This window comes from Somniosus microcephalus, chromosome 6 (assembly GCF_052327205.1).
Source record: "Somniosus microcephalus isolate GS21.2 chromosome 6, FLI_Smic_1.0, whole genome shotgun sequence".
Taxonomy (NCBI): domain Eukaryota; kingdom Metazoa; phylum Chordata; class Chondrichthyes; order Squaliformes; family Somniosidae; genus Somniosus; species Somniosus microcephalus.
The window spans coordinates 131,306,853-131,450,144 of NC_140992.1; the positions used below are offsets into that span (position 1 = coordinate 131,306,853).

At 47.4% G+C, this 143,292-nt stretch overlaps 3 protein-coding genes across 5 annotated transcripts in view; 1 reads left to right on the forward strand and 2 right to left on the reverse strand.

The window, feature by feature from the left end:
* Positions 1-43,432: 43,432 nt before the first annotated feature.
* Positions 43,433-44,098, reverse strand: aqp12 (aquaporin 12). The gene has a single exon (XM_085992001.1). It carries the CDS (start codon positions 44,066-44,068, stop codon positions 43,433-43,435), a length of 636 nt encoding a protein of 211 aa, XP_085848127.1. The 5' UTR covers positions 44,069-44,098.
* An 11,599-nt stretch (positions 44,099-55,697) lies between these two features.
* On the reverse strand, positions 55,698-121,162 carry LOC147116078 (serine/threonine-protein kinase PAK 2-like). 3 transcript variants are annotated; one of them, XM_085990790.1, is made up of 15 exons: positions 120,917-121,162; positions 79,247-79,455; positions 76,087-76,187; positions 74,819-74,963; positions 74,669-74,703; positions 74,121-74,231; positions 71,548-71,683; positions 69,368-69,431; positions 69,053-69,101; positions 67,979-68,091; positions 67,544-67,661; positions 65,764-65,863; positions 65,030-65,226; positions 58,239-58,376; positions 55,698-57,675 (listed from the first exon to the last, which is right to left on the reverse strand). In XM_085990790.1, the coding sequence occupies exons 2-15, from the start codon at positions 79,434-79,436 to the stop codon at positions 57,589-57,591; spliced, it is 1,584 nt and encodes a 527-aa protein (XP_085846916.1). In that variant the 5' UTR covers positions 79,437-79,455; positions 120,917-121,162; the 3' UTR covers positions 55,698-57,588. The 3 variants fall into 3 exon arrangements, with proteins under 3 accessions (XP_085846916.1, XP_085846918.1, XP_085846917.1); XM_085990792.1 differs by lacking the exon at positions 120,917-121,162 and adding an exon at positions 120,757-120,847; XM_085990791.1 differs by lacking the exon at positions 120,917-121,162 and adding an exon at positions 103,290-103,612.
* Positions 121,163-142,435: 21,273 nt separating this feature from the next.
* Positions 142,436-143,292, forward strand: part of polr2d (RNA polymerase II subunit D) — an 11,324-nt gene continuing 10,467 nt past the window's right edge. Inside the window, exon 1 of the mRNA XM_085990793.1 lies at positions 142,436-142,842. Coding sequence (XP_085846919.1) covers positions 142,587-142,842 — 256 coding nt within the window. The 5' untranslated portion in view covers positions 142,436-142,586. The remainder of the gene's footprint in view (positions 142,843-143,292) is intronic.

Genomic DNA, 143,292 nt, shown 5'->3' on the forward strand with positions numbered 1-143,292 from the left:
TCCCAGTCTCTCTCTCTCACACTTCCAATCTCTCTCCCTCTCACACTCCCAGTCTCTCTCTCTCACACTCCCAATCTCTCTCTCTCTCACACTCCCAATCTCTCTCTCTCTCTCTCACTGCCAGTCTCTCTCTCTCACACTCATAATCTCTCTCTCTCACACTCCCAGTCTCTCTCTCTCTCACACTCCCAATCTCTCTCTCTCTCACACTCCCAATCTCTATCTCTCTCACATTCCCAGTCTCTCTCTCTCACACTCCCACTCTCTCTCTCTCTCACTCACTCCCAATCTCTCTCTCTCTCACACTCATAATCACTCTCTCTCACACTCCCAATCTCTCTCTCTCTCACACACCCAATCTCACTCTCTCTCACACTCCCAAACTCTCTCTCTCTCACACTTCCAATCTCTCTCTCTCTCACTCCCAATCTCTTTCTCTCTCACACTCCCAATCTCTCTCTCTCTCACACTCCCAATCTCTCTCTCTCTCACTCCCAGTCTCTCTCTCTCTCACACTCCCAATCTCTCTCTCTCTCGCATTACCAACCTCTCTCACTCACACTCCCATTCTCTCTCTCTCACACTCCCAATCTCTCTCTCTCACTCACTCCCAATCTCTCTCTCTCTCACACTCCCAATCTCTCTCTCTCTCACACTCCCAATCTCTCTCTCTCTCTCACACTCCCAATCTCTCTCTCTCAAACTCGCAATCTCTCTCTCTCTCACTCCCAATCTCTTTCTCTCTCTCACACTCCCAATCTCTCTCTCTCTCACACTCCCAATCTCTCTCTCTCTCACACTCCCAGTCTCTCTCTCTCACACTCCCAATCTCTCTCTCTCTCACTCCCAGTCTCTCTCTCTCACACTCCCAATCTCTCTCTCTCTCGCATTACCAACCTCTCTCACTCACACTCCCATTCTCTCTCTCTCACACTCCCAATCTCTCTCTCTCACTCACTCCCAATCTCTCTCTCTCTCACACTCCCAATCTCTCTCTCTCTCACACTCCCAATCTCTCTCTCTCTCTCACACTCCCAATCTCTCTCTCTCAAACTCGCAATCTCTCTCTCTCTCACTCCCAATCTCTTTCTCTCTCTCACACTCCCAATCTCTCTCTCTCTCACACTCCCAATCTCTCTCTCTCTCACACTCCCAGTCTCTCTCTCTCACACTCCCAATCTCTCTCTCTCTCACTCCCAGTCTCTCTCTCTCACACTCCCAATCTCTCTCTCTCTCACACTCCCAATCTCTCTCTCACACTCCCAATCTCTCTCTCTCACACTCCCAAACTCTCCCTCTCACACTCCCAATCTTTCTCTCTCTCACTCCCAGTCTCTCTCTCTCTCACACTCCTAGTCTCTCTCTCTTTCACACTCCCAATCTCTCTCTCTCTCACTCCCAATCTCTTTCTCTCTCTCACACTCCCAATCTCTCTCTCTCTCACACTCCCAATCTCTCTCTCTCTCACACTCCCAGTCTCTCTCTCTCACACTCCCAATCTCTCTCTCTCTCACACTCCCAGTCTCTCTCTCTTTCACACTCCCAATCTCTCTCTCTCTCACACTCCCAGTCTCTCTCTCTCTCACACTCCCAGTCTCTCTCTCTCACACTTCCAATCTCTCTCCCTCTCACACTCCCAGTCTCTCTCTCTCACACTCCCAATCTCTCTCTCTCTCACACTCCCAATCTCTCTCTCTCTCTCTCACTGCCAGTCTCTCTCTCTCACACTCATAATCTCTCTCTCTCACACTCCCAGTCTCTCTCTCTCTCACACTCCCAATCTCTCTCTCTCTCACACTCCCAATCTCTATCTCTCTCACATTCCCAGTCTCTCTCTCTCACACTCCCACTCTCTCTCTCTCTCACTCACTCCCAATCTCTCTCTCTCTCACACTCATAATCACTCTCTCTCACACTCCCAATCTCTCTCTCTCTCACACACCCAATCTCACTCTCTCTCACACTCCCAAACTCTCTCTCTCTCACACTTCCAATCTCTCTCTCTCTCACTCCCAATCTCTTTCTCTCTCACACTCCCAATCTCTCTCTCTCTCACACTCCCAATCTCTCTCTCTCTCACTCCCAGTCTCTCTCTCTCTCACACTCCCAATCTCTCTCTCTCTCGCATTACCAACCTCTCTCACTCACACTCCCATTCTCTCTCTCTCACACTCCCAATCTCTCTCTCTCACTCACTCCCAATCTCTCTCTCTCTCACACTCCCAATCTCTCTCTCTCTCACACTCCCAATCTCTCTCTCTCTCTCACACTCCCAATCTCTCTCTCTCAAACTCGCAATCTCTCTCTCTCTCACTCCCAATCTCTTTCTCTCTCTCACACTCCCAATCTCTCTCTCTCTCACACTCCCAATCTCTCTCTCTCTCACACTCCCAGTCTCTCTCTCTCACACTCCCAATCTCTCTCTCTCTCACTCCCAGTCTCTCTCTCTCACACTCCCAATCTCTCTCTCTCTCGCATTACCAACCTCTCTCACTCACACTCCCATTCTCTCTCTCTCACACTCCCAATCTCTCTCTCTCACTCACTCCCAATCTCTCTCTCTCTCACACTCCCAATCTCTCTCTCTCTCACACTCCCAATCTCTCTCTCTCTCTCACACTCCCAATCTCTCTCTCTCAAACTCGCAATCTCTCTCTCTCTCACTCCCAATCTCTTTCTCTCTCTCACACTCCCAATCTCTCTCTCTCTCACACTCCCAATCTCTCTCTCTCTCACACTCCCAGTCTCTCTCTCTCACACTCCCAATCTCTCTCTCTCTCACTCCCAGTCTCTCTCTCTCACACTCCCAATCTCTCTCTCTCTCACACTCCCAATCTCTCTCTCACACTCCCAATCTCTCTCTCTCACACTCCCAATCTCTCCCTCTCACACTCCCAATCTTTCTCTCTCTCACTCCCAGTCTCTCTCTCTCTCACACTCCCAGTCTCTCTCTCTCTCACACTCCCAGTCTCTCTCTCTCTCACACTCCCAATCTCCCTCTCCCTCAGATTCCCAATCTCTCTCTCTCTCACTCCCAGCCTCTCCCTCTCACACTCCCAATCTCACTCTCTCTCACACTCCCGATCTCTCTCTCACACTCCCAATCTCTCTCTCTCACACTCCCAATCTCTCTCTCTCACACTCCCAATCCCTCTCTCTCTCAAACTCCAAATCTCTCTCTCTCTCACACTCCCAATCTCTCTCTCTCTCACACTCCCAATCCCTCTCTCTCACACTCCCAATCTCTCTCTCTCACACTCCCAATCTCTCTCTCTCACACTCCCAATCTCTCTCTCTCTCTCACACTCCCAGTCTCTCTCTCTCACACTCCCAATCTCTCTCTCTCTCACACTCCCAATCTCTCTCTCACACTCCCAATCTCTCTCTCTCACACTCCCAATCTCTCTCTCAAACTCCAAATCTCTCTCTCTCTCACACTCCCAATCTCTCTCTCTCTCTCACTCCCAATCCCTCTCTCACACTCCAAATCTCTCTCTCACACTCCCTATCTCTCTCTCTCTCACACTCCCAATCTCTCTCTCTCTCTCACACTCCCAGTCTCTCTCTCTCACACTCCCAATCTCTCTCTCTCTCACACTCCCAGTCTCTCTCTCTCACACGACCAATTTCTCTCTCTCTCACACTCCCAATCTCTCTCTCTCTCACACTCCCAGTCTCTCTCTCTCACACTCCCAATCTCTCTCTCTCTCACACTCCCAGTCTCTCTCTCTCACACTCCCAGTCTCTCTCTCTCACACTCCCAATCTCTCTCTCTCTCTCACACTCCCAGTCTCTCTCTCTCTCATACTCCCAATCTCTCTCCCTCTCACACTCCCAGTCTCTCTCTCTTTCACACTCCCAATCTCTCTCTCTCTCACACTCCCAGTCTCTCTCTCTCTCACACTCCCAGTCTCTCTCTCTCACACTTCCAAACTCTCTCCCTCTCACACTCCCAGTCTCTCTCTCTCACACTCCCAATCTCTCTCTCTCTCACACTCCCAATCTCTCTCTCTCTCTCTCACTGCCAGTCTCTCTCTCTCACACTCATAATCTCTCTCTCTCACACTCCCAGTCTCTCTCTCTCTCACACTCCCAATCTCTCTCTCTCTCACACTCCCAATCTCTATCTCTCTCACATTCCCAGTCTCTCTCTCTCACACTCCCACTCTCTCTCTCTCACTCACTCCCAATCTCTCTCTCTCTCACACTCATAATCACTCTCTCTCACACTCCCAATCTCTCTCTCTCTCACACACCCAATCTCACTCTCTCTCACACTCCCAAACTCTCTCTCTCTCACACTTCCAATCTCTCTCTCTCTCACTCCCAATCTCTTTCTCTCTCACACTCCCAATCTCTCTCTCTCACACTCCCAATCTCTCTCTCTCTCACACTCCCAATCTCTCTCTCTCTCACACTCCCAATCTCTCTCTCTCTCACACTCCCAATCCCTCTCTCTCTCAAACTCCAAATCTCTCTCTCTCTCACACTCCCAATCTCTCTCTCTCTCACACTCCCAATCCCTCTCTCTCACACTCCCAATCTCTCTCTCTCACACTCCCAATCTCTCTCTCTCTCACACTCCCAATCTCTCTCTCTCTCACACACTCCTAGTCTCTCTCTCTCACACTCCCAATCTCTCTCTCTCTCACACTCCCAGTCTCTCTCTCTCACACTACCAATTTCTCTCTCTCTCACACTCCCAATCTCTCTCTCTCTCACACTCCCAGTCTCTCTCTCTCACACTCCCAATCTCTCTCTCTCTCACACTCACAGTCTCTCTCTCTCACACTCCCAGTCTCTCTCTCTCACACTCCCAATCTCTCTCTCTCTCACACTCCCAATCTCTCTCTCTCTCACACTCCCAATCTCTCTCTCTCAAACTCCCAATCTCTCTCTCTCTCACTCCCAATCTCTTTCTCTCTCACACTCCCAATCTCTCTCTCTCTCACACTCCCAATCTCTCTCTCTCTCACTCCCAGTCTCTCTCTCTCTCTCACACTCCCAATCTCTCTCTCTCTCTCTCACACTCCCAGTCTCTCTCTCTCACACTCCCAATCTCTCTCTCTCTCACTCCCAGTTTCTCTCTCTCACACTCCCAATCTCTCTCTCTCTCACACTCCCAATCTCTCTCTCACACTCCCAATCTCTCTCTCTCACACTCCCAATCTCTCTCTCTCACACTCCCAATCTTTCTCTCTCTCACTCCCAGTCTCTCTCTCTCTCACACTCCCAGTCTCTCTCTCTCTCACACTCCCAGTCTCTCTCTCTCTCACACTCCCAATCTCTCTCTCTCTCACACTCCCAATCTCTCTCTCTCACACTCCCAATCTCTCTCTCTCTCACACTCCCAATCTCTCTCTCTCACACTCCCAATCTCTCTCTCTCACACTCCCAATCTCTCTCTCTCTCACACTCCCAATCTCTCTCTCTCTCACACTCCCAATCTCTCTCTCTCTCACACTCCCAATCCCTCTCTCTCTCAAACTCCAAATCTCTCTCTCTCTCACACTCCCAATCTCTCTCTCTCTCACACTCCCAATCCCTCTCTCTCACACTCCCAATCTCTCTCTCTCTCACACTCCCAATCTCTCTCTCTCTCACACACTCCTAGTCTCTCTCTCTCACACTCCCAATCTCTCTCTCTCTCACACTCCCAGTCTCTCTCTCTCACACTACCAATTTCTCTCTCTCTCACACTCCCAATCTCTCTCTCTCTCACACTCCCAGTCTCTCTCTCTCACACTCCCAATCTCTCTCTCTCTCACACTCACAGTCTCTCTCTCTCACACTCCCAGTCTCTCTCTCTCACACTCCCAATCTCTCTCTCTCTCACACTCCCAATCTCTCTCTCTCTCACACTCCCAATCTCTCTCTCTCAAACTCCCAATCTCTCTCTCTCTCACTCCCAATCTCTTTCTCTCTCACGCTCCCAATCTCTCTCTCTCTCACACTCCCAATCTCTCTCTCTCACTCCCAGTCTCTCTCTCTCTCTCACACTCCCAATCTCTCTCTCTCTCTCTCACACTACCAACCTCTCTCACTCACACTCCCAATCTCTCTCTCACACTCCCAGTCTCTCTCTCTCTCACACTCCCAATCTCTCTCTCTCTCACACTCCCAGTCTCTCTCTCTCACACTCCCAATCTCTCTCTCTCTCACTCCCAGTTTCTCTCTCTCACACTCCCAATCTCTCTCTCTCTCACACTCCCAATCTCTCTCTCACACTCCCAATCTCTCTCTCTCACACTCCCAATCTCTCTCTCTCACACTCCCAATCTTTCTCTCTCTCACTCCCAGTCTCTCTCTCTCTCACACTCCCAGTCTCTCTCTCTCTCACACTCCCAGTCTCTCTCGCTCTCACACTCCCAATCTCTCTCTCTCTCACACTCCCAATCTCTCTCTCTCACACTCCCAATCTCTCTCTCTCTCACACTCCCAATCTCTCTCTCTCACACTCCCAATCTCTCTCTCTCACACTCCCAATCTCTCTCTCTCACACTCCCAATCTCTCTCTCTCTCACACTCCCAATCTCTCTCTCTCTCACACTCCCAATCCCTCTCTCTCTCAAACTCCAAATCTCTCTCTCTCTCACACTCCCAATCTCTCTCTCTCTCACACTCCCAATCCCTCTCTCTCACACTCCCAATCTCTCTCTCTCACACTCCCAATCTCTCTCTCTCTCACACTCCCAATCTCTCTCTCTCTCACACACTCCTAGTCTCTCTCTCTCACACTCCCAATCTCTCTCTCTCTCACACTCCCAGTCTCTCTCTCTCACACTACCAATTTCTCTCTCTCTCACACTCCCAATCTCTCTCTCTCTCACACTCCCAGTCTCTCTCTCTCACACTCCCAATCTCTCTCTCTCTCACACTCACAGTCTCTCTCTCTCACACTCCCAGTCTCTCTCTCTCACACTCCCAATCTCTCTCTCTCTCACACTCCCAATCTCTCTCTCTCTCACACTCCCAATCTCTCTCTCTCAAACTCCCAATCTCTCTCTCTCTCACTCCCAATCTCTTTCTCTCTCACACTCCCAATCTCTCTCTCTCTCACACTCCCAATCTCTCTCTCTCTCACTCCCAGTCTCTTTCTCTCTCTCACACTCCCAATCTCTCTCTCTCTCTCTCACACTACCAACCTCTCTCACTCACACTCCCAATCTCTCTCTCACACTCCCAGTCTCTCTCTCTCTCACACTCCCAATCTCTCTCTCTCTCACACTCCCAGTCTCTCTCTCTCACACTCGCAATCTCTCTCTCTCTCACTCCCAGTCTCTCTCTCTCACACTCCCAATCTCTCTCTCTCTCACACTCCCAATCTCTCTCTCACACTCCCAATCTCTCTCTCTCACACTCCCAATCTCTCTCTCTCACACTCCCAATCTTTCTCTCTCTCACTCCCAGTCTCTCTCTCTCTCACACTCCCAGTCTCTCTCTCTCTCACACTCCCAGTCTCTCTCTCTCTCACACTCCCAATCTCTCTCTCTCTCACACTCCCAATCTCTCTCTCTCACACTCCCAATCTCTCTCTCTCTCACACTCCCAGTCTCTCGCTTTCTCACACTCCCAATTTCTCTCTCTCTCACACTCCCAGTCTCTCTCTCTCACACTCCCAATCTCTCTCTCTCACTCACTCCCAATCTCTCTCTCGCTCACACTCCCAATCAATTCCAATTCCAATTCAAATGCTTTATTGTCATGAAAGTTTACAGAGAACCATATTGCCAAAGCTTACATAGCAAAAAGGTACAGTTTTCCAACATTCTGTAGGTCTCAATCGATTTGACATTTGTTGGGTACATACAATATTACTTTTAAACAATATTAATTTTAAACAGTCTTTGTACTTCATTTGGTACATTCAATATTAATTTTAAACAGTCTTAATTTTAAACAATCCTCAGGTTGTGACATGTTGTTACATATTTGGCCCCAACGTATGGTCTGTCTCCTTCTCCTAGGGCTAAACTCAATTTTGACAGGTCATCCAATTCCTTGAAATCTTGGGTTGTTTGGCTTAGCTTGTTGAATAATATGTTTCTTGATGTGTTGAATTTTTCGCATTTTAGGAGGAAATGCATTTCTGTTTCAACCTCGCCGGCCAGACATTGATCGCATATTCTATTCTCTCTAGGCTGCCAGGGTTTCTTGTATCTGCCTTTTTCAATTTCCAGTTGGTGGTCGCTTAGTCTGTACCTGGTGAGGATCTGTCTCTGTTTTGTGTCTCTGATGGTCGTGAGGTAGTCTGCCAGTTTATATTCTCTTTTTAGTGCCCGGTAACATTCTAATCTGCTTTGGCTTTCGGTTATTTTGTTCCAATGTTCCAGGTAGGTTTCTTTGCATTTTTTAATGATTTGGTTCACTCGGATTGGTGTTTGGACGGCTGTGTTGGTCTGAGGCTGGTCAGGGTCCGGCTGAGTACTTAGTTTCAGTAGCAGCTGACTCAGGGGACTCTTTTCTGGGTTTAGCTCTTGGGTCTGAAAGGCTTTGAAATGAAGGGTGTCTGGGGAGCTAGATTTGAGGTGATTAAGGAAGTTTAGTGCTCGTTTTTGGATGTTTATTATCAGTGGGTATCTGCCTAGTTCGGCTCTGCATGCATTTGTTGGCGTTTTTCTTTGGGTGCGAAGGATGCTTCGGCAGAATTCTGCATGTAGGGCTTCTATTGTTTGTTTTTCCCATTCTCACACTCCCAATCTCTCTCTCTCTCTCTCACACCCCCAATCTCTCTCTCTCAAACTCGCAATCTCTCTCTCTCTCACTCCCAATCTCTTTCTCTCTCACACTCCCAATCTCTCTCTCTCTCACACTCCCAATCTCTCTCTCTCTCACTCCCAGTCTCTCTCTCTCTCACACTCCCAATCTCTCTCTCTCTCGCATTACCAACCTCTCTCACTCACACTCCCATTCTCTCTCTCTCACACTCCCAATCTCTCTCTCTCACTCACTCCCAATCTCTCTCTCTCTCACACTCCCAATCTCTCTCTCTCTCACACTCCCAATCTCTCTCTCTCTCTCACACTCCCAATCTCTCTCTCTCAAACTCGCAATCTCTCTCTCTCTCACTCCCAATCTCTTTCTCTCTCTCACACTCCCAATCTCTCTCTCTCTCACACTCCCAATCTCTCTCTCTCTCACACTCCCAGTCTCTCTCTCTCACACTCCCAATCTCTCTCTCTCTCACTCCCAGTCTCTCTCTCTCACACTCCCAATCTCTCTCTCTCTCTCTCACACTCCCAATCTCTCTCTCACACTCCCAATCTCTCTCTTTCACACTCCCAATCTCTCCCTCTCACACTCCCAATCTTTCTCTCTCTCACTCCCAGTCTCTCTCTCTCTCACACTCCCAGTCTCTCTCTCTCTCACACTCCCAGTCTCTCTCTCTCTCACACTCCCAATCTCTCTCTCCCTCAGATTCCCAATCTCTCTCTCTCTCACTCCCAGCCTCTCTCTCTCACACTCCCAATCTCACTCTCTCTCACACTCCCAATCTCTCTCTCACACTCCCAATCTCTCTCTCTCACACTCCCAATCTCTCTCTCTCACACTCCCAATCCCTCTCTCTCTCAAACTCCAAATCTCTCTCTCTCTCACACTCCCAATCTCTCTCTCTCTCACACTCCCAATCTCTCTCTCACACTCCCAATCTCTCTCTCTCACACTCCCAATCTCTCTCTCTCACACTCCCAATCTTTCTCTCTCTCACTCCCAGTCTCTCTCTCTCTCACACTCCCAGTCTCTCTCTCTCTCACACTCCCAGTCTCTCTCTCTCTCACACTCCCAATCTCTCTCTCTCTCACACTCCCAATCTCTCTCTCTCACACTCCCAATCTCTCTCTCTCTCACACTCCCAGTCTCTCGCTTTCTCACACTCCCAATTTCTCTCTCTCTCACACTCCCAGTCTCTCTCTCTCACACTCCCAATCTCTCTCTCTCACTCACTCCCAATCTCTCTCTCGCTCACACTCCCAATCAATTCCAATTCCAATTCAAATGCTTTATTGTCATGAAAGTTTACAGAGAACCATATTGCCAAAGCTTACATAGCACAAAGGTACAGTTTTCCAACATTCTGTAGGTCTCAATCGATTTGACATTTGTTGGGTACATACAATATTACTTTTAAACAATATTAATTTTAAACAGTCTTTGTACTTCATTTGGTACATTCAATATTAATTTTAAACAGTCTTAATTTTAAACAGTCCTCAGGTTGTGACATGTTGTTACATATTTGGCCCCAAGGTATGGTCTGTCTCCTTCTCCTAGGGCTAATCTCAATTTTGACAGGTCATCCAATTCCTTGAAATCTTGGGTTGTTTGGCTTAGCTTGTTGAATAATATGTTTCTTGATGTGTTGAATTTTTCGCATTTTAGGAGGAAATGCATTTCTGTTTCAACCTCGCCGGCCAGACATTGATCGCATATTCTATTCTCTCTAGGCTGCCAGGGTTTCTTGTATCTGCCTTTTTCAATTTCCAGCTGGTGGTCGCTTAGTCTGTACCTGGTGAGGATCTGTCTCTGTTTTGTGTCTCTGATGGTCGTGAGGTAGTCTGCCAGTTTATATTCTCTTTTTAGGGCCCGGTAACATTCTAATCTGCTTTGGCTTTCGGTTATTTTGTTCCAATGTTCCAGCTAGGTTTCTTTGCATTTTTTAATGATTTGGTTCACTCGGATTGGTGTTTGGACGGCTGTGTTGGTCTGAGGCTGGTCAGGGTCCGGCTGAGTACTTAGTTTCAGTAGCAGCTGACTCAGGGGACTCTTTTCTGGGTTTAGCTCTTGGGTCTGAAAGGCTTTGAAATGAAGGGTGTCTGGGGAGCTAGATTTGAGGTGATTAAGGAAGTTTAGTGCTCGTTTTTGGATGTTTATTATCAGTGGGTATCTGCCTAGTTCGGCTCTGCATGCATTTGTTGCCGTTTTTCTTTGGGTGCGAAGGATGCTTCGGCAGAATTCTGCATGTAGGGCTTCTATTGTTTGTTTTTCCCATTCTCACACTCCCAATCTCTCTCTCTCTCTCTCACACCCCCAATCTCTCTCTCTCAAACTCGCAATCTCTCTCTCTCTCACTCCCAATCTCTTTCTCTCTCACACTCCCAATCTCTCTCTCTCTCACACTCCCAATCTCTCTCTCTCTCACTCCCAGTCTCTCTCTCTCTCACACTCCCAATCTCTCTCTCTCTCGCATTACCAACCTCTCTCACTCACACTCCCATTCTCTCTCTCTCACACTCCCAATCTCTCTCTCTCACTCACTCCCAATCTCTCTCTCTCTCACACTCCCAATCTCTCTCTCTCTCACACTCCCAATCACTCTCTCTCTCTCACACTCCCAATCTCTCTCTCTCAAACTCGCAATCTCTCTCTCTCTCACTCCCAATCTCTTTCTCTCTCTCACACTCCCAATCTCTCTCTCTCTCACACTCCCAATCTCTCTCTCTCTCACACTCCCAGTCTCTCTCTCTCACACTCCCAATCTCTCTCTCTCTCACTCCCAGTCTCTCTCTCTCACACTCCCAATCTCTCTCTCTCTCACACTCCCAATCTCTCTCTCACACTCCCAATCTCTCTCTTTCACACTCCCAATCTCTCCCTCTCACACTCCCAATCTTTCTCTCTCTCACTCCCAGTCTCTCTCTCTCTCACACTCCCAGTCTCTCTCTCTCTCACACTCCCAGTCTCTCTCTCTCTCACACTCCCAATCTCTCTCTCCCTCAGATTCCCAATCTCTCTCTCTCTCACTCCCAGCCTCTCTCTCTCACACTCCCAATCTCACTCTCTCTCACACTCCCAATCTCTCTCTCACACTCCCAATCTCTCTCTCTCACACTCCCAATCTCTCTCTCTCACACTCCCAATCCCTCTCTCTCTCAAACTCCAAATCTCTCTCTCTCTCACACTTCCAATCTCTCTCTCTCTCACACTCCCAATCCCTCTCTCTCACACTCCCAATCTCTCTCTCTCACACTCCCAATCTCTCTCTCTCACACTCCCAATCTCTCTCTCTCTCTCACACTCCCAGTCTCTCTCTCTCACACTCCCAATCTCTCTCTCTCTCACACTCCCAGTCTCTCTCTCTCACACTACCAATTTCTCTCTCTCTCACACTCCCAATCTCTCTCTCTCTCACACTCCCATTCTCTCACTCTCACACTCCCAATCTCTCTCTCTCTCACACTCCCAGTCTCTCTCTCTCTCATACTCCCAATCTCTCTCTCTCTCACACTCCCAGTCTCTCTCTCTTTCACACTCCCAGTCTCTCTCTCTCTCACACTCCCAGTCTCTCTCTCTCTCACACTCCCAGTCTCTCTCTCTCACACTTCCAATCTCTCTCTCTCTCACACTCCCAGTCTCTCTCTCTCACACTCCCAATCTCTCTCTCTCTCACACTCCCAATCTCTCTCTCTCTCTCTCACTCCCAGTCTCTCTCTCTCACACTCACAATCTCTCTCTCTCTCACACTCCCAATCTCTCTCTCTCTCACACTCCCAATCTCTCTCTCTCTCACTCCCATTCTCTCTCTCTCTCACACTCCCAATCTCTCTCTCTCTCACACTCCCAATCTCTATCTCTCTCACATTCCCAGTCTCTCTCTCTCACACTCCCACTCTCTCTCTCTCTCACTCACTCCCAATCTCTCTCTCTCTCACACTCATAATCTCTCTCTCTCACACTCCCAATCTCTCTCTCTCTCACACTCCCAATCTCACTCTCTCTCACACTCCCAAACTCTCTCTCTCTCACACTTCCAATCTCTCTCTCTCACACTCCCAATCTCTCTCTCTCTCACTCCCAGTCTCTCTCTCTCTCACACTCCCAATCTCTCTCTCTCTCACACTCCCAGTCTCTCTCTCTCACACTCCCAATATCTCTCTCTCTCACTCCCAGCCTCTCTCTCTCACACTCCCAAGCTCTCTCTCTCAGAGTCCCAATCTCTCTCTCTCACACTCCCAATCTCTCCCTCTCTCTCTCTCACATTCCCAATCTCTCTCTCTCTCTCACACTCCCAATCTCTCTCTCTCTCACTCCCAGTCTCTCTCGCTCTCACACTTCCAATCTCTCTCTCTCACACTCCCAATCTCGTTCTCTCTCACTCCCAGTCTCTCTCTCTCACACTGCCAATCTCTCTCTGTCTCACACTCCCAATCTCTCTCTATCACACTCCCAATCTCTGTCTGTCTCTCACTCCCAATCTCTCTTACTCTCACACTCCCAATCTCTCTCTCTCTCACACTCCCAATCTCTTTCTCTCACACTCCCAATCTCTCTCTCTCACACTCCCAATCTCTCTCTCTCACACACTCCCAATCCCTCCCTCTCTCACACTCCCAGTCTCTCTCTCACACTCCCATTCTCCCTCTCTCACACACTCCCTGTCTCTCTCTCACACTCCCAATCTCTCTCTCTCACACTCCCAATCTCTCTCTCTCACACTCCCAATCTCTCTCTCTCACACTCCCAATCTCTCTCTCTCTCACACTCCCAATCTCTCTCTCTCTCACACTCCCAATCTCTCTCTCTCTCACACTCCCAATCCCTCTCTCTCTCAAACTCCAAATCTCTCTCTCTCTCACACTCCCAATCTCTCTCTCTCTCACACTCCCAATCCCTCTCTCTCACACTCCCAATCTCTCTCTCTCACACTCCCAATCTCTCTCTCTCTCACACTCCCAATCTCTCTCTCACACTCCCAGTCTCTCTCTCTCACACTCCCAATCTCTCCCTCTCTCTCTCTCACATTCCCAATCTCTCTCTCTCTCTCACACTCCCAATCTCTCTCAGTTCAGTTCAGTTCAGTTCAGTTCAAATGCTTTATTGGCATGAAAGTTTACAGAGAACCATATTGCCAAAGCTTACATAGCAAAAAGGTACAGTTTTCCAACATTCTGTAGGTGTCAATCGATTTGACATTTGTTGGGTACATACAATATTACTTTTAAACAATATTAATTTTAAACAGTCTTTCTACTTCATTTGGTACGTTCAATATTAATTTTAAACAGTCTTACTTTTAAACAGTCCTCAGGTTGTGACATGTTGTTACATATTTGGCCCCAAGGTATGGTCTGTCTCCTTCTCCTAGGACTAATCTCAATTTGGACAGATCATCCAATTCCTTGAAATCTGGGGTTGTTTGGCTTAGCTTGTTGAATAATATGTTTCTTGATGTGTTGAATTTTTCGCATTTTAGGAGGAAATGCATTTCTGTTTCAACCTCTCTCTCTCACTCCCAGTCTCTCTCGCTCTCACACTCCCAATCTCTCTCTCTCACACTCCCAATCTCGCTCTCTCTCACTCCCAGTCTCTCTCTCTCACACTGCCAATCTCTCTCTGTCTCACACTCCCAATCTCCCTCTATCACACTCCCAATCTCTGTCTGTCTCTGACTCCCAATCTCTCTCACTCTCACACTCCCAATCTCTTTCTCTCACACTCCCAATCTCTCTCTCTCACACTCCCAATCTCTCTCTCATTCACACTCCCAATCTCTCTCTCTCTCACACTCCCAATCTCTCTCTCTCTCACACTCCCAATCCCTCTCTCTCTCAAACTCCAAATCTCTCTCTCTCTCACACTCCCAATCTCTCTCTCTCTCACACTCCCAATCCCTCTCTCTCACACTCCCAATCTCTCTCTCTCACACTCCCAATCTCTCTCTCTCTCACACTCCCAATCTCTCTCTCTCTCTCACACTCCCAGTCTCTCTCTCACACTCCCAATCTCTCTCTCTCTCACACTCCCAGTCTCTCTCTCTCACACTCCCAGTCTCTCTCTCTCACACTCCCAATCTCTCTCTCTCTCACACTCCCAATCTCTCTCTCTCTCACACTCCTAATCTCTCTCTCTCAAACTCCCAATCTCTCTCTCTCTCACACTCCCAATCTCTCTCTCTCTCACACTCCCAATCTCTCTCTCTCTCACTCCCAGTCTCTCTCTCTCTCTCACACTCCCAATCTCTCTCTCTCTCTCACACTACCAACCTCTCTCACTCACACTCCCAATCTCTCTCTCACACTCCCAGTCTCTCTCTCTCTCACACTCCCAATCTCTCTCTCTCACACTCCCTGTCTCTCTCTCTCACACTCCCAATCTCTCTCTCTCTCACTCCCAGTCTCTCTCTCTCACACTCCCAATCTCTCTCTCTCTCACACTCCCAATCTCTCTCTCACACTCCCAATCTCTCTCTCTCACACTCCCAATCTCTCTCTCTCACACTCCCAATCTTTTTCTCTCTCACTCCCAGTCTCTCTCTCTCTCACACTCCCAGTCTCTCTCTCTCTCACACTCCCAGTCTCTCTCTCTCTCACACTCCCAATCTCTCTCTCTCTCACACTCCCAATCTCTCTCTCTCACACTCCCAATCTCTCTCTCTCTCACACTCCCAGTCTCTCGCTTTCTCACACTCCCAATTTCTCTCTCTCTCACACTCCCAGTCTCTCTCTCTCACACTCCCAATCTCTCTCTCTCACTCACTCCCAATCTCTCTCTCGCTCACACTCCCAATCAATTCCAATTCCAATTCAAATGCTTTATTGGCATGAAAGTTTACAGAGAACCATATTGCCAAAGCTTACATGGCAAAAAGGTACAGTTTTCCAACATTCTGTAGGTCTCAATCGATTTGACATTTGTTGGGTACATACAATATTACTTTTAAACAATATTAATTTTAAACAGTCTTTGTACTTCATTTGGTACGTTCAATATTAATTTTAAACAGTCTTAATTTTAAACAGTCCTCAGGTTGTGACATGTTGTTACATATTTGGCCCCAAGGTATGGTCTGTCTCCTTCTCCTGGGACTAATCTCAATTTTGACAGGTCATCCAATTCCTTGAAATCTGGGGTTGTTTGGCTTAGCTTGTTGAATAATATGTTTTTTGATGTGTTGAATTTTTCGCATTTTAGGAGGAAATGCATTTCTGTTTCAACCTCGCCGGCCAGACATTGATCGCATATTCTATTCTCTCTAGGCTGCCAGGATATCTTGTATCTGCCTTTTTCAATTTCCAGTTCGTGGTCGCTTAGTCTGTACCTGGTGAGGGTCTGTCTCTGTTTTGTGTCTCTGATGGTCGTGAGGTAGTCTGCCAGTTTATATTCTCTTTTTAGGGCCCGGTAACATTCTAATCTGCTTTGGCTTTCGGTTATTTTGTTCCAATGTTCCAGGTAGGTTTCTTTGCATTGTTTAATGATTTGGTTCACTCGGATTGGTGTTTGGACGGCTGTGTTGGTCTGGGGCTGGTCAGGGTCCGGCTGAGTACTTAGTTTCAGTAGCAGCTGACTCAGGGGACTCTTTTCTGGGTTTAGCTCTTGGGTCTGAAAGGCTTTGAGATGAAGGGTGTCTGGGGAGCTAGATTTGAGGTGATTTAGGAAGTTTAGTGCTCGTTTTTGGATGTTTATTATCAGTGGGTATCTGCCTAGTTCGGCTCTGCATGCATTTGTTGGCGTTTTTCTTTGGGTGCGAAGGATGCTTCGGCAGAATTCTGCATGTAGGGCTTCTATTGTGTGTTTTTCCCATTTAATGTAGCTTTGGTGATTTAGCGGGCCCCATACTTCACTACCGTACAGTGCAATGGGCAGGATTATGCTGTCAAATATTTTGAGCCAGATTTTGATTGGGATTTGGATGTTGTAGAATTTTCTTTTTATTGCATATAGGGCTCTTCGGGCTTTTTCTTTTAGTGCATTCACTGCTATGCTGAAGCTCCCTGATGCTGTAATAGTTAGACCAAGGTAGGTGTAGCTCATAGTGTGTCCTATAGTGGTATCACTGAGGGTAAACTGGTATTTGTTTTCCTGGCATCTGGACCTTTTTTGAAAAATCATGATGTTGGTTTTCTTTAGATTTACTGTTAGAGCCCAATTTTGGCAGTATTTGTCGAGTAGGTCTAGTTGTTGCTGTAATCCCTGTTCTGTGGGAGACAGCAGAACCAGGTCGTCCGCATAGAACAGGGATTTCACTTCTCCATCAAGGAGACGGAGACCTGGTGACTCGCTTTGCTCCAGCATGTCTGCTAATTCATTTATGTGTATGTTGAACAGGGTCGGGCTCAAATTGCAGCCCTGCCGGACGCCTCTTCTCTGGGTGAAGAAATCGGTGCGTTTGTCTCCAATTTTGACCCCGCATTTGTTTTTCAGATACATTGATTTAATAAGGTCATAGACTTTGCCCCCTATTCCACACTGAAGAAGTTTATAATAGAGCCCTTCGTGCCATATAGAGTCAAAGGCTTTCTTGAAGTCGATGAAACAGGCGAATATTTTCCCATTTTTTGTTTGGTGTATATGTTTTTCAATGAGGGTGTGAAGGGTATAGATATGGTCGGCGGTGCGGTGTTTTGGAAGAAAGCCTATTTGGTTTTTTCTGAGGATATTATGTTTGTTAAGAAAATCAAGTAATCTACTATTTAGAATACTGCAGAATAACTTCCCTAGACAACTGTTGACACAGATGCCGCGGTAGTTATTTGGGTCTGATTTGTTTCCGCTTTTATATATGGGGGAGATTAGTCCTTGGCACCAGATATCGGGAAAACAGCCTGAACGTAATATGATGTTGAATAATTTGAGTACCGCACCCTGCATCTCCATATTGCTGAACTTGAGCATTTCATTTTTGATGTTGTCTGGGCCACAGGCTTTCTTTAGGTGGAGAGATTTTGTTTTTGTGGCCAGTTCTTTCCATGTGATTGGGGAGTCTAGAGGGTTTTGGTTGTCTTTAATTGTTGCTTCTAATGTGTGGAGTTTTTCTGTGACCTGATGTTGACTTGGGTTTGTTTCGTTTATTGGGATGTCTTTGTAGAGGTTTTTAAAATGTGTTCTCCAGATGTCGCCATCTTGGATTGGTAATGCTTGCAATTGTGTTGTACTCAGGTTATTCCACATTTCCCAGAATTGTTTTGGATTGGTGGAGTTTTCAATTTCTTCGAGTATTTTGTGGGTATAGTTTTGTGTTTTGTTCCTAATGGTGTGTTTATATCTTTTGAGGGTTTCATTGTATCTAGTACGTAGGTCCGGATTGTTTGGTTGCCGATGCTTTTGGTTTGATATTTTTCTCAGGTCTTTTCTGGCATTTTTGCATTCATGGTCAAACCATTTCTTATTTTTATTTTGTCTTTTGTGACGCTTCCTCTTCTGTTTCACGAGGTCGGCTTTTACAGCTGCCTCATGGAAGATCATATTTATATCCTCTATGGCCATGTTTACACCATCTCTGGTGATCTCATATAGATTTTCTTTAAATTTTGAAATTTTACTTGTGAGATCAGGTGAATTTAGTGCTGTGATGAATTTATCTCCACTGTCTGGGGCCCATCTGTATGTCTGGTTTATTTTATGTAGCTTACTGGGTTCCTTTTTTGTGTCTGTAGTTTGGGCAGAAAGTTTAAGGTACACATTTATTTGGTTATGGTCTGAGAGGGGGGATTGCTGCCTGACAGTGAATGCGTTGATATCGCAGGTTCCAGGTCAGTGATTGTATAATCCACCACACTAGACCCAAGAGTTGAGGAATATGTGAGTCTCCCTAAGGAGTCCCCTCTGAACCTACCGTTAACTATGTACAGGCCTAAGGCTCGGCAGAGTTGCACTACCTCCCTACCGCTTTTATTTATTTCACAATCGAGGTTGTTCCGGTTTGCGATGGCTGGTGTGACATATAGAGGGGTCTGGCCAAAGACATGGTTGTTGCCCTGTGGGTCTATGAAGTCAGGTTCACATCCGGTCCTTGCATTTAGGTCCCCACATAGTAGCACCTTTCCTTGGGCCTGGAAATGGCTGATTTCCATGTGGAGAGTGTCAAATATCTCCTCTTCAAAATATGGCGATTCTATTGGAGGTATGTAGATCGCACATAAGTAAACATCGTTTTTTGCTATTCCTATATTTTTATCTAATTTTAGCCATACGTGTGATTTTCCCTGTTTTATCGGTGAGATGTGTTTGTTCAGTTCTCCTTTATACCACACCAGGATTCCCCCGGAGGTTCTGCCCTTGCGTGTCTTAGTGTTCTTTACTGAGGGCACAATGATTTCATGGTACATTGGAGGACAGTGGGTCGGCATGTCCTTTTGGCACCATGTTTCTGTTAACACAATTATATCAATGTCTTTTATAGCTTTTAGGAATTCAGGGTCTGTACTCTTCATCCCAAAAGTTGAGGAGCGGAGACCCTGGATATTCCAGCAGCTTATGTGGAAAGAACGCATTTATATAGTTCAAAAAAAACGAAATAAAATGGACCTATTTTGTGGGATGAGTGTGGAAACACTATTTTCTATAATGCTAAATGATGATTTAGTATAAATTTCATGAGGCATGCACATATAGCTATCTAATAATAGTAATAATAATGATAAGATAACAATAATGATAATGATAAATAACAATATTAATAATTTAGTGCATTCCTCTCCGGCTTTCTATCAGGCTGTTCATCATCGTCATGATCTTTCTCAGTTCTTGGTCTACAGTCTGTGGTCTAGAGGGGGGTCTTGGGTCAGGTATAAAAGCACGGTTCTGTTGTTGGTTTTGTCTAGGGGGGTGGGGGACATTGGTGGTCCTGTTTGGGTTACGGCTCCCAATGGTAGAGGGGGTGGGAGGGCTGCGTCTTTTGGCAGTGTTTATGAGGTTTCTTGCGAAGACCCACATCCGCTGTTTGAGTAGATGTATTTCGTCATCGAGGTCCCTTGTGTTGATGTTTGGATGATGGGCCAGGTAGACGTTGGGGAAGACAGAACATCTCGTGTCGATCTCCCTGTTGGTGTTGTGGATTATATAGGCTGGGGTATCCTTTCTGGGCAGTAGTGTGGAGATCACGATCCGCGCCTCGGGGAATTCCTTGCTGGCCTTTTCCGCCATCCTGCTCACCGCCCTAGCAGTGCCTTCCTGTAGGGTGCGTAGGTCGTTTGTGCCTGTGTGGATCACAAGCCATTTGGGGCTTCCAAGGGATTCTTTGTTCAGGATCTTCATTGCATGGTCTGTGTTGCTGCACCATTTTTTCAGGACTTGATGACCTGGGAACAGCCTCTGGGGGTCCAGAAACTTTCCGTTGGAGTCGGTCAGCAGGACCGCCTGAGGGGCTGGTTTTTCAGACTGGGTAGCAGTAGTCTGGGCAGGACTCGACTGATGGCTGGTTGTTGGCTGGGTTTCTGGAATATGTTGTGTGGCAGGAGCAGGGTTTGAGGCTTTCGGTGTGTCCTCGTGTGGGGGGGCATCTGACGGGTTCTGTGTCCCTGTGTGTGAGGACTGGGTAGCGGTAGTCTGGGCAGGACTCGACTGAGGGCTGGTTGTTGGCTGGGTTTCTGGGATAAGCTGTGTGGCAGGAGCGGGGTTTGTGGCTTTCGGTGTGTCCTCGTGTGGGGTGGCATCCGATGGGTTCTGTGTCCTTGTGTGTGTTGTTTTTTGGACCTTAAGAGGTTTGTGTTGCCTGCTGAGCCTTTCTACGGCCTCCATCGTTTTGTTTAGCTGGGTATGGAGTTCTTTGATCTTATTTCTTTGTTCCTCTACGGTCTTTCTCAGCTTGTGGATGGTGGACTCATTTTCCGTTTTCAGCTGTTTGAGTTCCTCCGTCCAGTTCTTGGCCTGTGTTTCTCTGTATTCGTTGAATTCGAGTTCTAGTTTGGACAGACTCTCTTTCTGCAGTTTGTTTGCGTTGAGAGGTGTGGGAGGGGTGGAGATGGTCAGGGAGGTGTGTGTCTCTGCTGGACTCTCTTCTTCTTCCTCCGCTTGGCTCTCATCGTCCTCTGTTCGACTCTCTTTTGCCTCCTGTCCATTGGTCCTATTTGTGTCTGCCTTAGTTTTCAACTGGGGGAATTCCTTTTCGAAGGAGTCCAGATTTTCTACATTCCCCTGTATCATGATCTTTCCTTTTTTGTTGTAGTAGCTTATGGTTAGCAGGGGGTCATCTTTATCTAGATTTCCATCTTTACATATTTTCAGTCTGCCTCCACTCCCAATACCTTTGCTGGAGACGTATGCGTAGTATTTTTGTAAAGTCTCCTTCCATGAGGGAACGGAGTCGGTGTAGAATATGAGGTTGTTCTTCGTCTTAATCCCTTTGTGTGTGGTATAGTCAACGTAGAGGACCTCTGGGTTACTTTTTAGTGTTATGTCCTTGTGCTTTTCCTTTGCTTTATTTTTTGTGCATTGCTCAGGATATTTCATTTCCCTGCTCATTGTAGTCGTTTGTTTTGTCTCAGGTAGATCACTTTTTTTCTCTTTTTTGTGTCGTGTTCCACCTTATCCCACTTTTAGGTCCAAAATTGAGAGTTTTTCAGGGGTTCATCTTTGATATAGCTGCTCTTAAAAGTTTCTCTCTCTCTCTCTCACAGGTTCCTGGTTCGGGTTGTTTATCGTTTCTCTCGGGTTTCTATTCCTTTTTTCTCGCGGGTTTGTTGTTCTTTTTCTAGGTTAATTAAATTTAGGTAGATCTAGGTAAAGCTTTTTTCCTCCGGACCCGGAGTTTTCCTCTCTCTCCTCGCGTCGGTCTCAGGCTGTTTCTGCTCTGGTCCCAGCCCCTCGGCTCGGCTGTGCAGTCCCGGCCCGGTGTTTGTCCGAGTTTCTCCGACCCCGGAGTTTCTCGGGTTTCAGGCCCCGGGCTTGCTCGCTCTCCGGGCTTCTGCCCTGGTCCCAGCCTCTCGGATCGACTGTGCTGTCCCGGCCCGGTGTTCGTCCGGGTTTCTCCGACCCCAGAGTTTCTCGGGTTTCAGGCCCCGGGCGTGCTCGCTCTCCGGGCTTCTGCCCTGGTCCCAGCCCCCCGGCTCGGCTGTGCAGTCCCGGCCCGGTGTTTGTCCGAGTTTCTCCGACCCCGGAGTTTCTCGGGTTTCAGGCCCCGGGCTTGCTCTCTCTCCGGGCTTCTGCCCTGGTCCCAGCCCCTCGGCTCGGCTGTGCAGTCCCGGCCCGGCCCGGTGTTTGTCCGAGTTTCTCCGACCCCGGAGTTTCTCGGGTTTCAGGCCCCGGGCTTGCTCGCTCTCCAGGCCCGACAGTCCCGACCCGATCCGGCACCCCTACCTCTCCACTCGCCTCTTTGACTGGCTCGGGCTGCTCCTCCCGGTCTGGGTCTACTCCTGTTGCTGCTCGCTCTCCTTCTCTCCGGTGCCTCGCTCGGCCCGGTTCCTCGGGCCTTTCTCCGGCTTCAGGCTCCGGGCTCCGGTTGCTGCTCGGGCTCTGCTGTGGTGCTTCAGGCTCCGTGTTCCTGCTGCTGCTCGGGCTCAGCTTTGCTGCATCGTTGTCCAGGTTTTTTCACTCCCAATCTCTCTCTCTCTCACACTCGCAATCTCTCTCTCTCACACTCCCAGTCTCTCTCTCACACTCCCAATCTCTCTCTCTCTCACACTCCCAGTCTCTCTCTCTCTCACACTCCCAGTCTCTGTCTCTCACACTCCCAATCTCTCTCTCTCTCACACTCCCAGTCTCTCTCTCTCTCACACTCCCAATCTCTCTCCCTCTCACACTCCCAGTCTCTCTCTCTCTCACACTCACAATCTCTCTCTCTCTCACACTCCCAGTCTCTCTCTCTCTCACACTCCCAGTCTCTCTCTCTCACACTCCCAATCTCTCTCTCTCACACTCCCAGTCTCTCTCTGTCACACTCCCAATCTCTCTCTCTCTCACACTCCCAATCTCTCTCTCTCTCACACTCCCAGTCTCTCTCTCTCACACTCCCAATCTCTCTCTCTCTCACACTCCCAGTCTCTCTCTCTCACACTCCCAATATCTCTCTCTCTCACACTCCCAGTCTCTCTCTCTCTCACACTCCCAATCTCTCTCTCTCACACTCCCAATCTCTCTCTCACACACCCAATCTCTCTCACACACTCCCAGTCTCTCTCTCACACTCCCAATCTCTCTCTCTCTCACACTCTCTCTCACACTCTCTCCCTCTCACACTCCCAATCTCTGTTTCTCACTCCCAGTCTCTCTCTCTCAGACTCGCAATCTCTCTCTCTCACTCCCAATCTCTCTCTCTCTCACACTCCCAATCTCTCTCTCTCACTCCGAGTCTCTCTCTCGCTCTCACTCCCAATCTCTCTCTCTCACTCCCAGTCTCTCTCTCTCACACTCCCAATCTCTCTCTCTCTCACACTCCCAATCTCTCTCTCTCACACTCCCAATCTCTCTCACTCTCTCTCTCTTACACTCCCAATCTCTCGCTCTCTCTCACACTCCCAATCTCTCTCTCTCTCACTCCCAGTCTCTCTCTCACTCCCAGTCTCTCTCTCTCTCACACTCCCAATCTCTCTCTCTCACACTCCCAATCTCGCTCTCTCTCACTCCCAGCCTCTCTCTCTCACACTACCAATCTCTCTCTCTCACACTCCCAATCTCTCTCTCTCACACTCCCAATCTCTCTCTCTCACTCCCAGTCTCTCTCTCTCTCTCACACTCCCAGTCTCTCTCTCTCTCACACTCCCAGTCTCTCTCTCTCTCACACTCCCAATCTCTCTCTCCCTCACACTCCCAATCTCTCTCTCTCTCACTCCCAGTCTCTCTCTCTCACACTCCCAATCTCTCTCTCTCTCACACTCCCAATCTCTCTCTCACACTCCCAATCTCTCTCTCTCACACTCCCAATCTCTGTCTGTCTCTCACTCCCAATCTCTCTCTCTCTCACGCTCCCAATCTCTCTCTCTCTCACACTCCCAATCTCTTTCTCTCACACTCCCAATCTCACTCTCTCACACTCCCAATCTCTCCCTCTCTCACACTCCCAATCTCTCTCGCTCTCACAGTCCCAGTCTCTCTCGCACACTCCCAGTCTCTCTCTCTCACACTCCCAAACTCTCTCTCACACACTCCCAATCTCTCTCTCTCTCACACTCCCAATCTCTTTCTCTCACAACCCCAATCTCACTCTCTCACTCCAAATCTCTCTCTCTCTCACACTCCCAATCTCTCTCTCTCACACTCCCAGTCTCTCTCACACACTCCCAGTCTCTCTCTCTCACTCACTCCCAATCTCTCTCTCTCTCACACTCCCAAACGCTTTCTCTCACACTCCCAATCTCTCTCTCTCTCACACTCCCAATCTCTCTCTCTCACACTCCCAATCTCTCTCTCTCTCACACTCCCAATCTCTCTCTCTCTCACACTCCCAATCTCTCTCTCTCTCACACTCCCAATCTCTCTCTCTCTCACACTCCCAATCTCTCTCTCTCACACTCCCAATCTCTCTCTCTCTCACACTCCCAGTCTCTCGCTCTCTCACACTCCCAATCTCTCTCTCTCACACACTCCCAATCTCTCTCTCTCTCACACTCCCAGTCTCTCTCTCTCTCACACTCCCAATCTCTCTCTCTCACACTCCCAATCTCTCTCTCTCTCTCTCACACTCCCAATCTCTCTCTCTCTCACACTCCCAATCTCTCTCTCTCTCACTCCCAGTCTCTCTCTCACTCCCAGTCTCTCTGAAACTCCCAGTCTCTCTCACACTCCCAATCTCTCTCACACTCCCAATCTCTCTCACAGTCCCAGTCTTTCTCACACTCCCAGTCTCTCTCACACTCCCAGTCTCTCTCACACTCCCAGTCTCACTCTCACACTCCCAATCTCTCTCTCTCTCAGTCCCAGTCTATCTCTCTCACACTCCCAATCTCTCTCTTTCTCACACTCCCAATCTCAGTTCAGTTCAGTTTTCAGTTCAAATGTTTTATTGGCATGAAAGTTTACAGAGAACCATATTGCCAAAGCTTACATAGCAAAAAGGTACAGTTTTCCAACATTCTGTAGGTGTCAATCAATTTGACATTTGTTGGGTACATACAATATTACTTTTAAACAATATTAATTTTAAACAGTCTTTGTACTTCATTTGGTACGTTCAATATTAATTTTAAACAGTCTTAATTTTAAACAGTCCTCAGGTTGTGACATGTTGTTACATATTTGGCCCCTAGGTATGGTCTGTCTCCTTCTCCTAGGACTAATCTCAATTTTGACAGGTCATCCAATTCCTTGAAATCTGGGGTTGTTTGGCTTAGCTTGTTGAATAATATGTTTCTTGATGTGTTGAATTTTTCGCATTTTAGGAGGAAATGCATCTCTGTTTCAACCTCGCCGGCCAGACATTGATCGCATATTCTATTCTCTCTAGGCTGCCAGGATTTCTTGTATCTGCCTTTTTCAATTTCCAGTTGGTGGTCGCTTAGTCTGTACCTGGTGAGGGTCTGTCTCTGTTTTGTGTCTCTGATGGTCGTGAGGTAGTCTGCCAGTTTATATTCTCTTTTTAGGGCCCGGTAACATTCTAATCTGCTTTGGCTTTCGGTTATTTTGTTCCAATGTTCCAGGTAGGTTTCTTTGCATTTTTTAATGATTTGGTTCACTCGGATTGGTGTTTGGACGGCTGTGTTGGTCTGGGGCTGGTCAGGGTCCGGCTGAGTACTTAGTTTCAGTAGCAGCTGACTCAGGGGACTTTTTTCTGGGTTTAGCTCTTGGGTCTGAAAGGCTTTGAAATGAAGGGTGTCTGGGGAGCTAGATTTGAGGTGATTTAGGAAGTTTAGTGCTCGTTTTTGGATGTTTATTATCAGTGGGTATCTGCCTAGTTCGGCTCTGCATGCATTTGTTGGCGTTTTTCTTTGGGTGCGAAGGATGCTTCGGCAGAATTCTGCATGTAGGGCTTCTATTGTGTGTTTTTCCCATTTAGTGTAGCTTTGGTGATTTAGCGGGCCCCATACTTCACTACCGTACAGTGCAATGGGCAGGATTATGCTGTCAAATATTTTGAGCCAGATTTTGATTGTGATTTGGATGTTGTAGAATTTTCTTTTTATTGAATATAGGGCTCTTCGTGCTTTTTCTTTTAGTGCATTCACTGCTATGCTGAAGCTCCCTGATGCTGTAATAGTTAGACCAAGGTAGGTGTAGCTCATAGTGTGTCCTATAGTGGTATCACTGAGGGTAAACTGGTATTTGTTTTCCTGACATCTGGGCCTTTTTTGAAAAATCATGATGTTGGTTTTCTTTAGATTTACTGTTAGAGCCCAATTTTGGCAGTATTTGTCGAGTAGGTCTAGTTGTTGCTGTAATCCCTGTTCTGTGGGAGACAGCAGAACCAGGTCGTCCGCATAGAACAGGGATTTCACTTCTCCATCCAGGAGACGGAGACCTGGTGACTCGCTTTGCTCCAGCATGTCTGCTAATTCATTTATGTATATGTTGAACAGGGTCGGGCTCAAATTGCAGCCCTGCCGGACGCCTCTTCTCTGGGTGAAGAAATCGGTGCGTTTGTCTCCAATTTTGACCCCGCATTTGTTTTTCAGATACATTGATTTAATAAGGTCATAGACTTTGCCCCCTATTCCACACTGAAGAAGTTTATAATAGAGCCCTTCGTGCCATATAGAGTCAAAGGCTTTCTTGAAGTCGATGAAACAGGTGAATATTTTCCCATTTTTTGTTTGGTGTATATGTTTTTCAATGAGGGTGTGAAGGGTATAGATATGGTCGGCGGTGCGGTGTTTTGGAAGAAAGCCTATTTGGTTTTTTCTGAGGATATTATGTTTGTTAAGAAAATCAAGTAATCTACTATTTAGAATACTGCAGAATAACTTCCCTAGACAACTGTTGACACAGATGCCGCGGTAGTTATTTGGGTCTGATTTGTTTCCACTTTTATATATGGGGGAGATTAGTCCTTGGCACCAGATATCGGGAAAACAGCCTGAACGTAATATGATGTTGAATAATTTGAGTACCGCACCCTGCATCTCCATATTGCTGAACTTGAGCATTTCATTTTTGATGTTGTCTGGGCCACAGGCTTTCTTTAGGTGGAGAGATTTTGTTTTTGTGGCCAGTTCTTTCCATGTGATTGGGGAGTCTAGAGGGTTTTGGTTGTCTTTAATTGTTGCTTCTAATGTGTGGAGTTTTTCTGTGACCTGATGTTGACTTGGGTTTGTTTCGTTTATTGGGATGTCTTTGTAGAGGTTTTCAAAATGTGTTCTCCAGATGTCGCCATCTTGGATTGGTAATGCTTGCAATTGTGTTGTACTCAGGTTATTCCACATTTCCCAGAATTGTTTTGGATTGGTGGAGTTTTCAATTTCTTCGAGTATTTTGTGGGTATAGTTTTGTGTTTTGTTCCTAATGGTGTGTTTGTATCTTTTGAGGGTTTCATTGTATCTAGTACGTAGGTCCGGATTGTTTGGTTGGCGATGCTTTTGGTTTGATATTTTTCTCAGGTCTTTTCTGGCATTTTTGCATTCGTGGTCAAACCATTTCTTATTTTTATTTTGTCTTTTGTGACGCTTCCTCTTCTGTTTCACAAGGTCGGCTTTTACAGCTGCCTCATGGAAGATCATATTTATATCCTCTATGGCCATGTTTACACCATCTCTGGTGATCTCGTATGGGTTTTCTTTAAATTTTGATATTTTACTTGTGAGATCAGGTGACTTTAGTGCTGTGATGAATTTTTCTCCACTGTCTGGGGCCCATCTGTATGTCTGGTTTATTTTATGGAGCTTACTGGGTTCTTTTTTTGTGTCTGTAGTTTGGGCAGAAAGTTTAAGGTACATATTTATTTGGTTATGGTCTGAGAGGGGGGATTGCTGCCTGACAGTGAATGAGTTGATATCTCAGGGGTCCAGGTCAGTGATTGTATAGTCCACCACACTAGACCCAAGAGTTGAGGAGTATGTGAGTCTCCCTAGGGAGTCCCCTCTGAACCTACCATTAACTATGTACAGGCCTAAGGCTCGGCAGAGTTGCACTACCTCCCTAACGCTTTTATTTATTTCACGATCAAGGTTGTTCCGATTTGCGATGACTGGTGTGACATCTAAAGGGGTCTGGCCAAACACATGGTTGTTTCCCTGTGGGTCTATGAAGTCAGGTTCACAACCGGTCCTTGCATTTAGGTCCCCACATATTATCACCTTTCCTTGGGCCTGGAAATGGCTGATTTCCATGTGGAGAGTATCAAATAACTCCTCTTCGAAATATGGCGATTCTATTGGAGGTATTGTAGATCGCACATAAGTAAACATCGTTTTTTGCTATTCCTATATTTTTATCTAGTTTTAGCCATACGTGTGATTTTCCCTGTTTTACCGGTGAGATGTGTTTGTCCAGTTCTCCCTTATACCACACCAATATTCCCCCGGAGGTTCTGCCCTTGCGTGTTTTAGTGTTCTTTACTGAGGGCACAATGATTTCATGGTACATTGGAGGACAGTGGGTTGGCACGTCCTTTTGGCAGCATGTTTCTGTTAACACAATTATATCAATGTCTTTTATAGCTTTTAGGAATTCAGGGTCTGTACTCTTCGTCCCAAAAGTTGAGGAGCGGAGGCCCTGGATATTCCAGCCGCTTATGTGGAAAGAACGCATTTATATAGTTCAATAAAACGAAATAAAATGGACCTATTTTGTGGGATGAGTGTGGAAACACTATTTTCTATAATGCTAAATGATGATTTAGTATACATTTCATGAGGCATGCACATATATCTATCTAATAATAGTAATAATACTGATCAATAATGATAATGATAAATAACAATATTAATAATTTCTCCGGCTTTCTATCAGGCTGTTCAGCATCGTCATGATCTTTCTCAGTTCTTGGTCTACAGTCTGTGGTCTAGAGGGGGGTCTTGGGTCAGGTATAAAAGTACGGTTCTGTTGTTGGTTTTGTAATGGGGGTGGGGGACATTGGTGGTCCTGTTTGGGCTCCCAATGGTAGAGGGGGTGGGAGGGCTGCGTCTTTTGGCAGTGTTTATGAGGTTTCTTGCGAAGACCCACATCCGCTGTTTGAGTAGATGTATTTCGTCATAGAGGTCCCTTGTGTTGATGTTTGGATGATGGGCCAGGGAGACGTTGGGGAGGACAGAACATCTCGTGTCGATCTCCCTGTTGGTGTTGTGGATTATATAGGCTGGGGTGTCCTTTCTGGGCAGTAGTGTGGAGATCACGATCTGCGCCTCGGGGAATTCCCTGCTGGCCTTTTCCGCCATCCTGCTCACCGCCCTAGCAGTGCCTTCCTGTAGGGTGCGTAGGTCGTTCGTGCCTGTGTGGATCACAATCCATTTGGGGCTTCCAAGGGATTCTTTGTTCAGGATCTTCATTGCTTGGTCTGTGTTGCTGCACCATTTTTTCAGGACTTGATGGTTTGGGAACAGCCTCTGGGGGTCCAGAAACTTTCCGTTGGAGTCGGTCAGCAGGACCGCCTGAGGGGCTGGTTTTTCAGGCTGGGTAACAGTAGTCTGGGTAGGACTCGCCTGGTGGCTGGTTGTTGGCTGGGTTTCTGGGATATGTTGTGTGGCAGGAGCGGGGTTTGGGGCTTTCGGTGTGTCCTCGTTTGGGGGGGCATCTGTCGGTTTTTGTGTTCCTGTGTGTGAGGACTGGGTAGCAGTAGTCTGGGCATGATTCGACTGGGGGCTGGTTGGAGCGGGGTTTGTGGCTTTCGGTGTGTCGTCGTGTGGGGTGGCATCCGGCGGGTTCTGTGTCCTTGTGTGTGTTGTTTTTGTGTCCTCAGGTTTTTGGACCTTAAGAGGTTTGTGTTGCCTGCTGAGCCTTTCTACGGTCTCCTTCGTTTTGTTTAGTTGAGTACGGAGTTCTTTGATCTCGTTTCTTTGCTCCTCTATGGTCTTTGTCATCTTGTGGGTGGAGGACTCGTGTTCCATTTTTAGCTGTTTGAATTCCTCCTTCAGATTCTTGGCCAGTGTTTCTCTGTATTCGTTGAAATCAAGTTCTAGTTTGGCCAGATTCTCTTTCATCATTTTGTTTTCGTTGAGAGGTGTGGGGGGGGTGGAGATGGACAGGGAGGTGTTTTCCTCTGCTGGTCTCTCTTCTTCTTCCTCCACTTGGTTCTCATCATCCTCTGTTCGACTCTCTTTTGCTTCCTGTCCATTGGTCCGCTTTGTGTCTGCCTTAGTTTTCAACTGGGGGAATTCCTTTTCGAAGGAGTCCAGATTTTCCACATTCCCCTGTATCATGATCTTTCTATTTTTGTTGTAGTAGCTTATGGTTAGCAGGGGGTCATCTTTATCTAGGTTTCCATCTTTACATATTTTCAGTCTGCCTCCACTGCCAATACCTTCACTGGAGACGTATGTGTAGTGTTTTTGTAAAGTCTCCTTCCAGGAGGTGACGTATTCGGTGTAGAATATGAGGTTGTTCTTCAGTTTAGTCCCTTTGTGTGTGGTATAGTCAACATAGAGGATCTCTGGGTTATTTTTTAGTGTTGTGTACTTGTATTTTTCCTTTGCTTTATTTTTTGTGCATTGCTCAGGATATATCATTTCCCTGCTCATTGTAGTCGTTTGTTTTTTGTCTCAGATAGATATCTTTTTTTTTTCTTCTCTTTTTTGTGTCGTGTTCCACCTTAGCCCACTTTTAGGTCCAAAATTGGGAGTTTTTCAGGGGTTCATCTTTGATATAGCTGTTCTTAAAGGTTTATCTTTCTCTTTCTCTCACAGGATCTTGGTTCGGGTAGTTTATCGTTTCTCTCGGGTTTCTATTCCTTTTCCTCGCGGGTTTGTTGTTCTTTTTTCAGGTATTTAAATAAAATTAAACTTTTTCCGAACTAACTTTAACTAAAATGAAACTTAGGTAGAATTAGGTAAAACTTATTTCTCCGGTTATTTATTTATTTATTTTTTTCTCTTCCGACTCTCTCACTCGCTCTCCGGGCCTCGGACTCGCTCTCTCTCTCCGTGTTCCAAACTCGTACACTCTCCGTGCCCCGGACTCATTCGCTTTCCGCGCTCTGGGCGGATCTCCTCGTGTCGTCGTGTCGGTCTCAGGCCCCCGGGTTTTTTGACTGACCAGGCTGTTTTCTGCCCTGGTCTCCCGGTCTCCGTTCCCGCGGTCTCTGGGCCTCGCGGTCTCGGGTTCACCCTCCCCAGGCCTCTTACTCGTTTTCCCGGTTCGGGCCGCTCCTCCCGTTCTTCGACCTCGCGGTCTCGTGTTCGCCCTTCCCAGGCCTCTTACTTGTTTTCCCGGTTCGGGCCGCTCCTCCCGGTCTCCGATCCCGCGGTCTCTGGGCCTCGCGTTCTCGGGTTCACCCTCCCCAGGCCTCTTATTTATTGTCCTGGTTCGGGCTGCTGCTCCCGGTCTCGCGGTTCAGGCCTCTGTTTCTCTCTCTCTCCAGCTTTTTGTCTCCAGCTGGTGTTTCCTCTCCTCTCTCTCTCTCTCTCTCACGCTCTCTCGCTCCCTCCCGCTCCGATGTCCTCTCTCTCTGTTGCCGGGATCTCTCTCTCTGTTCCCGGGTTCTCTCTCTCTCTGTTCCCGCGACCTCGCTCTCTCTCTCTCTCTCTCTGTCCCCGGGCCTTACTGTGTCTCTGGGCCGGTCTCTCGGTCTCGGTGAGCCGGGCTGTGTCCCGGGTGTCTCCGGGCTCTCGGTGTCCTGGTGCCGGGTCGCTCGGTCTCTCTCTCCCCCGCTCTCTCTCTCCCCCTCTCCCCCGCTCTCTCTTTTCCCTGTTCTCTCTCCCCCGCTCTCTCTCTCTCTCCCCCAGTCTCTCTCTCTCTCCCCCCCAGTCTCTCTCTCTCTCTCTCTCTCTCCCCCAGTCTCTCTCTCTCTCTCTCTCCCCCAGTCTCTCTCTCTCTCTCTCCCCCCCAGTCTCTCTCTCTCTCCCCCCCAGTCTCTCTCCCCCCAGTCTCTCTCTCTCCCCCCAGTCTCTCTCTCTCCCCCCAGTCTCTCTCTCTCTCTCTCTCTCTCTCTCCCCCAAGTCTCTCTCTCTCTCTCCCCCAAGTCTCTCTCTCTCTCCCCCAAGTCTCTCTCTCTCTCCCCCAAGTCTCTCGCTCTCTCTCCCCCAAGTCTCTCGCTCTCTCTCCCCCAGTCTCTCTCTCTCTCTCTCTCCCCCTCAGTCTCTCTCTCTCTCCCCCCAGTCTCTCTCTCTCTCTCTCTCTCCCCCCCAGTCTCTCTCTCTCTCCCCCCCAGTCTCTCTCTCTCCCCCCCAGTCTCTCTCTCTCTCTCTCTCCCCAAGTCTCTCTCTCTCTCCCCCCCCAAGTCTCTCTCTCTCTCTCCCCCAAGTCTCTCGCTCTCTCTCTCCCCCAGTCTCTCTCTCTCTCTCTCTCTCTCTCTCTCCCCCCCTCAGTCTCTCTCTCTCTCCCCCCAGTCTCTCTCTCTCTCTCCCCCCCAGTCTCTCTCTCTCTCCTCCCCAGTCGCTCTCTTCCCCAGTCTCTCTCTTCCCCCCCCCCCGTCTTTCTCTCTCTCTCTCTCTCTCTCTCTCCCACCCCAGTCGCTCTCGCCCCCCCCGTCTCTCTCTTCTCCCCCCAGTCTCTCTCTCAATCCCCGGGCCTCTCTCCCCCCACCCCCCAGACTCTCTCTCTCTCTCTCTCTCTCCCCCTCAGTCTCTCTCTCTCTCCCCCCCAGTCTCTCTCTCTCTCTCTCCCCCCGTCTCTCTCCCTCTCTCCCCCCAGTCCCCCCCCAGTCTCTCTCTCTCTCTCCCCCCGTCTCTCTCCCTCCCGTCTCTCTCCCCCCAGTCTCTCTCTCTCTCCCCGTCTCTCTCCCTCTCTCCCCCCCAGTCTCTCTCTCTCTCTCTCCCCCCCGTCTCTCTCTCTCTCTCTCTCTCCCCCCCAGTCTCTCTCTCTCCCCCCCCAGTCTCTCTCTCTCTCCCCCCCAGTCTCTCTCTCTCTCTCTCCCCCCAGTCTCTCTCTCTCTCTCTCTCTCTCCCCCCAGTCTCTCTCTCTCTCTCCCCCCCGTCTCTCTCTCTCCCCCCAGTCTCTCTCTCTCTCTCCCCCCAGTCTCTCTCTCTCTCTCTCCCCGTCTCTCTCTCTCCCCCCCAGTCTCTCTCTCTCTCCCCCCCAGTCTCTCTCTCTCTCCCCCCCAGTCTCTCTCTCTCTCTCTCCCCCCCAGTCTCTCTCTCTCTCTCCCCCCCAGTCTCTCTCTCTCTCTCCCCCCCAGTCTCTCTCTCTCTCTCCCCCTCTCCCCCCCAGTCTCTCTCTCTCCCCCCCAGTCTCTCTCTCTCTCTCTCTCTCTCTCTCTCCCCCCATCTCTCTCTCTCCCCCCCAGTCTCTCTCTCTCTCTCTCTCTCCCCCCCCCCAGTCTCTCTCTCTCCACCCCCAGTCTCTCTCTCTCTCTCTCTCCCCCCCCCAGTCTCTCTCTCTCTCCCCCCGTCGCTCTCTTCCCCCCAGTCTCTCTCCGAGTCTCTCTCCCTCCCCAGTCTCTCTCTCTCTCTCCCCCCCCCAGTGTCTCTCTCTCCCTCTCCCCCCCAGTTTCTCTCTCTCTCTCTCTCTCTCTCCTCCCCAGTCGCTCTCTTCCCCAGTCTCTCTCTTCCCCCCCCGTCTCCCTCTCTCTCTCCCCCCCCCAGTCGCCCTCGCCCCCCCCGTCTCTCTCTTCTCCCCCCAGTCTCTCTCTCAATCCCCGGGCCTCTCTCCCCCCACCCCCCAGACTCTCTCTCCCCACCCCCCAGACTCTCTCTCTCTTTCCCACACAGACAGACAAACTCATTTATATATATGTAGCCAAGTGGGGAAAATGCAGTGAATATTTAAGTCCACTAGATGGCGCGGTTCATTTTCCCCTTTAGTAATTTGAACAAGGAGAAAAGGATTATGGGTAGGACCATGTGATGCCAAAGGAACCTCCCCTTTCTTCACAGCCTCCATTTTCTACATCCAGCGTGAGAGATTTCTTGAGGGAGCTGAGCAAGCCACTGCCGTATTTTATCGACTGTGTTTTCTTGTATTTGCCGTATTTCCGTCTTTTCTGTATTTTATACAATTAAATGTGGTTTTATGTATTTACAACTACATCCTAAGCCTAGAACCCAAGTTATTAATTCAGAATAAAAAACCCCAGAGAAAAGAAAGCTCTGTGTCCTGTGCTGCTCCATTTCGCCAGGCTACACATTTTGGTACCAGGAGTGGGGTCTGTTAGCTTGGAGTTTCTCAGGCTCGGTAAAGAAAAAATACATAAAATACGGCAGTGGGGGAAGAGCGGTGTGGTGCCAAGTGGACCTGGAGATGGACGGAGAGTGCTGCCTGGGGTTGCTAAGGAGGACCAGACCAGACAGACGGGATCCAGAGGGCTCCAGGACCAATCTGGGAGAGGACCCATCAAGGCACCGAGGAGGGACACCATTGGAGAAGAATCGTCGCAGCTGCCATCCCATTCAGTGGCTTTCAGGGACTTGTGAACTGAGTCAAAATGTTAGAGTCTCCTGAGGAGGCGGGTGGAGCTCACACTTCGGATGGTGAGGACAATACCTCTAGTGTGGGTGAGGGCAACCGGATAGATGAACTCAAGTCACAGATTTCAGAGTTGAAAAAAAACCATGACCAAGCAATGGCAATTATTGCCACTCTAGGTAATGGGGCAACCAAGTCATATGTGTATGTACCTAGAGAGCGTCAGATCCAACCATTCAGTGGTGAGGTATCTAAAGATAGTCGTTCAGTTGATGAGTTCATTGAAGAGGTTGAAAGTGTACTACGAGCTAGAGATCAGACTCCTGCAGAGCAGGTAGATTTCATTCGATCTTTGTTGAGGGGGGCAGCCCTACAGGAAATTAGGTTACGGTTGGGTGGAGAGTCTAAGCAGCCCAGTGACCTGTTCAGTTACCTAAGGGGGGCTTTCACCGAAAAACGCAGTGAGTCTCAGCTGTTAGAAACTTTCTATGGACGCAAGCAAGAAGAGGGTGAAGATTTCCAAGAATACTCACATGCACTCTCTCAGATTATTAGAGCTGTGGTAAAGCAATCACCAGATGCTGTGCCGAACACAAAACGGGTTGTCAGAAACAGATTTGTTGATGGTGTTAGAGATCCCTCACTCCGGAGAGAGTTGCGCAAGTTTGTACGAGGCAACCCCCAGTCTACCCTGTTTGATGTACGTGAGGAAGCTGTCTTATGGTCCTTAGAAGACCAGCCCTGTAGCACTAAAGTTGCAAAGAGCAAGAATGTAGTGTGTGACAGTACGGGGAGGGATCTTCAGTGTTCTGCCATTGGGGTACCAGGCAGCCAGGCTGTCACTTTACAGGATGTTCTTAAAGTGGTGGCGGAGCAGGGTAAAGCTATCGGGGAACTAAGAGACAGTACGGGGTCTTGCTCTACAGAAGGAAAACACTGGTAATGACAAGGTTGGGAAACCTAGAGCCAAGCCAAAGTTCACTGATGAAGGTCAGCCTATTTGCTTTAAGTGTAACGGGGCGGGACACATTGCCAAACAGTGTCCTCAGAAGCACAAGGTAGCAAACACATCCACCGATACCGGCTGGGGTGCAGGAAAACTAGCTCCCTCGATTGCCATGAGCCGGGCAATGCGAGGAAAACCTGCAGGCTCTCAGAACAGTACTTGTATTCGTGACAGATTTCTTGACCGTGCAATAGGTAAATGTCCAGTAGTAGATCTCAAGATTGGGGGGGTTACTGCTAACTGTTTACTGGATACCGGGAGCCAAGTCAGCACTATTACTGGAGGTTTTTTCAGAGAGCACCTACTTGGGAGGGATGAGGATATGCTGTCTACAACCGGGTGGTTTAAGATCACTGCCGCCAACGGGTTGGACATTCCCTACTTGGGCTACCTTGAGTTAGACGTTGAAACTATGGGCATAACCTTACCCGAGTGTGGTTTCCTGGTAGTCAAAGAGCATCAGCAGTCACAGCCTGCAGCACCAGGTCTTATTGGTATGAACATCATCAGCCGATGCAGACAACTAGTTCATGCTGAGTTTGACACTACTCTAGGGGGAAAGTTAGATTCAGATTGGAGGGAAGCATTTCAGCAAGTACAACAGTGTAACATCACTCCAAAGTCATCTTCTGTCCGTGTAGCTGGTAGGGGTGCTGTACATGTGCCTGCGTCTTCCATAGCTACAGTCTATGTAAAGGGACTTAAAACTCAGTCAGGTGACAGCACTAAAATGCTGTTGGAGCCAGGTAACACACCATTGCCAGGTGGCCTGGTAGTTGTCCCCACTCTAGTTGAATCAAAGGGACATTTATTTCCAGTGCAGGTGGTAAATTTCTCTGAGGAGGATGTGTGGTTAAGCCCCAGGACCAGGCTTGGTATTCCGACTCAGGCAGAGTGTGTAGACAAGGACTCCTGTGAGGTGCGATTTCAACGCATCTCCGCTGACACAGAGGAAGTAACTGTTGGCAGAAAAGAAGGACAGATGACAGACCAAGACATTCAGTTGCTTTTGGACAAACTACAAATAGGTGGCACACAGGGCCAACAAGCAGAGTTAGGTGCACTTTTAGCTAGGTATTCGGAAGTATTTGCTTTTAAGGATGAGGACCTAGGCTACACTGATAAAGTTGAGCATAAGATTAACTTGGTAGATGACGTACCAGTTACAGAGCCATACCGTCGTGTCCCACCTACACTGTACAAAGAGGTGAGGGACCACATCACTAAGCTTCTAAGAAAGCGTGTCATCCAGGAGAGCAATAGTTCATACGCTTCACCCATAGTGGTAGTTCGTAAGACTGATGGAGACATACGACTATGTGTTGACTTTAGGAAACTAAACTCAAAAACCAGACGTGACGCATTTCCTTTGCCCCGCATTGATGAGAGTTTTGATGCCCTTCATGGTGCAAAGTTCTTCTCGACCATTGATCTTGCAAGTGGGTACCACCAGGTTGCTGTTCGTGAAAGTGACAGGCCTAAGACTGCTTTTACAGCTCCTTTTGGCCTTTTTGAGTACCTCAGAATGCCTTTTGGTGTCTGTAATGGACCTGCGACTTTTCAACGACTTATGCAAGCGACTATGAGCGACTTAGTGTTCCACATCCTATTGGTGTATTTAGATGACATCCTTGTGTTCTCTCAGACCTTCCCGGACCATTTAGAGAGGCTTGAGACAGCTCTAAGACGACTGAAAGAGACAGGCTTGAAAGTAAAGCTTGAAAAGTGTCACTTCCTGCAGCAGGAAGTCAGGTTCCTTGGGCATCAAATTTCAGGGGAGGGTATAGGGACAGATCCAGAGAAAATTGCCGCCGTAAAGAAGTGGCAGGTCCCTAGTACAGTCAAAGATCTGAGGTCATTTCTTGGCTTCTGTAGTTATTACAGGAGGTTCATTGAGGATTTTTCTAAACAAGCTGGCCCTCTCCATGACGTAGTCAATGCATGCCTTAGGGAAGACAGCCCAGCAAAAGCAAAACGGTTGTTTGAAGGTTCATGGACAGCTGAGTGCCAAGCTGCTTTCGAACAGTTGAAAGAAAAGCTGATCAGTGCTCCAGTGTTAGGTTACGCAGATTTCACTCAGCCTTTCATTGTAGAGACGGATGCCAGTAACCTAGGATTAGGTGCCATCCTCCACCAGCAGCAGGGAGATAGGAAGAGAGTGATAGCATATGCCAGTAGGAGGCTCCGTAATGCTGAAAGAAATGACAGAAACTACAACAGTATGAAACTAGAGCTCCTCGCCCTCAAATGGGCTGTTTCAGAGAAATTTCGAGGTTACCTTCTAGGTTCCAAGTTCACTGTCATAACAGATAACAACCCCCTGTGTCACCTTTCTACAGCTAAGTTAGGTGCTGTTGAGCAAAGATGGGTGGCTCAGTTAGCTGTTTTTGACTTTGACGTCAAGTACCGCCCAGGCCGCTGTAATGCAGCAGCCGATGCCCTCTCTAGGCAGCCGTTAGCAGGGGAGCCCGAGTCAGACAGTGGGGATGCAGACTATGATGATTGTGTGGCCATATGTAATGTCATTCACAAGGGAACAGCGCTAGGACCAGACTTAGTGACAGCAGGAGTCAAGTGCTGTAAAGTCAGACAGATCCGTGTTTCGGACACAGAAGAAAGTACTGAGCGTAGTGAGTCGCAGGGTAACACACCAACACTTCCCGGTTACTCTAAAGAGGAACTACGTAAGTTTCAGGACACAGACCCCACCCTCAGCGTGTTTAGGAAGTTTTGGGGTGAGCAGCGAAAGCCAACTTACAAGGAGAGGTCGCAGTTATCCAAGCTAGTATTATCCACGTTGAAGCAGTGGCACCGTATTTGTGAGCAAGATGGCTTGTTGTACCGTGTAATCGAGGATGTCCATGTTGGTGAATGTCACCAGCTCCTACTGCCCTCTTGTTTGAAAGAAGTCGTGCTTGAAGGTGCATGATCGTATGGGCCATCAGAGAATAGAGCGCACACAGAACCTTCTGAGACAGAGATGTTTTTGGGTTGGGATGTATGAGGATGCGGAACAGTGGGTCAAGAAATGCGAGAGGTGTGTTTTGACAAAAATGCCCCACCCCAAGATACATGCCCCTATGAAATCATTTCTAGCCTCCCGGCCCCTTGAAGTAGTTGCTGTAGATTTCACCATGCTGGGACCGGCCTCTGATGGTCGTGAGCATGTGTTAGTGGTGACAGATGTTTTCACTAAATTCACACAAGCCTTCCCTACTCGGGACCAAAAGGCTGATACCACGGCAAAAGTCCTTCTCAAAGAGTGGTTCATGAAGTATGGGGTCCCAGAAAGATTGCATTCAGACAGAGGTCGAAATTTTGAGAGTGAAATCATTGCCGAGCTGTGTAAGCTTTATGGTGTAAAGAAAACCCACACTACCCCACACCACCCGGAAGGAAATGCTCAATGTGAGAGATTCAACAGATCTTTACATGATCTTTTGCGTACACTGCCTCCAGAAAAGAAACGCCGCTGGCCTGAGCACTTATCTGAGTTGGTGTATGCCTACAATGTAACACCCCATGCTACGACTGGCTACTCACCGTACTATCTGCTTTTCGGGGTTCATCCACACCTTCCTGTAGATGCTTTATTAGGTCAGGAGCAAGTGTTAGACAAGAAACATGAGTGGTTGGTTGTCCACCAAGAGCGTTTGAATGAGGCACATGCAAGGGCAAGAGAGTACACTGAAAAGAAATCAGCTCAAAGAATTGAACTTAACAAAGACAAAGTGTACTGTCCAACCATTGAGGTAGGTCAGCTGGTATACTTATGACACAGGCCTTTGGGTAGGAACAAAATTCAGGATGCTTGGGGTCCTACTGTGTACAGAGTGGTGGAGGTACAGGGCACTACACATGCAGTTGAGCCTTTAGAGGGCGGTCCTTTAAAAAGGGTCCATAGAGTTAATCTTAGGCCATGTGTTACCCCTATCCCTGAGCCTAGGCGGATGAGAACCAAGTCCCCTGTCACCGTACCCCCTGTCACTCTTGACAGAATCGTTGCCAGAGCCCTCTGATACTGAGTTTGTTGTGGTAGAGGAAGTCACCTATCCAGAGTTAACTCAGGAGGAAAAAGTAAACAATGATCCTGTTGGTAACGCCCAAGAGGTACAGGAATCAGAGGCTGTTTCTGAGCCAGAGCATTCAGATCCTTCTTAGTGTGGGACTGAGGTTGAGGTACCCATTCCGGCTCCTCGCAGAACTAAAAGAGCCAATGCTGGGGTAAACCCTAACCCGTATCATTTGCCTCAGTCAGCCTGTAATGCAGTCTCACTCAGTCCTGAGGTATTCTCTCATGTTTTATCTAGTCTGGGTGCTGCATTTTTTCGAGAAGCTGTAAAAGAAGTTAAAAACTGGTGCTAAGCCACCGAGGACGTTGACTTTAAAGCAGGGGCGAATGTAGCCAAGTGGGGAAAATGCAGTGAATATTTAAGTCCACTAGATGGCGCGGTTCATTTTCCCCTTTAGTAATTTGAACAAGGAGAAAAGGATTATGGGTAGGACCATGTGATGCCAAAGGAGCCTCCCCTTTCTTACATACATAGATACATAGATAGATAGAAGATAGGAGCAGGAGTAGGCCATTCGGCCCTTCGTGCCTGCTCCGCCATTTAATGAGATCATGGCTGATCCTTTAATTCAGTATCCCGTCCCCGCCTTCTCTCCGTAACCCTTAACCCCTTTTGCCCGTAGAAATATATCTAATTCCCTCTTAAATATATTTAATGAGCTGGCGTACACTGCCCTCTGTGGCAATGAGTTCCACAGGTTCACCACTCTCTGAGCCTCCATTTTCTACATCCAGCGTGAGAGATTTCTTGAGGGAGCTGAGCAAGCCACTGCCGTATTTTATCGACTGTGTTTTCTTGTATTTGCCGTATTTCCGTCTTTTCCGTATTTTATACAATTAAATGTGGTTTTATGTATTTACAACTACATCCTAAGCCTAGAACCCAAGTTATTAATTCAGAATAAAAAACCCCAGAGAAAAGAAAGCTCTGTGTCCTGTGCTGCTCCATTTCGCCAGGCTACATATATATAAATTATTTCTACTTTTTTCATAACAACATGACCTCAAAAAACCCTCGGCACCGCCGGGCACTCCAGCTAGTTGACAATAAATAGATAAGTAAATAGCAGCAAAGACAAACAGATTGATAGTAATATACAGAACTTCACTATTCCTCCTCACGCAATAGAAAATAGCAAATGGTCTCACACGCTAAAACTAAAAGTAACATTGACCCTGAGACAAAGATCCCTGATCATTACTTTACCTGAGGACTTGTTCCTAATTTACATGGTTTCTCTTGCCTTTCTCTGCATCTCCTAGATCACTGCCTCCACCACCGGCGCACCGTGGCTGCAGTGTGTACCATCTACAGGAAGCACCACAGCAACTCGCCAAGGTTGCTTCGGCAGCACTTCCCAAACCCGCGACCTCTACCACTTAAAAGGACATGGGCAGCAGGCACATGGGAACACCATCACCTGCAAGTTTCCCTCCAAGTCACACACCATCCTGACTTGGAAATATATCATCATTCCTTCATCATCGCTGGGTCAAAATCCTGTAACTCACTACCCAACAGCACTGTGGGAGTACCTTCACTACATGGACTGCAGCGGTTCAAGAAGGTGGCTCACCACCGCCTTTTCAAGGGCAACTAGGGATGGGCAATAAATGCTGGCCTTGCCAGCGACACCCACATTCCATGAATGAATTAAAGAAAACACTGATTTACAGAAAACTGGCCAGATGTACATTACAACTCCGTTGGAATTCACCCAGGACAGAAGGGAATCAAATATGCATCTCTTCCCACTTCCTCAGGCTGTCAGACATCCACAGGACATGAAACACATAGGCTGGTCAGGATAGCCACTTGCACCCTTTGAATTGCTGTGTGCTGAACTGTAGATACAGTACAAGTTTGTTCACTAGGAATGCAGCTCCTTATTTGAACTGTGGGTAAGATAAATGTGTTTGCTCATTAGTTTCCTCTTAAATGAAATTCTTTCTAACTCCTTTGGTACAGTCACGTAATGGGTAGATGTGCCTGTGGTCACATACACCTGAAAAATTTAAAAGGTGAGGCTTTGAGCATCTCGGGTCAGTACAGCCCAGGAATAGGCATTCAAGGTAGAATTGGTCGAGGTGAGCAGACTGTTGGTATCTCTTAGATTGGTAATGTATGATTTGTTCTTTTTGGTCTATTGAAGATAGCTTGTTTACAGAACTTTATGACCTGTTCCACTGTTGAATATGTGACTTATCAATAAAGCCCATCAAAAAAGAACAATTTTGTGGAGTGATTTCAATGAGCACGCCAAACCAAAATATAAACAAACATTTTAAAGATCGATCTGATGAATTAGTCTAACAGCTGTGAATGTCCAGTCTTTCTGTCAATCGTAAAAAATTCTGGGAGTTGTAGGTACAAATGCATAGTGGGAATGCAGCATCCTATGATGCTAAGTCTGTTCAGGGTATGGTGGCCTAGTGGATGAGCAACCCAGAGTTCATGACTTCAAATCACATCATGCCAAATTGCAACATCAATCTCAAAACATCTGGTCATTTGTGGGCCAGCACCTGATAATGACCATGAAAACTGCTGGATTGTTGTAAAAACCTAACTGATTCACTCAGTGGATGACACCTAATGCCCTCAGAGCAACTGGACCATAAATACCATTGGACTCCATTGCTTGTGTCGCCCACATCCCAAGAGCCCGGAAATCACGCCTTGGGTTTCTCAGAGATGCACAGGCTTCTGATGGAGAATCTTGTTAAAGACACTTCAAACACAGCGAACGCTCCTGTATTGGGGGGTTTAATCACTTTCTTGTAAATATTGTCATTTTTATGTTCTTATTATGTTACAAACCATATTTCTGGTAGTAAATCCTCAGCTTGGTGGAGAAAGCAAGATGGCAATCAAACAAAAAATATGGACTGATTTAATTGGTTCCCCTTCTCCTTTTATTATGGGTAGTTCGTGCTGACTGCCAATTTCGGATTTGTAGTTTTCAAGAGGTTTATGTACCTCCTTTTGATTGGTGCATTCCCTACCTGTGCAGTTGTGATTTTTTTACAATTTGATCAATATGAAATTTGAGTCAATCAGGTTAATTTCCACTATGACCATACGGTGCGCTGGGCACAGTTGTGTGCCAGATCTCCCATGCAGTTACTGAGTGTGACACAGAGCATACAACACCCAGGGTACTGTGCCACGTAACACCAATGTTTTATTATTAGCACCACTGACTTATGGTGACTGAATGAGTCAAGCTTTGTTTTTATTATGTTATTGCAGCAATTAGTCTAACAGCTGTGAATGTCCAGTCAGTCTGTGAAAACTAAATTAGTGGCCTTGAATATTATTACCTTTGTACTCAGCCTTCATCTCTTGTTGAAAGCAGGATATGCTAAGATGGTAAGCTACTTATACCAAGTTGGAGGTAGGTACTCGTGGTTTGGCAACAACTGGGAGGGAAGGGTGATGAGATCCTGTGCCTCAGTAGCAGTGGGAGTGATCATGGGGTTGGGCAGCATGGCAGGGAGTAGGCAGAGGATCACTGTCCAGCTCACCCCATCAGGCAAGTACATGGCCCACAATTCCCTCACGCCCACCAACACCTGTTGCTCCCAGCCACTCGGCACTATAACTGCTCTCCCGGTATTGTATGCCCCACTGCCCACAGATGCCCATTGTTCCATCTGCCTCTGCCCATTCTATAAGAACATAAGACGCAGGAGCAGGAGTAGGTCATTTGGCCCCTCGAGCCTGCTCCACCATTTAATAAGATCATGGCTGTTCTGATCTTGGCCTCAATTCCACTTCCCTGCCCGCTCCCCATAACCCTCGACTCCCTTACCTTTCAAAAATCTGTCTATCTCCACCTTAAATATATTCAATGACCCAGCCTCCAAAGAATTCCAAAAATTCACGACCCTCTAAGAGAAGAAATTCCTCCTCATTTTCGTTTTAAATGGGTGCCCCCTTATTCTGAAATTATGCCACCTAGTTCTAGATTCCCTGACATTTTATTGAATAAAAAGTTCACCTGGACCAGCCCTCGCCCACTCCCACCATCTTGGGTTTCGCTCATCTTCCTCCCACTCATGGGGTTACAGGCCTCCTAAAAAATACTATGATAGTATATACATTTCTGGACAATATGACAGTGATGGGATGTAATCATCTAGAGCTTCAGAATGCATTACAGAAACACACCCCACCCCATGTCTTCCCGGATTCTTCCCCACCCCACCCTCCAACTCTCCATAAGCCATTTGATAGGAGATCATACATCGTACATGTAGATTGCTTTCAGAATCTCTCACGATGAACTGTGGAATGGAGACTCACCTATGTGCACCAGGGCAGTGATGGTTAGGGCTTTGGACAGGATCCTGTATCCAAAAGCTGCTCCCTCAAACTTCATCACAACTAGGTGGAAAAGGAAGGCGCAAGCTGCTTCAACAAAGGCTCCTTGGCTGACTGATGTCTGGATGGCTGAGCTGCAGTCCATGGCCATCATGTTCTGGATAAGGTGTAAATCCGTCAGCTCCCAGGACCAGTACAGTTTTGCGACTACCTTGGCCAACTGTGTCCCCCCAAACTGGGCCAAGATCTTCAGAGTGCTGGCAGCAACAGGAGAGTTGGAGCGGAGCAATTCCTGAACGGTGACTAGCGGGTTGGCCTCAGCTCCGTCAAACGTGGCTTCGTGGATCAAGTAAAGGAGAAATAGCAGAGTCATAACCACGTCCATTCCAAACCCACCTCCCCACGGCCCAATAATAACCAACATCCTGAGCTCAAACCAGCAGGCACCCAGCTGGAAGCAGGAGGCCAGCTCCACCAGTAAGGTGGAGTAGATCTTAAGTGGCAAAAGCTTTTTGGAGATCCTCCTGACCACCTCACAGAAAGCCACAACAGCAAAGAAGTACCCGAAGGAGACATTGAGCCCAGCCATAATTTGCTCAAGACCTAATTCCGTGTGGCTCCAAACACCTTGTTGCTTTTTTAAAACAGATTATATGGTAACGTGTACATTCAACATGAACTCAAGGACAGTACGAATAAATACACGTGTACAAAGCAGAACCAAGCAGCGGCTGATCAATTATCAACTGGGTGTTTACACCTGGCCCCGATTGCATATTCAGAATAACAGCATCTAACTGCAAGTGTAAGAGGGTTTTTTTTCCCCCAAAGTAGATTTCCTACTCAAAAAACATCAAGAACCAAAACTTTAAAAATGTCCTACACGTACAAACTTTTAAAATTGAATTGAAATACCCATCCAGGACCCCAACAGCTCCGGAATATTAAGGGTAGCAGTAGGCGTGGCACAAGGGGACTGAGGAAGGGAGTAGAGGTTGAGAATCAGGGTGTGCTGTAGAAGAGGAGGAAAGCATGCAACGATACAATAACTTGCATTTATATAGCACTTTTAACGTTGGAAACCGTCCCAAAGCACTTCACAAGAGCATTATCAGACAAAATTTGACACCGAGCCACATAAGGCTACATTAATACAAAAGCAAAATACTGCGGTTGCTGGAAATCTTCAGCAGGTCAGGCAGCATCTGCAGAGAGAGAAACAGAGTTAACATTTCAGGTTAGAACAGTGTAGGAGACCAACGACAGAGAGGACAGAGTGGGAGTGGGCTGATTGCTTTGCGGAACACCTCCGTTCAGTCTGCAAGCGTAACCATGAGCTTCCGGTTGCCTGTCATATTAATTCTCCATCCCACTCCCACTCTGACCTCAGCCTCCTACACTGCTCTAAGGAAGCTCAACTGAAGCTCGAGGAACAGCACCTCATCTTTCGATGAGGCACTTTACAGCCTTCCGGACTCAACATTGAGTTCAACAATTTCAGATCATAACCACTGCTCCCATTTTTTTTCAGACTGCAGCTGATGGTAATGATTCTGCTATTGCCATTTACACCTCTTCCAGACCCATCTTTTGCTTCTTTACTTGTCCCATTACCATCTCCCTTTTGCCTCGCACCATCATCCCTTTTGTCATTTAATCTCTCCTGCCTTCCACCCTATCACAGACCTTCCCTTTTGTTTTTTCCTCCCCTCCCCCCTTTCCCTGTCTCTGTACTTGCTTAAAATCTGTTGCATTTCTAACTTTTCCCAGTTCTGATGAAAGGTCATCGACCTGAAACGTTAACTGTTTCTCTCTCCACAGATGCTGCCTGACCTGCTGAGCATTTCCAGCATTTTGTGTTTTTATTTAAGGAGATATTAAGACATTAAGGCCTAGAAATTGGGTTGGTAGCGCCGGCGCTGAGCGCCTAAAGAGACCTAGAATTGGGGCGATGCCCTATGTTGGGGCGGACGCTATGAAGATAGCGCCAACTCAGATATTGACTATACATTTAGCGCCTGCGCTAAGTGTTTGCGCGCGCCCGCGAGCGCAAGCAGTTCATGATGTCATTTCAGTGTGCAATGCCTTTTAGGAGCGCCTGAGCGCATATTGGGTGGCGCCCGGAGCCTTAGCGCCCAGCGCTATTAGTGACAGTTCGAGGGAGGGCTAACAGGCCCTTCTTGGAGTAGGGCGGCGCTATTTAAAGGGAACAGCTCCAGTGCAGAATCTTCTGCCACTTGGCCTGCTCATTGCGATCGCTGCTAGAGAGAGTTGGCGAGCTAATGTGGAGCGGAGTTCTGGGAATTTAGCTTTACAGTACTTGGGACCTTCAACCCTGTCCGAAGCACTTGCCTTTTGACCAACTGGCATCGGAATGGGAGCTTGTTTGGAGGGCGACGGCCTCATCGCCCAACACTGTGAAGAGGCAGAGGGACGGCGGGAGAGGGGGCCGGGATTGGCCAGAATGAGGAGGGGCAATGGAGGTCGGCCAATCCGATGGGATGCTGCGAGGGTCTTTAGGCAGCAGGTGACAAGCCTTGACATGTCGGAGGAGCAGTGTTTGCGAAGGCTCCGAATCTGGAGGGACATTGTTACTGATCTGTGCCACCTGCTTGGTCAGCATCTGCAGCCGCGTGAACGCTGCAGAACCTCTCTGTCCGTTATGGCTAAACTGACTGATGGCCTCCATTTTTATGGCAACCGATCCTTTCAGTCAGCCATTGGGGACAATGCGACTGTCGCTCAGGCTGCAGTCCGCTGTTGCATCCGGCAAGTGACAGATGCCCTTTATAGGCGAACGCATCAATTCATTACCTTCCCTCGGACCCTGCACAAGCAGGCGGAGGAGGAGGAGGAAGAGCAGGCGGAGGAGGAGGAGGAAGATGGAAGGGCTGCTGAAAGTGGAAGGTCCATACGTCAGAGGCTCCACTGGACTCGTGTCGACACCCGTGTGGCGGAATGATGAGAGTCTTAACTCATGCGCACTTTGGATGTTTGAGGGCCTCTGAATGCCAGCATCACTGAAAGTAGTCACATGCACCATGCAACATTGAAACTTCTGTTTATTGACACAAAAGTCTTTCATTACAGCTAAACAACGTAATGTGAGCACAAACCATAACTTTCAAAATAACTGTTAACTGTTCGGCCAAGCCGCAAAACTCAACAAACCTCAGCAAATATAACAGGTGAGGGTGTCCTTGAATTTGGACAAACGTCTCAGCACCTCCCTCTACAACTGGCCCCTTGAGGGAGAACGACTTCTCTTCTGCGCCCGGCCCCTTCCCTCCCTGCTGCTCCTACGTAATTGGACCCCAATGGCGGGCTCAAGGCTGGGGGACGCCTCCTGACTGTCTGGAAGTGCAGAAGCCCCTGAGGGACGGCCTGGCTGACCTCTGGGCTTGGAGGGTGCGGACGCAGGATGCTTGCTGTGACCATGGCTGGAAGCAGTGTGGCCTGCAGGTGGTGGCAGCTGCAATGCAGGCGTCCCAGTGCTGGCATGTGCAATGCTCTCCTGCCGAGAGAGGACACCTGCACCATGGTCAGACGACACACTGGCTATCTGAGGGGAGCAGCTCGGCTCATCCGCCACAATCGCATGCTCCACTGATTCCTGGCCTTGTACGGGAGTGGAAGGGCCAGGGGTGATCCTATCTGATGCAGAGAGGGTGGCTGCAGTGAGAGATCGCGTTGCGTCAATCTGGCTGTGGAGGAGCCCAGCAAGTGACTGTGTGGCAACAGTGAGGACCTGTGTGCCAGGTGCCAGTGCTTCGGAGAAGGCCTGGACAGTTCTTCCCATGGCTTCGGACAAGGCAGGTGCCGACCGCTCCACTGCCTCGGACAAGCCCTGCACAGACCTTTTCAGGGATTGCCCGAAGCCCTGAACAGTCCTTTCCATTGCCGACTCAAAGCCGTGGACAGTCCTCTCCATTGTTGGGCCGAAGCCCTGGATAGTCCTGTCCATTGTGGCCCCGAAGCCCTGAATAGACCTGTCCATAGTTTCCCCAAACACCTGGAGAGTCGTCTCCATTGTTGCCCCAAAGCCCTGCAGAGTCCTCTTCATTGTTGCCCCGAAGTCCAACATACTCCTAGCCAATGAATCTATTGACTCAGGCATCTTCTCCACTGCAGCCATCAGCTCCGTGTGTGTGACCCGGGCCTGTTTGCTCATCTCAGCCAGGCGACGGACCTCATCTGCACTCTGTGCAGCAGTCATGACGACCTGCCTTGCCCTGCGGGGAGACGGTGGCCAAACTTGCCTATCCCCCGTGCGTTGCTGCATGCCGCTTGGTCCGGCAACTGGTTCATCCTCAGAGCCATCCCCCCTCCCCTCCAGGGGACTACTATCCCCAGTCTGCAGATGTCTCAGCTCCCCGGATTCTGCAGCGGCTGGTCTGGATTCCTCCTGGTCCTCGCCTCCGGTGGCACTGGCACTGGCAGCTTCAGCGTGTTGAGCCCGAGTTGGTGCTGCTTCATCTGAAAGTGGGAGGTGGAAGAGTGGCTTTAGCAAAAGGACAGCTTTGCTGAAAGGCATGCCAGATTGCGGCAAGGCTCTGACATGGCTGCACACTGAGGATGCATGCTGGCGGGGGGACCAAGTGGAAGGCAACAGGTGAAAAAGCTGAGAGTCTTACCCTCGCTGTCGGTAATGGGGTCGGCAGATGCAGTGGTCACAGGACCAGACAGACGTCCTCCAAGTATCTGGTGCACTCTCTCCTCCAGATCCGTGAGAGTGACCACTTGTGCAGGTCTGCCACCGGTTCGACGCGGCTCCTTTCAAATCATCACCAGCTTGGACTGCAGGGGAAAGAAGGGGAGGTTCTGTTACACGATGCCTTGAGACCTCATCGCATGCCCCCCATGGTGCAAGAGCCCTTACATGAGGCCTTGAGACATCATCGCATGCCCCCCATGGTGCAAGAGCCCTTACATGAGGCCTTGAGACATCTGTCCATGTGTGTGCCCAGAAAGGGCCATGGGTGCATACTGACAGATGGCCATTGGCGCATCATTGCAGCAGGGTGCCCGAAGTCAGCTGCAGATGGAGGGAAGCACAAGTTTGGTAAACCATCACTTACCCTAACAATCCATGTGAGGTCGTTGAATTTCTTCCTGCACTGAACAGGGGTCCTGGTCACCATGCTGCTGGAGTTCACCCTCACAGCAACCTCCCTCCAAGATCGTCGATAAGCCTTCTGATTCGGCCTCTTGCCATTATCCGGATACAGGACCTCTCGACGGTGTTCAACTGCAGCCATCAAGTGGTCCAGAGCCTCAGTGCTGAAGCGCTCTGCTCTCTGCCTAACCTTCTCCATGATGAACAAGTTTGTACCGCCAGACAAGGGCGAGCTCCGAATCTGAGGCCTACAGGGCGTTGAAGCTCAGGCTGACTGACCCACCCCTTTAAGAGCCGGCCGGCACCTGGAGGTCTCGTGCTTTCCAGTAATTGAGTTCACCTGCGCTGCGCCCGTCCGTGTTGAAATTGAGTAGCGCCTGACCTTTTGCGCCTTAAGAGCACCGTGCAACGGCTGATTTAGCGCCTCAATCCCCTTTGGGGGCGATGCAACCCAATATCGCGCCAGGCGGCGATAAGTTTCGTCTGGCTATAAACTTTGCGCATTGCCAGTTCTAATGCCTCAAGCGGGGCTATACCCAATTTCTAGGCCAAAGTGTCTTAAAGGAGGAGAGATGGAGAGGTTTAGGGACGGAATTCCAGAGCTTAGGGCCTTAGCAGCTGAAGAGTGAAGACTGTGAATGATGCAGTGTGGAAAGTGGAAGACAGTGAATACTGAGAAGCCACGAGAGCCAGTGGAAAATGTGCATCAGTGTGACATGAAAGGTGTATGAGGGTCTGATGCAGATACTTACTTGGGTTCAATGGCATTAGTTGCTCCTTTAAGAGGTCTTGTACGTTTACCGGAGCAGACTGACATTGCCCTAGACCTACTTGCATGGTGTCATAACCCAGAGCTGTTACAGTAGCATCCCCCTGTATTCCAGACCGAATACTCGCATCTTTGGAACGTGTATTTCTTCAACCTCTCCAAAGCGGGGCCAAGCAAACACCTGGCGAGACGAGACTTGATACTAAACTTTCAGCTGTTTTATTTCCCATCAGACACTCAGGACAACAGTTCTGATTGGATTCACTTCTTTTCATCAATATAACTTGTCTTTACGCAGTAATTAAAAAAAAGAGTAAGATACGTTATCCCACTTTGGTGGGCTGCCTTGCTCAACTTAAACAGACTAACTCCTCCACAATCTGACTGTGGGTCTGCTTTTTATGAGGCCAAACTGTTGCAAAAGCAAGACTTCCTTTAGATGTCTGTAACTCTGCATTATTCCTGGCTTTTCGGAGTCAGAAAGCGATCAGAAACTTCCCAACACAATGGGTGTGACGTATTTATTAATTACAGACAAGCTACTGAATTGCTTATTGTTCACAGTCCATGAGGAAACGATATCACAGGCAGCTCATTAGCATCTTAACTAACCACTGACTCAGACATTCTATTTGACTTGGCAGAATACATAGTTTTTAAAACACTTTTTCAATCCTTCCTGTGGAGTAAAAGGTCAAAAGGCCCTGAGCCGTGACAGAGGAAACAGGCAGTAAGTGGCACAGGAATGGAGACTGCAATCCATGATGTTTATTGCGATCCCACAATTGACATCTGGATCACCTTTTGCCTCTGTAGGATAAGGAACTTTGCTCGGTACCAACTTTAACTTGGGAGGGAGGGGGGAATCACAATAAGTATCAGTCTTTATCTGGTATCAAATTATTTGATGGAATTACATCAAAGCTACTGAACAGAAACAGGCCATCCAGCCCAACAGGGCTGTGCTGGTGTTTATGCTCCACACAAGCCTCCTCCCACCCTTCTTTATCTCACCCTATCAGCATATCCTATTCCTTTCTCCCTCGTGTTTATCTAGCTTCCCCTTAAATGCATCAATACTATTTACCTCAACCATTCCATGCGAGTTCCACATTCTTACCACTCTCTGGGTGAAGAAGTTTCTCCTGAATTCCCTGTTGGATTTATTAGTGACTGTTTTATATTTATGGCCCCTAAATGTGCAGCTGCAGGCAGGACTGTAGAACAGTTAATAGAACATAAGAACATAAGAATTGGGAGCAGCTGTAGGCCATAGGGCCCCTCGAGCCTGCTCCGCCATCAATAAGATCATGGCTGATCTTCGACTTCAACTCCACTTTTCTGCCCGATCTCCATATCCCTTGATTCCTCTAGAGTACAAAAATCTATCTATCTCAGCCTTGTATATACTCAATGGCCCAAAAATTCGGGTCGGGGGCTTCCCGCGGGTGCAACCCCCAGACCTGCACTTACCTTGCACGCCGGCCGTTGTGCTGTGGGCCCCCGTGGAATTCCGATCCGGGGCCTGGTCCAGCTGCCGGCGCGCAGTGCTTGTGTATCCCAGGGGTGCAGTTCGTTCGATGCAGCCCCTGGGATCATGTGGGCCATGGGGAGCCAATCGGAGCAGGGAATGCTCCATTCATAAGTTTGACAGGAAGAGCTGTCAAAACTTAGAAATACTACGGGCCCCAAAACATCACTAAGTCTTCAAATAAATTTTTAAAAAATCACATTTTTAAAATAAACTATAAATTACATGAAATAACTATTTTAAACAATAATTTAAATTTTTGAAAAAAATAATTTTATTTTCTAACGGGGCTAAAAATAAACTTACTTTGCTTTAAAGTATTTAAAAATAATAAACCTGTGGAAAAAATGTTTTAATTTTAATTAATTCACCACTTACCTTGTAAAAAGCAAGCCTTACGCCTGCTTTTTAAATGTGTAACTTCTGCAGACTTACCCTCCCGGGAAAACCTGCAAAAAAAAAACTAAGTTCGATGCGCCGACGCAGCCTCTACTGCGCACGCATTCGAACTCCGAACCCCTGCTTTCAGGGGAACGGAAGTGCCGGTTTCCCGCGCATGCGCAGTGCACGCAGGAAACCGGCACTTCAATTGGGCCTACGGGTGAGTACCCCGTGCGTACTCACCTGTGGAGACCCGAATTTCTTGGCCAATGACTCCGCATCCACAGCTCTTTGGGGCAGAGAATAAAGGTAGCTTTATAATGGGAAAATCCTGTCAAGGTGCCACCTAGAGGCTCAACAGAATGGTGATTCCCAAATAAGGAAATGTAATATATTATTTATCGAAAGATAGATTCATAAAGTGATTTCTCTCTGCTGAGCTCTGCATAAAGTCAACATCAGTAGTTATGTGGCTGGTCCAGTTAAATTTCTGGTCAATAGTGACCCCCAGGATGTTGATGGTGGGGGATTCAGCGATGGTCAAGGGGGGTTGGTTAGACGCTGGCTTGTGGAGATAGGCATTGACTGGCACTTCTGTGGTGCGAATGTTACTTGCCACATCAGCCCAAGCCTGAATGTCATCCAGGTCTTGCTGCATGCGGGCATGGGCTGCTTCATTATCTGAGGAGTTGCAAATGGCACTAAACATTGTGCAGTCATCAGCAAACATCCCCACTGCTGACCTATGATGGAGGGAAGGTCATTGATGAAGCAGCTGAAGATGGTTGGGCTTAAAACTCTGCCCTGAGGAACTCCTACAGCGATGTCCTGCGGCTGTGATGAATCACCTCCAACCACCACAACCATCTTCCATTGTGCTAGATATGAATCCAGCCAGTGGAGAGTTTTCCCCTCCGATTCCCATTGACTTCAGTTTTACTAGGGCTCCTTGATGCCACACTCGCTCAAATGTTATCTTGATGTCAAAGGCAGTCACTCTCACCTCACCTCTGGAATTCAGCTCTTTTGTCCATGTTTGTACCAAGGCTGTAATAAGGTCTGGAGCCGAGTGGTCCTGGCAGAACCCAAACTGGACATCAATGAGCAGGTTATTGGTGAGTAAGTGCTGCTCGATAGCACTGTTGATGACACCTTCCATCACGTTGCTGATAATTGAGTAGACTGATGGGGCAGTAATTGGCCGAATTGGATTTGTCCTGCTTTTTTGTGGACAGGAGATACCTGGGCTATTTTCCACAGTCGGATAGATGTCAGTGTTGTAGTTGTACTGGAACAGCTTGGCTAGAGGCACAGCTAGTTCTGGAGCACAAGTCTTCAGCACGACAGCCGGGATGTTGTTGGGGCCCACAGCCTTTGCTGTATCCAGTATGCTCAGCTGTTTCTTGATATCAGGTGGAGTGAATCGAATTGCCTGAAGACTAGCTTCTATGCTGGTGGGGACCTTATAGATCATCCACTCGGCCCTTCTGGCTGAAGATGGTTGCAAACACTTCAGCTTTGGCTTTTGCACTCACGTGCTGGACTCCACCATCATTGAGGATGGAGATATTCATGGAGCCTCCCCCTGCCATTAGTTGTTTAATGGTCCACCACCATTCACGACTGGATGTGGCAGGACTGCAGAGCTTTGAGCTGATCCATGGATAAGACGTGACAGCCTAAAGAACCATCTTAATAATCGCTGATATCAGTTAAGGTCCCGCATAAGAGATTAGCGTGTAAAATTAAGGCACATGGGATTGGGGGCAAGGTATTGACTTGGATAGAGAACTGGTTGGCAGACAGGAAGCAAAGAGTTGGAATAAACGGCTCTTTTTCTGAGTGGCAGGCAGTGGGGTACCGCAGGGATCGGTCCTTGGACCCCAGCTATTCACAATATATATTAATGATCTGGACGAGGGAACTAGATGTAATATCTCCAAGTTTGCAGATGACACAAAGCGTGTGTGCTGCGAGGAGAATGCTGAGAAACTCCAGTATGATTTGGACAGGTTGGGTGATTGGTCAAAAGCATGGCAGATGCAATATAACGTGGATAAATGCGAGGTTATCCACTTTGGTGTCAAAAACAGGAAGGCAGATTGTCTGAATGGCAATAGATTGGGAGAAGGGGAAGTGCAATGAGACCTGGGCATCCTTGTGCACCAGTCACTGAAAGTAAGCATGCAGGTGCAGCAAGCAGTTAAGGCAAATGGTATGTTGGCCTTCGTAGCAAGAAGGTTTGAGTACAGGAACAAGGATGTCTTGCTGCAGTTGTACAGGGCCTTGGTGAGACCACACCTTGAGTATTGTGTGCAGTTTTAGTCACCTTATCTGAGGAAGGATGTTCTTGCCATGGAAGGAGTGCAGCGAAGATTCACCAGGCTGATACCTGGGATGGCAGGAATGACGTATGAGGAGAGATTGGGTCGATTGGGCTTGTACTCGCTGGAGTTTAGAAGAATGAGAGGGGATCTCATCAAAACTTATAAAATTCTAACAGGACTAGACAGACTAGATGCTGGAAGGATGTTCCCGATGGTCGGGGAGTCCAGAACCAGGGGCCACAGTCTAAGGATAAAGGATAAGCCATTCAGGACAGAGATGAGGAGGAATTTCTTCACCCAGAGAGTGGTGAACCTGTGGAATTCTCTACCACAGAAGGCAGTAGAGGCCAATTCATTAAATATATTCAAGAAGGAGTTGGATATATTTCTTAAGGCTAAAGGGATCAAGGGATATGGAGAGAAGGCAGGAACAGGGTACTGAATTTGGATGATCAGCCATGACCGCATTGAATGGCGGAGCAGGCTCGAGGGGCCGAATGGCCTACTCCTGCTCCTATCTTCTATGTTTGATTCCTTGGTCTCACTAGGATCACCCTTGGAAAACTGTAATTATGAGTACAGTAGCAGTGATTACGTACTGGACTCATAATCCAGAGGCCTGGACTAGTGAACTGGAGACAGAATTCAAATCCCACCATGGCAGCTGGGGAATTTACATTCAATGAATATTTTTTATTCATTCCTGGGATATTGGCGTCACTGGCAAGGCCAGCATTTATTGTCCATTCCTAAATAAATCTGGAATAAAAAGCTAGTATTAGTAATGGTGACCACGAAACAACTGGATTCGCGTAAAAACCCATCTGGTTTACCAGTGCCCTATAGGGAAGGAAATCTGCGGTCCTTACCCGGTTTTACCTCAATGTGACTCCAGATCCACGGCAATATGGTTGACTCTTTACTGCCCTCTGAAATGGCCTCGCACTTGTATTCAAGAAAGCCGCTCACCATCACCTTCTCGAGGGCAGTTGGGGAAGGGTAGTAAGTGCTGGCCTTGCCGGCGATGTCCACATCCCGTGAATGAACAATTAAAAAAAGCCCCTTAGGCAGAATCCTATGCACCAGTCTCAGAAGAGTGGCCCTAAGGCAAGTTAGCACTTCCTGGTATTGCATGGTCATTGGCCATAACCATTTCTATCCTTCCCATCCCCAGCAGTTATTTTGAGTTTGGCATAAATGCTATCCCTGACTGCTGTCCCATCATTAGCTAGTGTGGAGTCCAGTTCCTCCCATCAATCTGGTTGGTTGAGGCCTTATATCTGCACAGCTCACTCCACAATGAAATCCCTAATCATCTATCATGTCCCTCAGCTCCTCGGGGTTGGCAAATAGAGGAACATATGCCACAGTTCCATTGTGCTGTGCTAGAGAAACGTGAATCAATATCACTCCGCTTTTATTTGAAAGGTTTTCCTCTATAGACTTCACATAAAAATTACAAGTCTCTAAATTAATGTAAATGTCTTTTGAACAGGTACAAAGCCTTGATTTAATTGAAATTCCCAGTTTAGGCAACAACTCAATTTTTAAATTCTCATCCTTGTTCCTTCTATGGCCACGCCACTCCTCAGCTCTGTAACCTCCTGCAGCCCTACATCTCTCCTCCAATTCTAGCCTCTTGCACATCCCTGATTTTCTTAACCCACCATTGGCAGCCGTGTCTTCAGCCATCTGGGACCTAAGCTCTGGAATTCCCTTCCTAAACCCCTCTGCATCTCTACCGCTCTCTCCTCCTTTAAGACTCTTCTTAAAACCTACCTCTTTGACCAATATCTCATGTGGCTCGGTGTCAAATTTTGTTTGATAACATTCGCATGAAGTGCCTTGGGACATTTTACTATGTTAAAGGTGCTATATAAATGCAAGTTATTGTTGTAGTCCATGTTCTCCTTCCTTGTGGATCAATCTCCTGTTCAAATCTGTGTACACCAGACTCTCAAAAGCTTAGCTAAACTCTAAATATATAATGGCCACCGACTTCCCCAATCTCTTCCTTCAGACTTCCTTCCATAAAGCCACGCTCTCACTGTCAATGTAATTAAATACATTGAACACAAAAGAAAATGCCACACGTGTTTTTCTAAAAATTTTATTTTTAGTATTAATTAGAAAAGAGTCCAAAACCCCAAATCCCCAGTTATATCAGACTCTACTGTTAGGCACTTTAATGGATGTGTTCAGCCTTTTTTTTAGATTTGCTCCTTTTAATACTGCAGTAACAAGCCACAGAATTCACCAACACTCCTGCTGCTTTGGGAACCATGAGTGAGTTGAGTTGAGCATTTTCCATCTGACAGTACTGCTGCAGTCACAATGCGTTGAACGGTCGAGCTTGTACATCACTTCCTTGTGGTGGTGTACAGAGTTCTGAAAGGCAGCAGCTCCACAAACTCAAGGGTAGGAGGGCAATCTCAGTCACCTAAAGTCAGCCACCACCCCCCACTGGAGACAATACCATACTGTGGCTAATTTCAGAAGGCCCACCCAGAGTGCTCGGACACAAGAACTTCATGCCCCACCACCTTCTACCCACGTGCCCCAACTGCTACACCTGACTTGATCATTTTGTTCCATTACACACGGGCACCATATGATCTGCTACATAATGTGGTGACTGCAGCGTGCTGCATGCAGTGCAGCTTGATGTAATGGGTGCAGCGCAGTGATGTACATGGCACAGTGTATGTGGGGTGTACGCACGTCAGGTGCTGCACATGCATGACTATGGCCATGCAGGTCAGGTGCTGCACATAGAAGGTGTGGTGACTATGGCAATGCATGCACGGAGGATGCATTCTACAAAGACCTGAAGCATTAACCGCAGTGATTCTAAGCAGACGGCATTTTTTAACATCTGAAAATAAACCACACTAACAATGTACTTTGTGATGAAAATAAATAAGACTTTGGGGTGCTAAAGGGCACATGGGGTTGTGCCATCCTGATGTACCACCTGCATACACCAGACAGGAATACTGTTCCTTTACTATACTGCCTGAAAACTCTGCTCCACCTGTACGAGCCAGTTCTTACACTAAACGTTCAACCCATTTTAATCAGCAGCAGCCTTCCTGGGACTTGGAGGTCAGTGAGGCAACGATGAATGCATCCAACATTAAGAGGGTAATGCACTGCTGTGGCTACAATGCAAACACTGGGGGTATTTGGCAGCTGACACAGAAAAGACCAGTTCCCACTGCCATAACAAATCACAAGGTTCTCAAAAATTTTGCCGAGTGTCTTAATACAAGTCTGAATCCACCAATACTCCTGGACGATTATGGCTACAGAAAAATTAACAGGCTCCCACGCCTCCTTTGAAGGCGTATATCAGTCATTGAGGCATTACTAACGAAGACTTACAACAACAAAAAATAATAATCACGCTGATCACGAGTATGGAGGAGGCTGGAGTCTCGTTGTCCCAGAGATTGCCACTGCAGGTACCAGTCACAACTCCAGATTGTTAGTACAAACAATAAAAAGTACTTTTAAAAAAACAAACCAAGACAGCTACTCAACTTCTCTCCTGAATTCTAACAATGCAATCCGCCACTGAGATACATAATATACAAAAAAAAAGAGGCATCAAGCAGAACATCCCAAAGCCCCGCTCACCCGATACAGTACATAACGTCCATAAGTAGAGACAAGCAACTGGCAGAGCAACCTGCATGCTGGGGAAAGTCCAGATTCCACAGAGGAGGCATCCAATCTGTCTTTCAATCTGCAATTCAAGTATTGAAATGTAGAGGGAGGGAAGAGGGACAACTTTTTTTGCAAAAATATAAAAGCAGCATCGACCGTGCTTGCACAGGCAGCCAGTGACAGGCATGTGCAATGCCCGTGTGGGACCCTGCAGCTGCTCTGCCATGTCAATGCAGACCATGATACTTGATTCCGATTCTTTGGGAGCAGGGGGGGGGGGGGGAGGAGGAGAAGGGGTCGAGAGGAGGATGAGATCCTAGCGATTGCTCTTCATCGCATCCTTTGCTGCCAGAATCAGCGGCGTCAAACTAGACAAGGGCTTGGCCAGCTTCAGGAATGGATGCTGCAAGAGAGAAAGAGAGAGAAGTGTAAGATCTCACATATCCAGAGACTGTGGTTAACTCAAAACAGTACTGGATATAACGGCATTATAGTCCCTCAACACCAGCGACAAATGCCTACAGAGGCTTCCAGTTAGCACATTACTCCTCCCCAGTTACAGCAATCGATCTCCACTCCAACAGGAAGGACAGCAATGCATTCCCAACTTGAGGGAGAGGGAGAAAAAAGCTCTGAATTCCATTTTCCCAGTTTCCTCTGGACTAGTTTTCCCATTTTTGAAGTGATGGGAGACAACCATAAAGACAAAAGACCTGGCTTCAGTTTTCCCACATGGGTGGGGGTCAGAGAGATCCTCCCGATATATCTATGAGATGCTGTACAATGACAGGTATGAATAAAGAGTATCTATGCACTGCACACACAAATGCACATACGCGTAAACTAAATAGAGCAGGCCTGTTTGGGCATCGGCAGATACTGATCTGAATTCTCATGTAACCCTAGATCAAAAATATGGTGGGATTGATACTCGCCTGAAATTTCAAATCAAGGAATAATCCGTACCTGCAGTAACTCCTTTCCAGAGCCTCGTTTTTCCACATCCATCTCCAAACAGCGGTTCAGAAAATCGCGGAAGATTGTGGAGAGCTTCTCTGGATTCTGCAGCTCTGGAGTGCCATTAGTGGCAATCAGATACAGGGCCTGCAACATACACAGATAAATGAAGGAGCGAATGTCAACAAGAGATGCTATGTCAGAAAGGCATGGTCCAACCTCATTATGGTTTAATAAAGTCCTGCCCTGCCTCTTCCTTGTATCTGCCAAAGCTCCCATGTAGTTAAGAGGTAAAGCATAAAGATTCAGTGATTAATACCCTGGATTAAGGACCTCCAAGTGATTTGGAGCTATATAGAAAACAATGATGTGGTAATACTATCCTCCAGAAATGCCTTACTCAACACAAGATTAACCAGCTCCAAGATTAGAATGGATGGGAGATTGGAAAACTCTATCTTAACTCCATTTACCTGCCTTGGTTCCGAAGCCCTCAATACCCTACAATACAAATCTATCAATCTGTTTTGAAATTTTCAATTGGCCCCCAGCAGCAACAGCTTTTTTTTTTGTGGAGGGGGCTAGGGTTGGGGGGTGGGGGGGGCGGTGGAAGAGAGAGAGGGGTCCAGATTTCCACTACGCTTCGCGCCAAGAAGCCTCCTTATTCTGGACTCCTCCCCACCAAAGGAAATAGTTTCACTCCATCTACACTACAGAAATCCTTTAATCATCTTAAACACCTTAATTAGATCACCCCTTACTCTTCCATACTCAAGGGAATAAATACAAGCCGAGTTTATGCAACCTGTCCTCAACTTAACCCTTTTAGTCCCGGTATCATTCTGGTGAATCTGCACTCACCCCCTCCAAGGCCAATATATCCTTCCTGAGGGGCAGTGCCCAGAACTGAACAGTGCACCAGATGGGGTCTAACCAGAGCTTTATACAACTGTAGTATAACTTCCACCCCTTTGTATTCCAGACCTCAAGATAAAGGCCAACATTCCATTAGCCTTTTAATTATTTTTTGTACCTGTCCACTAGTTTTTAGTGATTTCTGTACATGGGCCCCTAAATCTCTCCGCTCCTCCACAGTTCCCAGCTTCTCACCATTCAGAAAACACTATCTTTCTTGAGACCAAAGTGGATGACCTTAATTTTTCCCCCCCTCGCTCAATCTTATCAATGTTTGTTTGAAACTTCCTGCTCCCATCCATACTACACTCAGACTGGGCAGTTCTGATGCAGAGAACACAAAAATTTCACAAAGGGTTTCCTACAGACTGCCAGGATAAGGAATTTTGCATATGAAGCGATAAGGAGGATAAGTGAAAAGAGTACGGTTATGTTAATGGAGGCACCAGTCGGCCGCGCGCCGAGGCACCAGTCGGCCGCGCGCCGAGGCACCAGTCGGCCGCGCGCCGAGGCACCAGTCGGCCGCGCGCCGAGGCACCAGTCGGCCGCGCGCCGAGGCACCAGTCGGCCGCGCGCCGAGGCACCAGTCGGCCGCGCGCCGAGGCACCAGTCGGCCGCGCGCCGAGGCACCAGTCGGCCGCGCGCCGAGGCACCAGTCGGCCGCGCGCCGAGGCACCAGTCGGCCGCGCGCCGAGGCACTGATCACACACACTTCTGACAGAGTTTGAACGGAGGTGAAATGGAGCCTGCCTATTGGCTGCTCAGGTTCTTTCTAAAGGGCAGTCTCAGTGCCTTCCAGCCACCCGTGAACTTGAAGAAAACCCCAAGCAGATTTGCATGATCTTGCCTCATACTGCAAGAGAAAGTTGAGGAGACTGCAGGAAGAGAGAAAAGTACAAGATCGGAAAAGATTCGGCAATCTTAGCTTAAAACAGTAGCATAGTGGTTATGTTACTGGACAAGTAATCCAGAGGCCTCGACTAATGAGCCGGAGACACGCATTCAAATACCACCACGGCAGCTGGGGAATTTAAATTCAGTTAATTAAATAAATAGGGGATAAAGCGCTAGTATCCGTAATGGTAACCATGAAACTATCGGATTGTCGTAAAAACCCATCTGGTTCACTAATGTCCTTTAGGGAAGGAAATCTGCCGTCCTTACCTGGTCTGGTCTATATGTGACTCCAGACCCACAGTAATGTGGTTGACTCTTAGCTGCCCTCTGAAATGGCCAAGTCACTCAGTTGTAACAAACCGCTACACAAATAAGAAGAATGAAACCGGATGGACCATCCAGCAACGACCTAGGCACCGGCTTCGAACATGACAAAGGCACACCCAGCCCAGTCAACCCTGCAAAGCCCTCCTCACCAACATCTGGGGACTTCTGCCAAAATTGGGAGAGCTGTCTCACAGACTAGTCAAGCAACAGCCTGACATAGTCATACTGACAGAATCATACCTTTCAGCAAATGTCCCAAACTCCTCCATCACCATCCCTGGGTATGTCCTGCCCACGAGCAGGACAGGCCCACCAGTGGCACAGAGTCAGGAGGGAGTCCTCAACATTGACTCCGGACCCCATGAAGTCTCATGCCTTCAGGTCAAGCATGGGCAAGGAAACCTCCAGCTGATTACCACTTACCGCTCTCCCTCAGCTGATGAATCAGTACTCCTCCATGTTGAATACCACTTGGAAGAAGCACAGAGTGTAGTAAGGGCACAGAGTGTACTCTGGGTGGGGGACTTTACCAAGAGTGGTTCGTTAGCACCGCTACTAACCGAGCTGGTCGAGTGCTGAAGGACATAGCTGCCAGACTGGGCCTGTGGTAGGTGGTGAGAGAACCAACACGAAGGAAAAACCTCATCCTCACCAATCTACCTGTCACAGATGCATCTGTCCATGATGCAGCAGCAGCAGCATTGAATTCCACCACAATCTGTAACCTCATGGCCCGGCATATCCCTCACTCTACCATTACCATCAAGCCAGGGGACCAACCCTGGTTCAATGAGGAGCGTAGAAGAGCATGCCAGGAGGGCACAAGGCGTACCTAAAAATGAGGTGCCAAACTGGGGAAGCTGCAATACAGGGCTACATGCATGTTAAAACAGCAGAAGCAGCATGCTATAAACAGAGCTAAGCGATCCCACAATCAATGGATCAGATCAAAGCTCTGCAGTCCTGCCACTTCCAGTCGTGAATGGTGGTGGGCAATTAAACAATAACGGGTGAAGGAGGCTCCATCCTCCACGATAGCGGCGCCCAGCATGCGAGTACAAAAGACAAGGCTGAAGCGTTTGCAACCATTTTCAGCCCCAAGTGCCGAGTGGATAATCCATATCGGCCTCCTCTCGAGGTCCCCACCATCACAGAAGCCTGGCTACAGCCAATTCAATTCCCCATGTGATATCAAGATATGGCTGAGTGCACTGCATACAGCAAAGGCTATGGGCCCCGACAACATCCCGGCTGATGTCCTGAAGACATGTGCTCTAGAACTAGCCACGCCTCTAGGAACATAGGAACAGGAGTAGGCCATTCAGTCCCTCGAGCCTGTTCTGCCATTCAATGAGATCATGGCTGATCTGCGGCCTAACTCCATATACCCACCTTTGGCCCATATCCCTCAATACCTTTTCAATCACAAAAACCCCACAGTGCAGATAGAGGCCATTTCGGCCCATCGAGCCTGCACCGACACATATCCCACCCGATCCCTGTAACCCCTACACCAACACCAACACATATCCCACCCTATCCCCGTAACCCCACGTATTTAATCCCCCTAACACTAAGGGTCAATTTATCATAGCCAATCAACCTAACCCGCACATCTTTGGACTGTGGGAGGAAACCGGAGCACCCGGAGGAAACCCACGCAAACACGGGGAGAATGTGCAAACTCCACACAGACAGTCACCTGAGGCCGGATTTGAACCCGGGTCCCTGGCGCTGTTGGTTAACAAAAAGCTATCAATCTCAGATTTAAAATTAACAATTGATCTAGCATCAACTGCCATTTGCAAAAGTGAGTTCCAAACTTCTACCAGCCTGTGTGTGTAGAAGTGTTACCTAATTTCACTTCTGAAAAGTCTGGCTCTTAATATCTTGAAAACTTCGATCAGATCACCCCTTAACATTATAATTTCTATGAAAGACAACCCTAATTTGTGTAATCTCTCCTCGCAACTTAACCCTTGAAGTCGGGGTATCATTCTGGTAAACCTACGCTGCACTCCCTCCAAGGCCAATATATCTTTCCTACGGTGTAGTGCCCAGAACTGCTCACAGTACGCCAAGTGTGGTCTAACCAGGGCTTTGCACAGCTACAGTATAACTTCTACCCCCTTGTATTCTCGTCCTCTAGATATAAAGGCCAGCATTCCATTAGCCTTTTAAATTATTTTCTGAACCTATTCATGACATTTTAGTGATCTATGTAACTGGACCCCCGTATCTCTTTGGACATCCACTGTTTTTAGCTTTTAACCATTTAAAAAGTACCATGTTCTATCCTTTTTAGGTCCACCTCACATTTGCTTACATTGAAATCCATTTGCCACAGTTTTGCCCATTCACTTAATCTGTTGGTGTCCCTTTGTAATTCTATGCTTTCATCTACACTGCCTACAATGCCACCTATCTTTGTCATCGGCAAATTTGGATGTATGACTTTTTATGCCATCATCTAAGTCGTTAATAAATATTGTGAATAGTTGAGGCCCCAACACAAATCCCTGTGGGACACCACCAGTCACATCCTGCCAATTTGAGTACCTACCCATTATCCTTACGCTGTCTCCTGCCACTCAGCCAATTTCCTAACCAGGTCAATAATTTGCCCTCAATTCCGTGGGCTTCTACCTTAGTTAACAGTCGCTTATGTGGAACTTTATCACGTGCCTTCTGGAAGTCTATATAAATAACATCCATGGACATTTCCCCTGTCCACTACTTTAGTCACCTCTTCAAAAAATTCGATCAGGTTTGTCAGGCATGACGTACCTTTCACAACTCCATGCTGGCTCTCGCTGATCAACTGAAAATTTGAGGTGTTCTCGCCAAGCTGTTCCAGTACAAATACAACACTAGCATCTACCCAACAATGTGGAAAACTGTCTAGATATGTCCTGTCCACAAAAAGCAGGACAAATCCAATCCGGTCAATTACCGCCCCATCAGTCTACTCGCAATCAGCAAAGTGATGGAAGGTGCTGTCGACAGTGCTTTCAAGCGGCATTTGCTCACCAATAACCTGCTCACTGACACTCAGTTTGGGTTCCACCAGGACCACTCGGCTCCAGACCTCATTACAGCCTTCGTGCAAGCATGGACAAAAGAGCTGAATTTCAGAGGTGAGGCAAGAGTGACTGCCCTTGACCAAGTGTGGTATCAAGGAGCCCAAGTAAAACTGAAGTCAATGGGAATCAGGGGGGAAAACTCTCCACTGGCTGGAGTCACACCTAGCACAAAGGAGTTTGGCTGCTGAGGTCAATCATCTCAGCCCAGGACATCGCTGCAGGAGTTCCTCAAGGCCGTTTCATCATTGACCTTTTCTCCAGCATAAGGTCAGAAGTGGGGATGTTCGCTGAGGATTGCAGTGTTCAGTTCCATTCGCAACTCCTCAGATAATGAAGCAGTCTATGCCTACATGCAGCAAGACCTGGATGACATTCAGGCTTGGGTCGATAAGTGGCAAGTAACATTCGCGCCACACAAGTGCCAGGCAATGACTATCCCCAACAAGTGAGAGTCTAACCACCTCCCCTTGACATTCAACAGCGTTACCATTGCCAAATCCCCCATCAACACCATCCTGGGGGTCACCACTGACCACAAACGTAACTGAGCCAGCCACATAAATACTGTGGCAACAAGAGCAGGTCAGAGGCTGGGTATTCTGTGCCGAGTGTCTCACCTCCTGACTCCCCAAAGCTTTCCACCATCTACAAGGCACAAGTCAGGAGTGTGATGGAATACTCTCCACTAGCCTGGACGAGTGCAGCTCCAACAAAACTCAGGAAGCTCGATACCATTCAGGACAAAGCAGCCCGCTTGATTGGCACCCCATCCACCACCTTAAACATTCACTCCCTCCACCACCGGCGTACCGTGGCTGCAGTGTGTACCATCTACAAGATGCACTGCAGCAACTCGCCAAGGCTTCTTCGGCAGCACCTCCCATACCCGCGACCTCTACCACCTAGAAGGACAAGGGCAGCAGACGCATGGGAGCACCACCACCTCCAAGTTCCCCTCCAAGTCACACACCATCCTGACTTGGAAGTATATCGCCGATCCTTCATTGTCACTGGGTAAAAATCCTGGAACTCCCTACCTAACAGCACTGTGGGAGTACCTTCACCACACGGACTGCAGCGGTTCAAGAAGGCAGCTCACCACCATCTTCTCAAGGGCAATTAGGGATGGGCAATAAATGCTGGCCTTGTCAGCGATGCCCACATCCCAGGAACGAATTTTAAAAAAATCCTTTGGCTGGGCCAAACAACAAGTACCTCTCGCTCCCTTCAAATATCTTTCCAATTCTCCCAAACCTTTTCCACATTATTTGTCTCCACTACTGACCTATGCAGGCCATTCCACAGATTTATCACCCTCTGCCGAATATAGTTAAAACTAAACTGTCTGTGCACTGACCCGGTTTTCATATTGAGCCATGTCTCCTGATTCTGGAGTATGAGGCAAGCTCACACGTCAAAGAAACTTGAATGCTTTAACATCTCGGAGCCTTCCGTTCTCCAGAGTAAACAATCCCAGGCTCTTCAACCTCCCTTTATAGTTCAGATGCCTTAAGCCTGGTACCACGCACTTCTGTCTCCACATCTGGACTTAACAAAATTCAGAGGTTATAGACTCACCCTCAACGGATTTTCGTTTAGGTAAGGGGGCTCTCCTTCCACCATTTCAATGGCCATAATTCCCAGTGACCAGATGTCAACCTTGGGGCCGTAAGCTTTCCTCGTCACCACCTCTGGTGCCATCCAGTAAGGTGTGCCCACCATAGTGCTGCGCTTGCTCTGCTCTGGTGTGATCTGGGCACAGAATCCAAAGTCAGCTGTACAGACACAAGAGAAACAATGGCATCAACGTCAAAGCATTTGGGTGGGGTAACAAGTGACCATACTTGTGCGCTTAAACTAAATGGAGAGCTTCAGCATTAAACCAGCATTAACAGGTCAGATTTTAGAAAATTATTCTTTGAGGTTCAGCTGCAGTGGGTACATGAGTTTCTTGGAGTAGGTTACTTTCATATTAAGTGGAGAGTATGCCTATCGTCACCTCTGTGGGTGCAATTCCTTTTAAAGTAGCCGATTTATGGAATGGTGAGCAGCAAAATGCAGGGACTGTGCAGCTTTACAACTGAAGCCTACAATATGTAGCTGGCTGAAGTCTTGGTCTTTATTCAGGACTGCCAAATTTGGCATCACTGGTCGTACATTCAAAAAACTGCTACAGTACATTGGAGGAACAAAGTAAGGCTATGCTATATTTTCTGTACAGTTCTCAAGACTTCAGATCACGAATCCTGTCTCAATCTGATCACGGGATGTGTGAATTTTAGCACAAGGGTGGGGCTGAAACGGTTACTCACTGAGTTTCACTGATCCGTCCATTCCCAGCAGCACATTATCACTCTTGATGTCTCGGTGAATGACCTGGTTCGCATGCAGGAACTCCAATGCTTGTAGGCACTGCCCAGGGGAAAAACAAAGATTGGTCACTGCTTTGCACTCAATAAGTTAACTTGCTCAAATCTCGCAAAAAAGCGATGAATGAGATACTCTGACGTGCAGATACATTCCTATTAGATTATCCCTTTGTAGGAAGTTTGTAGGGGCAGTATTGTACTCCAGGATGAGATGGTCACATCCCACAAATGTCAGCAATTTTTTGTTGCCAACTTAATCTTCTTCCCCCCGCAGACCAGCTCCTGCTGGAGTACAGTTCCACAGGCATCAGCTGCTCATGGAAGTGCTGGTAGGTGATCTGACTGACCCTGGAGCTTGGTGGGAGACATTACAACCAAGCTTGAAATTGTCCTCATCTGCTACATACTTTCCAATAAGGGTCAGTTGATAGCAGTCAGGATTAGAAACCTGGCTGATCTTTACCGTAATAATGTAAGGAGGCGGAACACAAATGTAGGGCTTCTATTGGCAGATCCACTGAAATCAGTTATCAATCTTTACTAACTGGACCATTGGGGAATGTTTTTTGGTCACTTGCTTCAAAAGACTTCCGAACTCAACTGGAGCAACATTGGTTAGAATGGAGGCCATATGGAGGGAGAGATTCCTGGCTCTCACAAAATGCTATCAAATTTAAAACCCTTGTTTACAAATCCCTCCATTGCTTTGCACCACCTTAGCTCCACAATGCCTTTCGCTGTGCCTGTGCTCTTCAGTTCTTTAATTCTTCATCTCCCTCCATTCCACCATCAGTGCCAGAGCCCTGAACAGCCCTGGCCCTTCTCTTTCCACCTTTAAAAGCCTCCATTGTTCTTTCCCTTTCAGCCTCTGAAGAGTCTTGGGGCATTTTCTAAGGTGTTATATAAATGCAAGTAGTTCTTGTCTTGTTTTGCAAATCACACACAAGCTCACTTTTCGAAAAGGAATTTGTGAGTAATCAAATCCAAAATTCATGTAGCCTTCAGAACAGGACAATTCAACTAAATGTGAAGAGGACCACAAGACAGAATTTCCCCGGCTATCTTCAATTCATTAAACATGTTCCCCTCTTTCCTTTAAATACAGAACGGGATACAGAAGGGAGAATAGCGGAAACTTTCAGCATCGCACTGGTGCAAATTTAGGAGGGGATAAAGCTCTTTAACTCTAGATGCTGGTGATAGCCAACGAGGGGCCTACCAAAGAGAGATAAGGAACCGGAGAGTGGCTGGTGGGACGAAGGTGCTTTACAAAACACAGGATGGGAAGACACCTCATAGGATGTACTATAAAGAACTTTATGGTGCTCCATGGGTTTTGGCAAATGTCAATTGTAGGGATTGAAAGAACTACAAGTGTGGAAAATCAGAAAAAGGAACTGAAAATGCTGGCAATTCACAGGTGAGTCAGCATCTTGTTTCTGAAATGAGGAACCAAGGAGAGGGGCTGAAACGCACGATGCAGGACTGAAGTTCTGATGAAGCAGTTCACCCGAACCTGCTTCAAAAACTGACTGCCTTGCCAACATTTTCGGTTTTCTTACCCAACATTGAGAAGTGAAAACAAATGATGATGAAACAACTTATACCATCACAGTCACCGTTCCTTTTAGCAGGATCGCAAATGATGGATTAGTAGGAGTTTGCAGCCTTGGAGAAAGAATCTGTGGGAGAATTGGAAGGGGGTTTTCAAATGTGCACTTACCTCCCTGCACACTGCAGCAATCTGTGCCTCATCCATACAGGTTTCTGTAACAACATCAGTCAGTGAACCTCCAGCCAGATATTCCATCACAACACACAGCTCATCACCCACCAAGTAGCTAGGACAAAAAGAGAAAGCCTTGTAAGTAACCCACTTGTCTACAACACCAAGAGTACATACAGGTACAAGCAGGGAGAGCTCATCACTGTACTGTCAGCACTGGTTAGGTCCCTCTCCTTCTGTGGTGCACCACACTGGCACATGGAGAGGCAACAGCACAGATTTACCATATGCACAGCCATGGTTTCAGATGAGGCCATTGGGGAGAAGTATCTAAGGAGGAGTTATTCACCATGCTTCAGAGTGGCATGGATGCAAAGCCCAAAGCAGGTTCTGACCAGAGGTGGGCAGAAAGCCCCGTTCTCTCCCAGTTACCTGTCCAGGAAGTTGACGATGTTGCTGTTCTTCAGTTCCTTCATCACCAGAATCTCATTGATAATCAGCTCTTTCTTGGGCTGTTTTTGCAGGTTGATCTGTTTGATCGCCACCTGGGAAAGCAAATACATAACATGCTGATGCTGCATCTGTCCGACTCCTCCACTGTCCCACCACACAGGTGAACACGCCTGTTACAAATACAGACACACAAAGTGCGCTCCATACTGACAGCAGCTGACCCTTCTGTCCTGTTACTATACATTCATTAAATGGACTGATATACAAAGAATATAGATGGGTTTTCTCATCTTATCATGGGTACAATTTTCGAACAGGGATGGATGTAGACTTTGTTGACTGGCTACAGGAGGAGCAAGAGAACTATTATGACAATTTTCTGAAAGAACTTGATGGAAAATCCTCAAAGATCTAGTTTCTCACAATGAGATCAGGCAGTCACTCTGCCACTAGGAACCACATGACTGGAGGTTCAGACCCATCGATGAGGTCCTGCAGGGCACTGCATACCCAAACAGCACTTCTGGCTTTGCAGAACCCTTCACAACACTCATAACTAGCCAACTTCACTCCCAATGGGCAATAAAAGACAGGTCCCAACTAAAGCATCAGTAATCGACACCGCCCAAATAAAGCACCTTCCCAGAGATCTGTAATAGACACCGCCCAAATAAAGCACCTTCCCAGAGATCTGTAATAGACACCGCCCAAATAAAGCACCTTCCCAGAGATCTGTAATAGACACCGCCCAAATAAAGCACCTTCCCAGAGATCTGTAATAGACACCGCCCAAATAAAGCACCTTCCCAGAGATCTGTAATAGACACCATCCAAATAAAGCGCCTTCCCAGAGATCAGTAATGGATACACTCTTCCAGCACTTGTAACTCTCAACTCGTGAGTATGGTGTACCTTCATGCTCAGTTACGGACAGCCCCCAAATCTATCGCAGCGCTTAGGAGTGGACAGCCCAGCCCGCCCCCCAACCCAAGTCTAGCTCAGCACTCAGTGACAGACAGCTCCTGAATTTAGTGTCTCTCAGCAGTAACATACCTCCTGTCCTGTTGCTACATCAATGGCTGTGAAGACTGTCCCAGAAGCACTGTAAGGAAACAGATATAGTGATAAAATCACAAAGCATTCCTGCATTAATGCACTGCTAAAAATTACTACCCTGATCACTGGAAAGTACAAACTGGATACTGAACTTGCTAAAATGGGGACAGCGTTAAAATGGGGACACAACTATGATCTGGGGCCTTTTAGGAGAAATTGGAGTGTTCAATCGGGTTCTATCCACCTTCGAACATTAAACTAGTATATCCAACCCAGCAAGGATTCAACAGGAGTTGAAGAACCAGCACTCACCCCTGCCCGATTTTCTCAAATCTGGTGTATTTCTTCTTCGGATCTCCAACACTCACAATACTTCCTATAAAAAAGATGCACAAGTGAGGTTAATTTAAAGAACACAACACCAAGCCTCAGGACTTTCAAGCAGCCCACAGATGATGCTTTGTGATAGCTCTGATAAATTGTACCATCTTCTGTGAGTGTATAGTCCTTTGGTATAATCAGTCAATCGCCACATCTCCCACCTAGAAAAAAACCCTTGTCCCAAGTAGAGATTTCACCACCCAGTACTCACGAATCTCAATGTCCCTACTCTCATCCAGTGCTATTATACACATCGCAAAGCTCCCCATCTCCCCAAAAGACTGCTCAATTACATTGAGTCATAGGAACAGGAGCAGGCTATTCAGCCCCTTGAACCTGTTTTTTTTTCTCGTTTATGGGATGTGGGCATCGCTGGCAAGGCCAGCATTTATTGCCCATCCTTAGTTGTCCTCGAGAAGGTGGTGGTGAGCCGCCTTCTTGAACAGCTGCAGTCCATGTGGTGAAGGTATCACACAGGGCTGTTAGGGAGGGAGTTCCAGGATTCTGACCCAGCAACGATGAAGGATCAGCGATATACTTCTAAGTCAGGATGGTGTGTGACTTGGAGGGTGGTGGTGGTGTTCACATGCACCTGCTGCCCTTGTCCTTCTAGGTGGAAGAGGTTGCGGATTTGGGAGATGCTGCCGAAGAAGCCTTGGCGAGTTGCTGCAGTGCAACTTGTAGATGGTACACACTGCAGCCACGGTACACCGGTGGTGGAGGGAGTGAATGTTTAAGGTGGTGGATGGGGTGCCAATCAAGCGGGCTGCTTTGTCCTGGATGGTGTTGAACTTCTTGAGTGTTGTTGGAGCTGCACTCATCCAGACAAGTGGAGAGTATTCCATCACACTCCTTACTTGTGCCTTGTAGATGGTGGAAAGGCTTTGGGGAGTCAGGAGGTGAGACACTCGCCGCAGAATACCCAGCCTCTGACCTGCTCTTGTTGCCACAGTATGTGTGTGGCTGGTCCAGTTAAGTTTCTGGTCAATGGCGACCCCCAGGATGTTGATAGTGTGGGGGATTCGGCAATGGTAATGCCATTGAATGTCATGGGGAGGTGGTTAGACTCTCGCTTGTTGGAGATAGTCAATGCCTGGCACTTCTGTGGCGTGAATGTTACCTGCCACTTATCAGCCCAAGCCTGAACGGTGTCCAGGTCTTGTTGCATGCGGGCATGGACGACCTCATTATCTGGGGAGTTGTTCTGACATTCAATTACACAATGGCTGATCTATATCTTAACTCCATTTACCTGCCTTGGTTCCGTAACCCTCAATATCCTTATCTAACAGAAATCTATCAATCTGAGTTTTTAAAATTTTCCAATTGACCTTGCCTCAGGAAATAGTTTCTCTCGATCAACCCTACCAACCCCTTTAATCATTTTAAGCACCTCAATTAGATCTCCCCTTAATCTTCTATACACGAGGGAATACAAGCCTGGTCTACAAAACCTGTCCACATAATTTAACCCTTTTAGCCCCGGTATCATTCTAGTGAATCTGCACTGCAACCTTGCAAAGCCAATATATCCTTCCTGAGGTGCGGTGCCCAGAACTGAACACAGTGCTCCAGATGCAATCTAACCAGAGTTTTCACTCTCCCGATCTTCCCAATGTACAGCGCTCAATTAGTCAGTGCTAACCTCCTTAGTCAATCAATCTCATCTCCCCAATGCATACGCTCAATTACAGATCTGCGTCAAAGTGCAGAAATCACTCGCCGTCAGGGTCAATGTCCGCACCTCGCCAGTACAGTACGCAATTACAATCCTGTGTCGATTTTACTTGTTTCATTTTAATCAGAGTTGAGATGGTGACTGGTCAGAAATCAATGGGGTCCTCTGATCGTGTTTATCTGATATATTGAGCAAATCTTAAGACAGAAATTGATTTCTGAGATGGGAAGGTGTAAACTTTAGCAAGAACTCAAATTCCATTTGTTTATACCTATTTTGTTAAACTGAGCTTTGGTACTTATATTAACACCAGCATCTTCAGTACAACACTGCCGCTGAACACCTTGCTTCATACCAACACCTGATGATTGCAACAAGACATCATAGTTAATGCAGAGGCTCTCATGCACAGAGTTAAATGCCGAGTACTTACTCAATTTTTCCATAATCTCATCATCTGTCATCTTTGTTTTCTTTTTCATTTTGTCCAATCCCTTTGAAGTGCCATCGCCATCTGGTTCTCTGCTGGCAGGAGGTGGGATTGGATCAATCACAGACCGCGTGTAAACCTGAAGAAAAAACAGTGCAATGAGGTAATGCTGATATGCAGGCACACACGCTCAAACTTAAGATCGTGCTGATGCCCACACACGTACGTACACACATACTGTGGAACAAAGTTAATGCATGTTTACGCACATATACACACACACCCTCCTTTTTTAAAACCTTTTGCAATTTACTCCCCATCTTTCCTAAAGGCGCTGATTCGTGCTGGAATATAGCCTCATGGATGCCAATACTCCTCCCAAGTGAACATTCTTGGCCTGTGAATGAAGACAGCGACTGACGGCCAGGGTTTGTGGCAACTTCACAGCTGAGCCGAATTCTGTCATCTCCTGATGGCCAACACAGGTCACTGGATAATTAGCAGGAATGGGAACTCTTGAGAATTGTTGCCTCCCTAGATCGGGGCGCTGAGGCCAACTGCAGTGTCTCTACTGCTGCTTCGACTAAGAACGGCCAACGCACTTCGGGCCTTCTTGGTTCCCATGGTTTCAGTATGCAAGTCGGTCCATTTACCCATCAGGGTAGTCAAGAGTCTGCTCTTAATGCAAGTGATATCAACGTTTCCAATACTTGCTTACCCACAGCCTTAATGAACAGCAGTCAGGCACTGATACCCACCTCACACCACAGCCCCACAGTCACCAAAACTTCAGACACAACATTCAGTCACAGCTACCCTTTAACATCGGTGCAATGATGGTTCACTAGGATGAGAGGGTTGTCCTATGAGGAGAGATCAAGTAGATTGGGCCTATACTCTCTGGAGTTTAGAAGACTGAGAGGTGATCTCATTGAAGCATATAAGATTCTGAGGGGGATTGACAGGGTAGATGCCGAGAGATTGTTTCCCCCTGGCTGGAGAGTCCAGAACTAGGGGGCACTCAGGATAAGGGGTCGGCCATTTAGGACTGAGATGAGGAGGAATTTCTTCACTCTGGGGTAGAAAATTCCAAAGACTCACAATCCTCTAAGGGCTGTGGATGCTCAGTCGTTGAGTATATTCAAGGCTGAGATAGATCGATCTTTGGACTCCATGGAAATCAAAGGATCTGGGGATTGGGCGGGAAAGTGGACTTGAGGTCGAAGATCAGCCATGATCTTATTGGATGGCGGAGCAGGCTCGAGGGGCCGTATGGTCTACTCCTACTTCTTATGTTCTTATTCCACAGTGACCAATGAAATAAAATGGGAAAACTGCAAATGTTAAAAATCTGAAACAGACGATGCTGGAAATACACAGGACAGAAATTCTGAGGAAGGATCACATCATAGCCTGTCTTTTCTCTTGACAGCTGCTGACTGACCTGCTGTGTATTTCCAGCATTTGTTGGTTTTCCTCCACAGTAACCAATACCCGGATTGCAGCCCTGACAGACACGATTCTGATTCATTGATACCCCTTTTAAAGTAGCCCCAACACGGTCATTGGGCACTGTTAATACTACAACTCTACAGCTATCAGACATGCTGAGGCAGTACATAGGTCGCAATTAGAGTATTAAAAGGAAACAGTACCAAATGTGGCATTCAGATGGAGTTTCTGCAGACTGAATTAAGAAATAAGAACTCGGCAAGAATATCGGGTGCCCATTATGGACTGCCAAACAGTGGGAAAGAGGAAGAGATCTGAGGACAAGTCAAAGAAGCTTGCAAAAGCAATAGGGCTGTAATAATGCAGGCTTCATCCAGAGACATCCTGGGATAACACCATCAATGGTGGTCCAAAGTGGGGAGGGGCTCCGAGAAAGCATTCAGGGCTCTTTTAAATTGCTATGTTATATGTCCAATAAGGAAAGTTGCACGACTGAGAGCATGCAATGTACTTCAATGTAGATAAATGCAAATGGTACTCTAGAAAAGAAGCGAGATCAAAAATATACCCAAATTAGCAAAATACTCAAATAAATGGAGGAACAGTGGTTAAAGCAGAAAGAATGTCAACATTCAAGATTCGATTAAATAGATGTAGAAGGAGAAATGGTTGAAGGGATACGGGAACAGGGTGGCGTAAATGTGATTAGAACTATTTGCTTGTGTGGAGGATAATTAGGACAAACTGCTTGAAAATCTAGGAATGCTTTCACTGGAGTCGAGGAGGTTAAAGGGGGTTCTAACAGAAGTGTTTCAGAGGGTAAAATAGGAAGGATTATTTCCACTAGCTGATGAATCAGTAACGAGGGGGTTTAAATTTAGGAGTAGGAGAAACAAAGAGGAAGGTCAGCAGACACGTTTTCATACAAGGGGTTTAGAGAGAATGGAATGCCTCCCTACAAGTAGCTAGTGAGTCAAGCATGATACTTAGGAGTGAATGAAACAAAGAAAAATGCAAAGAGTGGTGAAGTAAGATTAGGGCAGACAGCTCCAATGGGGAGCTCTCACTGGCACAGACACAGTGACCGCCTGCTGCGCTGGAACTCCTGGTTCCACAATACTCACCGACTTGGTGCACTCTGGCCGCGGTGCAATGGCTGGAGGCGGGGCCTCGTCATCGTCATCCTCCTCCGGGACCGTCGGCACGTTTGAAGGCTCCGTGCCTTTTGAACTACGCTAAAGACAAGGGATTACATTTTATAACACCTGCATACAAACTACATCGCATTCCTCTCCCTCATCTGTAATGTACATACATCACAGTCCCCCTCCAGCCTGTACAGGTGAAGTGTCCTCCCTCTGTATCACTCACTCAGTTATACAGTGTCTCCCTCATACATAATCCCCCTTCCCCATTTATAATCTAAATTTCGTGCAATGTTCCCATATCAAATCAAAATAAGGCCCTGTAATCCATTTTATAGAACATATATGGCAGTGTGTCTCGCTCTGCAATGAATCACAATGTCTTGATCTTTTAAGTTCAATAATCTCTCACACACTGAACTAACAAGTAGTCCATACTGTGCAGAAGCCTCCTAAACACATGCAGGTGGAGGTAGCTAGGTATGGCACAACGCAAGAAAAAAATGCTATAAATACAAGATACTCACCGCAGGTGTGACCGCAGGAAAACCGTCTGGCTGGTCTGTTTAAAAGAAAGAAAAAAGAGCTGAAACCAAAGGCCTAGTATTGTCCACATTAACTATTTTGGTCTGAGCACTTGAGTCCTCTGACGGGAAGCATTTCTTTTATCGCCATACCTGTAAAGCTCAGGTACTTCTGTTTCACTGTATCTTTGGACTCGTAGAATTTGAGCACATCGAGCACAGCCTGAGGATTTTTCTTCTGTTCCAGTTTGGTGATGTTGGATGTCTGTAATAGCCGAGCCCACTGCTCGGGCATTCCCTGTAAAACACCACCACACCAGCTTCAAGTAAAGCAGGGACTGGGATACACACAAACATTGCACTGGGCCCACAAATGAACCCATCTGAGCTCAGCTGATACACGAGAAGGTTGGGCCGCCCGATATGTACTGGGGGGTCCTGTTCACAGATTTGCTCCTCCCTGCCCTGGCCGTACACCTTCTGCAGCCAGGGAGCCAGTGTTCGACCAGCTCCTGAGCCTCTGCATGAGCATGCTCCAGTTGGCTATAAAAAACAGTTTGTGCACCAGAATAGCCCACCAGCAACTCTGCCACCCGCAAGGGTTCGTGCCTGGTCTCCATTCGACACGTGCCCACAGCAAAATGGAACAGGGGAGGATGGGAATCTTGAGTGAAAACTTCTATTTACACCTTGCAGGAGATAAATCTGAAAGGCCACATAACAGAATTATACTCAGGAACCAGAAAGTCCATGGAGTGCAAAAATCATCAAAAAGGCTAATGGAATTTTGGACTTTATCTCAGGGGGCTGGAATAATGAAGGGGAGTAAGTTATGCTTCAGTTGTACAGAACCTTGTTCAGACCCCATCTGGTGTATTGCGTTCAGTTCTGGGCACCGCACCTCAGGAAGAATATATTGGTCTTGGATGAGGTGCAGTGCAGATTCACCCAAAAAATTTAAAGAGTTAAATTATGAGGACAGGTTGCATAAGCTTGATTTGTATTCCACCAAGTTTAGAAGATTGAGGGGTGATCTAACCGAGGTGTTTAAAATAGTAAAAGGATTTGGTCAGGTAGATAAAGGAACTATTTCCTCTGGTGGGGGAATCCAGAACCAGAGGGCATAATTTGTCAAAATATAAGCACGGGGACATTCTCAAATGTCCAACGGCAATCTGCACACCCTGTCACAGCAAGGTGGGAACTTGCTGAATGAGCCCCTTGGCAGGACAGTCGAAGTTGGTGGCTGTTACCTCCCAAGACTACAGGCAGAAGGTTTGTGTGACCTTTACACAGATTGACACAACAGGAGGTGGCTGCCAGCATATTCGCTGGAATAGGGCCCATTTCCAAGCCGCCCAACAGTCAAGCTAGAATGGTCACAGTGAACGAATTCATTGCACATTTCATTATGTACTCACCGTGAACTCTCCTGTCACAGCATCGAACCCAACATGGATCGTGTGCTCAAAGTCTGACGGAGGAGATATTTCTGGCCGTTCTTTTTCTCTCTTCTTATTTCCTGTATAAGCAACACAAGGCCAGAGCAGTTGTCAATCAACCAAAAAAAAAATAGAACCAATTCATCAAAGGAACATGCTCAAAGATTCCAAATGGTAATAGGTTAATGGACGAATTCTCTCTGATCCAGCCTAAGGTACACAACGCAGTCATGCACCCGCCACGTGAAGGCTACCCACAGTGCATGACACAGCAGAATGGGCATGGTGGTATAGTGGTTATGGTACTGGACCAGCAGCGCAGAAGTTGAGAGTTCAGACACCAGCCCCGCATAGCAAGTTGTGAAACTGAATTTTTTTTTACTTCATTCACGGGATGTGGGCGTCGCTGGCCAGCATTTATTGCCCATCCCTAAATGCCCTCGAGAAGGTGGTGGTGAGCCGCCTCCTTGAACCGCTGCAGTCCATGTGGTGAAGGTACTCCCATAGTGCTGTTAGGTAGGGAGTGCCAGGATTTTGACCGAGCGACAATGAAGGAACAGCGATATATTTCATAGTCCTCTCCAAGATGGTGTGTAACTTGGAGGTGGTGGTGTTCCCATGTGCCTGCTACCCTTGTCCTTCTAGACGGTAAAATTGAATTGAATAAATCTGGTCATTTGTGAGCAGGCAGCAGGAAAAAAAAAATTGACAAGTTGCGGCGATTATTGTAAAAACCCACCTAGCTCATCAACATCATTCAGGGAAGTGGATGTGCCATCCCGTCCCAGTCTGGCCTACACCTGACCTCAGTATCACATTACATGATTAGAAGGCATTGAGAGTCAAAGTTCACTACCAGCACCTTCCCAGGATAAAATGCTCACATCCCAAACATGAATTAAAAAAGGAAGCATGGCAAAATACCACACACAAGTCATGGTGAATCACAAAACTGGAGGCAACATACAAGCCATCTTCTCTTATCGTGTTCAAAGGGAAAGTGGACATCAGTGCAACAAATATATAGTTTTTATTTTGAATTGGCTAACTTGCTGACTGTAATTTATCCAATAAAGACTTCTACCTCGAACATTATCGCAGCTTATACAGCAATCAGAGACTCAATCTCAACTGGCTCAGTGTCATTCTTTCAAGTCATCCATCTAACATTCAAACAAGTCAAATAAGTAAAGTGAACCACTCAAGCAGGAGGATGGTTCTTTTAATTGTCAACATTGAAGGCCCTAGCAAACTCAAGACAAACCCCACGTCCAATACATTTCCAGTTGACCTATCCCAACCCCACTTTTCCCATCGGTCTACATGATATGTATGCATGTTTCTACAAAAGAGGTCGACGATTGACCTGATAGAGGTCTTTAAGATTATGAAAAGGTTTCATAGGGTAGATGTTGAGAAGATGTTTCCACTTGTGGGGAATCCAAAACTAGTGGCCACAAATATAAGATAGTCACGAATAAATCCAATAGGGAATTGAGGAGAAACTTCTTTACCCAGAGAGTGGTTAGAATGTGGAACTCGCTACCACAAGGAGTAGTTGAGGTGAATAGCATAGATGCATTGAAGGGGAGGCTAGATAAACGCATAAGGGAGAAAGGAACAGAAGGTATGTGGATGGGATGGGAGGCAGCGCGGGTGGAGCATAAACGCTGGCATGGACCAATTAGGCAGAATGGCCTGTTTCTGTGCTGTAAATTCTATGTAATAGCAACTGAAATCAGTCTCCCTGAATCTAGGTCTCAATCTGAATTTGTTCAATCTTAATGCTTTCAGATCTCAATCAGGGCGAGTGTTAAGATTTTACTGCATGAAATTAGCCCTGGCCCTACTTGGACTCCAACACCTTGTGATGGGCTTAATCAGTTCCTCAGAGTCTCCCCTGGAGGTCTCATCACCAGCTATTACGCTGTGAACTGCAAAAACTTTTACACTCAGATCAATCTCAAGATCAGTGCAATCTCAAGCTGTAAGGGGTGCAAGCATACAGAAAGAAATGGCTGGTGCACAAGGGGATGGGAAACCTCCCATTGCAGAGGTTTCATTGAAGCTTGAGAATAATAAAGCAGAGGGGCGGCACAAACAGTTCATTGTTCTAAAATCGAGCGATAAGATTTCAGAATAGTTGAAAAAGTCAGTCAATGATTGTTTGGCTGGGGTAGTTGGAGACACTGCCTGTGCTGACTGTTACTGAAAGCACAGCGTACCTCCTGCTCACCCTCCCTAAAACAAGCTCACCACAAGGAAAATCAGAGCACCAACATTTTGCCAGCTCACTAGCAGTGTGAACTCTGGGAGCCTGCCAGCCCCGTACTGGACTCTTGCGCTGGAGCACACCATTTATTTGTTAGATTTAATCCAATGAGGCCATTGTCAAATGCACAACCACCGAACAGAAAGGCTTTAGCCACTCCGAGGGCCAAGCCAATACCACAATCTTTGTACAGACAAAACTGTGTGGCACAAGAAAACTAGTCTTAACTCTGCCCAAATTTCTGGAGAAATTCCAACAGGTGGCAGCTTGTGTTGAAAATTGGGAAAAATAAACAGTCTCAGGTAACGTGCATCATGAAGCCAAGGGTTTGAATGCAGAACTGTGTGTTGTACAGTACAGCCCTTGTCCAGCCCCTGTAGCCACAGCAAATGCATGCAATAGATAGCCACCTGCATTATACCAAACACCCAGCACTACAACTATATGCCACCCCTGCCCACTATATCAGACATCCACTACACCTGCCTCCTCCACGTATCTCAAACACATTACCATTTATTGCACCCACATTCCATTCCTCAATCCCCTCGCCATATGACTACTTCACACATTCTTGTTATATCCCAAGTGGCACACTCCACACCCCATCCTCGCCTGCTCCGGTCCCGCGATGCCCGTTCCGCACCCCACACCATTGTTCCCTCTAAGCTGCGCGGCCGCACAGTAATGGGAAAAGTCCCGCACAGGCCCCTCACCGGCTTTCCCGTTGTAAGTACCGTGCATGCGTTTAAATTTAAAGGGACTGCGCAGTAAAAGAAACAGGCCACACAGAACAAAGCGCAGCTTACAGGGAACATTGCCCCACACCCACCCTTTGTTGCCCCATTGCTGGATTCCCCGCTCTACCTTTCTCTCCAGCGTTTGAGAAGATAGACTTGAGTTTTGTCCGCTTCTGTTTCTCTTCGGGCACAGATGGCAGCGGTTTGGCATTGTGGTTGGTCAACAGGGCGTCCTTACTGCCCATAGAGAAGCTAGTGCTACTCACACGTACTGGGGGTGCAGGTGGCTTGTCCTCCAACTCTCCGTTATTGGACATAATTCCAGATTATGCAGCCCTAGAAAAAGGAAACAACAGTTAGCACTGAAAGACATCTCCACAAGTGGACAGGGCAAAGGATTTGTAAAAATAAGAGTACTGCTGGCTCAGTACAGCTACAACAGGAACTGTCCCTGCTGCAGCGTTTGTAATAAAGAGTAATCCTATCGCCGAGATCAGACCATCAACATTGCTGGGTGGCTCGGCAATCCAAGTTCACCAAGGTAAGCTGCTCTATCGCTCTCTGAAGATAGCAAGCCAGTACTGCAGCATTACCAGGAACGAGTTCAGACTGTGGGTGCCACGACCCTGCACTACATACCAACACTGGGCTGTGCCAAGTCAACCAACTGGTGAATTTTAAAGCAGTGCTGCAGGAAGTCCTTCCCATCTTGTAACTTGTTTGCATAGTTGCTCCAGTTCTAGTCAAAGTCTTCAGGTAGTTTCTTGAGCAGAATTTAGTAAAGGAGGTTACACCTTTCGAATGCAATATTCTTGTGTCTAACCTGCACCATATTAAACTGAAGGATGTGTCAAAAATTCAGCTACATGGCGCATGTAAAATTAAAAACTATAAAAAGGACATTGAATCAATTTTCAAATACAACGTAATTATTACATTGGAACCCGAGCTTTAAAAAAAAAATCAGACAACGGGGAAATGCAGATTGAGTGTGTTACAGGACGTACATCAGATAATCTCACTTTCTTTACAAAGTGCATGCAACTGTTCCAGACACTGAAGGCAAATAAAATCCCCAATGTCATCGTTTTCTGTTAGGAAATGCCAGAGGCATAAACAGTTAACATAGGAAAGGGGCCAGAAACCTGGAAGAGCAGGAGACCAAGAGAAGCACCATCAGCTGTCACAGCATCCTCCTGCACAATCCCCCGTCCCCCCAAACCTCAGAAACTCCAGGGTGACACCCCCTTCCTAGTCCCATGCACAAAGCAAGAAGCGGCTCCCAATTCTCAGTAGCAGGTTGAGTAGCAGTCAATCCATTCAAACTGACTTACTAAAAGTGGAGGTTTGCCCCATTTTGTTAATGCTTCTTTCTCACATAACCGTCTCTCTCTGCCCTGCTCTCACCCTCCATATCAGGCTGCCAACACCTGGTCCACCAAACTACATGCAGGCTCCTTCAAATTCACATGATCCTGACCACGAAACAGTGAGGAACCCGCTTCAGCCTCGCACTTCACATCTTTGCTGTCCGTCTGACCAGCCGAGGCACGATTGCACACCCAGCAACAAACTAGTGCACAAGTCTTTGTAATAACCTGGATCGTTCGGGAATCTTAAACATTCACTGTAGTCTTGCTGTACAAACAAGGTCACAGTGCAGCTGAGCAAATGCAGCTTTCAGGGATATTACTGAACTAAAAAAGTGAAGCAAGATCCAAATCCTCTGTGTGCAGAACGATTGTGTTCGAGAGGAGGTGATCATCCCGATCTATAGGTATCCTGTTCCCATCAGGAATTTATCACCTTTTAGGTTGACCTTGGTCAGATATACTTTCGGGGCTAGTCACATTTTTGAGTTTGTACCATAGATATTTTCTCAGATTCAGCATCACCTGCAAGTGGGCCCTACTTTCCCGATGATGTGGAGTGCACCTTTCCCTGTCCCATATTGAGTTAAATGATAGCAATATTCATGAATTACAACAGAAAATCCTTATTCTGGAATGTATCTGGTGCTGCCCCATGATTTCTCCTCTTTAACGGTGAACTGAATAAACACCCTTTCTAACTCATATACTGGTTTTGAATCGGAGTGGTTCTATTTACACAAGATAAATGAGTACAGTGACATACATTTCCCCACACACTATATAAAATAACAGACACAACCTGCTTACTCTCTAAATTTGAAGCTTTAACATAGGAACAGGAGTCAGCCATTCAGCCTCTCGAGCCTGTTCCACCATTCAATGGGATCATGGCTGATCTGTATCTTAACTCCACTTACCCGCCTTGGTTCCGTAACCCTTAATACTCTTGCTGAACAAAATCCATCAATCTCAAGTTTTGACATTTTCAATTGACCCCCCAGCCTCAACCACTTTTTTTTGGGGGGGGGGGGGGGGGGGGAGAAAGAGAAAGAGTTCCAGAATTCCACTACCCTTTGTGTGACGAGGTGCTTCCCAACATCACCCCTGAACTGCCTAGCTCTATTTGAAGACCATGCCCCCTTGTTCTAGACACACAAGCAGACATCCTTTAAATGGAAGTTCACTTACTGGAAACCTACATTAGCCTAGTTCCCCTGGTCAGGGTGGCTCTAACATAAGACACTCGGCCTTACAGCAAGTGGCTGCAAGCTTGAAACACCGAATGCCCTCTGAAGACTGCCTGTACTATGCAAATATAATTCTTTAAGAGCGCGTTTCTGACCACACGCTGTTTATCGCAGAGGGCACCAGCCAATCAAGTGCCCTGCCCCCTCTTCAAAGGTCTTAAACAGCGGTCAAAGTCATGACTCCAGGTTTGGGGGTGCAACGATTTGAACTGTGACTGCGGCTTTTCATACTCTTGTTTGGTTGTGTGCCAGACTGGATGAAGACACTTTTAACAAAAATGTTTCCGACTAAGAACGTGGACCAATTTTGGCAATAGGATGAGACAATAATGATCCCCCGCTGGGTTCATTAACCAGTTAACACTTCAATGTATCATTGTGCGAGCCAAAGCAAATGTGCGCCTGGGGGAAAAAGATCTCGAAAATTGGCCCGCTCGAGCTGATAGCAAGACATGACTCGAACACTCTAGCTTGCATTATTGAGTCCGAACCAGATTAATTCCAGAACTATTGTGTTCGAGAGTTGGAGATCATCCCGATCTATAGGTATCCTTATCAGGAAGGACACAGCAGGAGCTACAACTCTGAATACCCCTCTACTTTCGCACCGTCAAGACAAGAGCTGCAGGTGAATATAGTGCACTTTGGAATTCAGCTACGCACACCAGGAAGGTCCCAGGTTGGATCTGTGGTCTGTTAACTGGTCTCAGCCAGGGTAGTGATGGGTGCACTGAAATTGTCACTAGGTTTTGGGGAGGAGGGGGACACGATTCATCATTCAACAGCCATGACGAACTTCAGCACGAAGAGCACGCATCAGGATTGTACTTCCGTGCCCCCGTTCCACCATCACATGTATCCACACACTAGTGGACGAGAGAACTGCAGTCCCAACAAGTGCCCAGGTTGCGCAGGAGCACTGCACAATAGGGGTTGTCGCAGGGAGTCAATCCTCTTTAGAAGGGCCTCCGATCACAGTGTGCAGTGAGGAAATCATTGGGTATAGGACTGAATTCCATCACCCCCTCTTGTGCTACCCACACCCCAGCCCTGTTACTGCATCCAATCTTCACAACCACAGAGTCTTCTCCACACACACTCACAGGTTCTGCTGCACATCACCTCAGAACATGCTGAGCTCAGAGAGCTCCAACACTCCATTCACCATCAGTATCATGTCATGTCATGTCATGTTTGACCAACGCAGATTATCTACTGGTGTGTGGAGAAAGCACCAGCTGGTACAGTGTCCATTTGGTCTGCATCCAAACAGCCTTTCACTGATATCCGGGAGGGAATACAAAGTGCAAGGTTTAGTTATATGATTGGGCCAATTGGAAACCACCGAGAAGGAAGATGCTGCCTCCACCCAGCATGCCATCTAACAAAAGATCCACAATTCACTGGGGCTCAGACCACGCAGATCAAAGCAAAGGCAATCAACCTACAGCTCTCGGAAATATTAGACAAAATGTGGCCACCAAAACACCAATAAATCCCATGTAATAAAGACTGAATTGCAGATATTCAGTCACTATAAACCAAAGGCCCGAATTACAGACAGAATCGCAGATCACAATCTTTAAAGCACCAGTAAAAATCCTGGGATCTCTTAATTCGACTCATTCAGCCATCTTGGTCATATCCAATACACCAGAGCACCACATCCCAACAGTGCAGCGAACCCACTGGCATCTGCCCAGACTCTTTAGTTAAAAAAAGATGTCCTGCAACACGAGCCAAATAGACCTGCTGCTTTCGTTGATGGGGAAGGTCAAGATGACACTGAAACCTATCTGTGTACCAACTCTCAACATGGCAAACCCAGTCATCAGCACAGCAGAAGTACAAAACTGAGAGGATCCAACTGCACTATTCTGTATTCTCAGTCAGGATCCAAAGACTAGTAGAAGGCAAGAAAAGTACTTGAATCTGTGTGACACCTTCTCACAACAACTTGCATTGATATAGCGCCTTTAACGCAGTAAAACGTCCCAAGGCCCTTCACAGGAACCTTAAACAAAATTTGACACCAAGCCACATAAGGAGATATTAGGACATGTGACCAAAAGCTGTTCTCCCAATATCAGAGTTGTCATGTAAAAGGGCATGACCATTTGTGGCTCTGTCAGTGGCTTGTTTGGCCACAGGGTCAGCCACATAGGACTAAAGTCACAAGTATGCTCCCTTCCCTGCAGGACATTTACAACAATAGTTAAATTACAAAAGGGAAGCTTTGCTCAAGTTGTGATGAGTGCAGCAGAGTGTGTAGTCACTCAGCATAGAGACAGGCTGGGGGTAATTTTCAACTTATCGCTGGGGAGTAAAACTTGTGTTGTGAGTCAACAACAACCTGCATTTATATAGCACCTTCAACGTAGTAAAACGTCCCAAGGCGCATCACAGGAATGTTACCAAAATCTGACACTGAGCCACATAAGGAGATATTAGGGCAGATGACCAAAAGCTTGGTCAGAGGTAGGTTTTCAGGAGAGCCTTAAAGGAGGAGAGAGGCACACGCGCCTCAACATGCTATGCACAATAAATTATTTTCACGGTGCAGTGACTATTGTGTAAGCACCCGTGAGGAGGCATTCTGCATCCACAACATTCACACACAGGAAGACAGTCAAGTCTGTTTCCAACATTGGGCCCAATGCCACCATCACTCTGCTCGAGGACGACACTGGCACAGCTCACACCTCTCGGGACGAGGGGCTGCCATTCAGATTTACTAAAAAATTACCTGAAATCCAACATCAGATATAAAAAGTACAGTAACACACCTGGGCCAAAAGAAGATCAAGCACGAGAATGTTAAACATCTCCTCTGATCCTGGAAAAGCTGCTGACCCAAGAGGTACTGTGAAAATCTGAGCACCAATCAGAAAAAACAGCTGCTTCCTTGGTTTATCTATTTGAACTATCTGGTCAGCTTGTGCTGGGTGCAGACCCCCAAACACTGCACCTGTCCATAAGAGGTCAACATGAGATGATCATTGAAACCACAGCATCCTAATCAGGCAGCCTGGGGCAGATTTCAATGTACTGGTCCAGAAATGGAGCAAATCTCTGCGCTAGGCACAAAGTCAGAGAAACACCGTGCATCTTTACCAAGATCTAACACTTCAGCCTTGTTGAACTCGGAAGCTGGTTTCTTGTGGTGGATCTGCTACTTGGGTTCAATGTTGATGACCACTCCTGTAAGCAGATCTTACAAACTAGAACATGTCTTCAACTGCCCAATATCTAGGTAAATATAGTGAGATCCCAGGATCAAACACAACACTGGTCGCTGTATTCTGACTTACTGGAATACATCACATGCCATCGTGTGACAATCTCATCTTTGTTAGTTGACTGAATATTCATATAAAATGTATTTGTCTGTTGTTTTCTAAACAGGTAAATTACCAGTGCTCCACTTATAGTCTAGACAGCCATAAAAGACTTTACACAACCGCTTGAGCTGAATAACTCTGCAGTCAATCAGAGTATTTAACCCCCCCCCCCTTTCAATAATAGCCCACTAAACTCCCTTTTGTTCGGCAGGAACTAAGGTACAGATATATAGTTAATACTTTTAGAATACCAGGCCATAATATATTCCTGTATCTTGCAGAAATAGCCAACTGAAAGCTGTATTAGCCCTGTGGCCAATAATAAAGAAACCAATTGAAAAAGAGCCGAAATGCTTCATTTTTGTCACACTGGTCTCTTGGGACATATTTGGCTAGCTTGCTAAACTACACAATATGGTTTTCTTAGTGAAAGCAAAGTTGGAGGCATTTGTTATCTTATCACAAACACCTAGACTGGGGTTTTCTAAGGAACTCTGATATTTGCTGTGTCTAACCTTCAATGAATTGTCGTCATCAAAAATGACACTCCCTTTGCTGACAACTGCACCTAGAGGGGTTTATGCGTCACCTGAACAACCAACTGACTAATGGCAGATGATTTATTACCCTCAGCAGAGAGAATACCAAACCAGTGACTAAGACAGAGGTTCCATGATGTTGTCCACCCACCTCCGTGATACAAAGCCAGCAAGCTCTGTACAAACATTATGTTCTTTGGCTTGGTAATTACATCCAATCACACCGAGGTAAATAAATAGTGAGGGTGGCTTTCAACTTAAGAACAGTGGGTACTCCTCAAGAAAACTTTGTCCCCCTCCTTTTCACCGTCACTATCTCTGGTGGTGTACAAAGCCAACTTCTGCTCACTGGTGGAGTACTGCAAGCTCTGTTGGATAGACTGCTGAGGTAACCCATTTCATACTGCCAGCAGAATATGAAGCCATATGTAAACCAGCCAACTAGATGAGGATGGCACAGGGTGCCTTTGTACTACACGTTTCGTGACGGTGTAAAGCAGTTTTGTCTTTGCACTGATGCTAAACTGGTACAGTGTAAAGCCCCGAACTGACTCTAAAGTGAAGCGGGGTGAGACGCTCTCTCCCGCAGGGAATCCGAGTCCTGAAACCTAAGCGAAGTGGACTCCATTAACACTACAGTTGTAGGCCAACTCTATCCTGACTCTGTCAGAGTGCGCACTCTACCCCATTGGAGGTGTGTGTGGCTGGGCTGTAAGCTACATTCATATAACCAAAGCAGTGCCACAAGCAATGAGCATTTAATCCAGACCTCCATGTTATGTCAGGAATATGCACACATTCTGTGCCAATCCAAAAAATACAATCTGCACAGAATACCAATGATCAACATGCCACGTCACCCTGTGGAATTCTCAAAAGTCTTTCGCTGCTCGTCACCAGATTCAAATTCATGAAACAAGAGTGGTTGTAACAGCTGCCACCTGTACCTTGCTGCTCGATAAGTAGAACAGCAGCTGGCTTTGGCAGAGAATGAATAAGCTATTAAGTTTCATACACAAGGTACACCTCAGCAACATCTAACCTATCTAGAGGAAGTGTTTCCACAGTCAACAAACTACAGTTGATCTAGAAACACGTACTAGTAAATTGCCCATGGCTTTACCCAGTCAGCTGATGAATGACACGTTTACATACAGTTTCCGTTAGAAATGTGGACACAGGAATTTATAAAAAAAGAAAAGGCTTGCGTTTATATATCGCCTTTCACAACCTCAGGACATCCCAATGAAGTACTTTTAAAGCATAGTCATGTTATAATATAGGAACCATTAATGCGGCAGTTAATTTGCACAGCGCAAGATTCCACAACCAACCATGAGATAATGACCAGAATCTGCTTTGTGATGCTGGTCGAGGGATAAATATTGGCCAGGACACCAGGAAGAACTCCCCTGCTCTTCTTCAAGATAGCGCAGTGGGGGCTTTTACATCCACCAGAGATGGCAGACGGGGCCTCAGTTTAACGCCTCATCTGAAAGACGGCACCACCAACAGTGCAGCACTCCCCCAGTACTGCATAAGTGTTTCCACTGGAATGGAAAGAGTAGACAGGAAGTGCATGCAGGCATAAGATTAATATATTATAAATGTGAATGTTGTACACGTCCCCATTGAGCCTGAAACTCAAACTTGACCTTCGTCTTCGCACTTACTCCATTTTACGTTCAACTCAGCCTGCTTACACAGAACTCATACCACATCCTTCAATAATGAAATCTCAGAGTCAATTGGTTTCTGTAACTTACCAGAAAGCTAAGAGATAAAAAGGAAATAAGGTTACAGCCAGATAAGCATCTACAACAGATTTAACTCCGAAGCTTGTAGAACATAAGAATTAGGAGCAGGAGTAGGCCTTACGGCCCTTTGAGCCTGCATCGCCAATTGATAAAATGATGGCTGAACTTCTACATCAACTCCACTTTCCCGCCCGATCCCCATATCCCTTGATTTTCTTAGTGCCCAAAAATCTATCGATCTCAGTCTTGAATATACTCAACAACTGAGTATCCACAGCCCTCTGGGGTAGAGAATTCCAAAGATTCACAACCATCAGTGAAGAAATTCCTCATCTCATCCTAAATGGCCGACCCCTTATCCTGAGACTATGACCCCCTAGTTCTAGACATTCCAGACAGGGAAAACAGCTTCTCCGCATCTGCCCTGTCAATCCATCTCAGAATTTTATACTTTGCAATGAGATCACGTCTCATTCTTCTAAAATCCCAAAGAATATAGGCTCATTCTACTCAATCTCTGCTCATAGGACAGCCCTCTCATCCAGGAACCAATCTAGTGAACTTCTGTTGCACTCCCTCTAAGGCAAGTATATGCTACCTTAGGTAAGGAGACCAAAACTGTACACAGTATGCCAGGTGTGGTCTCACCAAAGCCCTATACAATTAAAGCAAGACTTCCTTACTCTTATACTCCAACCCCCTTGCAATAAAGGCTATCATACCATTTGCCTTCCTAATTACATTAGGTAGGGGAGGCAGTGGCGTAGTGGTTATGTCACTAGACTAGTAAGCCAGAGATCTCAGTCCAAATGCTCTGAGGATATGGGTTCAAATCCCACCACGGCAGCTGGTGGAATTTAAATTCAATTCAATTTAATTCTGGAATTAAATGTTAGTCTTAGTAATGGCGACCATGATACCATTGTCGATTGTTGCAAAAACCCATCTGGTTCACTAATGTCCTTTAGGGAAGGAAATCTGCCGTCCTTACCTGGTCTGGCCTACTTGTGACTCCAGACCCACAGCAATGTGGTTGACTCTTAATGGCCTAGCAAGCCACTCAGTGGTAAACAACCGCTACGAAAAACAGTAAGACCTACACCATATGGACTGCAGCGGTTCAAGGCGGCGGCTCACCACCATCTTCTCAAGGGCAACTAAATGCAGGCCTATCCAGCGACGCCCACATCCCATCAATGAATTTTTTAAAAAGTTAACTTTCTGCGATTCTTGTACAAGGACCCGCAAATCTCATTAAAAACCAACATTTATTGGTCTCTCTGCTTTTAAAAAATATTCTGTTTCTCTCTTCTTCCTACCAAAGTGGATAATTTCACATTTCCCCATATTATACTCCATCTGCCACCTTCTTGTCCACTCACTTAACCGGTCTATATCCCTTTGCGTCCTACTCATGGCTTACTTTCCCACCTAGCTTTGTATCAACAGCAAACTTGGATACGTTACACTCGGTCCCCTCATCTAAGTCATTGATATAGATTGTAAATAGCTGAGGCCCAAGCTCTGATCCTTGCAGTACACCACTAGTTACAACCTGCCAACCCAAAAATGACCTGTTTATTCCTACTCTCTGTTTTCGGTCTGTTAACCAATCAAATCCACAGTATACTTTACCTGCAATCCCATGAGCCCTAATCTTGTGCAACAACCTCTTGTGTGGCACCTTATCGAATGCCTTTAGAAAATAGGAAGTTGAGCTGTGACAATAATTGTCACTTCCTGCTACTGCTGTGTTACTGAAGTAGGTGAAAGCACACCATCTACCAACACAAACACAACTGCACTGCATCGCACATCATAACTTCCGATCACAAAACCTATGAGGCAGTGAATAGCACAGCCTGAATTGTCCTGCATCAAGGAGCACATGTTCCTGCGTGGACAAACCAGTTATTTTTTAATTTGCTCTTGGGACATGGGCAATGATGGCAAGGCTGCATTCTTTGATCTAACCAGAGTTGCCTGGAGGTGCTGGTGGTGATGGGCCAGCTTCTCGAAGTGCTGTAATGCTCCCATGATGGTGTTACATGGAGACTTCCAAAATTTTGAGCTGGTGGCAATGAAGGAACGGCAATATATGTCCAAGTCAAGATGGTGTGCAACCTTGGAGGTGTGGTTGCTCCCATGGCATTGTGGTTCAAGTCTTCCTTAGTGACGGGGCTGGGAGGCACTGTTGAATAACTTGGGGAGGGGGTTGGGGTATTTATGTGCAGCAGCCAACTCGCTCTTGCCACCCCCCCCCCCACCTCCCCAAGAGAGAGGCTGGATGGAAGTATATACCACTCTCCTCCGCCATCGCAGCCAACACCAGCCACATAAACCCATCTAGGGCTCGTACTTGGACTTCATCCCCAGATGATGGGTGTACGCGGTAAATGACTGGCAGGGAAACAGGACGGCAATGGAATCTCAATACATCGAGTTGTCAAAATATACAGCTAATTTTACAATGGCCTGGCATAAGGTATACTGTGTGACCGAGGTGTTGCTTCACTGCAATATTCAATTTTTTTTTTAAAAAGGCATTTGAAAACCAAACACAGCAACAATGAAAAACTTAAAATGTCAGCTCTAAAGTAGTAACTATCCTACATCAGTCACATTCCACAACACCATTAATCTGCAGCACACAACTGCTGTGATCCTCCTCTGTAGTGAGCACTAATCAATGGGCCCTCCATTACCAATTCTTTAAAGCAAGTTATTTTAAAACTACAAAACCTTTTTTCTATGGTTTAAGCATATCATTTTGGTGCTGATCAGACTACATTTACACAACTTGGAGCCTAAACCGGACCAAACTCTGGTACAACTACAGCGCTCTTGCTGTACGGAGTTAACCAATGCTTAATGTTCTCCCTACAATGAAGTTCACAGTTCAACTTGTTTCAACACTGAAAACTGGTGCTTCTGGGGCATACACCTCATGTTGTGTCCCAAATATCCAGCACTGCGAGATAATGCCTCTCACTGACACTGTCCCAAATATCCAGTACTGCTAGACAATGCCTCTCACTGACACTGTCCCTGCTGCTAGGGAATGTGCTTCCTTGACATGGTCCTGAATATTCACTGGTGGCATACCACCAGAACATTTCAAAACTATCCGGAGGTTCACTCTCCCAAGCATTCTGATGTTCAGCACATGTGTGATGTGCACCATTGATCAGCCCACATGGAAATAAACATGTGGCCAGTACAGAACTCCAGGGAAAAGGGGAAACAGAGTGTGGGGCCATGAGAAAACACAATCCAAGGAAATACCTTTTTTAAAAACACCTAACTCCATCAACACCAAAAAATGGAAAAAACAGCCCCAGGCAGAGACCGTCTTCTCCCCCCTCTCCCACCAGGCCTGGGTACTAATGGAGCATCTATTGCCAACGGAGAGGTCAATAGACCCACCATGCATTCATAGCACCTCCCTGCCACCAAGGAATTGGGGGATATAGCTCAGCACTGAATTTACAGAAGTGAGTGTTCAGAGAATGGGAGTGGGAGGTAAAGCGGCGAGCCACACTTGTAGACAGAACAGAGACATCCAGCAAAGTAGTCACCCAATCTGCATCTGGTCCACACAACGTTGTGACCGCAATGCGAACGGTGACTACAGTGTATTATACTGGAGGAGGTACACATAAGATGCAAGAGGTAGTACTGTGTAAATATGCATCTGCCAGCAGCAGGAGATGCCAGCTCTCATTTTCATTCAATCTACAAAATGGACACAGCAACTTGGTCGGGGGTCAGCTTGACCCAATCAAATTGCTTGGAATGTCGACGAAAATCGTATGAAAAACTGGCTCCTTATAAAGGAAAAGTCACAATCACAAGGACTCTCTCGTGATTGCCACCTTGCCTCTATAAAGCCCCCGTTTATCATACTCAGAGGTGCACTGTTATGCCATTGTCTTACAACAGTGAGTAATGGCACAAGATTCATTGTGATGAATCTCTCTACATGTACAATCAACAATGAACAGCCCTGTCATTGGACCCATCACAAAGTAACATTTAGCTCCTAGCAGCTCCGTCAACAGCAGCAGGCAGTGCCCACAATGATGGCCCAAGAAAGCGGATGTGTTCAAGATAATCAGGGGCTGGGCTTTAACACTGATTAACCTCTTCACTCTCACTGCTACCACTGTTGCAGCGAGACTCCACACCATCACTACAGCCTGGTACCTGCTGCTCTAACACTGGCTATCAGTACAGAGATGACCAAGTACTGCAGACCATGTTGGCTGAGAGAGCAGATATTAGTGTATGGCAAACCCCTCCCCACCTCTCCTAGTGTGATCAATTCACAAGTATATGGTGACACATCAGTACTTGCACACAGCATACTGCTCCAAAGTGTCCAGCATGTCATCTTACATTGAAGCTGCTTAAATAGCCCATTTAAGGAGCCAGTGAATATATCCATTGCTGGACACTATTAGTGAACACACCTACCTCACAAAGCTGGACTCTCAGCAGCTCCATAACTGGTCTGCCACACCCCTGAACTCACAGCTGAAACAGAAGCCTTGCTCTCCGAATAAAGGATGGGGACTTGCATCTTCTCCCCAGTATACATTTTTAAAATATATCCCGCTGTTGCACAGGAAAGCAGATTCCAGTTCAGGTTCACAGAATCACAGAAACCCCACAGTGCAGATAGAGGCCATTTCAGCCCATCGAGCCTGCACCGACCCATATCCCACCCGATCCCCGTAACCCCTACACCAACACATATCCCACCCTATCCCCGTAACCCCACGTATTTAATCCCCCTAACACTAAGGGTCAATTTATCATAGCCAATCAACCTAACCCGCACATCTTTGGACTGTGGGAGGAAACCCACGCAAACACGGGGAGAATGTGCAAACTCCACACAGACAGTCACCCGAGGCCGGATTCGAACCCGGGTCCCTGGCGCTGTGAGGCAACAGTGCTAACCACTATGCCACCGTGCTGCCCTTTCTCCCACACAAGTTCCCTATCTCGGCCATGGAGGTGAGGAGAAGGGGAAGTCGGCTGGGCTGGGCCCAGGTGCTTCTTCATGTCTCAAGGAGACGCACTGACTGGAGTCATTCCCTGGTGCACTTAGTTACCAGTTAAGCTTAAATGGGAGCATGGAAAAATGCAGAAGAATGTGGCTGCCCCTGACTCTTCAGAGCTGTGCAATCATCCAATCAGAAAGGCAGTATGTGGAAAAGGTGGGGGGGTGGGGGTCACAACAACTCCTCCTAGAAGTGGTTATGTAGTGCTGTCAAATTTGCGTCTGCTCGGAAACACAAATCACATTCGGGTTTCAATTTCTCTTAGTAACTGAATTTTAGACCTATTCCCCACTGTTTTCACTCGCACATTTTCTCAAAATCTCCCAATTCTCACCAGTCTGGCTTTAGTTCACCTTTTCATGAAGGACACAGAGCACCTGGTGCCAGGGGCAGTGATTGTCTTCATTTACTCTCCTCACTAGAGCAGTCGCACAAGTGATTATTCGTAATATACAGACAATCAGATATCTTCCACATAGGGCACGACACTTTAAATGTGTGAGGCAAAAAATTGGCTTGATTGGCTCAAATTTCCCAAGACCAAAATCCACGGTCTCCCACAAACTGCTCCCCTATCCTCTGATCACTGCAAGCAATGCCAGGGGAGATCTACTGATAACAAATGTTTAAACTTGCTCACAAAAGTTACTTGAAATAAGACATCCATGTCAAGTGTTCTTAAAAATATCTGAAGTATGAGACTAGACAAGTAGTGAATAAAAGTTTGTACAACAGGAACACTATCTAGAAAATCTAACAAATTATCTTTATGGAAAGTGATTTAAAATGTTTCAATGTGACAAGGCGCTACATAAATGCAAGTATTAATAATCAAAACAATTAAAATGATATCAAGTCAGTACTGATTGAAACATGCAAAGATGGCCCACCTCAAACTTCCTGTTGGCGGCGTGAGAATGGGCAACATTTCCAAGCATTCCACACTATGCTGACATTGCTGTTAGTAACAGTTAGTTAAATACGTGTTGCTCGCAAAGGCCGAACCACATCTGAAGGCCCGTTTTCCTGTTCAGTCACTGAACAGAAACAGAGGAGGCAGCCAATCGGGGTCTCACTGAAGTGTATCCACCGCCTTTTTTGGTACTGATAGCGAACGGTACAGTGGCATCTGTCTCACTGCATCAACCACACACACACATTGCAGCAAGTTGAAAAGTGATTGGTCACATTAAGCTTGCTTCCAGTGCAAGTACAATAGCGTAGTGGTTATGTTACTGGACTAGTAAGCCAGACCTGGATTAATAATCTAGAGAACATGAGTTCAAATCTCATCATGGTAGTCTCAGAACTTGAATTCAGTAAAAAAAAACTCTATCAGTAAAAGTGACCATGAAGTGGTTAGATTGTTGAAAAGGCCCAACCAGTCAACAAATGGAATGAAAGCTGCCCTCCTTAAACAGTATGACCTATGCTTGACTGCAGACCCACACTAACATGGTTGAGCCATAACTGATCTCTGAAGTGGCCTAACAAACCACTCAGTTGTATCAAACTGCTAGAAAGAAAAAGAATAAAACCGGACGGACCACTTGGCCGCAACCTAGGCATTGAATCAGGACACGACACACACAGCCGACCCTGGAAAGTCCTTCTCACTAACAGCTGGGGACTGGTACCAAAGTTGTGAGAGCTATCCCACAGACTAGTCAAGTAACAGCCAGATAGATATGACCCTGTGATTATGACTATCAGCCAAAGTCCTCCAACACCATCCCACCAGAGGTGGTGGCACAGTGGTATGTCGTCGGGTCGGAATGGCTACGAGAGTCCTCAACATCGACTCCAGACCCCATGAAGTCTCATACCTTCAGGTCAAACATGTGCAAGGAAACCTCCTGTTGATGACCACCTACCGCCCTCCCTCAGCTGATGAATCAGTACGCCATGTTGAACACCATTCGGAGGAAGCACTGAGGGGAGCAAGGGCACAGAATATACTCTGGGCGGAGGGCTTCAATGTCCATCACCAAGAATGGCTCGGTACTGTCATCACTGAATGAGCTGGCCTACTCCTGAAAGCCACAACTGCAAAACTGGGCTTGCAGCAGGTGGTGAGAGAACCAACATGAGGGAACAACATACTTGACCTGGTCCTCACCAATCTACCTGCCGCAGATACGTCTGTACTTGATGGCACTGGTGGAGACCAAGTCCCATCTTCTCACGGAGAACACCCTCCATTGTGTTGTGTGGCACTACCACCGTTAAATGACACAGATTAGGAACAGATTTAGCAGCTCAAAACAGGGCACCCATGAGGCACTGTGGGCCATCAGCAGGATAATTGTATTCCACCACAATCTGTAACCTCATGGTCAGCATATCCCTCACTCCTCCATCACCATCAAGCCAGATAACCAACCCAGGTTCAATGGGAAGAGCATGCCAGGAGCAGCACCAGGCATACCTTTAATTGAGGTGCCAACCTGCTGATGCAATAACACAGGACTGCACATGACATGCTAAACAGAGGAAGCAGAATGTTAGACAGAGCTAAGCAATCCCACAACCAATGGATCAAGTCAAAGCTCTGCAGTTCTGCCACATCCAGTTGCGAATGGTGGTGGACAATTAAGCTACTACCGGGAAGAGGAGACTCTCTGAGCATCTCCATCCTCAATAATGGTGGAGGCCAGCAAGCCAATGTCAAAGGCAAGGCTGAGGAGCTCGCTACTATCTTCAGCCAGAAGTAGAGTGGATGATCCTCGTCAGCCGTGGCTCAGTTGGCAGCACTCTCATCTGAGCAAGGTGGTCGTGGGTTCAAGTCCCACTCCAGAAACTTGAGCACAAAATCCAGGCTGACACTCCAGGGCTGCACTCTCAGGTGCTGTCTTTCAGATGAGACATTAAACTGAGGCCCCATCCGCCCTCTCAAGAGGACATAAAAGATCCCATGGGACTATTTCGAAGAGAAGGGGAGTTCATCCCCAGTGTCATGGCCAATATTTATCCCTCAACCACATAACTAAAAAAACTGGTCATCAGCTCATTGCTGTTTGTGGGATCTTGCTGTGTGCAAATTGGCTGCCATGTTTCCTGCAGTACAACAGTGACTGTGCTGTAAAACAACTTAATTGGCTGTGAAGCACTTGGGACATCATGCAGTCATGAAAGGTGCCATATAAATTCAAATCTATCTTTGTTTTCTTGGCCTCCTCCTCTGGTCCCACCATCACAGAGGCAAGTCTTCAGCCAATTCAATTCACTCCACACAATACCTAGAAACGGCTGAGTGCATCAGACACAGTAAAGGCTATGGGCCCGGACAATATCCCGGCTGTAGTGCTGAAGACCAGTGCTCCAGAACTATCCGCAGCTCTAGCCAAGCTTTTCCAGTACAGCTACAACACTGGTATTTACCTGACAATATGAAAATTGCCCGGGTATGTCCTGCCCACAAAAAACAGGACAAATCCAACCCAGCCAAGTACCACCGACACTCAATCATCAGGAAGGAGTCATCAACAGTACTATCAAGCAGCACTGACTCACTAAATTACCTGCTCAATGAATCTCAGTTTGGGTTACATAGAATATACAGCGCAGAAACAGGGCATTCTGCCCAATTAGTCCACGTGGGCATATGCGCTCCACTGGAGCCTCCTCCCATTTTTCCTCATCTAACTATCAGTATAACTCTATATTCCTTTCTCCCTCATATGCTGAACCCAAGAGCTGAATTCCAAAGGTGTGGCGAGAGTGACTGCCCTTAACATCAATGCAGCATTCAGAGTGTGGCACCAAGGAGCCTGAGGCAACATGTGGGGGGAAAAAATGACACCGCCAGTTATGATGATCTGCAATGCACTACCTGAAAAGGTGGTGGAAGCAGGTTCAATAATAACTTCCAAAAGGGAATGGATAAATACTTGAAGGGGAAAAATTTTGCAGGGCTATGGGTGAAAAGCAGGGGAGTGGGACTAATTGGCTAGCTATTTCAAAGAGCTGGCAACAGGCACGATGAGCCAAATGGCCGCCTCCTGTGCTGTATCATTCTATAATTCTAGTCAAAAAGTCAATAGGGATCAAGTGGGAAACTCTCCAGTGGAGTCATACCTGGCACAAAGAAAGATGGCTGTGATAGTTGGAGGGCAAACATCTCAGCCCCAGGACATTGCTGCAGGAGTTCCTCAGGGGAACATCCTAGGCCCAACTATCTTCAGCTACTTCATCAATGACCTTTCCTCCATCATAAAGTCACTAGTAAGGCAGTTCACTGATGACTGCAGTGTTCAGCTCCATTCGCAATTCCTCATATAATGAAGTAGAACATGTCCACATGCAGCAAGACCTGGACAATATCCAGGGTTGGGCTGATAAGTGGCAATTAACATTCACATCACCCAAGTGTCAGGCAATGACCATCTCCATCAAGAGAGCGCCTAACTACCTCCCATGACATTCAATGGCAATACAATTGCCAAATCCACCAACATCATCCTGTAAATGTTGTGCCGACTAGAGCATGCCAGAGGCTGGGTATTCGGTGGCGAGTTGCTCACCTACTGACTCCCCAAAGCCTCTCCACTACCTGCAAGGCACAAGTCAGGAGCGTGATAGAAAAGCCTCCACTCCCCTGGATGTCTGTAGCTGCAACAACACTTAAGAAGCACTACACCAACCATCCACCAGCTTAAACATCCGCTTCCTCCACCACTGGCTTACCGTAGCTGCAGTGTGTACGATCTACAGGATGCTCGGCAGCAACTCGCCATAGCTTCTTTGACAGCACCTCCCAAACCCACGACCTCCAACAGCCAGAAGGCATGGGCAGCGGGTCCATGGGAACACCATCACCTCCAAGTCACACATTGTCCTGACTTGGACATATATCGCACTGATTATAACCCCGGCCGTAATTTACCTTTCCTTTAAAGTCAGTACAGTAATTGAGGAGGCAGACTATCCTCCCAGAGCTGAGCAACCACATTATTAAAGTTAAAACTAAAAGGCAAATGCAGCATAGATTTTCTCCATGGGCACAGTGTCACTTGCCATTCTCATCATTGGGCCCCATGTCCCCTATGATCCAGAGCGTGCTTTTACCTGCACTATATCTCAATAAATATAGTGAGACCCAGAGGTCAAACCAAGAACCTTCGTCACTGCACCCCAGCTTATCGGGGTATATCATGTGTTGCAGGTATCCAGTGTCACGGCATGATCTCGACTTCAGTAGGAAGAACAAACACAGGTGGTAAACCAACAGTAATTTATTGAACACTAAACAGCTAAATAAGCAGTATATCTACAGTAATTGCAAGCTTTTACAACACTCCTTACAATGTCAAAAACAAAGATACATCTGCTATGCTAACCCTCAACATAACACTGACCAGGGAACCATGGTCGCACACTACAATCCCTATCTCACTATGCAGGAAAGTTAGCCCTCTTCAACCCCATCTCAGTATTCCATCAATCACAGCTCTCCCCATCTCACGATACCAGCAATCACAACCCTCTCCATCTCACTATACAGCCAACCACAACCCTGGCACGGTGGCATAGTGGTTAGCACTGTTGCCTCACAGCGCCAGGGACCCGGGTTCAAATCTGGCCTCGGGCGACTGTCTGTGTGGAGTTTGCACATTCTCCCTGTGTCTGCGTGGGTTTACTCCGGGTGCTCCGGTTTCCTCCCACAGTCCAAAGATGTGCAGGTTAGGTTGATTTGGCTATGATAAATTGACCCTTAGTGTTAGGGGATTAAATACGTGGGGTTACGGGGATAGGGTGGGATATGTGTCGGTGCAGGCTCGATGGGCCGAAATGGCCTCTATCTGCACTGTAGATTCTGTGATTCTGTGTGATCTCACTGTACAATCACAGCCCTTTCCAACCCGTGTCTCTGTACAATCTCAGTCCTCTCCAACCCCCAGTTCACTGTACAATCTCAGTCCTCTCCAACCCCCAGTTCACTGTACAATCACAGCCCTCTCCAACCCCCAGTTCACTGTACAATCACAGCCCTCTCCAACCCCCAGTTCACTGTAAAATCACAGCCTTCGCCAACCCCCAGTTCACTGTACAATCATAGCCCTCTCCAACCCCCAGTTCACTGTACAATCACAGCCCTCTCCAACCCCCAGTTCACTCTACAATCACGGCCCTCTCCAACCCCCGTCTCTCTACAATCACGGCCCTCTCCAACCCCCGTCTCTCTCTACAATCACAGCCCTCTCCAACCCCCAGTTCACTGTACAATCCCAGCCTTCGCTAACCCCCATCTCACTGTACAATCAGCCTTCACCAACCCCCAGTTCACTGTACAATCACAGCCCTCTCCAACCCCCAGTTCAGTGTACAATCACAGCCTTCGCCAACCCCCATCTCACTGTACAATCACAGCCCTCTCCAACCCCCAGTTCAGTGGACAATCACAGCCTTCGCCAACCCCCATCTCACTGTACAATCACAGCCCTCTCCAACCCCCGTGTCTCTGTACAATCACAGCCCTCTCCAACCCCCGTGTCTCTGTACAATCACAGCCCTCGCCAACCCCCAGTTCACTGTACAATCACAGCCTTCGCCAACCCCCAGTTCACTGTACAATCACAGCCCTCTCCAACCCCCAGTTCACTGTACAATCACAGCCCTCTCCAACCCCCAGTTCACTGTACAATCACAGCCCTCTCCAACCCCCAGTTCACTGTACAATCACAGCCCTCGCCAACCCCCAGTTCACTGTACAATCACAGCCCTCTTCAACCCCCAGTTCACTGTACAATCACAGCCCTCTCCAACCCCCAGTTCACTGTACAATCACAGCCCTCTCCAACCCCCAGTTCACTGTACAATCACAGCCCTCGCCAACCCCCATCTCAGTACAATCACAGCCCTCTCCAACCCCCAGTTCACTGTACAATCACAGCCCTCTCCAACCCCCGTCTCTCTGTACAATCACAGCCCTCTCCAACCCGTGTCTCTGTACAATCACAGCCCTCTCCAACCCCCAGTTCACTGTACAATCACAGCCCTCTCCAAACCCCGTCTCTCTGTACAATCACACCCCTCTCCAACCCCCGTGTCTCTGTACAATCACAGCCCTCTCCAACCCCCAGTTCACTGTACAATCACAGCCCTCTCCAACCCCCAGTTCACTGTACAATCACAGCCCTCACCAACCCCCAGTTCACTGTACAATCACAGCCCTCTCCAACCCCCAGTTCACTGTACAATCACAGCCCTCTCCAACCCCCAGTTCACTGTACAATCACAGCCCTCTCCAACCCCCAGTTCACTGTACAATCACAGCCCTCTCCAACCCCCAGTTCACTGTAAAATCACAGCCTTCGCCAACCCCCAGTTCACTGTACAATCATAGCCCTCTCCAACCCCCAGTTCACTGTACAATCACAGCCCTCTCCAACCCCCAGTTCACTCTACAATCACGGCCCTCTCCAACCCCCGTCTCTCTCTACAATCACGGCCCTCTCCAACCCCCGTCTCTCTCTACAATCACAGCCCTCTCCAACCCGCAGTTCACTGTACAATCCCAGCCTTCGCTAACCCCCATCTCACTGTACAATCAGCCTTCGCCAACCCCCAGTTCACTGTACAATCACAGCCCTCTCCAACCCCCAGTTCAGTGTACAATCACAGCCTTCGCCAACCCCCATCTCACTGTACAATCACAGCCCTCTCCAACCCCCAGTTCAGTGTACAATCACAGCCTTCGCCAACCCCCATCTCACTGTACAATCACAGCCCTCTCCAACCCCCGTGTCTCTGTACAATCACAGCCCTCTCCAACCCCCGTGTCTCTGTACAATCACAGCCCTCGCCAACCCCCAGTTCACTGTACAATCACAGCCTTCGCCAACCCCCAGTTCACTGTACAATCACAGCCCTCTCCAACCCCCAGTTCACTGTACAATCACAGCCCTCTCCAACCCCCAGTTCACTGTACAATCACAGCCCTCTCCAACCCCCAGTTCACTGTACAATCACAGCCCTCGCCAACCCCCAGTTCACTGTACAATCACAGCCCTCTTCAACCCCCAGTTCACTGTACAATCACAGCCCTCTCCAACCCCCAGTTCACTGTACAATCACAGCCCTCTCCAACCCCCAGTTCACTGTACAATCACAGCCCTCACCAACCCCCATCTCAGTACAATCACAGCCCTCTCCAACCCCCAGTTCACTGTACAATCACAGCCCTCTCCAACCCCCGTCTCTCTGTACAATCACAGCCCTCTCCAACCCGTGTCTCTGTACAATCACAGCCCTCTCCAACCCCCAGTTCACTGTACAATCACAGCCCTCTCCAAACCCCGTCTCTCTGTACAATCACACCCCTCTCCAACCCCCGTGTCTCTGTACAATCACAGCCCTCTCCAACCCCCAGTTCACTGTACAATCACAGCCCTCTCCAACCCCCAGTTCACTGTACAATCACAGCCCTCGCCAACCCCCAGTTCACTGTACAATCACAGCCCTCTCCAACCCCCAGTTCACTGTACAATCACAGCCCTCTCCAACCCCCAGTTCACTGTTCAATCACAGCCCTCTCCAACCCCCAGTTCACTGTACAATCACAGCCCTCTCCAACCCCCAGTTCACTGTACAATCACAGCCCTCTCCAACCCCCAGTTCACTGTACAATCACAGCCCTCTCCAACCCCCAGTTCACTGTACAATCACAGCCCTCTCCAACCCCCAGTTCACTGTACAATCACAGCCCTCTCCAACCCCCAGTTCACTGTACAATCACAGCCCTCTCCAACCCCCATCTCATTATACAATCACAGTAACAGCAGTTCCCAACTTGCTCCTCATATACATGAACGCAAATGTCCAATTCTCCTCCCCACACACATTATGTCAATGTTCTCTTTTTCCTCTCCTCACTATCTGATTACTACAACACTCTTCAATTTGCTTCTGTCCTTGGTGAACGTGTGGTGGCTGTTAGCAAAACAAGATGTATATTTTCTTTCCTCCCCAATCTTCTCCCTTTTTCTCCTGACGGTGTTGTCTCCTTGCTGGGGCTGAGTGCTGACCTCAGGCAGGCTGCAATGCAGACACTCTAGGTGCCTAGTAGACTCAGCGGGAACTCAAGAGTGTCAGCCATGGCTCAGTTGGTAGCAGACTTGCCTCGGAGTCAGAAGGTTGTGGGTTCCACTCCAGGGACTTCAGCTCAAATCTCGGCTGACGCTCCAGTGTAGTGCCGAGGGAGTGTTGCACTGTCGGAGGTGCCGTCTTTCGGATGGGACATTAAACCAAGGCCTCATCTGCTCTCTTGTGAAAGGTCCCATGACACTATTTTGAAGAGGAGATGGGGCATTATCCCCGGTGTCCTGGCCAATATTTATCCCTCAATCAAAATAACAAAAGATTATCTGGTCATTATCACATTGCGGTTTGTGGGAGCTTGCTATGCGCAAATTGGTTGCCGCGTTTCCCACATTACAACAATGAATACACTCCAAAAGTACTTCATTGGCTGTAAAGTGCTTTGAGATGTCCGGTGGTCGTGAAAGGCGCTATATAAGTCTCTTTCTTTCTATGCCTTCTTGAGCCTGATTACAGTCATGACTGAGGAATGAGTCAAATGATTGTGGGTTCTAGCTCATAACCCAATGCTCCAATTCAGTACTGAGCTGCATTGAGGTGCCGTCCTTCAGGTGAGATGTTAAACCAAGGCTCTGTCTACTTGTTTACGGGTTCAGGCAGATGTTAAAGGTCCTAGCAATATTGGTTAAGGACACAGCTCCTCAACACTTTCAATGATTCTGTGGGTGAAGGGCCCGATGGCCCAGGTTTGATCCGAGTCTGTGCCGAGTGAGCCGATCTCAACTGGGCTGCAGTCAGAATGTCACAACTGACTTCAGTGCCCCGAGCCGGAGAGGGGAAATCCAGTGATAGCTGTCGGGAAGCACGCCTGCATGGACATCGGGAGAGGATAGGATCAGAGTTAGCTGGGAGACCCTCCACGGTCATTAGCCTCCAACACAGTACAATTTCAAAAATTGGGGGCCACACCAAATTCAGGGGTGTAGTTAACACAAAGGAGACCGACAAAATACAAGATGACATTAATAAACTTACAGAATTGACATGTAATTGGCAAATCAATTTCAATATAGATATGTGTTTGGTGGTACATTTGGTAGGAAGAATAAAGAGGCCACATGCTGCTTGGGATAAGAGTCTAAATTGGGTAGAGGAGCAAAGGGATCTTGGAGTACACATTCACGGATCACTAAAAGGAGCGACGCAGCTTAATAAGATCATTAAAAGAGCAAGCCAAGCACTGGGGTTCATTTCTAGAGGGACAGAATTGAAAAGCAGGGAGTTATGTTAAACTTGTTTCGAACGTTGGGAGTGCAATGTTCTGGTCTCCATATTATGAAAGTATAGAGGCACTGAACAAGGTGCAAAAAAGATTGACAAGGATGATAGCAGAAATGAGAGGATATACTTATCAGGAAAGGCTGAACAGGCTGAGGCTCTTTTCTCTAGCAGAGAAGGCCGAGGGGTGACCCGAGACAGGTCTTGAAAATTATGAAAGAGTTCGATAGGGTAGACACAGAGAAAATGTTTCCACTTGTGGAGGAGTTCAAAACTAGGGATCATAAATACAAGATAGCCACTAATAAATCCAATGGGGAATTCAGGAGAGTGGTTATGGAGTAGTTGAGGTGAATAGCATAGATGCATTTAAGAAGCTAGATAAACACGAAGAAAGGAATAGAAGGATGTGTTGATAGGGTTAGATGAAGAGGGGTGGGAGGAGGCTCACGTTGAGCATAAACGCTGGCATAGACCAGTAGGGCCGAAAGCCTGCTTGTGTGCTGCAGACTCGATGTAACACTCACTGTCTGGATGTACAAATGAAGAACGGCCACTTGGCCCAGGCACTGGTCGATTACCAATATCTGTGGAACCAGATTCCAACAGGAGTCAGCACCTCCAGCAGATGGGAGAAAACAGGCACACTTCCAATTCCACTGCAGGATGAAGGAATCCAGGCCCCCAACAAAGCCACCGATCCCAACATTTCCTGCCAGGTGTGTAATCATTTGTGATGAAAAGCTTCACTGAAAAGGAAGCGACTGAACAAGTCGCATCATGTCTGACCAAGCAGCTCAGGGCTATCAGACACAGTGAGATGAATGCTTCTTCCCCCACACCCAGCACTGCACACAGGCAGGCATCCGTCCAGAACGCGAATCTGGTGCGTCACACTGCAGGCTGCAGCTGTCTCGCATGTCGAGGCTCATCTGCTGACAGGGACCGAACTCATCCCTTAAGTCTCTGCTTTTCTTGCTGTCGACTGCACTCTACGTTCTCAAAGTAACCACTCAGAGTACTCGAGGAATCTGTACAGCCTGCTTTAAGTTCAAGAAGTTCAAGAATTTACAATTTTAATCGTTTCTTACCATAATCTTCCCTGGACATACAATTTCTCTGTCACCAGCTAAGATTTATTCCTCTATAAAACAGCAGTATTATAAACCCCTTTAAACATGGTGCGGCCATCCTGCCACCCTCAATCTACCTGTACATCATCCAATCCTCCCTTCACAACTATCTCCCTCTGCCCTGATCTCTACTTGGGAGTACCCTTCACATTACCGAATAGCTAGTCATGGATTTAGTCCAGCAAGCACCAAAATCTGGTTTCAGAGGAGAGGGCAACCATAGATCAGGCACTTGACTCCATGGCACAAAGGGTTAGGGGAGGCAGGGGTTTATATCGTACAGCAATTTATACCTCACAGCCTCTAAACAGGGCACCTGAGAACACCAGAGGCTGGGGATCAGCTGGGCAGAATGCTTCCCTGCACTGTTGGCAAACTCGCTGCAGAGCCTATAGACAGGGGCAAACAACAATGTGTTGAAATCAACACCTCGAAGTATCACACTGATCGACCATACTTAACCCCGAGTGTAATCTGCCCTTTCCTTTAAAGTCAGTACAGTAATTGGTGAGGCAGACTATCGACCCGGAGCTGAGCAACCAGTTTGTTAAAAGATAAAATTAAAAGGCAAATGTAACATAGCTTTTCTCTGTGGGCTCAGTGTCATTTGCCATTCTTGACAATGGACCCAGTGTCCCCCATGATCCAGAGCGTGCCTTTACCTGCACTATATCTAGGTAAATGCAGTGAGACCCAAGAGTCAAACCGAGAACCTTTGTCACTGAAACCCAGCTTAGTGATATATCACGTGTCGCCACGTGATATCTTCAGTAGGAAGAACAAACATTACTGCTATAAACCAAGAGTCATTTAGTGAACATTAAAAACAGGTAAATAAGCAGTATATTTAGTTAATTGCAAGCTTTACTAAACTCGTTCCAATGTTAAAAACAACAAAAGATACACATGGAAGGAGTGCAGCGAAGATTCACCAGGCTAATACCTGGGATGGCAGGAATGACGTACGAGGAGAGATTGGGTCGATTGGGCTTGTACTCACTGGAGTTTAGAAGATTGAGGGGATCTCATCGAAACCTATAAAATTCTGTCAGGCCTGGACAGACTAGATGCAGGAAGGATGTTCCCGATGGCCGGGGAGTCCAGAACCAGGGGTCATAGTCTAAGGATAAGAGGTAAGTCATTTAGGACTGAGATGAGGAGGAATTTCTTCACCCAGAGAGTGGTGAACCTGTGGAATTCTCTACCACAGAAGGCAGTGGAGGCCAATTCATTAAATATATTCAAGAAGGAGTTGGATATATTTCTTAAGGCTAAAGGGATCAAGGGATATGGGGAGAAGGCAGGAACGGGGTACTGAATTTGGATGATCAGCCATGATCTCATTGAATGGCGGAGCAGGCTCGAGAGGCCGAATGGCCTACTCCTGCTCCTATCTTCTATGTTTCTATGTTTCTATCTCCTGCACTAACTCTTGACATAGCACTGACCATGGAAACATGGTTGTTTGCTTATTGGCTACTTGCTACCTTGGCTCATACTCCAGACAGCTTCAGACTGACGAGCGAGCTGAATGCAGGTAACCCAATTCAAGTCCACAAGGTCGCCCCTGGCTACGGAGGAGCCCGTCAAAGAGGATGGCAAAGAATTGCGGCCCTGCTCTTCCCACCGATCTAACATGTTTTCAGCACAGTATTTTTTTTTTTTTAATTCGTTTATGGGATGTGGACATCGCTGGCAAAGCCAGCATTTATTGCCCATCCCTAATTGCCCTCGAGAAGGTGGCGGTGAACCGCCTTCTTGAACCGCTGCAGTTCGTGTGGTGAAGGTACTCCCACAGTGCTGTTAGGTAGGGAGTTCCAGGATTTTGACCCAGCGACAATGGAGGATCAGCGATATACTTCTAAGTCAGGATGGTGTGTGACTTGGAGGGGAACTTGGAGGTGGTGGTGCTCCCATGCGCCTGCTGCCCTAGTCCTTCTAGGTGGAAGAGGTTGCGGGTTTGGGAGGTGCTGCCAAAGAAGCCTTCGTGAGTTGCTGCAGTGCATCTTGTAGATAGTACACACTGCAGCCACTTGTGCCTTGTAGGTGGTGGAAAGGCTTTGGGGAGTCAGGTGAGACACTCGCTGCAGAATACCTAGCCTCTGACCTGCTCTTGTTGCCACAGCATTTATGTGGCTGATCCAGTTAAGTTTCTGGTCAATGGTGACCCCCCCAGGATGTTGATGGTGGGGGATTCGGCGATGGTAATGCCGTTGAATGTCAAGGGGAGGTAGACTCTCACTTGTTGGGGGATAGTCACTGCCTGGCACTTCTGTGGCACGAATGTTACCTGCCACTTATCAACCCAAGCCTGAACGTCATTCAGGTCTTGTTGCATGCGGGCATGGACTGCTTCATTATCTGAGGAGTTGTGAATGGCGCTGAACACTGCAGTCATCAGCGAACATCCCCATTTCTGACCTTATGTTGGAGGGAAGGTCATTGATGAAGCAGCTGAAGATGGCTGGGCCTAGGACACTACCCTGAGGAACGCCTGCAGCGATGTCCTGGGGCTCTGATGATTGACCTTCAACCACCACAACCATCTTCCTTTGTGCTGGGTATGACTCCAGCCAGTGGAGTGTTTTCCCCGATTCCCACTGACTTCAGTTTTACTAGGGCTCCTTGACGCCACACTCAGTTAAATGCTGCCTTGAGGGCAGTCACTCTCACCTCACCTCTGGAATTCAGCTCCTTTGCCCATGTTTGGACCAAGGCTGTAATGAGGTCAGGAACCGAGTGGCCTTGGCGGAACCCAAACTGGGCATCAGTGAGTAGGTTATTGATGAGTAAGTGCTGCTTGATAGCACTATCGATGACACCTTCCATCACGTTGCTGATGCTTGAGAGTAGACTGATATCGCAGTAATTGTCCGGATTCGATTTGTCCTGCTTTTTATGGACAGGACATACCTGGGCAGTTTTCCACATTGTCAGATAGATGCCAGTGTTGTGGCTGTACTGGAGCAGCTTGGCTAGAGGAGCGGCTAGTTCTGGAGCACAAGTCTTCAGCACGATAGCAGGGATGTTGTCGGGGCCCACAGCCTTTGCTGTATCCAGTGTGCTCAGCCGTTTCTTGATATCATGTGGAGTGAATCAAATTGGCTGAAGAATGGCTTCTGTGATCGTGGGGATCTCAGCAGTAGGCAGATATGGATCATCCACTCGGCACTTCTGGCTGAAGATGGTTGCAAACGCTTTAGCCTTGTCTTTTGCACTCACGTGCTGGGCTCCACCATCACTGAGGATGAGGATATTAATGGATCCTCCTCCTCCTCCTGTTAGTTGTTTAATGGTCCACCACCATTCACAATTGGATGTGGCAGGACTGCAGAACTTTGATCTGATCCGTTGATTGCGGGATCGCTTAGCCTTGTCTATAGCATGCTGCTTCCGCTTTTTAGTATGCATGTAGTCCTGTGTTGCAGCTTCCCCAGGTTGGCACCTCATTTTTAGGTATGCCTGGTGCTGCTCCTGGCATTCTCTTCTACACTCCTTATTGAACCAGGGTTGGTCCCCTGGCTTGGTAGTAATAGTAGAGTGAGAGATATGGCGGACAATGAGGTTACAGATTGTGGGGGAAATACAATTCTGCTGCTGCTGATGGCCCACAGCGCCTCATGGATGCCCAGTTTTGAGCTGCTAGATCAGTTCTGAATTTATCCCATTTAGCACAGTGGTAGTGCCACACAACACGATGGAGGGTGTCCTCAGTGTGAAAACAGGACTACGTCTCCACAATGACGTGCGGTGGTCACTGCTACCAATGCTGTCATGGACAGATGCATCTGCGACAGGTAGATTGGTGAGGACAGGGTCAAGTAGGTTTTTCCCCTCGACACCTGTCGCAGGCCCAGACTGGCAGTTATGTCCTTCAGGACTCGGCCAGCTCGGTCAGTCGTGGTGCTACCGAGCCACTCTTGGTGATGGACATTGAAGTCCCCCACCCAGAGTACCTTCTGAGCCCTTGCTACTCTCCGTGCTTCTGCTAAGTGGTGTTCAACATGAAGGAGTGCTGATTCATCAGCTGTGGGAGGACGGTAGGTGGTAATCAGCAGGAGGTTTCCGTGCCCATGCTTGACCTGAAGCCATGAGACTTCATGGGGTCTGGAGTCAATGTTGAGGACTCCCAGGGCCACTCCTTCCCGACTGTATACCACTGTGCCACCACCCCTGGTGGGTCTGTCCTGCCGGTGGAACAGGACATACCCAGGGATGGTGATGGAGGAGTTTGGGACATTGGCTGAAAGGTATGATTCTGTCAGTATGACTATGTCGGGCTGTTGCTTGACTAGTCTGTGGGACAGCTCTCCCAATTTTGGCACAAGTCCCCAGATGCTGGGAACGGTAGCGTAGTGGTAATGTCACTGGGCTAGTAATCCAGAGACGTGAGTTCGAATCCCACCACGGCAGCTGGGGAATTTAAATTCAGTTAATAAATCTGGAATAAAGCGCTAGTATCCGTAATGGCGACCATGAAACTATCGGATTGTCGTAAAAACCCATCTGGTTCACTAATGTCCGTTAGGGAAGGAAATCTGCCGTCCTTACCTGGTCTGGGCCTATATGTGACTCCAGACCCACAGTAATGTGGTTGACTCTTAACTGCCCTCTGAAATGGCCTAGCAAGCCACTCAATTGCAACTAACCGCTACGAAACATAATGGCCCCAATTTTCCGGTTCCCTATGGGTGCACACTCCCGTAGGGACGTCACAAATGCCGGTTTCAGGCATGCGAAGCGCATGTGCTGAAAACTGGCATTTCCGATCTGTCAAGATCCTCTGCACTGGAGAAGGGCCTCTGTGGGTGGAGAGATCCGCTTTCTGCAGAACCTCCACCCGCTGAAAACCCTTAAAAATCTTGGACGTTTTACCAGCATAAGAGTTTTAAAAAGTTTTTTTTAATTCCCACTCATTTATAATTTAAAAATGCTTTTTATTTTATTTTTAGCCCCATTTTTTGTTTAAAATATTTAATTTAATGCAATTTTAACTAATTTTTAAAACGTGATTTTAAAAAAATGATCTAATATCTTGATGTGTTTTTATGACGGGTCTAAGCTGAGAGACCTGTCAAAAGTATGAAGGGAGATTCCCTTCTCCCATTGGTTCCCCATGGCCGCTTGCAAACCACATGCACCCCCTGGGATACGTGGGCCCTGTGAACTTCGTCGTGGAGAGGCCCAGGAGCGGAAATGTCCGGACCTCTGGAGCCCTCAGGTAAGGGCGTAGATTTTTTCCAGATCAGAGGTCTCCACACGCAGGAAGCCTCCAATCGGAAAATACAGACCATTAAGAATGAAACCGGACGGACCACCCGGCATCGACCTCGGCTTCGGACACAGCAACGGCATGCCCACCCCAGTCGACCCTGCAAAGTCCTGCTTAACGGGCAATGAAACCTATTACTTTAAAAAGGTTGTCAATCATTATCACCTATTCTGACAAAGGGTTACACCCAAGTTAATTGCTCTGTCCACAGACACTGACTGACCCGTGCGTTTACACATTTTCTCTTTACATCTCAGATTAGCAGCATTTGCAGTTTGTGATATTTGAACTGAATGGCATGGCTTGACTCATTGATCACTTCCTAACACTTTTAATGAACTAAGGTCCACAAACAAGGGCAGCAATCAGCCCATGCCCAGCAAGGCCTTGTCCTGAGATGTGTTTATCTACCAAATTCTAATATAACATTCTCTGCAGTTTTGAAAACTAGCTAACAGTACCCGACTTTAACCCCATGTGTGTCCTGATCAGCAAGAAAAAATCCAGTAAATAATTCCTCACAGATAAAATAATTTCATTTTTGGCACAACAATAAACAGCATTGTTAACACACTCGTTGAGCAAACCAAAGTCTGCTCCAAGTAGAGGAAAGGAACCAGGAGGCAGCAATCAGCTCCCTCATCTCCCCAGTGGGTAAGAAAGACTTACATTTATATAGCGCCTTTCACAACCTCAGGACGTCCCAAAGCGCTTTACAACCAATGAAGTACCTTTGAAGTGTAGTCACTGTTGAAATGTAGGAAACACAGCAGCCAGTGTGCACACAGCAAGCTCCCACAAACAGCAATGTGATAATGACCAAATAATCTACTTTGAGTGATGTTGATTTGAGGGATAAATATTGGCCAGGACACTGGGAATAACTCCCCTGTTCTTCTTCAAAATAGTGCCATGGGATCTTTTCCATCCACCGGAGAGCGGACGGGATCTCGTCTCATCCGAAAGACAGCACCTCCGACAGCACAGCACAGCACTCTCTCAGTACTGCACTGGAGTGTCAGCCTAGATTTCTGTACTCAAGTCTCTGGAGTGAGACTTGAACCCACAACCTTCAGAGGCGAGAGTGCTACCCACTGAGCCACGGCTGACATTAATGAACCATACAATGAATTGCTGAGATCTCAGGTTCAATCCACAGACTCTGTGAGCTGAGTTGAGCCGAGCCAGATCAGCAGCTGGTGTGCTTTACTTGACCTCAGCACTGCTGGGTTAGGAAAGCAGTGTTTCTGCTCCTGAAATTCTGCTGGAATGTGCTCTTGTGGATAGTAGGCTCAGACATTATCGGGCTTGACTGTTATGAGCACCACAGATTAGGCTCTCGCATGAAGCACGGCCATTCGGGTGAAGCACAAAGTGGGCTGCTGGCCCTCATGGAACTTGACCCCAATGAGGGTAAATGTCTTCAGGAAACAAAATAAATAGGCTTCCTAGTTCAGGGATCAGACAGGGAGCACAAGGCTGACTGTTAACAACTGCATAATGCATGCAGCAGCCTCTCCCGCATCCAAGTGGAGGCAATTTCTGACTCCAAAAGAGGCAAGCTCCCGTTCCCTTACCTGGAAGGGAACAAAAGGAAGTGCAAGAGGACAGAGAGATGGCGAGCAAGAAGTCCAGGAAGCAGAGAACCAGCTGGTTAGAGGTGTGGAAAGTTAAACAACCAACAGCAAAGCTATCCAAGAGAGTTGCTGGCGGACCAATTGGGCAAGTGCTCAACACGCCCCAATATGAAGAAATGTTCCTGCAACCGCCAAACTTGAACTTTGATTGCTTGAGTTTTGCTTGTGTGGTTTATGGGGTCATCAGAAGCCCTAAATTCCAGGCTGCAGCTATCACAACAAGACTTGTTTCGCCGCACCATGTTTCTTTGAAGCGCAGTGACCATTGCTGTATAAGCAAATGCAACATCCCACAAACAGCCAAGAGAAGAAAGGCCGGCTCATGTTTCTGGTGTTGTCAGGTGAGGGGGGAATCATTCCACAGGGTCTTCGATGCTCATCCAAGCAGGTAACTGGGGCCTTGGTTTTAAGATCTCATCCGAAAAACTGCACCACCAACAAAGCAGCACACCATCAGTGTTACACTGGAATATGAACCTACTTGGAACTCAAAACCCTGGTGCACAACCCACAACCTTCTGAACCACAGGCAAGAGTTCTACCAACTGAGCCAAGCTGAGATTTACCAACTCATTCCCAGATATTTATTACTCCATATAGGATCCATCTGCACCCCTCGGTTACATTCCAGCCTGTAACTCACTCCTGGGTATCCATTATTGTGTGTGTAAAATAATGAAAGCGATGCCACAAAGGGAATAGCTGAATTCCCAGAGAGGTAGAATAAATCAGATCTTGCTCATCCGATACATACTCTGCCCTGTACACTTGTATCATGCACTTCATTCTCTGAGCAACAGAAAATGTAGAACTGACAGTACTAGTCCTCAGTATCACGCCAGGGAAGCTTCACCACACCTGAACTGCACGCGGCAGGTGACTCAGCTCGGCCAGTCGTGGGATCGGTCTGTGCCGCTTCTTCAACTACAATACCATATATCTGAATACCTTCCATGTGTCACGCTTACATTGGGAGCAGATAATAAGGGGACCCTTTCAAAGGAAATAGAAGGTGGAAATCCAACCCATGGGGTTCAGATGACATCAAAGCAAGAACAAGGCTAAAGTGCCTTACGCTCACTAACAGACTGAAAAAAACACTAATTCATTAACTGAGGAATACCACTGGCTAATTCGAAGATACCAAAATATACTACTGCCCAATTCAATATCTGACTGAAATATACTGCTGCCCAATTCAATATCTGACTGAAATATACTACTGCCCAATTCAATATCTGACTGAAATATACTACTGCCCAATTCAATATCAGATTGAAATATACTACTGCCCAATTCAATATCAGATTGAAATATACTACTGCCCAATTCAATATCAGATTGAAATATACTACTGCCCAATTCAGTATCTGACTGAAATATACTGATGCACAATTCAATATCTGACTGAAATATACTACTGCCCAATTCAATATCTGACTGAAATATACTACTGCCCAATTCAATATCAGATTGAAATATACTACTGCCCAATTCAGTATCTGACTGAAATATACTGATGCACAATTCAAAACAATTGAATCAGAGAACGTCAATATTTACCAATAGGTTAGACAGGCAGTTGAAGGAAAGTGGGATAAAGGGACATGGGATTCCAACTACTGCTATCGTGGAGTATAAACACCAACATGCTTGAGCTGAAAGGCCTGCTTCTGTGCTGTAATTTCTATAGAATTCCCTGCCAGTCCTGGCATGGTGCTCAAACCCAGCACTTTCTGACCTCCTTCCCAAGATCCACAAACAGGACTGTCCTGGTAGACCCATCGTTTCAGCCTGTTCTTGCCCCACGGAACTCATCTCTTCCTATCTCGACTATCTTTTCTCCCCTTGTCCAGTCTCTTCCCACCTACATCCGCGACTCTTCGGACGCCCTCCGCCACTTTAACAGTTTCCAGTTTCCTGGCCCCAACCGCTTCCTTTTCACCATGGACGTACAATCCCTCTACACCTCCATCCCCCACCAGGATGGCCTGAGGGCGCTCCGCTTCTTCCTTGAACAGAGGCCCGACCAGTCCCCATCCACCACTACCCTCCTCCGCCTGGCTGAACTTGTTCTCACATTGAACAACTTCTCCTTTAACTCCACTCATTTCCTCCAAATCAAAGGTGTTGCCATGGGTACCCGCATGGGTCCTAGCTATGCCTGCCTTTTCGTGGGCTATGTGGAACAATCTTTGTTCCAGTCCTACTCAGGTCCCCTCCCTCACCTCTTTTTCCGATACATTGATGACTGTATCGGTGCCGTTTCCTGCTCTCGCCCCGAACTAGACAATTTCATTCACTTTGCCTCCAATTTCCACCCTTCCCTCACCTTCACATGGTCCATCTCGGACTCCTCCCTTCCTCGACTTCTCCGTCTCCATCTCTGGGGATAGGTTATCGACCAGTATTCACTACAAGCCCACTGACTCCCACAGCTACCTGTACTACATTTCCTCCCACCCCGCCTCCTGTAAGGACTCTATTCCATTCTCCCAGTTTCTCCGCCTCCGCCGTATCTGCTCCGACGACGCCACCTTCCACACCAGTGCTTCCGACATGTCTTCCTTTTTCCGCAATCGAGGATTCCCCTCTACCGTGGTCGACACGGCCCTCGACCGTGTCCGTTCTATCTCACGCACTTCTGCCCTCACCCCTGCCCCTCCTTCCCAGAACCACGATAGGGTCCCCCTTGTCCTCACCTTTCACCCCACCAGCCTCCACATTCAACGGATCATCCTCCGCCATTTCCGCTACCTCCAAAGTGATCCCACCACCAAACACATCTTCCCCTCCCCTCCCCTTTCAGCATTCCGTAGGGACCGCTCCCTCCGAGACACCCTAGTCCACTCCTCTATCACCAACAGCCCTTCCCCTTCGCCTGGCACCTTCCTGTGCAAGTGCAGGAGATGTAACACCTGCCCCTATACCTCCCCCCTTCCCACTGTCCAGGGCCCCAAACACCCCTTCCAGGTGAAACAGCGATTCACTTGTACTTCTTGCAATCTAGTATATTGTATTCGCTGCTCACGATGCGGTCTCCTCTACATTGGGGAGACCAAACGCAGATTGGGTGACCGCTTTGCGGAACACCTCCGTTCAGTCCGTAAGGGTGACCCCGAGCTTCCGGTCGCCTGTCATTTTAATTCACCGCTCCATTCCCACTCGGACCTCACCGTCCTTGGCCTCTTGTATTGTTCCACAGAAGCTCAACGTAAACTCAAGGAACAGCACCTCATCTTCCGATTGGGCACTTTGCAGCCTTCCAGACTCAATATCGAGTTCAATAATTTCAGATCATAACCTTGGTCTCTCTTACTTTTTTCCTTTAAATTTTTTCCACCCCTTTGTTGTGGGTCCTCCTTCCCCCCCCCCCCCCCCGCCGCCCTCCTTTCCTTTTGTTTCTCTCTCTCACCTGGCAGTTGTCCTTATCCTGCCAGTACACTTCACACCTAATCTCAGCTGCCTTTTGTCTCCACGGGCCCATTACCATCTCATCTGGCTTCTAATACCTTTTATTGTCTCCTTTTCTTCTTTTGTTCGATCGCAGCCCTGCCTTTGATCTATTTTCTTTTCTTTCCAGTTTTGAAGAAGGGTTTCAACCCGAAACGTCAACTCAAATTTCTCTCCACGGATGTTGCCTGACCTGCTGAGTTTTTCCAGCATTCTGTTGTTATTTTGGATTTCCAGCATCTGCAGTATTTTGCTATCGTACCAATATGCCAAGGTGACACAAAGTTCTGGCACCAAACTGCAGGTGTAAATCACAGCTTTTGTACCTTACAGAACAGCAGCAACAAAACATTTATCTCAAAGCAATCTACAACCACCTTGAACATAACTAAACAAACTAGAACAATCACCAAGCATATAGCTTGTCGCTAACAGGATATGGGCCGGACTGGTGTTATCAGACAGTCTTTCTCTTTCAACATTGCCTGAAAACTAACTGCCGCAAGAAAATACTGACCTTCAGCCTAGAGGAACAGTTTTCAAATCAAAATCTGTATTAGCAGGTTCCTAAAAGCCTCACGCAATGAAAGATAAAGGAAGTCGTTTACTCAATCAGAGCAGAGAGTAGGGGAGGTTCTGCAGTCAAGCGAGCAAGTTATATATGTAGTTTTGAACAGTACAAGCCCAAGGGGAGTTTCTGTCATGCAGACTTCCTCTGGCTGCCTCCAGGTAAACGATCAGCATTTCTCCTGAACTTCGCTTCCTACTCTTAAAAGCTCTCCACTTGTGCAAGGGGCAGTGGAGGCCAAAGAGGAAGCTGTGCGAGTACACAACAGCACAAAGAGCCGTCAGTTCCTGTTAATGACATCCTGCCCAGGCACAGCAACAAAACCGCATTAGGTACAGCAAAGAGACTGCAATCCACAGCACAATACATTCGACACCTTTACAAGCCGTGTGCTAGGGGCCTGCTCACACCTGCCATTCCTGGCGATGGATCAAACCCGCACCACCACCCGAGCTGAATGACCCCGAACTCTGCCCACTCACAGCAGCTCAGAGAATTCCAACACGTGCGGCAAACACTGCTTGTATTGAACTTCAGACATTTGCATCAAACGGCAACACCTCAGACCAACTACAACAGCCACTGCCATTCAAACTCCATCAGCTGGTATCCCCATTTGGAACTTGGCCAATACCCAATGAACCTGGTTGCCACGAACAGTCCTCAGTACCTGATTACCACAATCAGTCCCTCCGTGCTCTGGTCCTGTAGGCGGTCATCTCATCACCACTGTGCAAGTTCACAGCCTTGAGAATGCTAGGGAATGTGACAGCGCACTGCTTTATTAAGCTAGTAGAGGGGCAAAAGGATTTGAGGCTTAAATGTTGCTTCCTGCAGAGTTAGCACTGCCCCAAAGCCAAGAGCACTCCATAAGAACATAAGAAGTAGGAGTAGGCCATTTGGCCCCTCGAGCCTGCTCCACCATTCAATAAGATCATGGCTGATCTGATCTTGGCCTCAACTCCACGTTCCTGCACGTTCCCCATAACCCTCGACTCCCCTATTGTTCAAAAATCTGTCTATCTCCACCTTAAATATATTCAATGACCCAGCCTCCACAGCTCTCTGGGGAAGAGAATTCCAAAGATTCACGACCCTCAGAGAAAAAATTCCTCATTTCAGATTTAAAATTCTGAAACTATGCCCCCTAGTTCTAGATTCCCCCACGAGGGGAAACATCCTCTCAGCATCTACCCTATCAAGCCCCTTCAGAATCTTGTATGTTTCAATAAGATCCCCTCTCATTCTTCTAAACTCCAATGAGTATTGGCCCAGCCTGCTCAACATTTCTTCATAAGACAACCCTTTCATCTCCAGAATCAACCTCGTGAACCTTCTCTGAACTGCCTCCAATACAAGTATATCCTTCCATAAATAAGGAGACTAAAACTGTACGCAGTACTCCAGGTGCGGTCTCACCAACGCTCTGTACAGTTGTAACAGGACTTCCCTACTTTTATACTCCATTCCCTTTGCAATAAAGGCCAACACTCCATTTGCCTTCCTAATTACTTGCTGTACCTGCATGCTAACTTTTTGTGATTCATGTACAAGGACCCCCAGGTCCCTCTGTACCTCACCATTTTGTAATCTCTCCCCATTTAAATAATAATTTGCTTTTTTATTTTTCCTACTAAAGTCGATAACCTCGCATTTTCCCACATTATACTCCATCTGCCAGATTCCTGCCCACTCACTTAGCCTATCTATATCCCTTTGGAGATTCTTGGCGTCCTCCAGACAATTGCTTTCCCACCTATCTTTTGTATAATCAGCAAATTTGGCTACATTACACTCAGTCCCTTCATCCAAGTCATTAATATAGATTGTAAATAGTTGAGGCCCCAGCACTGATCCCTGCAGCACCCCACTAGTTACAGTTTGCCAACCTGAAAATGACCCATTTATCCCGAGACTCTGTTTTCTGTTAGTTAGCCAATCCTCTATCCGTGCTAATATATTACCACCAACCCCATGAGCTCTTATCTTGTGCAGTAGCCTTTTATGTGGCACCTTATCGAATGCCTTCTGGAAATCCAAATACACGACATCTACTGGGTTCCCTTTATCCACCCTGTTCGTTACATTTCCCCTTCATCAAACCATGTTGACTCTGCTTGACTTTATGATGATTTTCTAAATGTCCTGCTACTGCTTCCTTAATGATGGACTCCAGCATGCTCCCAATGACAGATGTTAGGCTAACTGGTCGATAGTTGCATTGAAAAAACTTGCATTTATATAGCATCTTTCACAACCTCAGGGCATCCCAAAGCGTTTACAGCCTATGAAGTACTTCTGAAGTGTAGTCATTGTTGTAATGTAGGAAATAATGTAGAAATAAAGCAGGACCCAACCATCCATGCTGTCTCATGATACTGGAGCATTGAGAGTCTCCAGGCAGCGTGCCCATGCTTGAGTTATGTGATGGGATCTCTACTGTCACTATGCCCTTTCAGCCTCTCCCAAGCAGGCAAGTTCTTTCCTTGAATCTGTAGAACACTAGGCACATTTCTAATAATGTTCCACCCCCAATCTCTTAGGCAAAATCCCAGCCCCCCCTCTCCTGAAGGAAAAGGCTCAAGACTGGGATACAGCTCTGCAGATGCCCAACCCAAGCGTGAGTCCAATGAGCGATGGCAGGCTATTTAATCACGAGGAGCATGTAATTTTCAAAAGGAAACTGGTTATATACTTGAAAAGGAGAAATTTGCAGGGCTATGGGGAAACAACGGGCGAGTGAAACTAATTGGATAACTCTTTCAAAGAGCCGGCACAGGCACGATGGGCCAAATGGCCTCTTTCTGTGCTATATGATTGTAGGGGCATGGTAGCATAGTGGTTATGTTACTGGACTAGTAATCCAGAGGCCAGGACTAATGATCCATGAGTTCAAATCCCACCAGAACAGCTGAAGAATTCAAATTTAATAAAAAGCTAGTATCAGTAATGGTGACCTTGAAACTACCAGATTGTCATAAAAACCCATCTGGTTCACTAATGGGAAGGAACTATGCCGCACTTACCTGGTCTGGTCGATATGTGACTCCAGACCTACAATGTGGTTGACTCTTAACTGCCCTCTGAAATGGCCAAGCAAATCACTCAGTTGTATAAGGCAGCTCACCACCACCTTCTCAAGGGCAATTAGGGATGGGCAATATATGTTGGCTATGCCAGTGACGCCCACATCGCATTAATGAATAAAAACATCAAATCCACTCCTGCCCTTAAGCCAATGCCCAACGTTCACCCTCACCTCTTTCCCCCACCCCCCCAGCCCACACTTTGTAGCAGGGGTCACTGAAACCGGGGTCACGTCCCTTTGGTGTCCAAGACTGGACTGAGCAGAATCTCCATGATGTACTTCAAAAGAGGCCGCCAGAGATGATGTGAAATGCAGCAGCCAATACCCAGCCACAACACCAAACACTGTCAGTAAAGTTCATTACCTCCCAGGCAACAATAAACCAAACTGTTGCTGGGACCACAGATGCTGCCATTTCACAGAAGTGGGGAAAAATACAGAACTTAAATTTTGAGAACAGACTTTTGATGTCCAGTTCACAATTTAAAAACTTTCTGGACAACCCACTTTAAAAAAAAAAGCACAGGATGTCTGGATCAAACCATGATGGACTTTCCCCCCGCCACGCCCCACCGTTCACCCGCGTCCGAACACTCAGGCTAATCATAACAAACCCACCTCTGCCTCAAGTCAAACTAAGGATTGGGCCTTGCAAACACAGCCAATGACTGCAGCAAGTGGTGCACTCGCCAACTGAGCCACTGTTCGTGTTGTACATAACCATCTAACATCAAACTAAAGTCACCAAGGCACACGGTTCAACACAACCGAGGACAGATAACGTGAGGATGAAGGCAATAAGACAATGGAAGTAAAATTATTGAACATCAGCTTGGCTCAGTCCAACCACTCTCGCCTAAATTCGGAAGGTCGTGGGTTCAAGACCCACTACAGGACATAAGCACAACATCTAGACTGACACCTCAGTACAGTACTGAGGGACTGCTGCACTGTCAGAGGTGCCTTTTTTCCCAGTGAGATATTAAACCGATGCCCCATCTGCCTGGTCAGGAAGATATTAAAGATTCCACAACACTATTTGAAGTAGAGCAGCGTGATCTCCGTGTGTCCTGATCAACATTCCTCCCTCAACCAACAGCACCAAAAACAGATTAACTGGTTATTTATCTCATTGTGGTTTGTGGTATCTTGCTGTACACACATTGGCGACTACATTTATAACAGTATCACTTTAAAAATCTTAACGGGGCCCCCTGAGAATGTAAAAGGTGATATGAAACTTTGTTCTTTCTTTCAATACATCATAATTTCTGATCAAAGCAAATAATACTTTATAGTCACACTTAGTTTTTCATTACAATTAGGAAACATGGGAATTCCAGCCCGTTTGTTTTCACATCCTCGTATTCTGAAGAGAAGTAGGCCCATGAAACTTTGAGGAAGTGTATCAAGAAAGAAAGAGAGCAGGTTCAGGCCTGTGAGCCCTGCTTGGAATGCACCAAATATTAGAGTCTTGACTGAACACGAAACCTCTGCTTTGCTCCATGTCTGGCAACACCACTACTACTGGTGCAAATTATATTCCCATTATCAGGTCAGGTGCTTTATGGACAAGGTATCACCATGTACATGCTGTCTGTGACGACCAGACCGAGAGGGTACAGTCAGCCGTGTATTGGCAGATCCTAATATTCCCCTCGTCCGACTGCTACTTCCAGCTCCAGTTTTCCATCAAAATCATGTTCCTGAATAAAATCAGCACTTGCTCAAATCATACTAACACTTCAGATAATTTAACCACGATAATTTAACCACCCACACCAATAATCAGAGAGTCATTACGGCACAGAAGGTGGCCATTCGGCTCATCGAGTCCATGCCGGAAGATCAAGTGGGTTTACGGTATCCTGATTAAACACTAGGAATATTTAATATCTATTATACACACATATATATATCTATATATACATATATATACTACACAAACCAATTCCTTCAGAATCAAAATTCTGGCTGTTGTGCAACAATTTTGAGCATAAGTTTCTAATAGTGCCATCTCCTATTATGCAGAACTGAACAATTATACTGCTCTGTTGCACTTCCACTCAAAGTTTTCCAGTGCTGTAGAGTCAGGAAATGGTAGAGACAGATTCTATGAAGTTTGCAGTACAATTTTGAGATTCAGGAATTTGTTTCACAAGACCCGAGCAGTGATCCAATACATGCTTTCCCCATCAACTCATAACTTCTCCCTACATGAAACACCCCCACACAGCTTCTCCCTAATCCGGAGACAACCCCTCACTGCTTCTCCCTACACTAAACACCCAGAACCTCCTCACTGATCTCAAGAGACCTTCCCCAAATCCAAGATCCTCTCACACCATCTTCCCAAAAAATTACAAGCTCTCCCTGACCCAGAGATGCTCCGCACCCAGACTACAACACAGTTCACCCCTCCCTGACCCCAAGATCTCCTCACCTCCTCTTTCTGACCCCAAGACATCACCTCACTCTGATCCCCTAGGCACTCCTTGCGCACACTCCCTGACCCAGAGACCCTCCCCCACCCCACCCCCTCCTCATACTCTGACCCCCAACACCCCGCTCCCTGGCCCCCCACACCCCTCCTCATACTCCCTGGCCCCCCACACCCCTCCTCATACTCCCTGGCCCCCCACCCCCCTCCGCATACTCTGTGACCCCCCACGCCCCCCCTCATACTCTCTCTCTCTGACCCCCAAGGCACCCCTTACACCCTCTCCCTGACCCACCCTCACCCCGAGACCCCCTCACACCTCCTCTCTCTGACCCCAGGCAGCGCCCCCGATAATGATTTCCCCACCTGGATCCAGGCCGGGCCCAGATTTCCCTGCATTTACCATCTCGGCCCCAGGTTTCCCCTGGACCATGCCTCAACCCCTCCCTGACCCCGAGCTTCTTCACACAGACGCGGCTGAAGATACTGTGCAGGTGCAGGTACCGGCCCCGGTGAACCAGCCGTCCCGCTGCAGGGACCCAGCTGCCGCGGCCCTCACTCACCCGGACTGCAGGGCCGTTGCTCCAGCGGTAGGGGCTGTGCTGCCTGCGGACTCCCCTGGGCGGGCAGGTGGGCGGACAGGCGCGCGCGCGCACACAGGGCAAGCCGCGGCCGAATGTCGGAGGAAAGCGGAAGTGCAGCCGCGGCCCAGCCCAGGAAGCTGCTGGGGTGCAGGGAGGCGCCAGGCCCAATTCCCGGCTCCTCCCTCTCCCACCACGGCGTGGTGGCCCGTCTCAGTCTCCGTTGCCCCACCCCGCCCGGCTCGGCTCCACTCTGAGCGGCGGGCTGCGAGCCCTGGCGCACGCCGGGAGTTGTAGTCTTGCGCTCAGGCCCCCGTCTCCTGGCCTCAGGGAAACGTCGAGACCGCGGACTGCAACTCCCGGCATGCGCTTCGCCCGGGCTACTGCATTGTGGGACAGCAGCCTGGCCACGCCCCTCAACAGAGGACTGCATCCCCCATAATGCACCGCGGCCGACTGGTTGCTGCTCCTGTTGCTGTGGAAACGCAGTGTTTTTTTTTGGGTTGACCTTTTATTTGGTAGTACTTGTTACAAAACATCAACTTCATAATTGTTCTGTCAGTGTATCTTAATGTTGTGTCCTTCAATAATCAGACAACAGACTGCAGGGAACGATTCAACAGGTGTTTACTGAATGAGGGTTACTCTAAAACTAATTATACAGATCACTACTCGGTTTATATACAGGTGTGGTCACTGCCGGTACTACAGTATACAGGAGCTGTAAAAAGTAGTTCTCTCCCTTAATAAGGTATATATACATTACATTAATAAATCCATTACTGTGGTGTATGTAACCGTTCCACCTTTAAGAGAACTATTTTAAGAGTTGCACTACTTTATCTTGGCTGCTGTATACTGTAATACCGGTGGTGACCACACCGGTATATAAGTGCTGTGTAATGATTTATTGGGCAGTTCCGCCCTGACCTTCGACTAGTAAAGACCTGTTAAAATTTACTCTTGTGGTCTGTGTAGTAATTCTCACTATAACACACAGACTTAACAGTGGCGATGAGTACGATCTTACCCTGCGGCAGAGATACATCCAAGGCAGTTGACGGGCGTTGAGAGGAGGCATCCGCCCTCATCATCCTGCTGAGAAAAGACGCAGGTCTGAAGAGCAAAGGAAGAATCCTGACATGAAGTCTTCCATCAGCAACAGGCAGTGATCATCCCTTCTATCACGGTGGTGGGTAAGCCGATCAGCGACGAGCAGCAAGTCGGCCACGTTGGCTGTGAAGTAGGGGAGGGAAAAACGGAGGATATAAGGGCGGAGAACTCGACCACGGCCGGGGGAAAAGAGCCGGACAGAAGTTGGGGCCAGAGGCGCTGAGACTGGGGCAGCGTAAGGCACGGGAGCCGCGGTGAATGCAAACGCAGCCGGTGTAAAAGACCGGGCTGCAAGCGGGCTGGGAGACGCAACAGCGTCGAGAGAGAGCTTGACCACGACCGGTGAAAAAGGCCGGGCAGCTACCGAGGCCGCGAGGCGCAGCGACCGGGTCAGCGTAAGGCGCGGGAGAAAATTTAAAAAAAACCGCGGAGCACTCAGCCGCAGCCGGGGGAAAGGACCGGACTGCAAGAGGGGCTGGGAGGCACGATTTGAAAACCGCTGGGGAGGGCGAACGCAGCAATATGGCAATCGCCATTACAGCCAGCGGGGGAGAAAGGCAAACGCGGGAAGCCGCCATTTTCGTAGGCGGGGGAAGAAGACAAGCGCGGGAAACCGCCATTTTGAAAAAAAAATAAAAGAAAAATTTCTTTTTGTTTCTCAAGAAGATTGCGAGGATGCCTAAGCGTGGTAACATCAACGATTTCGATCCCGATGTTGAAGATTGGGCCACGTATGTAGAACGCATTGAGATATATTGTAAGGCAAATAAAATATCAGATGAAGATAAAGCACTAACCTTACTAAACTCAATGGGTGCGAAGACATACGGGCTATTGAAGCATCTTCTATCACCAGCTAAACCGGCGGATCAGACTTTCACTAAAATTGTTGCTGTCCTGAAAAATCATTTGAACCCCACACCGCTGATGTTAGCGGAACGATTTAAATTTTATGCGAGAACGCAACTGAAAGAGGAAAGCAACGCGGAGTATTTAATTGAACTGCGTAAGCTAGCGAAATACTGTCAGTTTGGGGAAAGTCTGACAGAGGCACTGAGAGACAAATTCGTGTGTGGATTGTCGAAAGAAGGAACACAAAAGCGGCTGCTTGAAGAGAATGATCTTACACTTGATAAGGCTGTCGCTATTGCAGCATCGCACGAAGCCGCAGCGAGAGGCACTGCGGAAATGCAGCTGAAGGCAGCGGTACGCAGCGTAGATCAAATGGCTTTGGGTACAACGAAATGTTATCGTTGTGGAAAGACAACACACGATCAGAACCAATGCTGGTTTAAAAACCAGGAATGTAGAAAATGTGGCAAGCTTGGTCACATAGTTAAAGTATGCCAGTCAGGAAAGAAGACCAGCAACAAAAAGTCACCGCAGGAAAAGTGCAGAAAGGTACGTAAGGTGGCTGAGAAGAGTTTGGATGAACAGAATTTGGATTCAGACTCCAACAGCAAGGAACTGGGTAGTCTGAGAATTCACAATGTGAGTAAGGAAGCTGACCTACAAACTATCTGGGTCACACTGCAGATAGCAGGAGTCCAAGTGAAGATGGAATTGGACACCGGATCGGCGTTGACGGTCATGAATAAGCAAGATTACAAAAGGTTATTCACACATATTCCCCTACGGGATACGGAGATAGTATTGCAGACATACACGGGGCAAAGAGTATACCCCATCGGAAAGATAAAAGTCAAGGTGATACACAAGGGCAAAGAACACCAAGGAATGGACTTATATGTACTACCTGAGGGAGGTCCACCACTTCTGGGACGGGAGTGGATCAGGAAAATAAATATGGACTGGCACTCCCTAAAAGCAATGACGGTAGATTCCAGAAAAAAAAATGTCAAACCTGAACGATTGTCCAGAATATTGGATGAGGCTAAAGAGGTGTTCCAACAGGGACTGGGAACACTAAGAGGAATTAAGGCAAAAATCAAGATTGCAGAACATGCAAACCCAAAATTTTTCAAAGCCAGACCGGTACCTTATGCGATACGACCTGCTGTGGAAGCTGAGCTGGAAGGGCTAGAACGTTCAGGAGTACTGTCTAAGGTGGACTGGAGTGAGTGGGCCACACCCATTGTTCCCGTCATGAAGCGTTCATCGAGTAACAAGCCAGGGGAACCGGGGAAGGTCCGCATCTGTGGAGACTTCAAGATCACAGTTAATCCGGTGCTTCACACGGTGTAATATCCGCTTCCGCAGATTGAGGATATCTTTGCTTCATTGTCTGGCGGGAAACACTTCACCAAGATAGACCTGGCGCAAGCGTACTTACAGATGGAAGTTGAGGAAGAGTCGCGCCAGTATCTCACAATCAACACGCACAGAGGCTTGTATCGATATAATAGACTGGTTTTTGGAGTGGCTTCGGCTCCAGCAATTTGGCAGAGGGCCATGGAGCAGGTATTACAGGGAATTCCAAACACTCAATGTTACTTGGACGATATCCTGATTACAGGAGATGACGATGAGGAACACCTTGCAAATTTGAAACTGGTGCTCACCAGATTGAAGGAATATGGACTTCGAGTTAATCGCCAGAAATGTGAGTTCTTTCAGAAACGGATCTCGTACTGTGGTCATGTCATTGACCAGGAGGGGCTGCACAAGTCACCTGACAAGATCGAAGCTGTTGTGAAGGCTCCCGCTCCGGAAAATGTATCCCAGTTGAGGTCATTCCAAGGGTTGATTAACTATTACCATAAGTTTCTGCCAAATCTATCCACGGTGCTGCACCCGCTGAATGCTCTTTTGCAGAAAGAAGTACCATGGAAGTGGAGCGAGGACTGTAAGAAGGCCTTTCGCAAAAGCAAGGCATTGATCACCTCAGAGGAAGTGTTGGCTCATTTCAACCCAACGCTACCTATTCGTTTAGCTTGTGATGCTTCTCCTTATGGTATTGGAGCAGTACTCTCACACAAGTTGCCAAATGGCTTGGAAAGGCCAGTTGCATTTGCATCCAGATCATTGACCTCCGCTGAGCGCAACTATGCTCAGATAGATAGGGAGGCTCTCAGCCTGGTGTGGGGAGTAAAGAAGTTTAATCATTACCTGCAGGGCCAGAAGTTTACACTGCTGACAGACCACCAGCCGTTGGTATCCATATTCAACCCTAAAAAGGGCGTTTCCATTATGACAGCGCAAAGGCTATAGAGGTGGTCCCTTTTCCTAGGGGCACACCAATATGACATAGAATACAAAGGATCAAAACAGCATGGGAATGCTGACGGTTTATCGCGCCTACCGTTGCCAACGGTAGAAGAGGCGCCTACAGTGGACCCAGTGGAGATGTTCCACTCAACCATAGTGGAATGTCTACCAGTAACAAATTCTACCATCGAAAAGGAAACGAGAAATGACCCGACTCTCTCACGAGTCTACGATTTAACGGTGAAGGGATGGCCAGCACATGGCGAACCACTGTTGCCAGCATTCTCGCAAAGAAGAGAGCAGCTGTCAGTGTGCCGAGGAACTTTGATGTGTGGATCCAGAGTGGTGATTCCACCCAAACTCCAGCATAAAGTGCTAAAGGAGCTTCACGAGGGGCATCTGGGTGGAGTGAAAATGAAGAACCTAGCCAGAGCGTTTGTGTGGTGGCCAGGTATCGATGGAGACATCGAAGAAATGACCAAGAGCTGTCTAGGATGCCAGAAGGTCCAAAACGCCCCACCACAAGCCCCACTACATCCATGGGAGTGGCCCTCATCTCCATGGCAAAGGGTACATATCGACTTTGCTGGTCCATTTATGGACTCAATGTTCTTAATCGCGGTGGATACACACTCCAAGTGGCCGGAGGTAATAAAGATGTCCTCCACCACCACGGAAAAAACCATCACAGTATTAAGGACCATATTTGCCAGGAATGGGCTGCCGGAACAGATCTGTTCTGATAATGGACCGCAATTTGTGTCCGAAGAATTCAGGAAGTTCTTAAAAAAAAATGGGGTTAAGCACTACACGTCCGCCCCATACCATCCTGCCACCAATGGATTAGCTGAAAGGTTTGTTCAGACCTTCAAGAAGGCCATAAAGGCCATGGGTAATGAAGACATAAATCTACAACATAAGGTAGATAACTTCTTGTTGGCGTACAGGAATGCAACACATGTGGTTACAAACCAAACTCCCGCCATGATGTTTTTCAATAGAAGACTAAGATGCCGGCTGGATTTGATCAAGCCAAACATCAGAAGGGACGTAGAGAACCGGCAATTTCAAGGCATGAATGAAAGGCCAACTAGAACCTTCCAGATAGGTCAACAAGTTTTGGCCCGGGACTACCGTACCGAGAAATGGCAGCCTGGAACTATTTGCACACGACTAGGACCGCTGATGTATACCGTGGACATTGGTGAAAGCATAATAAGGCGCCATGCTGATCAGATCATAGAGTCATCCAAAAAGGGACAACCTACTCCACAACTCTATACGCCTAATGATGAAGCAGAGATACCCATAGTATCTACCTCCGATCCGGTGATACTGGAATCAGATGAACCCGACACTGGCATTCAAGCCGAATCGACCTTGCCAAAAGAACCTACTACACCACCGAAAACTACTACACCACCGAGGCGTTATCCGGACCGAGTCAGGAAGCCTCCAGAGAGACTGAATCTGTGAACTGTTTTTACATGAAGTTGTGTATATATGTTATTATGTAATGTTAATGGGGAATATATACTGTTAAGCTAAAAAGGGAGGATTGTGGTGTATGTAACCGTTCCACCTTTAAGAGAACTATTTTAAGAGTTGCACTACTTTATCTTGGCTGCTGTATACTGTAATACCGGTGGTGACCACACCGGTATATAAGTGCTGTGTAATGATTTATTGGGCAGTTCCGCCCTGACCTTCGACGAGTAAAGACCTGTTAAAATTTACTCTTGTGGTCTGTGTAGTAATTCTCACTATAACACACAGACTTAACAATTACATTCATCAACCACAATAAGGCTAACCTTAACAAAAAACAGCTTTAAGATTAACAGTACAAATAGAATAATACATTTTTTCAGACAAATACAATGTCAACAATACAAGTACCCATAGTAAAAAACAATACATACCAGTCCTACTGGCAATCTAGTAACTCCTCATTTTTGCTTAGTATAACCTGTTGTCCTTTTTTTTTAAATTTTAACATTCAAGTACAACAGTACTTATACAACTCAACAGTTACATAGTAAATCCATTACATTCATTGACCAATTATGGTCAACAATATAAATACAACAATAAATTTTACAGGTAAATCAATAATATTTACAGTACAGGAAACGCAGTGTTCCCTCTGGCTTGTTGCTGGGGCCTGGCACTCTCTCACTGAACTAACTCTACATTTAGCAGCATCTGTCAGTCAGAGCTCCCTCCTGGCAAAAGTGGGCCTCAACACCACCCAAACATCCTGAACATTCAATACAATTGCCCCCAGACTCTTTGGCCTCTAGAAGCCTCAACAAAAATTCCCTTGGGCTGCCCAGACTTCAGGTAGCACCAGGTCTCAGCCTGTCCGATGTCCATGATGGTTAGTACCCAGGTGTTTATAGGGAGGTGGCACAAGAGCTTAGCATAGATCAGATCGCCCAACCTCAATTCATACAGGTTAATAGCACAGAAAGAGGCTAGTGCTGGCTCTCTGCTGGAGCCAAGGATTGCTAACTCTGGTTGGAGGCATTCCTGGATGTTTGATCATGTGATGTCTGCAAATGTTATTTACCTTTTAAAGGTTGCGTCTCCTGTAGTTGACTACCTTTGCTTGTGGTTTTGCGCCAGCAGCTGTAGTGCAAGAGGTTTCAGGAGCCAGGAGGCCTCCTACGAGAAGGCGAAGAAGGGAAACCGAGGGTGAGGAAGAGGGGAAACCGAGGGTGAGGAAGAGGGGAAACCGAGGGTGAGGAAGAGGGGAAACTGAAGGGAGGGGGAGCGATTTGTAATCTCCCTCTCCCCCGTGCCTTGACCCCAATTCCCCAGTCTCCCTCTCTTTCTGAGACCCCGTGACTGGACCCCACATTCCTGTCTCCCTCTCTTTCTCCCCCAACTCCCAAGCCCCCACCAACTCCTGATTGTTCCCTGCACACCACCCTTCTTGGCTCAATGGTAGCACTCTTGCCTCTGAATTTTCAACTTCCTGCTGGAGTGTAAAACTGGCCTTGTTGGTCAGGTCGGGTGCCCATTATAAAAATCGGGCATATTCTATAATGGGCGTCTAACTCCAAAGCCAGTTTTATACTCCAGGGGTAAGTTGAAAATTACCCTCTGTGTGTTTCTATTGTGAGTTAAATATTTAAATATTAAATGTGATTTAATTGTACTCATATTCATGAAAGCTGTGTTTATAGCGCACCACCATCCTACGTCACCCTTTCTCAAGTCTAAGTGTCTTTGCCCACTGCCATGTTTTATTAAAAAAATAAAGCTGCTTTAACAACTTTGAAGCCACTTATATTTTCTTGGTTTTGCATCAGCGCAGATATGGCCCCATTCAGCCTCTACTGTATCCAATCCAGGGCAAGTTCTGACCTCCCTCTCCCTCTTGATTACCAAGTTTGAATGGAGCACTTTTTTTTTTACTGACTCAATTAGATACAAGCCACAAAGAAAAAGTTTGAAACAGAAGAAAAGCAGAATTATTCTAGCCAAGGCCACATGTTATACTGCCAGCCATTCCGACTTACTGTGCTGGATACCATCCAGCAATGCTGTGTACTTGGGTACAGTAGCCTAGTGATTATGGAACTGGATTGGTAACCCAGAGATGATGAGTTCACAATCCCCCATAGGAATTTGTGAACTTATATTCAGTAAATCACATAATTTGTGGGCTGGCACCAGGAAAGTTAACTATCAACTTAGCACTGGAGCATAAATTGAGGTTATGGGTTGGGTACTCATTATAGAAACTGCCTGATTTTTATAATGGATACCTGACCCCCAACGCAAATTTTACGCCCCAGCGGTAAGTTGAAAATTACCCCTCACCCTGTCTCTATGCTGAGTGACTACACTCTGCTGCACTCACTCATCACAACTTGAGCAAAGCTTCCCTTTCCAATTTAACTATCGTTGTAAATGTCCTGCAGGGAAGGGAACCTACATGTGACTCTAGTCCCATGTGGCTGACCCCTGTGGCCAAACAAGTGACTGACAGAAAGAGCCACACATGACAACTCTGATATTGGGAGACCAGCACTAGAAGTGGGCCTCCATTGCCATCAGCTCTATTGAGGCCGGGTCATTTATGTTCAGGAATGCCAGCAACAGCATGGCAGCCATATCTGTCGTCCAATTGTCTTAAACTAAAATGTACCAGGTATATACTATTATAAATATTTTCAGTGTTACCTATGGCACAGTATTAGTTTCCAAAAATTGCAATAATCCCACAAACAACAATTAATAAAATATTAATAAATAATTTCAGTTAAATAACAAAACCCTACTACCAGTAGCAAAACAAGTTACTCTACGATTCTCATGCTTGTCTTTGAATCCCTCCATAGCCTTGCCACTCCCTGTCTCTGTAACCTCATCCGGCCCTATAATATTCCCCATACTCTCCATTCCTCTGATTCTGGCCTTTTAAAAATTCTCATCCTTATTTTCAAATCCCTCCATGGCCTCACCCCTCCCTATCTCTGTAACCTCCTCCAGCCCTACATTCCTCCAGGAACTCAGCATTCCTCCAATTCTGGCCTCCTGTGCATCCCCGATTTCCTTTGTCCTGCCCTTGCCAGCCATGCCTTCAGCTATCTCGGGGCCAATCTTTGGAATCCCCTGCTTAAACCCCTCCACCTCTCTCCCCTCCTTCAAGACACTCCTTAAAACCTACCTCTTTGACCAACCTTTTGGCCATCTGTCCTAATATCTCCTTATGTGGCTCGGAGTCAAATTTAGTTTGATAATGCTCATGTGAAGCGCCTTGGGATGTTTTACGACATTAAAGGCGCTATATAAATGCAAATCATTGTTGTTTGTAGCTCTTCAGCTTCCTCTTTCTTTGCAATTCCAGATTTCCTTTGTCCAAATGCAGCAACATGACTGCTAGAAAGGCCAAATCCAAAACCCACCGAGGGTCTGTCCTTTTCCTCCATGACTTCTTACACAGGACTGAGCAGTTGAAAAACATGAGTGATCACTTTCCCTCTAGAAAGCCTCATGGTGAAGTAACAACAGAAAATGCTGGAAAAACTCAGCAGGTCAGGCAACATCCGTGGAGAGAAATTTGAGTTGACGTTTCGGGTTGGACCCTTCTTCAAAACTGGAAAGAAAAGAAACTAGATCGGAGGCAGGGCTGCGATCGGACAAAAGAAGTAAAAGAGATTAGAAGCTAGACGAGATGGTAATAGGCTGGGATTAGGTGTAAAGTGTACTGGCAGGGCAAAAGATAGCTGCCAGGTGTGAGAGAGAAACAAAAGGAAAGGGGGGGGGAAAAGGAGTGGAACAATTACAAGAGAAAATGAAATGGGGGCCGAGCTTATGATCTGAAATTGTTGAACTCGATATTGAGTCCGGAAGGCTGCAGACTGCCTAATCGGAAGATGAGGTGCTGTTCCTCGAGTTTACGTTGAGCTTCCGTGGAACAATACAAGAGGCCAAGGACGGTGAGGTCCGAGTGGGAATGGAGCGGTGAATTAAAATGACAGGCGACCGGAAGCTCGGGGTCAACCTTACGGGCTGAACGGAGGTGTTCCGCAAAGCAGTCACCCAATCTGCGTTTGGTCTCCCCAATGTAGAGGAGACCGCATCGTGAGCAGCAAATACAGTATACTAGATTGCGAGAAGTACAAGTAAATCGCTGTTTCACCTGGAAGGGGTGTTTGGGGCCCTGGACAGTGGGAAGGGGGGAGGTATAGGGGCAGGTGTTACATCTCCTCCGCTTGCACGGGAAGGTGCCAGGCGAAGAGGAAGGGCTGTTTGGGGTGATAGAGGAGTGGACTAGGGTGTCTCGGAGGGAGCGGTCCCTGCGGAATGCTGAAAGGGGAGGGGAGGGGAAGATACGTTTGGTGGTGGGATCACTTTGGAGGTAGCGGAAATGCCGGAGGATGATCCGTTGAATGTGGAGGCTGGTGGGGTGAAAGGTGAGGACAAGGGGAACCCTATCGTGGTTCCGGGAGGGAGGGGTAGGGGTGAGGGCAGAAGTGCGTGAGATAGAACTGACACGGTCGAGGGCAGTGTCAACCACAGTAGAGGGGAATCCTCGGTTGCGGAAAAAGGAAGACATGTCTGAAGCACTGGTGTGGAAGGTGGCGTCGTCGGAGCAGATACGGCGGAGGCGGAGAAACTGGGAGAATGGAATAGAGTCCTTACAGGAAGCGGGGTGGGAGGAAGTGTAGTCCAGGTAGCTGTGGGAGTCAGTGGGCTTGTAGTAAATATTGGTCGATAACCTATCCCCAGAGATGGAGACGGAGAAGTCGAGGAAGGGAAGGGAAGAGTCCGAGATGGACCATGTGAAGGTGAGGGAAGGGTGGAAATTGGAGGCAAAGTGAATGAAATTGTCTAGTTCGGGGCGAGAGCAGGAAATGGCACCGATACAGTCATCAATGTATCGGAAAAAGAGGTGAGGGAGGGGACCCGAGTAGGACTGGAACAAAGATTGTTCCACATAGCCCACGAAAAGGCAGGCATAGCTAGGACCCATGCGGGTACCCATGGCAACACCTTTGATTTAGAGGAAATGAGTGGAGTTAAAGGAGAAGTTGTTCAATGTGAGAACAAGTTCAGCCAGGTGGAGGAGGGTGGTGGTGGATGGGGACTGGTCGGGCCTCTGTTCAAGGAAGAAGCGGAGCGCCATCCGGGTGGGGGATGGAGGTGTAGAGGGATTGTACGTCCATGGTGAAAAGGAAGCGGTTGGGGCCGGGAAACTGGAAACTGTTAAAGTGGCGGAGGGCGTCCGAAGAGTCGCGGATGTAGGTGGGAAGAGACTGGACAAGGGGAGTGCTCGGTCTGAAGGGAGACTTGAGTGATTGAGTCTTCAATCAGATTTTTGAATTGGCAGTGATTTTGTGCAGATTCCAACGTCAGAATTTCCAAAACAACTTTCACGATGTGCTTGAAGTTCAGGTACTTTGACAGCAGCTACTTCTGATGAATGATGCATGAAATCCACAGAATGAGGAAAAGCTGTCATCAGCTTTAAAGAAAAGAAAGACTTGCATTTCCATAGCGCCTTTCACGTCCACCGGACGTCTCAAAGCGCTTTACAGCCAATGAAGTACTTTTGAAGTGGAGTCACTGTTGTAATATGGGAAACGCGGCTGCCAATTTGCACACAGCAAGCTCCCACAAACAGCAATATGATAAAGAGTCGCACCAACCCGCTTACTGATCCCAAAGTTGTGGTGCCCCATCCGCAGCAATGACAGTGAGTTTCTGTAATGGTACCTTGGCTTTCTGAATAACAGACATCAGGGCTTCCTTGATAACCATGCTTGGGTTCCATCTTTTAATGACACAATGTCAAGCAGTTATTCTTTCACGTACACACAAATGCTATCAGCAAAGGCATGTCCTGAACATCACAAGATTCATTGAATGCAAAGCTTAAATATGCAAACTTCCAGATGTCTGAATGCAGATGTGATTCAACCTAAAATTTACAATTTTATAAGATAAGAGGTTAAACTGAGGCCCCGTCTGCTCTCTCAGGTGGGCGTAAAAGATCCCACGGCACTATTTCAAAGAAGAGTAGGGGCATTCTCCCCGATGTCCTGGCTAATATTTATCCCTCAACCAACATCACGAAAAAACAGATTATGTGAAATTATGACATTGCTGATTGCTGTGTGCAAATTGGCTGCCGCTTTTCCTACATTACAATAGTGACTATACTTCAAAATGTGCTTAATTGGCTGTAAAGTGGTTTGGGATATCCTGGGGTTGTGAAAGGTGCTATATAAATCCAAGTGCTTTTTTTTCTTTAACCTCACTACTTAGATTTCAGATCCAGTGTTCTACTGTGTAATGGGCCAGTGGTAATTATGAAATCTGCTTCCGGAGGAACCCAGCAATCTCAGAGGGTTGTAGGGCTGGAGGAAGTTACAGAGATAGGGAGGGGTGAGGTCACGGAGGGATTTGAAAACAAGGATCAGAATTTTAAATTTGAGGCGTTGCGGACCGGGAGCCAATGTCGGTCAGCGAGCACAGCGGTGATAGGTGAACGGGACTTGGTGCGAGTTGGGACACGGGCTGCAGAGCTTTGGATGAACTCAGGTTTATGGGCAGCGGCCTTCCTCCATCTGACATTGTGCCCACGTCTGCCAGGCGGGTGGGATACTGACTCAAGGAATTCAAATGAGGCCCAGGAGTTAAAACCACCCGGGCCTCACGCTGGCAACCTCAGCAGAATCCTGCCACATGCCACGTCCCCTGCCTGCCCAATTCCCGCCCCGTGTTAAAATCGGGGCTTTGGCCTGAAGGAATTTGGACTTTTCATTTTGGACTTTTTATACCAGTTTTTAAGGAAGACGAAAAGAATAGACATGAAACATAGACATAGACCTTTTTGGTGTCTGCCCTTCAGCAAGGCTAAGTAAGTATGGTCTATGGAGCAGTAACTGTGAGGGAGCCGCTCGCCCGGGAACTGTGGGATGGATAAAGGATTGGGCTTGGTAAAAGTGCATGATAGATTAAAGTATGATCGATAAATGGAGGATAACACAGGTGCAGTCAATCAGAAGCGAGACAAAATTACAGGTGGGCTGGTTCGGGATCGACAGCTTACCGAGAAATGGGTAGTTTGTATTGAAACAGCACTAGAGCAAAGGACTATGGAACTTGACTAAAATCAGAAGTCATGCTGAGAAGCTTGACCAAGGATGAATGGTATCATGCATATCATTGATGCTTTGGATTGTTCTGAGAGAAAGAGACTTGAGGTACTTTGAATAGATAAGCAGACAATACCAAGGTTAGAGATAAGACAGCTGTCTGGGTCCAGGAGGAGGGGGCCACGGAATATCTCCTGTCTGTAGCTTTCCTACATCACTGTGACCCACAACATTCCGACCCGTGACCCACACCACTGTGACCCACATTGCTGGGTGTAGTGTATGTACCTTTAAGAGAGAACTACTTTTACAGCTCCTGTATACTGTCGTTCCGGCAGTAACCACACTGGTATATAAGCCTTGAGCATGCCTCTGTACTGCCAGTCTTGAGACTACCCTACTCCAGTAAACACCTGTTGATTGTTAAGTGACAGCCTCCGTGTAGTTATTGGGAAAACATCATACTCTAAGAATCACGGATCCAACACTGGGACCCTTCATTAAGCATCATTCTTAGTGTACTCTTTTGTATGGACCATAAACAAATAAACTGTAACTTAAAAAAATTAAATGAAACTTAACAAAGTAAATTAAAATGTGGTTTCCGGGGGTGATGGTGCACTCCAGTCCCTGCAGTGCCCACTGGTCACGAAAGGCCTCGAGCGTGCTGGCGGACACCGCCTGCTCCATCTCCAGGGCCATCCAGGCACGAACGTGGCCGCAGAAGAGAGGCAGGCAATCGGGCCGAACGACCCCCTTCATTCTTAGTGTAATGACAATAGCAAGGAGTGAATCCAATCAGTGTACAGCTGTGTCACAGCGAGACAATCAGTGAAACTGTGGGGTGAATTTTTAACTCACTGGGCGGGAAACCCACGGGATCAGGCAACTGGCTGACTTCAAAAGAAAGTAAAATGGGAAGGGGTGTAAAACCAGCGTTGCACCCAATCTTGTCAGTTTCCCAACAGGCGGGTTAGATTAAAATGGGTTTGCAATTAAGGAATCTCACTCAGGGAATCGAGGCAGAAATAGAAGAGGAAAACTTAGGTAATTCCATTCAGAGTATTATTGATTTATTCAGAAGGAGGAGGCGTAACATTAGACCGATTTCTCCTGGAGATGGAGCACATGGTGTCTGCCAGCATACTTGAGGCCTTCCGTGACCGGTGGGCGCCGCGGGGACTGGAGTGCATCATCACCCCAGCCAATCAAATTCTTATTTAATTTGTTAAGTTTTATTTAATGTTTTACTAATCTACAGTCGATTTGGTCAATCACCCCACCTGAAAGAGTAGATTGATTTCTCCAGGTGAAAGAACAAATTTTAACGAATAGGCAGAAATTCCACATGGAGGAGCAGAGTAATTGGACAGTTACACATGATAGGATTCCATGTAGACACTAGGAATGTGCACAGTCCATGAAAAAACAAGCCACTTTTAGGAAGCTTCAATTCTCTTCAGGCACATTCTGAAAATTCATATAATCAGACATATTGTCACGGAGGAAAATCATTTGGCCCAATGTGCTTGTACCTACGTCTGAGCAGCAAGCCAGAGTTTTATCTCTGTTCAATATTCTTCCCTTTACTGTCCGGAGCACTGGTCATCTGGTGACGATCCTCTTTGGATGGGGAGGATAGGTGATACTAGGCCAGTTCTCTTTGCAGTTGAACTGGTGCCACCACATCATGCATCAGATTTTAAATTTTCTAGGGCCTCACCCCTCCTTATCTCTGTAACCTCCTCCAGCCCTACAACCCTCCGAGATAACTGCGCTCCTCCAATTCTGGCCTCTTGCGCATCCCTGATTTTCATCGCCCCCATCATTAGAGGCCGCGTCTTCAGCTGCTGAGGCCATAAGTGTTACGTCCACGAATAATTGAGACACAGACAGCAGGAGTGAACAAAATAAGTCTTTACTGGTGGAAGTCCACAGTGAAACTAAAAACACAGAGGCTCACTAGCGCCTTTTATACAGGGGTGGTCACTGCCGGTACTGCAGTCTGAGACCAGTTATTCTCTTAAAGGTACATACACAACAATTCCTCCCCTTTTAGATAAACAGTACATAACATTTAACAACTAAATGATAACTAATTACAATCACAATTACTGTTGCTAGATACATTGGTTAAGTTTAAGCAATTATAAGTTCAGTCTTTGAGGAGGCTTCCTGATTCTGTCTGGATAACGCCTCTTTGGGGTATCAGGTTCTTCTGGCAATGTTGAGTCGGGATCAATGTCGTTGTTTGGTTCATCCGCTTCCAATATTACCGGTTCTGCGGTAGCTGCAATTGGAACGTCGATTTCATTACCAGGTGTATCAGATCGTGGTGTGGAGTTGACGTTTTCCAGTGACTCTAGAATCTGGTCAGCATGGCATCTTACAATGCTCTCCCCAACGTCCACGGTATACATGAGAGGTCCTTGTCGTGTACAAATCGTTCCTGGCTGCCATTTCTCAGTGCGGTAGTCCCGGGCCAAAACTGGTTGACCTATCTTAAAACTCCTGGTCGGCCTTTCATTCATATTCTGAAACTGCCTGTTCTCCACATCTCTTCGGACGTTTGGCTTAACCAAATCCAAGCGGCATCGTAGTCTTCGATTGAAGAACATCATGGCTGGAGTTTGGTTGGTAACCGCATGTGTCGCATTCCGGTAGGCAAACAAGAAGTTGTCCACCTTGTGTTGTAGGGGTATATCTTCATTACACATTGCCTTGATAGCCTTCTTGAATGTTTGGACAAACCTCTCGGCCAATCCATTAGTGGCCTGATGATATGGGGCAGATGTGTAATGCTTAACACCATTGTTCTTTAAGAACCTCCGGAACTCTTCAGACACAAACTGTGGTCCATTGTCAGAGCAAATCTGTTCAGGCAGCCCATTCCTGGCGAATATGGTTCGTAAAACTGTGATCGTTTTTTCCGTGGTGGTTGAGGACATTTTTATTACCTCTGGCCACTTTGAATGTGCATCCACCGCAATTAAAAACATCGAGTCCATGAAGGGACCAGCAAAATCAATGTGCACCCTTTGCCATGGAGATGAGGGCCACTCCCATGGATGCAGAGGAGCTTGTGGTGGGGCGTTTTGGACCTTCTGGCATCCTGCACAGCGCTTGGTCATCTCTTCGATTTCTCTATCGATTCCCGGCCACCACACAAACGCTCTGGCTAAGCTCTTCATTTTTACCCCACCCAGATGACCCTCATGAAGCTCATTGAGCACTCTATCCGTCAACTTAGGTGGAATTACTACTCTGGATCCACACATCAAGGTTCCTCTGCACACTGACAGCTGTTCTCTTCTCGGCGAGAATGCTGGCAGCAGTGGTTCGCCATGTGCTGGCCATCCCTTCACCGTTAAATCATAGACCTGTGATAGTGTCGGGTCATTCCGTGTTTCCTTTTCTATGTTTGCATTCGTCACAGGGAGACATTCGACTATGGTCGAGTGGAATAACTCCATTGGATCCACTGCAAGGTCTTCTTCCACCGTCGGCAACGGTAGACGTGACAATCCATCAGCATTTCCATGCTGTTTAGTTCCTTTGTACTCAATGTCATATTGGTGTGCCCCTAGGAAAAGGGACCATCTCTGCAGCCGTTGTGCTGTCATTATCGGTACGCCCTTCTGAGGGTTGAAAATGGAGACGAGGTTGATGATCGGTTAGTAGAGTAAATTTTTGACCGTGCAGGTAGTGATTGAACTTCTTCACCCCCCACACTAGGCTGAGGGCCTCTCTGCCAATCTGGACGTAGTTACGCTCGGCAGAAGTTAACGAGCGTGACGCAAAAGCTATCGGCCTCTCTAAACCATCAAGGAATTTATGTGACAGTACCGCCCCAATGCCGTAGGGAGACGCATCACATGCCAGCCTGATTGGCAGTGCTGGGTTGTAGTGAGCTAAAACTTCCCTTGAAGTGATTAAGTCCTTACTCTTCTGAAAAGCACGCTTACAATCATCGCTCCATTTCCATGCTACCCCCGTTCGTAGCAGGGCGTTCAGTGGGTGCAGAATTGTCGACAAATTTGGCAAAAACTTATGATAGTAATTCACCAATCCGAGGAATGACCTCAGTTGCGACACATTTTCAGGCGCTGGGGCCTTAACAACCGCTTCAATTTTGTCAGGGGACTTATATAACCCCTCTTCATCAATCACGTGGCCACAATACGATATCTGTTTCTTAAAAAATTCGCACTTGGGGCGGTTGGCTCGCAGCCCATGTTCCCGTAGTCTAGTGAGCACCTGTTCTAGGTTGTTAAGGTGTTCACTGTCATCTTCACCTGTTACAAGGATGTCGTCCAAGTAACACCGAGTCCCCGGAATCCCTTGCAGGACTTGTTCCATCGCTCTTTGCCATATCGCCGGAGCCGATGCTACTCCGAATACCAATCGATGATACTGGTAAAGACCTTTGTGAGTGTTTATCGTGAGATACTTCCTAGAGGACTCTTCAACCTCCATCTGCAAATATGCTTGTGCTAGGTCAATTTTTGTAAAACGCTTCCCTCCAGACAGTGAGGCGAAGATGTCTTCTATCCTTGGAAGAGGATATTGTACTGTGTGAAGGACAGGGTTCACCATCACCTTGAAATCCCCACAGATGCGAATCTTCCTTGGCTCCCCGGACTTATTGCTTAACGTTTTCTTCATGACAGGAACGATGGGTGTCGCCCACTCGCTCCAGTCGACCTTAGACAACACGCCCGCCTTCTCCAGATTCTCCAGCTCTGCCCCGACAGCTGGGCGAATTGCATATGGTACCGGTCTTGCTTTGAACAACTTGGGAACTGCATTCTCTTCTATTTTTATCGAGGCGGTTACGCCTTTAAGCGTGCCCAGTTCTTGTTGAAATACCTCTTTGGCGTTAGCTAAGATTGTTGACAATCGTCCAGGAGTGACGTCTTCATCTTTTTTACCGTCCACCATCATTGCATGAATGGAATGCCAATCTAAGTTTATCTTCCTGATCCATTCCCGTCCCAATAACGGTGGTCCACCATTTGGCAGTATGTAGAGATACAATTTCCGTATTTTCTTGCCATTGTATTCGACAGGCACCCTTATTTTTCCTCTGGGGTATATTTTTGCCCCGTATACGTCGTTAAGACGATGGATGTCTCTCTCAAGGGTATGTGTGAAAATAGCCGCTCGTAGTCTCGTCGATTCATGACGGTTAGCACTGATCCTGTATCCAATTCCATTTTAACTTGGGACCCTGCTATCGTGAGGATGACCCAAATGGTTCGGTGATCCTCTTTTGCGATTACATTGTGAAGTTTGAGACAGCTTAGTCTCCTGTTCCCGGATTCACTATCGCTCATCTGGTCTTCGGAACTACTGTCCGTCATCTTTTGTACTTTCTTGTACGGTTCCTTAGTAGCCTTTTTGTTGTCGCTGGTCTTCTTCCCAGACCTGCAAACTCGTGCAATGTGTCCCATCTTCCCGCATTGCCTGCATATTTTGTCTTTGGACCAGCAGTCCTTCTGGTCATGGTTAGTTCTGCCGCAGCGATAACATTTTGCAAATCCCCGTGTCATTTCGTGGGTGCCGTATTCCTGTGGTTTTTGTTGAATTTCTGCAGCTCCCCTGGCTGCTGCTTCATACAATACTGCCACGCTGAAAGCCTTATCTAGCGTCAGCTCTTTCTCTGAGAGTAACTTCTTCTGTGTTCCTTCACTCAGGAGTCCACAGACAAATTTGTCCCGTAGGGTATCTGCCAGTCCTGCTCCGAACTGGCAGTGCTTTGATAGCTTGCGTAGTTCCGTAAGATACTCAGCATTGCTCTCATCTTTGTGCTGAGTTCTCCTGTGGAATTTAAATCTTTCTGCTATCAACAGCGGTGCAGGGTTTAAGTGTTCCTGTAGGACAGCAACAATTTAGTTAAAACTCTTCGCCTTCGGTTTGGCTGGAGTAATCAGGTCCCGCAATAGGCCGTACGTTCTAGCGCCCATTAAGTTTAGCAATATCGATGCCTTTTTCCCCTCCGCTATTTCGTTTGCCTCGAAATATACCTCGACTCTTTCCACATACGTGGTCCAGTCCTCTATTGTATTATCAAAAGCAGTGATACAGCCAGTCTTCGGCATCTTGCAAATCTAAAATGGCACCTCCCGCGCTTTGCCTTCTTCCCCGATTTAACAAAATGGCGCCTCCCGCGCTTTGCCTTCTTCCCCGCTGTTGTTAGCGCTGCTTTCCACGGTTTCTTGCGCGTTTAATATTGATTTTTTTTCTTTTATTATTTTCCCGTCGTGGAGCGGACCCTCTGGGACACTTCCCTCCCTCTTCTTAGGTCCGAACGCTGCCCGGCTTCGAAGCACCGGCCGTGCCCTGTGTGCGCCACCCTCTCTCTCTCTCTTTGCTTCCCGACTCGCTGCCCGGCCCCGTTGAAAAGCCACCCGATCGAGCTCTAGCCCGCCGCAGCCCAGGATCAGTGCACTACCTGCCACCAGCCCGATTAGCTGGGAAACCACAAACCGAGGAACCAAGCCTGGCTCTGGACAGTCTCTCCTGCAAGTTTTCAATCCGACGATTTGGAGGGCGGTTGCCCACGGTCGACGCCCGTCTCTCGAGTTTCTTTGGATTTATTTATTTATTTATTTTTCTTTCTTCTGGCTTCGACCTTCAATAACGTCGTCTGAGGTGCTGCCGAGTTGCAGGTAAGTTAGTTTCTTACTCGTCGCCAGTGTTACGTCCGTGAATAATTGAGACACGGACAGCAGGAGTGAACAAAATAAGTCTTTACTGGTGGAAGTCCATAGTGAAACTAAAAACACAGAGGCTCATTAGCGCCTTTTATACAGGGGTGGTCACTGCCGGTACTGCAGTCTGAGACCAGTTATTCTCTTAAAGGTACATACACAACAATAAGCTCTGTAATTTCCTCGCTGAAGCTCTCCGCCTCTCACCCCTCCTTTAAGGTGTTCCTTAAAAACTACCTCCTTGACCAAGCTTTTGGCCACCTGTCCTAATATCTCTTTATGTGGCTCGTGTCAAATTTTGTTTCATAATGCAGCGTCTATGGGCGCTTTACTATGTTATGTAAATGTAAGTCGTTGTTGTTGATAACACACCAGCGATGGAAGTTTGCAACTAAGTTAACCATCTGGGGCCGACTCTTTTGTCTGCACCAGGAATTTCTACAGTCCTCCCCAGGGCACTGTTAATGGTTCACTAAGGGAACGTTGAGAGGTAGACCTATCACTGGGGGCTAAGATTTGTCCCACCTTGCTCTACAGAGTGCTGTGAGCCAGTGCACTATTGGGGAGGCAGCTTCTAATTGCACAAACAGTACTACGTTTACCAAAGCTCTGTGCTTTGATCTTATTTACCATTTGTGGGATCTGGTTGTGCACAACTGGCTGCTGCGTTTTCCACGTAACAATGGTGACTATGCTTCAAAATTAATGAATTGGCTGTAAAGCTCTTTGGGACTTCTGAGGAAGTAAAAGAACATAAGAAATAGGAGCAGGAGTAGGTCATTCCAAAGATTCACAACCCTCTGAGGGAAGAAATTCCTCCTCATCTCAGTCTTAAATGGCCGACCCTTATCCTGGGACTATGTCCCATAGTTCGAGACTCTCCAGCCAGGGGAAACAACCTCTCAGCATCTACTCTGTCAATCCCTCTCAGAATCTTATATGTTTCAATGAGATCACCTCTCATTCTTCTAAACTCCAGTGAGTATAGGCCTAGTTTATTCAATCTCTCCTCATAGGGCAACCCTCTCATCCCAGGAATCAATCTTGTGAACCTTTGTTGCACCGCCTCTAATGCAAGTATATCCTTCCTTCGGTACGGAGACCAAAACAGTGCACATTACTCCAGGTGTGGCCTCACCAAAGCTCTGTACAATTGCAGCAAGACTTCCTTACTCTTGTACTCCAACCGCCTTGCAATAAAGGCCAACATGCCATTTGCCTTCCTAATTGCTTGCTGTACCTGCATGTTAACTTTGTGTTTTGTGTACAAGGACACCCAAATCCCTCGAAACATCAACATTTAGTAGTTCCTCACCATTTAAAAAAAATGTTTTTCTATTCTTCCTACCAAAGTGAATAACCTCAGATTTCCTCACATTATACTCCATCTGCCACGTTCTTGCCCACTCACTTAACCTGTCTCTATTCCTTTGCAGGCTCTTTGTGTCCTCCTCACCGCTTACTTTCCCAGCTAGGTTTCTATCATCAGCAAACTTGGAAATATTTTCTCTCTCCATGGATGCTGCCTGGCATGCTGAGTTTTTCCAGCGTTTTCTGTTGTTATTTCGGATTTCCAGCATCCGCAGTATTTTGCTATTCGATACATTTCACTTGGCCCCTTCATTGAAGTCATCATTAATATAAAAGGCACTCTATAAATGCAAGTTCTTTCTTGTGTGATTCTCCTAGACATGACTGCCTCTCTCTGCTAATAGTTACTACCAGAATTGGTTGACTCCGTTTGTCAAGCACGGGATCCCGGCTGCCAGAGTTTGCCAAGTCCCAGACTGCAGTCACATAGGATCTAAGGTATGAGCGTTCAGGAGACAGCATGATCCAAGCTTACTAGTGTCACACAGAATGCAACCATATATAAAAAATTAGAGGTACATCGGGGTAATTCCAGGATTTAGAGCAGACAGAAGAGGGTGACATTACCCATGCAGAAAGAAATTGAGAGGACAGACTTATTCATTCCTTCCCCTTCCAGTTTCCCATGGACTAGACCTTCGCATTCATTGACAATCAGAGTACAGGCTGATGCACTCATCCCAAGAAGCCTTAAACAAAAAAGTTCAGGTCCAGGCAGACCTGCTCTGTTCTCGGCCCTGTCGGCAGCATCGTTCCGCCAGGAACAAACAGAGCGGCGCCCAGCTTCAGCGCATGCGTGTGACCCACGCCCGGACTGTTTCCGGGTTGGTGTGTTGCTCAGCGAGGCCCGCGATGGCGGCCGGCGGCAGTGAGTCCCGGGTCGGCGATGTGGAGGAGGACGCGTCTCAGCTCGTGTTTCCTAAAGGTACCGGAGGGGGAATAGAGGCCTGATACCCGGGGAAGGGAGAGGCCCGGAGCCTTTGGGGGAGAGAGGGAGAGAGAGAAGGGCCCGGAGCCTTTGGGGGGGAGAGAGAGAAGGGCCCGGAGCCTTTGGGGAGAGAGAGGGGACCGGAGCCCGGCCTGGGGGAGAGGGGGGGGGGGTGGCGGAAGAGAGAGAGAGGCCCGCAGCCCGGCCTGGGGGGGGAAAGAGAGAGACCCCGGCCTGGGGGGGAAAAGAGAGACAGGCCCAGAGCCCGGCCTGGGTGAAGAGAGAGAGGCCTGCAGCCCGGCCTGGGGGGGGGTGGGGAGAGAAAAGAGAGGGGCCTGGAGAGGGGCCTGGGGGGGGGAAGAAGAGAGAGAGGCCCCCCGGGGTGGGGGGGGAAGAAGAGAGAGAGGCGCCCCGGGGTGGGGGGGAAGAAGAGAGAGAGGCGCCCCG

Bases quoted from the DNA above. Each gene is read 5' to 3' on its own strand.
- aqp12 (XM_085992001.1), bottom strand. From the start codon at position 44,068: ATGGCTGGGCTCAATGTCTCCTTCGGGTACTTCTTTGCTGTTGTGGCT.
- LOC147116078 (XM_085990790.1), bottom strand. From the start codon at position 79,436: ATGTCCAATAACGGAGAGTTGGAGGACAAGCCACCTGCACCCCCAGTA. The intron at 69,432-71,547 runs GTAAGTACTCGG...TCTTTTTTATAG, and splicing joins TGAGATTATGGAAAAATTGA to GAAGTATTGTGAGTGTTGGA. The intron at 65,864-67,543 runs GTAAGTGCACAT...TCCCCTGGGCAG, and splicing joins TTGCTGCAGTGTGCAGGGAG to TGCCTACAAGCATTGGAGTT.